The 144,179-nt window shown below is 45.2% G+C and overlaps 6 protein-coding genes and 1 pseudogene across 9 annotated transcripts; 3 read left to right on the top strand and 4 right to left on the bottom strand.

Moving 5' to 3' along the window:
• The first annotated feature begins 1,100 nt into the window (after positions 1–1,100).
• Positions 1,101–1,721, top strand: LOC308163545 (putative ATP-dependent RNA helicase DDX4; annotated as a pseudogene). The gene has a single exon. The product of its transcript is annotated as a putative ATP-dependent RNA helicase DDX4 (transcript).
• Positions 1,722–62,157: 60,436 nt separating this feature from the next.
• adh8a (alcohol dehydrogenase 8a) lies at positions 62,158–71,528 on the top strand. The gene is made up of 9 exons (XM_080538636.1): positions 62,158–62,297; positions 65,877–65,978; positions 66,376–66,517; positions 67,509–67,596; positions 68,146–68,365; positions 68,973–69,233; positions 69,755–69,887; positions 70,129–70,267; positions 71,349–71,528. Exons 1-9 carry the CDS (start codon positions 62,280–62,282, stop codon positions 71,380–71,382), a joined length of 1,137 nt encoding a protein of 378 aa, XP_080394762.1. The 5' UTR covers positions 62,158–62,279; the 3' UTR covers positions 71,383–71,528.
• A 6,771-nt stretch (positions 71,529–78,299) lies between these two features.
• LOC308163544 (toll-like receptor 4) lies at positions 78,300–79,124 on the bottom strand (the record flags this gene model as incomplete). Its single annotated transcript, XM_080537719.1, has 1 exon — positions 78,300–79,124. The coding sequence occupies one exon, from the start codon at positions 79,122–79,124 to the stop codon at positions 78,300–78,302; it is 825 nt and encodes a 274-aa protein (XP_080393845.1).
• An 83-nt stretch (positions 79,125–79,207) lies between these two features.
• Positions 79,208–80,765, bottom strand: LOC308163543 (uncharacterized protein; the record flags this gene model as incomplete). Its single annotated transcript, XM_080537718.1, has 3 exons — positions 79,208–79,261; positions 80,025–80,520; positions 80,656–80,765. 3 exons carry the CDS (start codon positions 80,763–80,765, stop codon positions 79,208–79,210), a joined length of 660 nt encoding a protein of 219 aa, XP_080393844.1.
• A 5,232-nt stretch (positions 80,766–85,997) lies between these two features.
• Positions 85,998–92,808, top strand: LOC308164568 (alcohol dehydrogenase class-3 chain L). Its single transcript, XM_080538635.1, has 9 exons — positions 85,998–86,047; positions 86,740–86,841; positions 88,285–88,426; positions 89,240–89,327; positions 89,653–89,872; positions 90,670–90,930; positions 91,748–91,883; positions 92,354–92,492; positions 92,637–92,808. Exons 1-9 carry the CDS (start codon positions 86,018–86,020, stop codon positions 92,659–92,661), a joined length of 1,143 nt encoding a protein of 380 aa, XP_080394761.1. The 5' UTR covers positions 85,998–86,017; the 3' UTR covers positions 92,662–92,808.
• A 4,074-nt stretch (positions 92,809–96,882) lies between these two features.
• Positions 96,883–119,015, bottom strand: metap1 (methionyl aminopeptidase 1). Of its 2 annotated transcripts, none has more exons than XM_080537903.1 (11): positions 118,882–119,015; positions 115,745–115,796; positions 113,662–113,771; positions 113,177–113,237; positions 104,054–104,145; positions 102,899–102,982; positions 100,971–101,109; positions 100,553–100,684; positions 98,389–98,532; positions 98,204–98,269; positions 96,883–97,962 (listed from the first exon to the last, which is right to left on the bottom strand). In XM_080537903.1, exons 1-11 carry the CDS (start codon positions 118,993–118,995, stop codon positions 97,796–97,798), a joined length of 1,161 nt encoding a protein of 386 aa, XP_080394029.1. In that variant the 5' UTR covers positions 118,996–119,015; the 3' UTR covers positions 96,883–97,795. The 2 variants fall into 2 exon arrangements, with proteins under 2 accessions (XP_080394029.1, XP_080394030.1); XM_080537904.1 differs by having other exon boundaries at positions 113,662–113,768.
• A 9,166-nt stretch (positions 119,016–128,181) lies between these two features.
• LOC308163205 (uncharacterized protein) lies at positions 128,182–135,552 on the bottom strand. 2 transcript variants are annotated; one of them, XM_080537378.1, is made up of 4 exons: positions 135,419–135,552; positions 132,280–132,331; positions 130,295–130,474; positions 128,182–128,313 (listed from the first exon to the last, which is right to left on the bottom strand). In XM_080537378.1, exons 1-4 carry the CDS (start codon positions 135,530–135,532, stop codon positions 128,279–128,281), a joined length of 381 nt encoding a protein of 126 aa, XP_080393504.1. In that variant the 5' UTR covers positions 135,533–135,552; the 3' UTR covers positions 128,182–128,278. The 2 variants fall into 2 exon arrangements, with proteins under 2 accessions (XP_080393504.1, XP_080393503.1); XM_080537377.1 differs by lacking the exon at positions 128,182–128,313 and adding an exon at positions 129,041–129,336.
• Between the last annotated feature and the right edge of the window lie 8,627 nt (positions 135,553–144,179).

The following is a 144,179-nucleotide window of genomic DNA, read 5'->3' as shown; positions in this document are numbered from 1 at the left end:
TAAAATTCTGTTGCAGTTTTTTTTTATTTGTTAACTGTCTCCTCAGACAGACCAGTGGTGGCCCTGTATTATTGCAGATACACTTGATTTTTGCCACGGCAAGAATGTGATATATATTTCCGAGTGGAAGCCGTTTTACCAGAATCCAGAGACGGCGTGCTACGCAATATCCAGCCGGATGACTGAGGGATGAACCAGGGCCACCAGAGAGGGAAACGACGACCAGGGTTACCAGACCCACCAGAGAACACCGAGGAGATGACGATAAGGGTGGCCAGGCCCGCCAGAGAGGGTGCCAGGCCCGACAGAGGAGGAACCAGAGCCACCAGGGTGCCAGGCCCCGACAGAGGAGGAACCAGAGCCACCAGGGTTAAAGAGTTCCATGGTACAAGTGTAGCGAACGGGAATCTTCTAGTGTAACTCGCCCCATGCGGGAGTCGAACCCCGACCTCCCACATAACCGACGGCCGCGCTAACCATTAGACCAAGAGAGTTAACTCCCTTGGAGGAGCTGTTAACGGGGCCTCATACAGGATCGTTACACTATCCTCACCGTTCGGGAGAGCGTGCCCTCACGCTTCACTATGTCAAGTCCCTCACGTGGACACGCCTCTCCGATGGCCTTCCTTCCATCCCAACTTTCTGACACCAGTGTAGCGAACGTGTCCTTGGTAGTGTAACTCGCCCCATGCGGGAGTCGATACACATCCGGATCTCCCACATAACCGACGGCCGCGCTAACCATTAGACCAAGAGAGTTAACTCCCTTGGAGGAGCTGTTAACGGGGCCTCATACAGGATCGTTACACTATCCATTCCATGCGACTCATTCCATGCGACTCCCGCATGGAAGGGCCAGGAATTCGCCCGCGCATGGAGAGAATGGACATGTTGCAGGAAGGTGCCGAAACCCTGAGAATCAAAGCAAAGTAATCCAGAAATCTCTCTCTCGCTCTCTCCATATCAGTAACAATTATACATCCAGAGAGGTAATCTACAACACTTGCATGTAACAGTAATCTCTGAAAGTCTGACCTTCAATTGTAGCAACATTTAAGCCACAAGGAAATGTGTTTGTTACCTGATCAAATAAAAATTACAATGACGTGGAGCAGGTGATCGTAGAGGTGTCTCAGTATGACAAGAGGGACAAGCTCCTGCAGATACTCAATACTACAGGAACGGAGCGCACCTTGGTATTTGTGGATACGAAGAGGAAGGCTGACTTCATCGCCACGTACCTTTGTCAGGAGAAGGTGTCTACTACTAGTATTCATGGAGACCGTGAGCAGCGGGAGCGAGAGCAGGCGCTGTCAGACTTCCGCGCGGGCAAGTGTCCCGTCCTGGTGGCCACCTCTGTGGCAGCACGCGGCCTCGACATCGAACACGTTCAGCATGTGGTGAACTATGACCTCCCAAAAGAGATAAATGAGTATGTGCACCGCATAGGGAGGACGGGTCGCTGCGGCAACACTGGGAGAGCTGTGACCTTCTAAGACCCGAACACAGACAGCCAGCTGGCTCCGGGTCTGATCAAAATCCTCTCTGGGGCTCAACAGGAAGTGCCCAAATGGTTGGAGGATGCGGCCTCCGGTGCCCATGGGACCTCTAAGTTCAACCTTGCCTCCACAGACTCAAGGATGGGTGGAGCTTCAGCCAATAATGAGTCCAGGCAGCAGCCAGCTGCCAGCGCTGCAGATGACGACGACGCATGGGAGTGAAACTCAAATGCATCCAGCACCTCTGGAACCATTCTTTTAGTTGCTCTGTTTCTTGTTTGGTTTACTTTTCCTTTAGTCTTTCTTTTATAGTGTTTGAAGGGGAATGGATGTCAATGACAACTTGTATGGCTGTGGGGGGGATAGGATTAGGACTTTTGGGAGGGAGCATTGGTTTGGTGATAGGGTTTGGGAAACTTGAGAAGAAGAGGTGATTAGACCAACAGCAGGATGAGGGAGTTAGTACAGTAGCAGAGGGGTCTCTGTGGGTACAGGGAGTTACAGCTGGAGCTTCAGGAATGGTTTGTTGATATTATGTATGTATGTTTGATATTTAATGATAATACTTCACACTTGCTTGATTGACATTTACTATTGTTTATTTCATATTGTATAATGTTGTACATTCACAAACCAAGCTCCAAAAGGGCACATGTACGGTATTCAGGTGACATGCAGTGAAAGAGGAGTATTGTAGTACGTGTCTGTGTGTCCTGCTATAACAGGAAGTAGTGTTAATCATCTCCAGATTCCGCCAGTCCAAATGCACTTTCCAGAGCTTCCAAGCACTTTTCGGGGGTTATGTCGGTGTCGGATGAGCGCACAGCCTTCACTACTTCACTAATTATAGCGTGATTTTGTCCAATAGAGTGGGGAAATAAAATGATAATTTGAAAAAATCAAATAATGATGTTAAGGGGTCCCAGATCCATAACTATACTCCTATACTATCCCCAAAATAAAAATAAGGTTGAATTCTTTCTCAAATGGAAAGGATTTACAGATACGGATAACACATGGGAGTCTGAGGAAAACCTTCACTGCCCTGCCAGAGTCTGAGGCTAACAGCCAGGTGGACTGGACCTACGACCCCAACGAGCCCCGCTACTGCATCTGCAACCAGGTGTCGTACGGAGAGATGAGGATCAGGAGAGGAAGAGGAGGGGAGCTGAGCAGCTGAGGCATTTACAGGGTCTCAAGGAGCCCCTTGAGGACGAGTACATCGACAACGCTGCCATTCACCCGGACCTCCGCAGCCCCCCCACCAGCCCCCCCTCCGACCGCCTCCCCGGCTCCCCCACCAGCCCCCCCATCCTGACCATTCATGGCCATTCTGTCTCTGAGTACCAGAAGGAAGGGAGCCACTGAAGATGGGTGATCCGATGATTGAAGAAAAAAAAAGGAAAATGTTGGCCCCCGGGAAACTGTCAATTTGTACCAGTGGATAGTTGAAAGGGGGGATTCTATTGAGATTCGAATCCCCCACTATCATCACTGGTCTTCTAATCTCAAGTTCCCACACCACACTTTTTTGACCTGAAAACCAAGTAGCGACTAATTACAGACGTCTCCCAAAACATTGTGATATTCTATGACCATCCACAATACTGGGAGGAGGCAGCTGCGGCCCTTCCGGAATACCAGGGACCGTGGGAGTCGCCAACGCCCATGGCATCCGTGTCGGTAGATAGATGGATAAATGGATTCTCAACTTTCTTCCCTCAGACTTTTAGGAATTAAGCAACGTTTCAATAGTATTTTAGAGTACAGGGTGTGAGAGTGAGACACGGAAGTCTGTATTGTTTAAACCAACTGACACTATCGATAGTGTATCGATCGAGATGTCAGCGTTAAGTGATACACATTGAAGTTTGTTATGGCTGAATGGAGAATGTGTTGTTAAGGGAGCACAGTACCCATGCCTATGTCTTCAAGCATCATTTAGATCTTCAGCTCTCAGCTTATTTCTGCAAACCACCTGAAACGTAGTTGTCCAGCTGCTATCCTTCAGCAGGCTGTGCTGTGTGTGTCTGTCTATCCTAGCCCTGTTGCTTATCCTATCCTATCCTAGCCCTATGGCTTATCGAGCTCACTTCAGCAGGCTGTGCTGTGTGTGTCTGTCTAGTGCTGCATCACGGCTAGGCTAGCTACGTAGACTAGTCTCTCTCCTGTATTAAACCCTGCTAGTCTCTCTCCTGTATTAAACCTTACTAGTCTCTCTCTATGACAGTTAAGACTAAGTTAAGTAGATCCAATCGAGTTTGAAGGTACTGATTGAATATCAATCAAACATTGTGATCAATACAATGAAAGACCAAACTCCACCTTGACATGCAACAAGGCTGTGACTGGGATGGGAGTGAAATAACCATGGAAACGCCTAAGTTACCTATCGAGGTAAGAACCGTTATTATCCAGACATGGAAGACTTCTATTCTTGTCAACGGGAAGGTTGAATTCTTTCTCAAATGGAAAGGATTTACAGATACGGATAACACATGGGAGTCTGAGGAAAACCTTCACTGCCCTGCCAGAGTCTGAGGCTAACAGCCAGGTGGACTGGACCTACGACCCCAACGAGCCCCGCTACTGCATCTGCAACCAGGTGTCGTACGGAGAGATGAGGATCAGGAGAGGAAGAGGAGGGGAGCTGAGCAGCTGAGGCATTTACAGGGTCTCAAGGAGCCCCTTGAGGACGAGTACATCGACAACGCTGCCATTCACCCGGACCTCCGCAGCCCCCCCACCAGCCCCCCCTCCGACCGCCTCCCCGGCTCCCCCACCAGCCCCCCCATCCTGACCATTCATGGCCATTCTGTCTCTGAGTACCAGAAGGAAGGGAGCCACTGAAGATGGGTGATCCGATGATTGAAGAAAAAAAAAGGAAAATGTTGGCCCCCGGGAAACTGTCAATTTGTACCAGTGGATAGTTGAAAGGGGGGATTCTATTGAGATTCGAATCCCCCACTATCATCACTGGTCTTCTAATCTCAAGTTCCCACACCACACTTTTTTGACCTGAAAACCAAGTAGCGACTAATTACAGACGTCTCCCAAAACATTGTGATATTCTATGACCATCCACAATACTGGGAGGAGGCAGCTGCGGCCCTTCCGGAATACCAGGGACCGTGGGAGTCGCCAACGCCCATGGCATCCGTGTCGGTAGATAGATGGATAAATGGATTCTCAACTTTCTTCCCTCAGACTTTTAGGAATTAAGCAACGTTTCAATAGTATTTTAGAGTACAGGGTGTGAGAGTGAGACACGGAAGTCTGTATTGTTTAAACCAACTGACACTATCGATAGTGTATCGATCGAGATGTCAGCGTTAAGTGATACACATTGAAGTTTGTTATGGCTGAATGGAGAATGTGTTGTTAAGGGAGCACAGTACCCATGCCTATGTCTTCAAGCATCATTTAGATCTTCAGCTCTCAGCTTATTTCTGCAAACCACCTGAAACGTAGTTGTCCAGCTGCTATCCTTCAGCAGGCTGTGCTGTGTGTGTCTGTCTATCCTAGCCCTGTTGCTTATCCTATCCTATCCTAGCCCTATGGCTTATCGAGCTCACTTCAGCAGGCTGTGCTGTGTGTGTCTGTCTAGTGCTGCATCACGGCTAGGCTAGCTACGTAGACTAGTCTCTCTCCTGTATTAAACCCTGCTAGTCTCTCTCCTGTATTAAACCTTACTAGTCTCTCTCTATGACAGTTAAGACTAAGTTAAGTAGATCCAATCGAGTTTGAAGGTACTGATTGAATATCAATCAAACATTGTGATCAATACAATGAAAGACCAAACTCCACCTTGACATGCAACAAGGCTGTGACTGGGATGGGAGTGAAATAACCATGGAAACGCCTAAGTTACCTATCGAGGTAAGAACCGTTATTATCCAGACATGGAAGACTTCTATTCTTGTCAACGGGAAGGCTGAATTCTTTCTCAAATGGAAAGGATTTACAGATACGGATAACACATGGGAGTCTGAGGAAAACCTTCACTGCCCTGCCAGAGTCTGAGGCTAACAGCCAGGTGGACTGGACCTACGACCCCAACGAGCCCCGCTACTGCATCTGCAACCAGGTGTCGTACGGAGAGATGAGGATCAGGAGAGGAAGAGGAGGGGAGCTGAGCAGCTGAGGCATTTACAGGGTCTCAAGGAGCCCCTTGAGGACGAGTACATCGACAACGCTGCCATTCACCCGGACCTCCGCAGCCCCCCCACCAGCCCCCCCTCCGACCGCCTCCCCGGCTCCCCCACCAGCCCCCCCATCCTGACCATTCATGGCCATTCTGTCTCTGAGTACCAGAAGGAAGGGAGCCACTGAAGATGGGTGATCCGATGATTGAAGAAAAAAAAAGGAAAATGTTGGCCCCCGGGAAACTGTCAATTTGTACCAGTGGATAGTTGAAAGGGGGGATTCTATTGAGATTCGAATCCCCCACTATCATCACTGGTCTTCTAATCTCAAGTTCCCACACCACACTTTTTTGACCTGAAAACCAAGTAGCGACTAATTACAGACGTCTCCCAAAACATTGTGATATTCTATGACCATCCACAATACTGGGAGGAGGCAGCTGCGGCCCTTCCGGAATACCAGGGACCGTGGGAGTCGCCAACGCCCATGGCATCCGTGTCGGTAGATAGATGGATAAATGGATTCTCAACTTTCTTCCCTCAGACTTTTAGGAATTAAGCAACGTTTCAATAGTATTTTAGAGTACAGGGTGTGAGAGTGAGACACGGAAGTCTGTATTGTTTAAACCAACTGACACTATCGATAGTGTATCGATCGAGATGTCAGCGTTAAGTGATACACATTGAAGTTTGTTATGGCTGAATGGAGAATGTGTTGTTAAGGGAGCACAGTACCCATGCCTATGTCTTCAAGCATCATTTAGATCTTCAGCTCTCAGCTTATTTCTGCAAACCACCTGAAACGTAGTTGTCCAGCTGCTATCCTTCAGCAGGCTGTGCTGTGTGTGTCTGTCTATCCTAGCCCTGTTGCTTATCCTATCCTATCCTAGCCCTATGGCTTATCGAGCTCACTTCAGCAGGCTGTGCTGTGTGTGTCTGTCTAGTGCTGCATCACGGCTAGGCTAGCTACGTAGACTAGTCTCTCTCCTGTATTAAACCCTGCTAGTCTCTCTCCTGTATTAAACCTTACTAGTCTCTCTCTATGACAGTTAAGACTAAGTTAAGTAGATCCAATCGAGTTTGAAGGTACTGATTGAATATCAATCAAACATTGTGATCAATACAATGAAAGACCAAACTCCACCTTGACATGCAACAAGGCTGTGACTGGGATGGGAGTGAAATAACCATGGAAACGCCTAAGTTACCTATCGAGGTAAGAACCGTTATTATCCAGACATGGAAGACTTCTATTCTTGTCAACGGGAAGGTTGAATTCTTTCTCAAATGGAAAGGATTTACAGATACGGATAACACATGGGAGTCTGAGGAAAACCTTCACTGCCCTGCCAGAGTCTGAGGCTAACAGCCAGGTGGACTGGACCTACGACCCCAACGAGCCCCGCTACTGCATCTGCAACCAGGTGTCGTACGGAGAGATGAGGATCAGGAGAGGAAGAGGAGGGGAGCTGAGCAGCTGAGGCATTTACAGGGTCTCAAGGAGCCCCTTGAGGACGAGTACATCGACAACGCTGCCATTCACCCGGACCTCCGCAGCCCCCCCACCAGCCCCCCCTCCGACCGCCTCCCCGGCTCCCCCACCAGCCCCCCCATCCTGACCATTCATGGCCATTCTGTCTCTGAGTACCAGAAGGAAGGGAGCCACTGAAGATGGGTGATCCGATGATTGAAGAAAAAAAAAGGAAAATGTTGGCCCCCGGGAAACTGTCAATTTGTACCAGTGGATAGTTGAAAGGGGGGATTCTATTGAGATTCGAATCCCCCACTATCATCACTGGTCTTCTAATCTCAAGTTCCCACACCACACTTTTTTGACCTGAAAACCAAGTAGCGACTAATTACAGCGTTTTTTTGTCTAATAGAGTGGGGATGTTAAGGGTTAGGGTTATTGCTAATATAATAAGAGTATGAAGAAAAAAAAAGGAAAATGTTGGTCCCCGGGAAACTGTCAATTTGTACCAGTGGATAGTTGAAAGGGGGGATTCTATTGAGATTCGAATCCCCCACTATCATCACTGGTCTTCTAATCTCAAGTTCCCACACCACACTTTTTTGACCTGAAAACCAAGTAGCGACTAATTACAGACGTCTCCCAAAACATTGTGATATTCTATGACCATCCACAATACTGGGAGGAGGCAGCTGCGGCCCTTCCGGAATACCAGGGACCGTGGGAGTCGCCAACGCCCATGGCATCCGTGTCGGTAGATAGATGGATAAATGGATTCTCAACTTTCTTCCCTCAGACTTTTAGGAATTAAGCAACGTTTCAATAGTATTTTAGAGTACAGGGTGTGAGAGTGAGACACGGAAGTCTGTATTGTTTAAACCAACTGACACTATCGATAGTGTATCGATCGAGATGTCAGCGTTAAGTGATACACATTGAAGTTTGTTATGGCTGAATGGAGAATGTGTTGTTAAGGGAGCACAGTACCCATGCCTATGTCTTCAAGCATCATTTAGATCTTCAGCTCTCAGCTTATTTCTGCAAACCACCTGAAACGTAGTTGTCCAGCTGCTATCCTTCAGCAGGCTGTGCTGTGTGTGTCTGTCTATCCTAGCCCTGTTGCTTATCCTATCCTATCCTAGCCCTATGGCTTATCGAGCTCACTTCAGCAGGCTGTGCTGTGTGTGTCTGTCTAGTGCTGCATCACGGCTAGGCTAGCTACGTAGACTAGTCTCTCTCCTGTATTAAACCCTGCTAGTCTCTCTCCTGTATTAAACCTTACTAGTCTCTCTCTATGACAGTTAAGACTAAGTTAAGTAGATCCAATCGAGTTTGAAGGTACTGATTGAATATCAATCAAACATTGTGATCAATACAATGAAAGACCAAACTCCACCTTGACATGCAACAAGGCTGTGACTGGGATGGGAGTGAAATAACCATGGAAACGCCTAAGTTACCTATCGAGGTAAGAACCGTTATTATCCAGACATGGAAGACTTCTATTCTTGTCAACGGGAAGGTTGAATTCTTTCTCAAATGGAAAGGATTTACAGATACGGATAACACATGGGAGTCTGAGGAAAACCTTCACTGCCCTGCCAGAGTCTGAGGCTAACAGGATGAGAATGAAGAAGAAGAAGAAGGAGAAGAAGGAGGAGAAGAGGAGGAGGAGGAAAAAGGGAAGGAGACATGGAGAGGTAAACAACTTCCTGCAGGGATGAAGATAAAGAAGAGTGCCCAAACACCACCTGACGAGAAGGTAGCGGAGAAGAGCAAAGAAAAGAGCTCCACCAGTGATGTCCACAGAGAGGGAGGAGGAGGAGGAGGAAGAGGAGGAGGAGGAGGAGGAGGGGCAGCAGAGAAATCACGCACCTCCAGCCCCAAGACCCAGGAAATGATTAATAATAAAATTTATATAAATATACATTTGATACGCCGCCTCCGACTCCCGTCTCTCGGCACTACAAGGACCTGATAAAGGCCGAGTCAGAGTTGCATATGCAGCTAGCTGACAGCATTGCATCAAACACAGAGCCAGCCTGGTTGCGAAAAAAAAAGGAGGCGCAGAGGGAGGTGCGGAGACTCCTCCAGGAGAGAGAGGCACACCTCCGGCACAGACGCATCCAGAGCGAGGCGCTGGTAGAGCAGCAGCAGCTGATTGGCCATCTGCGATGTGACCTCTTGACCTCCAGGACCGCCTCCTCGGGGGCGTCAGTGGAAGCAGAGGCTTCTGGGAACCCAGTGAGGAGACCCAACAGTGTCCCCCTGATCAGTCAGGTTCACAGCCAGGGGACCACGAGGAAGAAGGGAGAACGTGAGAGATCGCGGACGTGGGACGTGCCACGTGGGACGTGGGACAGACCCACCTAGCCCAACACAGCATCGATACGAGGGATGCTCCACCCATCAGGATGAGACCCCGACGCCTGCCGATGGCTCGACAGGCAGCGGCAGAGAAGGCGTTACAGAACATGCAGCATTATGCACCGGTATGCAACATTGCTCTAGTTCATACTCATTGCAGTATCTTTTTGTAAGCCATATAGCTAAATCAACACATTAAATAACCCATGGTTTGGTATGAACCCTGCAACCTGTCGTGCGTGTGTTCATGCGTGCGGATTTATAACCCAATTACCAAGGAATATTGAATGCCCTGGTATTCTGTGTGTTTGGACAGTAAAGTGTCACTGTGTGTTCAGGTTCATGAGTTTTCACAGCTTGTCTAGACAGGCTTACTACCCCCTTACTCCTCCACTCTCTCTCTGTCTCCCTCTCTCCCCTGTCTAATCCCTCACGTCAGTGTTCTGCCTGTCGATAGCACAGCTCAGAGGGAGAACAGGACGGTAATGCAGACGGCTCAGGCAGGAGGGTGAAGAAGTGCCTGTTCAAGCTCAACAAGACATCAACCAAATCACAGGAGAGGGAGAAGAAGTCAGCCAAACGCAAACTGAAGACCAACTCCTCTGACTCTGAACGTGATGGTAAGAAAACCACCGCAGCCAAGAAGGCATCTGATGAGAAGCAGAAAGGCTCTGAGTCCTCCGACTCTGAACACGATGGTGAGAAAGCCTCCACCAAAGCTAAGAAGGCCTCTAATAATAAGCAGGAAGGCTCTGAGTCCTCCGACTCTGAACACGATGGTGAGAAAGCCTCCACCAAAGCTAAGAAGGCCTCTAATAATAAGCAGGAAGGCTCTGACTCCTCTGACTCTGAACACGATGGTGAGAAAGCCTCCACCAAAGCTAAGAAGGCCTCTAATAAGAAGCAGGAAGGCTCTGACTCTGAACACGATGGTGAGAAAGCCTCCACCAAAGCTAAGAAGGCCTCTAATAATAAGCAGGAAGGCTCTGACTCCTCTGACTCTGAACACGATGGTGAGAAAGCCTCCACCAAAGCTAAGAAGGCCTCTAATAAGAAGCAGGAAGGCTCTGACTCTGAACACGATGGTGAGAAAGCCTCCACCAAAGCTAAGAAGGCCTCTAATAATAAGCAGGAAGGCTCTGACTCCTCTGACTCTGAACACGATGGTGAGAAAGCCTCCACCAAAGCTAAGAAGGCCTCTAATAATAAGCAGGAAGGCTCTGACTCCTCTGACTCTGAACACGATGGTGAGAAAGCCTCCACCTCTCAATTATTGTTATAATAGAAGAGTTATAACAATCAGACCTGTAATGAGCAAATCTGTGGAGCCAGCTGACGAGCCAAGATCCACTTTAGAGGGGATGTAGGCATATGGCATACTCCTATCCTCACACATATGGTGAGGAACCGAAAAAGAAGAAGAGGACAAAAGAAGCTTCAACAAAAGGAAAAGAGCACAGTGGAGAAGATGAGGTTGATGGTGGTGGTGGTGGTGATGATGATGAGCCAGAAACATCTAGTTTATTATTACACTGCATGTTAAACAGCTTCTTAGAAATCACGTTGTCTCTTAATACAAATATCTGGAATGTATGAACGTGTTCAGTTTTGTTTTGTAGATCCACAGAGAGCCCAACATGAACCTGGATGACTTCCTCTACTACCTGTGAGAGGGCAGCAGCTACCTGAAGAGCACTTTGGAGTGAACTTGTTTTCCTTTCGTTTGTTACGCTAATGCATTTACTGCAGCTGTCATTTTGGCTGTCTCCCTGTTTTCACTATCATGGTGAAGGTTAGGGTTTGCTTTTCTTTTATGTAGTACAAGCCACATTGTCAGACAGAAATGTTGCAGCGAAGTTGCACTTATGACCCTTTTGTTTTAGAGAATTAAAAAAAAAAAAATATCTATTTTTGCACAGTGTTTGAGTGTGCGGATGCTGTTATTTTGCAGTCTAGCAATTTAAAAAGAAAAAAAGTTTTAAATAAAGTGCAGTTAGTTCTGAGTTGAAGGATTGTGTTTTGAAACATTAAATAAATAAATATTAACTGAATTACCAGTGTCATTGCATTCTTAAATACAGTACGTATCAAGCAAATATAGAGAATTGTGTGTCCTGTGGGCCATTCTTTATATGTGTAAAGATCAAGATCTCTCAATCAACACTGCATGTTAAACAGCTTCTTAGAAATCACGTTGTCTCTTAATACAAATATCTGGAATGTATGAACGTGTTCAGTTTTGTTTTGTAGAAAAAAAGACATATACACTAAATGTAATACATGACGACCAGACAGTTGAAATAAAAGTCGATGTTGTTACAATGCGGTAATATAATGTAATGTAGGCCTACTGAAGGCATTCAGGAGCAGCTGATTAAGAAAGACTAAAACGCTATAATTGTGAGGTCTCTCACCTGGTCTCACCTGGTCTCTCACCTGGTCTTAAACATTGGCATTGCAGCAAGATAAAAAATCAACAATAATAGAATAAAGTAAAAAAATAAATAAATAAAAAAGTAAAGTAAGTACCGGTAATACTTAATAGAGAGCATCGAGGCTTTTTAAAAACTAGCTAAAACACATATTTTCTCCCTGGCCTTTGACCTGAGGTGAGCCTGCCTCCCGACACAGTATTAACTAACGTAAGATAAGTTTGGAACAAGGGCAACCGCTTGTATGTCAAAACATCATATATTGCGTTGTCATAGGCCTTGAAGAAGGAACAGGCACAAACCTTCAAGAAGATGAAAATGAGACCGCTGCCAACAGAATTGACAACATTTCTGATGAAACCCTTCTGTCATTGCCCTGACGGTCCCAGCCAGCAGTGTAAACTGTGAAAGGGACTTCTTCCACTCACTGTCCCACAGTTGGTGAACTTTTACGCTAGTGACTAGATTTTACGCTAATCAGGAGGACAATGTGATATACTTCCAGTAACTAACTACAGGCACCTAGTGACTAGATTTTACGCTAATCAGGAGGACAATGTGATATACTGCCAGTGTCTAACGTTTACGTTAGTAACTGTGCTTCAATCCACACATTTTAACCCTACACTGTTGTTTTAATGAAAAAAAAGCTTATCAATTAATCGATAATTGATCGTTAATTCTTGTGATTATCGGAAAATATTTTTTTAGCGTTTGCCCAGCCCTATTCCCAACTTGGCAACTTTGTCGCTATATCTGGTGACGTTCCAGACCCTCTTTAATTAGTCAAAAGCGACCAGCGACAAATTAAAATAAATATGTCCATCTCACAGAGAATTTCATGAGAAAAACAATGGTCCAAACCCCATGGTTCTATCATGTACGGTTCAAAAGTGATCAAGGTTTACCTCTTTAGATACAAAATAAAATAAAATATATAAATCCAATATGGCTGTGTAAGAGTCTCTAGGCACAGAGGGAGGTCGACACAAAGGAACAGCTGTACAAACTGCACCGTCACTGACGGGCTAACACACACACACTGCACCGTCACTGACGGGCTGAGCGAGACTGAGGGAAGGACGTCCCTTTTATAGCCCCCGCAGGCATCGAAAAATTCAGTCATTGGGTAAGCCAATAGGAGCAGAGCTCCCCTATGGGGCGGGGTCTGGAAAGTCGCCAGTTTTAGCGACAAAGTCGGCTACAGTACAGTTGGCTATCAAAAACAACCAGTGTTCAGTGTTGCCAACTTGGCGACTCTTATGTTCATATAAAACAAGCTTAGCTTGTTAGCTTCTAACCAGAAGTGCACATAGTGATATAAAAACATGATATAAAAACATGACAATGATAGTAATAGGTACAGTATGGCATGTATGGTAGTGTAGAGGTATATGAGCTAAGTACAGTTACGGTAGCTCATGTACAGTATGTAATGTACAGATGTATAAAAGAGGCTATATCAATGAGGTATGTGTGTAAGATCTGGGAGCGAGCTCTGGAAAAGATCATAATATAATATAATAAGAATAATATCATATATATATGACATATATCTAGTTGTGTTTAGTCAGGACTAAAGAATCATTAGAATACCCCATTTTGTGTTTTAAAGAACTGACATATTGAATATAACATGGACATAATTGGTGCAGTTACATAGGCCTTGCCTACTGGAAACAAAAACCTGCGGTCAAATGTGACGCGCCAGTGCTTCATAATAAGTAAAACAGAATACAAATCTGAAGCAATAATTACATGCAATGATTACACATTTATACAAGAATGTCTATGCAATGTAATTTGCTAAAGTAAAAGATGTTTAAAGTGGACCATAAAAAAATGCTTCTTCTTTCAGTGGCCGTCGAAGAATGCAGGATTTGTTTTCATATCTTAAATTGGATATTATAATATTCTTTGGGATTGTTTTGCGTGTTATATATTATCATGTGTCGCCCTGCTTGGGCTGGCCGACTGCTGTGTCTCGACGGAGCGTGTCTGGATCCAGGTGAGTAGCCAACTGCCTCCCCAGGTTACATCATATGCAGCACGGTCCGCATGCTCTTACAACTCAAATCAAAACATACAGGCTAGTTTACCAGACTACTAGGCAGCCGTAGCCCTCTAGACTAGGCTACTCAAGTTTGTAACAGTAAGCCATTCATAACTGTAAGGTCAGTTTTTATTCACCAGGATAATGGTAAAGCAAAAGTGAGAAGAATAGCGCCTCAGGAGATTGAAAAAAAAGTTGTGGTATACATGAAAATGCTTCATTTTATTTCTGTGTGATTTTGAAATCGTGACATCATGGTATGTGACACGGTCTGGTCATTTGGGCAACCAATCAAAATGTTCAGACATTTTGAAACACGGAAATACATTTCAAAGTTGTGGAAAATCACAACACAAACTCGCTAGTCAAGCCAAAATGCTGCAATGCAATGGATTCGGTGAGTAATCCCCACTGCTACCTAGTTAACTATAACACTACATTGTTAGCAGGCTCAAAAAACAAGCTCTGTTAGTTGACTAGCTAGTGTGATTGATTTCAGGTGAAGCACATTTTGTAAACTGTTCCTGGGCCAGATGTTACCGCCAGACGTCCCGGGGTGTCAGGGATTGTCCCGAGTAGGGTGTCCCGAGTCCTGACAAATGTCTGTTAAGCATTAAAATGTCCCGATTTTCCACATTCACTACGAAGTTGTCCCAGTTTTAACCACAATTAAAGTAATAATAATAATAATAATAATAATAATAATAATAATAATAATAATAATAACAAGAACAGACTGGCACCCTGAAAATGGCCAGTAACGGGCAAGGTTGTAAACTGTTATTCAACAATATCAAGAAGACATTAAAAAAATTGAAAGACCAATATGTTCCCACCTTTGGGCAAGACCAGAACACATGTGAGAGGTCTGCCTGTAGACTGCCGCAATGATCACATTTGGGATCGGAATCAGGGTACATTTCATGTAGTTTAGATTTAGTTCTGTGCACCACCTTTAGTGGGCTCTGTGCACCACCTTTAGCTGGATCAGACTAAGTCAAGCACAGGATGAATTCATCCTATCTAAAGCCAGCTCCCACCAGTCTCCCGCCAGCTTCACCTCCAGTTCCGCCTACCTCATGGACTTTGACTTGGAGACTGTGTCACTGTTCAAAGACATGGTGTTTCACTGTTTCACTGTTCAAACAGTGAAACTGTTCAAACAGTGACACTGTTACCTCCAGGCCAGTGTCAAGCCCTACACCGCCGCCCGACCACTTCGCTGTGCTGACTCAAGATGTTCCGTTGCCCTGTCGCTCTGAGGCCCTCTCTAGATGCTTGTTTAGAAAGGTTGCACAATTTCTCTTGACTACAGATGTTGAATTTATAATTAATAAATTCTGTGTTATTATTAAATTATATGTTAATTTATATATGTCCATGAAGGCTGCCCTTAAAGCCGATCTCCGGGGCGACGGCTGGGTCGACAGGCTTCCTTGGGTGATGCTGGGACTCCGTACTGCACCTAAGGAGGACCTCCTTTCGTCCTCTGCTGAGCTGGTGTACGGCCAACCCCTCCGGGTTCCGGGGGATTTCCTCCCCTGTGCTACGGTCCCCTGGTCAGCACCAGAACAGCGAAGTGCGCTGCTGGACAAGGCCAAGTCCTTCCGGCCGATCCCTACCTGATGCCACGGCGTTCCTAAGGTACGTGTCCCGCCTGATCTGAAGGCAGCGGGGTATGTCTTTATCCGCCAAGACGCCCATCGAGCCCCTCTGCAACCGCCCTATGATGGTCCCTACCGGGTCGTGGAGACAGGCGACAAATCCTTTATTATCGACATGGGGGGTAGTAAGGAACGCATCTCGGTGGATCGCCTTAAGCCAGCTCATCTGGACTTGGACCGTCCCATCGAGGTGGCCCACCCGCCCCGCCGCGGTCGCCCCCCTGTTAAAACAGTCCCGACCCTAGCTCCTGCAGACCCCCTGCCCTGCCGTCCGAGGCCGGCCAAACGTCCGCCTGTTGTTTTTCCCTCGGTCTCCTGTGCCTGCTCAAGGGTATGGTAAACCCTGCCAAAATAAATGACTATTTGACACAGAGAATGGATTCCTATTCCTGCCATGTTGTTGGTTGAAAAACATTGACAAACCTTCTCACAGCACCGTGGATCTAGTATGTTGTACTTGTGTGTGCAGCATAGCGACAAATACAATTTGTTTGCCTGTACAATACTGTACAATTTGTAAATAGAGAATGGATTACTATTCCTGCCATGTTGTTGGTTGAAAAACATTGACAAACCTTCTCACAGCACCGTGGATCTAGTATGTTGTACTTGTGTGTGCAGCATAGCGACAAATACAATTTGTTTGCCTGTACAATACTGTACAATTTGTAAATAGAGAATGGATTACTATTCCTGCCATGTTGTTGGTTGAAAAACATTGACAAACCTTCTCACAGCACCGTGGATCTAGTATGTTGTACTTGTGTGTGCAGCATAGCGACAAATACAATTTGTTTGCCTGTACAATACTGTACAATTTGTAAATAGAGAATGGATTACTATTCCTGCCATGTTGTTGGTTGAAAAACATTGACAAACCTTCTCACAGCACCGTGGATCTAGTATGTTGTACTTGTGTGTGCAGCATAGCGACAAATACAATTTGTTTGCCTGTACAATACTGTACAATTTGTAAATAGAGAATGGATTACTATTCCTGCCATGTTGTTGGTTGAAAAACATTGACAAACCTTCTCACAGCACCGTGGATCTAGTATGTTGTACTTGTGTGTGCAGCATAGCGACAAATACAATTTGTTTGCCTGTACAATACTGTACAATTTGTAAATAGAGAATGGATTACTATTCCTGCCATGTTGTTGGTTGAAAAACATTGACAAACCTTCTCACAGCACCGTGGATCTAGTATGTTGTACTTGTGTGTGCAGCATAGCGACAAATACAATTTGTTTGCCTGTACAATACTGTACAATTTGTAAATAGAGAATGGATTACTATTCCTGCCATGTTGTTGGTTGAAAAACATTGACAAACCTTCTCACAGCACCGTGGATCTAGTATGTTGTACTTGTGTGTGCAGCATAGCGACAAATACAATTTGTTTGCCTGTACAATACTGTACAATTTGTAAATAGAGAATGGATTACTATTCCTGCCATGTTGTTGGTTGAAAAACATTGACAAACCTTCTCACAGCACCGTGGATCTAGTATGTTGTACTTGTGTGTGCAGCATAGCGACAAATACAATTTGTTTGCCTGTACAATACTGTACAATTTGTAAATAGAGAGTAAAATGTTTATATTTCCCCCATTAACCTATACATGTGTATGATTTCTGTATCATCAAGATCATTAAACAAAAAAAGTGTAAATGATTTACTCTACATTCAGCTGGGGGCATAGATGTACTAGGTTGGGGGTAGCTTCATATTTAGTAGTAGTAGTTAATGTAATGTAGTAGTAAGCAGTGCCATCTAGTGTTCTGAGAATTAGAGCGGAATTACTAACTCATAAAAATCAATAGGTCAATTGCATATCTTATAGCAGTGAATTCAGCAGAATAAATAGGTTTCCAATATAGAGAAGAGAAGATGGATGAAATAATATTGAAATTGGTACCAGGGTAAGACACACCTGAGGTCAAACTATATATTTTTAAATTTTTTAATTCATCAAACACTATACTACCTTTCAATTTGTAGTTAATTTATACTGCATTTTTAATCTATACTGTTAATCTACATAATACATAGTTAATCTATACTGCATACGGCGCGCGGCAGCGGCCACCTCAACACCATGATCCTGCAGGGCCTGGCCCAGGCCAAGCTGAAGAACACCGCCCCCACCCCCACCCCCACCCCCCCCAGTCCTGAGCCTGACCTGAGCTGGGCCAAGACCACCACCACCACCCCCACCACCGCCGCCGGCCCAGTCAACACCCCAAGGCAGAACCAGAACCACCTGGCCACGGAGGAGGTCACACCAGCCCCGGCCCCTGGCTACGATCACGCTGCACAGAAGATTGAATGGTGGGGTGGACCCAAGGAACCACAGAGCACAACACACTCAAAGAGCGTCAACGGTCCTTGCAACCAATGCTGCTGCTACGTGGACCTGAAGAGAAAGATTGATAAACTGGAAGAGCATGTTCTCATCCTCATGAAGATGATTAGTGGCACATCAAAGTGATGATTGGAGTGTGTTTTATTCACACAACCAGTTCAAACAAGTTCAGTTTGAATGTTTTTCGGTCTTTTGGTGACAGTTGACACAGTTAAGCTGAGGGAAAGTTGTTCGTTTCTACCCTGGTCTTTTGTTTTCTTTTCATGTTCTGTACCTTACGTTGTTCTGGTAGCTTCCATTGTTCATGAGGGGTAGTGGTGGTCTAGTGCAGAGGTTCCCAAAGTGGGTTCCCTGGGGTGCCGCGGCACCTGTCCGGGGGTGCCGCCAAATCTGCTCGTAAAAAAAAAAAAGAAAAAAAAAAAGGATAATATAAAATTATAATAATAATACATTAATAAACGTTTGTTTATTACATGTGCAATGGAGTTCATAAGCAAATAAAAGATATATTTCTCAGATTTGAAAGATATTAATTTACTAACTAGGCCTACTAGTTACTAACTAACTACTCCTCACTGAAGTCTTGGACCAAGCGGTGAAAATTAGCGGTGGTTAATTATGTAAAATCACGCCCGCTGAAGTCACGGCTGTTCAGCACATTGTGCAATGAGATGGGGTCCGAGCATGAGGGGCTCTTATTACACACAGAGGTCCGCTGGCTGTCGCGGGGCAAGGTGTTATCCCGTGTCTATGAGCTCCGAGATGAACTGATCACTTTTGTCAGTGAGCACGACTTGCCATACAAAGAACAATTGGAAGATGAATCGTGGTGGATTAAGCTTGCTTATCTGGCAGATATTTTCAGCCACCTTAATGACCTCAACATAAAAATGCAAGGGAAGGCTGAGAATATCCTGACAGCGACAGACAAACTGAACGGATTCCGATCCAAATTGAGACGGTGGCAAGACGGGGTGGCCAAGAAAAACATTGAAATGTTTACGTTGACGGCCAATGACGCAGCACACAAGTCAGCGTCTTTCTTGAATCTGATCGCTGCGCACCTACGTATGCTGGAGGAGAGATTTGAGTCCTATTTCCCTCCAATGAACGAAGACTACGACTGGCTCCGGGATCCGTTCAATCCCCTCTCATCAGCATCAGCCGCTAGTTTGAGCAGCAAAGCTCAAGATGAACTGGCAGAGCTCATTATGGACCGCACACTGAAGCTCAAACATGGTGAGCTAGGTTTGGATAGGTTTTGGCTGCTTGTGGGACATGAATATCCATCTCTCTCAGAGAGCGCCATCAAGGTGCTTTTACCCTTCCCAACCTCCTACTTGTGCGAGCTGGCTTTTTCTTCTCTAGCATACGTCAAGAACAAGACACGCACGCGACTGTCAGTGGAACAGGACCTGCGTGTCGCGCTGTCCACTATCTCTCCCCGCATAAAGAGACTCTGCTCCCAAAAGCAGGCGCATGTGTCCCACTAATGCGCACAACATATTTCTTTGTTTTGTATTTCTCTCAATTTTTACAATTCTGTCATGATTATTATTGTTAAATTATTATAGCTGTGAGTTACCCGTTTGGTTCAGATGTGAAATAATAATCTCAGAATGAGCATTGAAATGAGAATTTAAGCCCCCCAAAAAAGCATTGTTCCATTGATTGATTATACAGGCCTTTGATATTTTATTTGTGTGAAGAATTCCCTCGGAGTCTCCTCCCATATTGTACAATCCTTGAGGGCCACAATTTTATTTAATTTAGCGATAGTTTGACTGACCTATGCATTCTTGCCCATTTATTACTTTTATTATCTTGTTAAAATTCATTGGGGCAATACTTATGTATTATATATAAACACACATTTTCAAACCAATTCATCGTGTATTGTTTTTAGTTTAAGCTCCGAGGCATTTTTTAAATCTTCGTAGAGTTGGGGTGCCTTGGAGAAGGGGGAAAGCTTAAGGGGTGCCTTGGTTAAAAAAAGTTTGGGAACCTCTGGTCTCGTGGATAGTGAGTTGGACTTGTGATCAGAAGGTTGTGAGTTCAAATCCCGCCTGAAGCCACACCACTACTAGTGTGCCCTTGGGTAAGGCACTTAGCCCTCAGTTACTCCAGGGGGAATGTCCCTGTAATTTGTAATTGTAAGTCGCTTTGGATTAAAAGCGTCTGCTAAATGTCAAAATTATTACTAATTATTGCATACTGCAGATGTTAGCCAGAGTGGCTTCAACGCTGGTGTTTTTTAGTGTTTTTAAGTACATTTGTATGTACATTTTTATTTTAGTACTTATAGGGAACGGTTGTGTAAATAGTACCTACAGCAGACTAGACTTACTAGAAGTTGGTGCGCAAAACGAGAGGACTGTAACAACGGAATTCTTGAAACAACAAAGGATTCCACTCGACAATGCTCGGTCGCCGGGTGAACAATACTACGCTCTCCCAACACTCAAGCGTAAACGACGGTGGCGAGACCGTAAGCAACGCCGAGGACGAAGGGGGGGCCTGCTAGCCAGGCTGAGGAGAAGCCTGAATAAACCTGCTTTGCCGAGTATTTTCCCATCCAACGTCAGGTCTCTGGCAAACAAGATGGACGAATTGAGACTGCATGTCGTTACCAATAACATCGTGGGAGATAGCTGTGTGATTATTCTCACGGAAACCTGGCTAAATGACACTATCCTGGACTCCGCGGTAGCCCTAGAAGGAAAGTACGCCCCCTCCTTCCGTCCCCACATATAATAATAGAAACAATATTGATTTATAGATAACGCTTTAAGGGTTAAGAGTCTTACTAGGACCTGCATAGACCTCCAGTCTTACTAGGACCTGCATAGACCTCCAGTCTTACTAGGACCTGCATAGACCTCCAGTCTTACTAGGACCTGCATAGACCTCCAGTCTTACTAGGACCTGCATAGACCTCCAGTCTTACTAGGAATTATGCCCCAGATGTTTGGGAATATAAACCCACCATTCACCAGTCCACTCTTTACTTTCCCTCCAACCACCAACCCCACCCCTTCCCCCCTTGTATTTGCTCTCCCTCCTCCTGTCATTCTCCAAACCCTGTTTGCTCCACCTGCCCCTCATCTGGCTGCCCCGAACGTCCGCAAACGGAGTGGAAAGCCTAACTTCTGCAAGAAGTGTGGGCAGCCCAAGGCAATGACTGGCCACAGCCATTATAAGGGACACCCATATTGTCCTATGACTGAGTCTCTGACGAAGGACCAGTGGATCGAGCAGATGAGAGAGAATGAGATGGAAGAGTAGCTCTTTTCTTCTCTGTAAATAGTTAGTAGTAAATAGTACCTCAGGTTAACTTGTTTATTTGTGTGTGAATGTGTGTTTATTTGTTAATATTTAATTAAAAGTTCTATTTCATATATAAATCTTATCACTTCTCTGTAAATAGTTATTTATTTGTGTGTGAGTATGTTTTTTGTGATTATTTAAAAGAAAATATTTCAATTTTCTTAAAAAATATATGTATATGTGGTAGGATCTTCACATCCAAGCCAGCCGGTGGATGATAAGTGGAGTGCTTGTTTTGATTTTCACCCATCATCCATCATGTGTCTATGAAATAGATAGTACTGTACTACTGACTGCATCATTCATCTACTCATTGATGTAACCATGTCAGTCACACAGCCACATACACATATTCAGCTGCTACCTGTATTACCTGAGTGTTGCACTGAGGCCTACTAGCCTTGTTGACTAGACTTCCTTGTCTGAACTTAATTACTAGCACCTGGTGGTAACATTAGCTACCTTAGCTAGCTAGCACCTGGTGGTAACATTAGCTACCTTAGTTAGCAGTGCACCTGGTGGTAACATTAGCTACCTTAGCTAGCTAGCACCTGGTGGTAACATTAGCTACCTTAGTTAGCTAGCACCTGGTGGTAACATTAGCTACCGTAGCTAGCTAGCACCTGGTGGTAACATTAGCTACCTTAGTTAGCTAGCACCTGGTGGTAACGTTAGCTACCGTAGCTAGCTAGCACCTGGTGGTAACATTAGCTACCGTAGTTAGCTAGCAGTGCACCTGGTGGTAACATTAGCTACCTTAGCTAGCTAGCACCTGGTGGTAACATTAGCTACCTTAGTTAGCTAGCACCTGGTGGTAACGTTAGCTACCGTAGCTAACTAGCACCTGGTGGTAACGTTAGTGTAAGAGTCTCTAGGCACAGAGGGAGGTCGACACAAAGGAACAGCTGTACACACGTGTTTGTTAACGTACAGCACGGCTCAGCACCGTCACTGACGGGCTAACACACACACACACTGCACCGTCACTGACGGGCTAACACACACACACACTGCACCGTCACTGACGGGCTAACACACACACTGCACCGTCACTGACGGGCTAACACACACACACTGCACCGTCACTGACGGGCTAACACACACACACACTGCACCGTCACTGACGGGCTAACACACACACACTGCACCGTCACTGACGGGCTAACACACACACACTGCACCGTCACTGACAGGCTAACACACACACACTGCACCGTCACTGACGGGCTAACACACACACACACTGCACCGTCACTGACGGGCTAACACACACACACTGCACCGTCACTGACGGGCTAACACACACACACACACACTACACCGTCACTGACGGGCTAACACACACACACTGCACCGTCACTGACGGGCTAACACACACACACTGCACCGTCACTGATGGGCTAACACACACACACTGCACCGTCACTGACGGGCTAACACACACACACTGCACCGTCACTGACGGGCTAACACACACACACTGCACCGTCACTGACGGGCTAACACACACACACTGCACCGTCACTGACGGGCTAACACACACACACACTGCCACTGCACCGTCACTGACGGGCTAACACACACACACTGCACCGTCACTGACGGGCTGAGCGAGACGTTCAAAATAATCAAGAATAAATACTAAGTGCAGCGCGCGGCCGTCACTGCCGCTCAAACTTTCCATACAGTGTGTGTGTGTGTGTTGTGGTCGCTCGTATCTGTGGACTGTTTAGCTCTAGCCACCCGCACAGCTCCAGTGAGAAGGGAGCAAAGGCTTTTGAATGACGACAGATGCCGTTATATAGGCGGAGGGTCCCGTCCCTCGTGACACAAGCGTCGCCTGGGCCAGCCAATGGGCTGGCGCAGTGTAATTCAGTTTCTGATGAGGTCACGCAGGGGGCGTTCCCATAGTGAGATACTCACGAATACTACTCAGAGAACCGGGGTTATGTAAATAACCTAAAGTTTTTCAGTCCACCAAAATACACATCAGTAGTCTAGTCTATTCAAGTGTACAATATTAACATAATACCCTCTTTTATTTTATTATTAGAATTTAAAGAGTAAAATAACTGTTAATTGTTTAGTTTGAAATGTGTCAAACTTTATATATGAGGGATTTGAACAGGTCTGATACATCCTGGAATGTTGTAGCTTGTTACAACTTGTGTTATCCATTAATTTCCTATGGCGGTCATTTTTGACCGGGAACACCACCGATGTTACAAAGTTGACTAAAACCTCAAAATTCAATGCCAGTGGTTAGTCAGCAATTGTATATGTTCAAATGCCTAGTGTGGAGGATATCATAAGGCCTTGAGGCAATCAAATGTAAAACACAATATTTATGATTGATGAAAGTTGCTCTCGGTCAGATTTGACCGGGAACACAACCGGAGGGTTAAATAAAATAAAAATCTTTCACATTTAAATATTTTATCTGACATTTATGACATCAATCAGACACATTGCTAGTGATGCCCAGTCCACAAGAGAAAGAAACAGGTCTGATAATTGTATAACTAACAAAAAACAAGATTTTGGCTCACAGGATCTTGAATTTACACAAAACAACACTTTTGGAGACACTTTTTGTTTTTCTTGTTTCTGGCGGGATTTGAACCGGTGACCTTCGGATCCATTCTTCCCCCCATACAAAAATGGCAAAGGCGACATTTTTTATTGTGCATTAATTGTTTAGAATACATTGAGACTATTAAACATGTAGATAATGGAAAAGAAGCCTCAATTTCTCTCTCTTCCTTTTCTTTTCCCTCTTTTCTCCTTTTTTCCTCTCTTTTTCCTCCCTTTTCTTCTTCCCCCTTCTTCCCCCTCTTTGCACTTTCTTCCCCACCCTTAACAGACTATTGTGCACCTCGCCACACCTCGCCCACAGCCACTTCGACTGTTCCTCTCCCCCCTTCGCTCCTCTCAGCTTCTGTGTGTTCTTTTCTTTTACAAGATGTTCATCAGGTTGTTGTTGTTTTTTTCGTCCTTGTCTGGGGTGTTTTAGGCGGGGGGGGGGGGGCTCCTCTCAGTTGTTAATATATAACGTATCAGTCAGGACCGAACTCTTGAATCGTCCATGGATGGCTGAAGAAAATAGCTGTTATGAAAAGTAAAATAATAAAATAAATCCAGTATAAAAATGTTCCACTAATTTGTGTTATAATTGTCATTTCTGAATGATTCCAATATTTGTTTTAATAGTTAAAATCGCCATAAACCATACTGCTCCATAAACCATGGGGGGAAAAAGTGGGTGTTTCCGTAGCGGTGTCTCCTTCACGTCGCCCTCCAGCAGAACATGACCGTTGTCACAGTGTCATAAGCCGCGTCAAAAACAAGCCACACTACCCACTCCAACCTACTTCAGGCAGCTCAGTTCAAGTTGTTGTCTCGCTGCAAAACCTACCGTAAGAATGGCTGTCCCTCCAGCATATGGTGACCTTGGCAAATCTGCGAAGGACATCTTCAACAAAGGATATGGTTTTGGATTGGTGAAACTTGATGTGAAGACCAAGTCTGCGAGTGGAGTGGAATTCAAAACCACTGGCTCTTCCAACACTGACACCAGCAAAGTCAGTGGAAACCTGGAGACCAAGTACAAGTGGGACGAATATGGGCTGACGTTCACAGAGAAGTGGACCACTGACAACACTCTGGGCACAGAGATCACTGTTGAAGACCAGATTACCAAAGGACTGAAACTTACATTCGACACTACATTCTCACCAAATAGTGGCAAGAAGAGTGGCAAGGTGAAGACTGCGTACAAGCGTGAATACGTCAACCTGGGCTGTGATGTAGGCCGCCCCGTCATCGTTCTAAGATCCAGTGATCTTGTCCGACTCACCATCCCCAAAGCCCGTACCGTTGTCGGTCGCAGCGCTTTCCGGTTCGCTGCAGCACACGACTGGAACACCTTACAGAACACCCTCAAACTCACCGCCCTCACCTCACTCACTGCTTTCAAACAAATCCTGCATCGAACCATAGTCAATCAATGCACCTGCTGATCACCGTCTCTCACCCATCCCATAACCCATCACTGCCTCATTTTAGTACCCCTGCTCCACTACCCCCGCTATCCCTCACCTCCGCTCTTCCTCACCCCTACCTCCTCCTTCTCTCTCCCCTCTCTCTGACTGTTAGTATTTTAATGCATCTGTATTTGCCAGTGTTTTATTGTTGTACATTATTTAACCTTGTTTTATTTCTAGATTCCCCCCCCCCAAAGAGCCATTGCTTTTTGGTCAGGCTGCATTTGTAAATAAGAATGTGTTCTTACATGTTTGCCTGGTTAAATAAAGGTTAAATAAAAAAATAAAACATATTTAAAAAGGGCTTGCCAGCTACTAATAACGTTAATAGTAGCTAAATTATAAGCAATGAATGCGTTTATTTGCAGGCTAGTCAGTTGTGAAAGTAATATATTAATTTAATAATAATTTATCTAAAACAATATAGCAATTGCACCTAGCCCCATATAGTTACTAGGGATGTTCCTGGAGCCGGTTGCACCACGTCTTACTAAGTACAAACTAACCCTATTTATTGCGTAAGTATTTACTAAATCAAGATTTAGTCACTACTAAACTTGAACGGGTTGCACCAAGCACACTAGTTATCACGTAGACCTTAGTAACTACTAATATGTACGTACCCCTAAGGTGGTGTAAGTTATAACTAACTCGTAGCTAACCGTAGTTACCTCAGCGGAGATAAAGTAGCCTGCCGAAGCAGGGGAAAACCAGCCTATGGAAGCTAAACATTTATTTCGTTTGTACAATAAAAAGACACGAGCCATAGTTATAACAAATTAAATTGTTTATTAATACAATGTATTAATCTTAATTTTGGCTTGTAGTTCCACGCTTAAAGGAGTGACACCCACAACACAATATTTGAAATAACGACTTTTAACTGCTAGGTCTGTCTCAAGCTAGGTTAGCTTATTTCAAAATCCAGCATACCTATGAACTAGTCAGGCTAGCTAACATTAGGTAACTTGTATTGTTTGAAACACGGTCACCAATACGATGACTGTTATCGATATAACGTTAGCTACCAACTTTAGACTACTTACCTGGCTGTGGCAGGTTAGCTAAGCTAACGTTGTTACCTAGTCCATCTCTCAAACCAGCTACTTTTGTACGTTGTGGGTTTGATTTATTAGGCCTAACTGTATAGCCTTGCAAAAAGTATCCGTTTTACTTCATGAATTGAAAACAGCATTGATATTACGTAAAAGCAAACTGGCAAAAGAAACGCTATTCAAAAGAATCGCTAACGGTACTTAATACAAATACAGTATATAGTTAAAATAAGAATTTTGGCCTGAAAAAACTTTCAGTCAGGAGATTTTGCTTTGCGTTAATCACTGCGGTAACTACAGAATGAACATGAACATGGACAACAACCTGAACAATGATGGAGGTACAGTTTCTCTGCTTTGTATTACTGCAGGAACCTTCCTGAGAAGTTAGCTGTTTGCCAGGCCATATATGAAACCTAAAACAGACAACAATACAAATACAGTAGCCCTTGAAGTAGTGTCCTTTGATAGGTTGAATGTATTCAGTCCCAGTTTCACAGTTAGTAATTAACCCCCTATCTTCAGGAGTAGAGGTAGAGGTAGAGGCCTACCCACAGGCAGAGGGGCAGAGGCTGGTAGTGTGCCCGCTGCCCCCTGGCAGTGGTATGCGGTAATGGATGCTGCACTCCAGGGGCAGCACTCAATTAGTCCACCCCTGGTTGTAGCATCCAACTTTACTGCCGCTACAGGTCAGCACAGCGGCCTCTGCAGCGCCCTCTGCAGGACCAGCCAGCCAGCCAGCTCCAGGTCAGCACAGCGCCCTCTGCAGGACCATCTGCAGTACTGCAGGACCAGCCAGCCAGCCAGCCAGGAAGAGGCAATGAGGTTCTTGTTGACTTCATGAGAGAGCAGGCAGAGATGGAAGAGAAGAGGGACAGAGAGGCAGTCGCAAGAGACGAGGAGAGAGCAAGGGCCACAGCACTAGCGGAGCGACATCTCTCACTTTTCGAAAAATTAGTAGACAAAATATGAATGAGTGTGTGTGTGGAGGGATGTAAATCTAAGATGAAATAAGATCTTCTCCTCCTATGCCATCAGTCTGGGCTGTCTGACGGCTCTGGGAAGCTACAACGCCGACAACAACAACAACTCGTGAGTTTAGAATTATAGGGTTCTATCTCCGTCTAGGGCAGTTCAGAGATATTGAATATCAAAGTTTTTACATTCCATTATGTTTTGTGAGATGGAATCTTTGTTTTTTTATTAATTACTAACTAAAAAATGTCAACATTTTAAAAAACATAACACCACACAGGCATTCATAAACACCTAATGGATCAGATTATGTAAAAAAAACTAAATTTTTACAAAAATGGAGATAGAACCTTATAATTCTAACGTCACAAATTGTTACCGGGACTGTCTCATACTGTGCTGTCTGAACAGTGGGACCAGCTTCATGGCGGGCTCCACCATCTCCTCTGAGCTGGGCTTCATGGCCTACGAGCAGGGACCGAGTCTGGCCCAGGCCTAGCCTTCATAGCCTACCCTAACGCTGCCACCCTAACCCTCTCTGGGCCTGCCTCTTCTCCATGATGCTCATCTTCCTGGGCCTGGACAGCCAGCGTGTGTGTGTAGAGAGCCTGGTGACGGTGCTGGTGGACATGTACCCAGAGACGTTCAGACAGGGGTACCGGCGAGAGCTGCTCATCCTGGGCATGTCCGTGGTCTCCTCCTCCTTGGGGCTCGTCTTGCTGACAGAGGGGACGGACGTGTTCCAGCTGTCTGACTCGTAGGCGGGCAGCGGCATGTGTCTACTGTTCGTGGCGATATTTGAATGCATATGTATCGCATGGGTATACGGAAGTGACCGGTTCTATTTGAACATTGAGGACATGATTGGCTACAAACCCACCATCTTCATCAAATGGTGCTGGCTGATCCTTACCCCTGGCCTCTGCGCTGCGACCTTCCTGTTCCAGGGTTCCCACACCTTCTGAAACATCACATTCGAATGAATGAATGGTCTTTATTGTCATTGCTACAGTACAGGTACCAAACAACGAAATTTAGGAGGGGTGGCTCCCCTGGTGTTAGGAAAGAAAAAAAAAAAAAAACTTTTAAAAAAATCACAAGAAGGGAAGGAGCTGGTTTACATAAATAAAGGCTATGTACACTATCCACTATACTATACTGTACAGACAGACGACTAGGGTTGTCATATTGCACAATAGTGTTATTTCACATTTATTTAAAGTGTCGCAGTTTGCAGGCTTGAAATGTACATATTTGTGCCTCAGCACTACACCTGATTTTTTCAGTCCAGCAGCTGCCATCAATCCGTCCAGACTGTCCAGGACCCAGAACCTAGGTCTTTGCTGTGTTCAGGGCCTGGACGGCCCTGTGGTAGAAGCTGTTCTTCAGTCTGTTTGTCCTTGCGGCCAAGGTCCTGAACCGCCTTTTCGAGGGCAGCCTGGTAAAGTGTTCGTACCCAGGGTGGGTCGGGTCCCTGGAGATCTTGGAGGCCTTCCTGAGACAGCGTGTGTTGTACAGCTCTTCCAGAGAGGGGAGGGGGGCGCCGGTGATCTTCTGTGCTGTTCTCACGACTCTCTGTAGCGCTTTTCTCTCCGCTGTTGTGCAGCTGGAGAACCAGTTGCAGATGCCGTAGGTGAGGATGCTCTCCACTGCGCCGCGGTAGAAGGTCACCAGTATCTCCTGCTTGCTGTGTTCCTTCCTGAGGACTCTCAGGGTGTATAGCCGCTGTTGTGCCTTCTTGATGGTGGCTTTTGTGTTGTCCTTCCAGGTCAGGTCATCCCGCATGTGCATCCCCAGGAATCGGAGGGTTGAGACTCTCTCCACGCTCACTCCGTCGATGAGCAGGGGCTGGATCTCGGACTTTTTCCTCCTGAAGTCTACGATGATTTCCTGGGTCTTTGACTTGTTCAGCAGCAGGTTGTTAACCTTGCACAGCTTGCTCAGTTGCTCTACCTCATCCCTGTACGCCGCCTCGTCCCCCCCCGAGATGCATCCCACCACGGTGGTGTCGTCTGCAAACTTTACGATGGAGTTGCTGGGGTGGACGGGGGTGAAGTCGTAGGTGTAGAGGTTGTAGAGGATGGGGCTTAGCACGCAGCCCTGGGGGGACCCAGTGCTGAGTCTGAGGGCTGTGGAGGTGTGGGGGCCCACCCGCACCCTCTGGGGGCGGTCGGTCAGGAAGTCCTTGATCAATGCACATATAGAGTGTGATAGACCCAGGTCTAGTAGTTTGGTCACTAGCCTGTCTGGAAGGATGGTGTTGAAGGCGGAGCTGAAGTCCACAAAGAGCAGTCTCGCGTAGCTGTTTCCCCTCTCCAGGTGGGATAGAGTGGCGTGGAGAGTCGTCGCGATGGCGTCCTCTGTGGACCTGTGGGCTCTGTAGGCGAACTGGTATGGATCCAGGTTGGGCGGGAGGCGTGTGAGTATGTGGGCCCGGACTAGTTTCTCGAAGCACTTCATGATGATTGGTGTGAGTGCCACCGGGCGGTAGTCGTTTAGGCAGCTCACCGTGCTTTTCTTCGGGACTGGGATGATAGTTGAGGTTTTCAGGCAGGGTGGGATGGTGGCCTGGGACAGGGACTGGTTGAAGATGTTGGTGAAAACCCCGGCCAGCTGGTCGGCGCAGTCCCTCAGCACCCGTCCCAGGACGCCATCCGGCCCCGAGGCTTTCCTGGGGTCCACCGCCTTCAGCACGCGTCTCACTTCATGCTCTGTGAGGGTGAGGCTGCTGAGAGCTGGAGAGAGTGGTGTTTGTGTTGTGGTTACCTCCGTTCGCCCCTCGTCGAACCGGGCGTAGAAGGTGTTCAGCTTACCCGCCAGCAGGGGGTCGTCCTCTGCGGCTGTGAGCCTGTTGGCTCTGAAGTTTGTCATCTGCTGAACCCCCTGCCACATCCGCCTGGAGTCGTTGCTCAGGAGGCATTCCTCAATCTTCTCTCTGTGGTCTGCCTTGGCCGCTTTGATTCCGCGCTTTAGGTTAGCCCTGGTGGTGCTGTACAGTGGTGTGCTCTTCCCTGCGAAGAAGGCGTTGTCCCTCTCGTTGATCAGTTTTTGGACCTTCCCAGTCATCCATGGCTTCGTGTTGGGGTAGACCCGGACCCGTTTGTCCACGGTGACTGAGTTGGTGCAGTTCACTATGTGGTTCAGAACCGACGACGTGTACTGTTCCAGGTCCTCATGCTCATATTCCTGCCATGGGGTGTCATTTAGGCAGATCTGCAGTGGAGCGGACCCTTCTGGGCAGGTTCTGACAGTCTTAGTGGTGATGGGAGCACTTTTCCCCATGGTAGTGTATGCTGGGATCAGGAGGATTGACACATGGTCAGACATGCCTAGATGAGCTAGCGGACTAGCCTTGTAAGCACGTTTGATGTTGGGTGTATACCTTGTCCAGTGTTTTTTCTCCTCTTGTTGCACATTTCACATGCTGATAGAACTTGGGTAGTACTGCCTTCAGGTCGACATGATTGAAATCTCCTGCTATAATGTGAATTGCCTGTGGATCTGTGCTTTGTTGACCACTGATGACGTCATATAGCCGCGCCAATGCTAGGCTACCATCCGCGCTAGGCGCAATGTAAACAGATGTTATGTACACCGCGTTGAATTCCCTCGGGAGGTATGTGGGTCGGCATTTAACAGTCAAGTATTCCAGGTCTGGGGAACAGTGGCTACTTACAGTTTTCGTGTTTAAGCACCAGCTATCCTTCGTCGATATTATGATCCCACCTCCGCGGGACTTGCCGCTGAGCTGCGTGCGGTCAGCGCGATGTAGAGTGCGGCCCTCCAAGTTAATCGCGGATTCCACGATAGTTTCATTTAGCCAGGTTTCAGTGAGAATAATCACACAGCTATCTCCCACGATGTTATTTTTGGCAACTTGTAGTCTCAGTTCATCCATCTTATTCGTCAGGGACCTGACGTTGGATAGGAAAATACTCTGCAAAGCAGGTTTGTCTGGGCTCCTCCTTAGCCTAGCTAGCAGGCCTGCTCTGCAGCCCCGTCGTTGCTTGCGGTCCTTACGCCGGCGTTTGCGCCTCAGGGAAGGGACTGAGTACCAAGGTTCTCCCGGTAAACGGGATAAATCCTTTGTTGCTTCAGGAACTCAGCTGAAACTGTCTTCTCGTTTTGCGTGCCAACTTCTAGTAAGTCGTGCCTGCTGTAGGTACTATTTACACAACCGTTCCCTATAAGTACTAAAATAAAAATGTACATACAAATGCACTTAAAATCACTAAAGAACACCAGTTTCACCTTCCAAGGACTTTCAAGACTCAATTCCCTCAAATTCAAGGGCCCAACACGGCATAGTTTGAGACAGATCTAGATGAGAATGTTTATAATAGGAATGACCACGAACTGTTTTCAAATCTAACGGCGTTATGTCGGTTTAAATTCTAGCTAACTAATTAACCTTAGTAACTAGTATGGTTGTTTTATTCCCTTCTACATGTTACCTTTTTTGTGTGTGAGAGAGAGAGAGAGAGAGCGGGGAATTCAAGAACTTTACCTTTTTTCGATTATCAAAAACATTATTTTTCTCAAATTCACAAACTTTCATGGATTTCAAGGACCCGTGGGAACCCTGCTGTTCTGTCTGATCAAGTACAAGCCCCTGAAGTACAATAACGCCTACACCAGGGTTTCCATTAACCGATAATTACCGGTCTTTGTCCGGTAAAATTTGTTGAAGTCCGACAAATTGAAAACTCGTCGGACATAAATGTCCGGTGAAAATAATTCCCTCTAAGCACAATTTGAATACAATTCGGTAAAGTTCACATTCTGATTCCTTCTATTTTAAAAAAGACGAATATATAGGCTATGTATTTCTTTTATTATGATATGATTTGACACCGGCATGATGATGACTCCTAATGTGTAGGCTGCCTATGCGAAACAGCGGTTGTTTCCGGTGTGCGCTATAACTCGTGCACAATCGAGTCGAGGCAGAGAGGAGGATAGCGATGTTTCTCTCTGTGATAGTGTGATTATGCAAGCCTTTTCTGAAAGGGATGAGAACCCGATTGTTTCAGCTTCTCCCAGGGAGAAAGTGGTAGAGTTACCATCCTCCCCGAGTCCTACCATACCATCCGCTGACAGCCTATCTCTGCCTGTAACCGGCGAGCGATTGCGTGTCGCTCAAGTAGCTGATCAGTCATTAAACAAATGTTTTTTACATGCAGCTAGTGAGGAATCTGAAATAGGGGGCAACGTAGTTTATTTCCTTAACGATGGGATATCAATGCGTAAATGGTCTCCTCCTAATGCAAATGGTTGTGAGTGGAATACTGTAAAACAAGTGGTTGTGCCTGTGGGTTATAGACAACAGGTGTTATCTGTAGCACATGAGAGCCAGTGGTCAGGACATTTAGGTATAACTAAAACTTATCAGCTGATATTGAAACATTTCTTTTGGCCCGGACTGAAGGCGGATGTTGCCAAGCACTGCCGCTGTTGCCATACTTGTCAGATGGCGGGTAAGCCTAATCAATCCATTCCACCCGCACCATTGCATCCCAGTCCTGCTATAGGGGAGCCATTTGAACGTGTAATAATTGATTGTGTTGGACCTTTGCCTAGGACTAAAAGTGGAAGTCAGTATTTGCTCACTATTATGTGCGCTGCTACTCGTTTTCCCGAAGCTGTTCCGTTGCGTAACATATCAGCCAGCTCAGTGGTGAAAGCTTTAACAACGTTTTTTTCCACATTCGGTCTTCCTCTTGTTATACAATCTGACCAGGGCACTAACTTTCAGTCTAAGCTTTTCAAACAAGCCCTAAGAACGTTAGGGGTACGATGTCACGCCAGAAGCCTACATGCTTGCACTGTTCAATAAAATGTTATACATCTAGACATTGTGGTATTTCTTTATATACGTATCCCAGCCTGCCTATTGTTTCTCAATAAACAGTTATGTTCTCCTCATTGTCATACTCCCGAGTCCGATTAAGTATGATTTGACAGGCAGCTAAACGAAATGCCTTCCCAACCAGCGAGACCTGGTTATAGAAATGATGTTGTTTTATTGATAAAAAAAGGGTAAAACTGGAAAGAGAAAATAGAAAACTCACATTAATCCCAAACAATTTAACAAACTTCAGTTAACGTAATGTGGAGTCCGTTCATTGATCGATGCTGTCTGTTCAGTTCCCAGTGAGGCGCCCGTTCAGCGCTGGACATAATGGCATAGCGCGCATGCGAATCATGTTATATTATTATATATTATATAGCTCGCATCTAATCGTATCGGATGAGAAATAGACATTAAATGGCATATATAGGCCGCTACACAACAGTAATCACCGCGACAAACAGCTATATTAGATTTGGAAAAAAAAAAAAAAAATATTTTTATTTATTTTTTATATTTTAATATGATGACCGGAATATATCACGTTTGTCCGGTAAATCGAAATCTTCCCGGACACGATGTCCGGCGGCAATTTTTTCTAACGGAAACCCTGGCCTACACGTATCCGGACTCCATGGTCTGTACCTCCCTAGGCCTGGAGGCTATTCCACAAACGTTGATTAGTATATCGGCGTTAAAAATAAATCAGGCGATCAGGCAACTCAGGATTGGAATTCAAGCCTCAGGTGATTCCTCGAACGAGGATCAGGCTTGTGTCATGAGTGTTCACAGAACACCGGCTTAGAAATCCTCGATATGGGTGCGTGCACGCGGACATAAAGAGCCCCGAAAAATCGAACTGTCGAAATGAAGATACTCCACTCTGCAGGGTCCTACTTTTGCGCAGCATTCCGACTTATTGATCTTTATGAAGACGGAAAAATAAGATGTAAAATAGTGCAATACTGCCGCAATTAACAAGGCGAGGGAAATGGTTTGGCAAGAAATTGCTGACCGATTAAATGCGTAGGTCATACTAGCCCCAATTATTGTTATATGTTCATATTTTAATAAATGAATATTTACTACTGTGGTGATATGAGCAGCAGGCTACATATCGTCATGATGGCATAGTGGTATCGACCGCTGCCATAGTATTTATTCATCATTTTAAGACGGTGGTTCAAATCCCTCTTCTGACACACTTTTTACTGCATTTTGTTGTCTGAATCTAATCTAAAATCTCATCTAAAAAAGTATGTAGGCTATAAAATGATGGTGCAGGCTAATTTACAAGAATTGACACAATTACAATGGTGTTTGAAGCCTTTCTGAGTAGTAAATTATGTTCTTCTAACTGGACCCTGGATTTGGCATAGATTATTTAAGTACAAACTAACTATTTTGATAAACTAGACACATTTTGTGAATATATATGGTTCCTTTCTCGCCTGAAAACATATTAGAACTTCATAAAATGACATATTAACATTTGTAGAGCCAAATTACAGCTTGTAGCCAATGGCGGCCAAAATTGAGGATTTAAAAACGGAGGGTTTTGCTTTGCTCGCTGATTGGCTATAATGTTCTTCCTCTACGTTTTATGTGACAATGTGTTTTTAGTAACAACTTGCGCATTACTAAGTATTTACTAGCTAAGATTGACAAACGATTGGCGTGGTGCAACCGAAATTAGTAAACAACTAGTTTGAAACTAGCTAGTAACTACTAGGGGTTTAGTAACTACTAAATTCCTACATTTAGTAATGACTTACGCCAAATTGGTGCAACCCAGGCCAGAACTCTAGCCGGCTGCCTTAACCACTGCGCCAGCCACACCGCTGTGATGACGGCAATGCAAGTTGATAGACATACCTATTTATTTTTGTTTTTTTAATTACACTTTTTTATTTATCTATCGATTGTGTTGGCTTTATGTCCCTGACTGTACTGAGACGTTCCCTCTGACGGGCAGCTGTGTCTTTTTCTTTTCCTAGACACCTTGGAGCCCGAGGTGCATGCGCCCAGTCGGGTGTTCTGGAGCCCAGTCAGGAAGGGGAACCAGGGACCTTTCCAAAGCTGCTGGTCTCTCTTCATTATATGGGGCTGCAGGGTTTCTCTGTCTCTGTTCCTCAGCCCTTATGTCGTTATGTTCCTCTCTAACAACAATCCTTATCACATTCCTCGCCACCTCCTCCTCAAGTCTGACCGTTGGGCTGACATGGCGTTGGGCTGGGGCTGAGGGTGATGGGTGAGGAGACAAGGAGGTGATGGGTGAGGAGACAAGGAGGTGATGGGTGAGGAGACAAGGAGGTGATGGGTGAGGAGACAAGGAGGTGATGGGTGAGGAGACAAGGAGGTGATGGGTGAGGAGACAAGGAGGTGATGGGTGAGGAGACAAGGTGATGATGGGTGAGGAGACAAGGAGGTGATGGGTGAGGAGACAAGGAGGTGATGGGTGAGGAGACAAGGAGGTGATGGGTGAGGAGACAAGGAGGTGATGGGTGAGGAGACAAGGAGGTGATGATGGGTGAGGGGACAAGGAGGTGATGGGTGAGGAGACAAGGAGGTGATGGGTGAGGAGACAAGGAGGTGATGGGTGAGGAGACAAGGAGGTGATGGGTGAGGAGACAAGGAGGTGATGGGTGAGGAGACAAGGAGGTGATGATGGGTGAGGAGACAAGGAGGTGATGGGTGAGGAGACAAGGAGGTGATGGGTGAGGGGACAAGGAGGTGATGGGTGAGGAGACAAGGAGGTGATGATGGGTGAGGAGACAAGGAGGTGATGGGTGAGGAGACAAGGAGGTGATGGGTGAGGAGACAAGGAGGTGATGGGTGAGGAGACAAGGAGGTGATGGGTGAGGAGACAAGGAGGTGATGGGTGAGGGGACAAGGAGGTGATGGGTGAGGAGACAAGGAGGTGATGGGTGAGGAGACAAGGAGGTGATGGGTGAGGAGACAAGGAGGTGATGATGGGTGAGGGGACAAGGAGGTGATGATGGGTGAGGGGACAAGGAGGTGATGGGTGAGGAGACAAGGAGGTGATGATGGGTGAGGAGACAAGGAGGTGATGGGTGAGGAGACAAGGAGGTGATGGGTGAGGAGACAAGGAGGTGATGGGTGAGGGGACAAGGAGGTGATGGGTGAGGAGACAAGGAGGTGATGATGGGTGAGGAGACAAGGAGGTGATGGGTGAGGAGACAAGGAGGTGATGGGTGAGGAGACAAGGAGATGATGGGTGAGGGGACAAGGAGATGATGGGTGAGGAGACAAGGAGGTGATGGGTGAGGAGACAAGGAGGTGATGGGTGAGGAGACAAGGAGGTGATGGGTGAGGAGACAAGGAGGTGATGGGTGAGGAGACAAGGAGGTGATGGGTGAGGAGACAAGGAGGTCTCGGTTGAACCGTTGATCTCTGTTGTCCATGTTCAGCATGTGAGGCAGCGCCAACGTCTAGATGGCCGCTCGGCCTCAGCGTGGGCTCTGTCTCCCTGAGGGTGGCGGGATCCTCCAAGATAGGACCTGTCTCCCACAGGGTTGGTGGACCTGGTGTCTCCAGAGCCGTTGTGAAGGTTCCAGGTTCCTTCAAGTCTAGGCCCAGAGGAGAGCTCATGGAATATGTGAACCACATCCTCCTCCGCCGCCGCCACCTCCTCCTCCTCCTCCTCCTCCTCCTCAAAGTCATGAATGTAGTGAACTGAGTCGTTGTCATTGTCACTGTCACTGTCCAGGGCCCGGATTCACAAAGCGTTCTTAAGAAAAGAATTGTAATAAAAAAAATATTTTGTTTTTTCTTAACTTTCTTCTTAAGATTGTTCCTAAGATAGAACTTAAGAACTAATGAGATTCTCGAAAACAAAGTTCTTAGATTTCTTCTCAAATTTCTTCTCAACTTTAAGAGAAGCTCTCACCTGTATTAAAACATCCCGGCGGCCTAGTTCGTTATGTTTCTGCCCGAGCTGAGTCGCATTTACGTGCACTAGCAGCTGGGATAACGTCGATTCCCTATGCTGTTGCAGTGGGGCTTTCTCACAGACCGATACTTGCGGATGTTTCAGTTTTATATGATTTAACATTGAACTAGTTGAATGTCTGTAAACAAGTTGTGTTTCACAGAGTTTGCGCAAAACATTGTCATTTTCCAAACCAACTTAATTTCACACTTTTATTGTGTAGCTGTTGATATTTCATATGCAAGTAAACACACTGTTAAATATGTCTTCTAGTTTACACTGCAGCATTACACTGTCACAGTCAATGTAACAGAGCCTAGGTATACTGTGTCATCGGAAATGTATCTACTGCCATCGATAATGTTCTCTTCTCTTGGGGTTCATAACAACGTAGGCCTAAGGATCAGAGTGATCTTAAGTTCAAAATCTAAAGCCTATGATACACGGGCAACTTTTTGTTGCAACGCAAGTTTCCTGTTTATGACTTGATATGTGTTGGAAGATGATTCCATGACTCCAGAGTTGCAGTTCACTTGACATCCAGCTTCTTCTAACGCAGTCAGGAATTATGATTATAATAACTCATTTATTCAAAATTACGTTTCATTCTAATTCACATTGCACATAGAAAAGTAATGAAACCAAGTGAACAGGTGATTATGAAATGACATTTTATTCGAATTGATTTAACATGTTAGGGCTAGAAGCAGAAGAAAAGGACAGGATGTTATCCTCCGTCTCGTCAGGTTCTCCTCCTTCATTTAAGATGTCTTTGTCTTTGTAGACCTCAAGCTTCACATTCCAAAGGCATGGGTGTTCTCCAATGACATGGAGACAGAGGGATGAGATGTTCATTCATTCAATTTAGTCAAACATTCAAACTTAATTTCAACTCGTAAGGCACTGAGGTTTCCCTCATTTACAGTGACGACGAGCTTAAATACAAAGACACAGAAATCAACAAATAAAAAATAAATAGATATAAACAGAATGTCAGTTAAAAGTTAAAACAGCTACAAGTTGATACACAGTGGTCAGTGATGAGAGTTAAACTTAGTATAGGTAACATAGATGTGTGTGACTGTGAGCCAGCCAGATGAGATGTGTGTGACTGTGAGCCAGCTAGCTATCATGATTAGCATCGATTTTCTTAGGTAAAAACTACGCTTCTACATTCTTAGGAACATCTTATATTTTTTCTTAAGAATTGTCTTAAGAAATATCTTAAGAACACTTTTGTGAATCCGGGCCCAGCAACACATTTGGACATGAGGCATTGCTCCCCTGGCTCTGCTCCTCTTCATCCTCACTGTCCAATACTATGATGTGTTCTGGCACATCATCATCATCATCATGGTCAGATAATATGATCAGTGGAGGAGGAGCGTGGAACACAAACTCCCTCCCTACTTCCTTCCCTCTGGTTGTCCAGGGGGTCAGTCTCTGGGGGGATCTGTCTCTGAACCAGGAGATGATGCGTGAGCGTCTCTAGACGATGGTGGGACACAGAGGAAGAAGAATGACCTAAGAGAATAATGAATGAATGAATGAATGGTGTTTATTGTCATTAATATAGTACAGGTACCATACAACGAAATTTAGGAGGGGGGGGGCTCCCCTGGTGCTTGGAGAGAAAAAAAAAGAATGACTAAAAACAAGAGGGGAAAAGAGCTGGTTTACATAAATAAAGGCTATATACACTATCCACTATACTATACTACTATACTATACAAATAAAACACTGTGCTGTACTCTATGCTATGCTATAAATATCCTAACATTTCCTATCTCTGAACCTTATGTACACAAGGGTTGTCATATTGCACATGGTATTATTGCACATTCATTTAAAGTGTCGCAGTTTGCAGGTTTGAAATGTTCACAGTTGTATTTCAATATTGCACTTATGTTTACAATCTAGTAGCTGCCATCAAATTGTCTAGATTGTCCAGGGCCTAGAACCTAGGTCTTTGCTGTGTTCAGGGCCTGAATGGCCCTAGGGTAGAAGCTGAGCTTCAGTCTATTTGTCCTTGCGGACATGGTCCTGAACCGTCTGCCTGAGGGCAGCCGAACAAAGTGTTCGTTCCCAGGGTGGGATGGGTCCCTGGAGATCTTGGAGGCCTTCCTGAGGCAGCGTGTGTTGTACAGCTCTTCCAGAGAGGGGAGGGGGGCGCCGATGATCTTCTGGGCCGATCTCACGACTCTCTGTAGCGCTTTCCTCTCTGCGGCTGTGCAGCTGGAGAACCACACGCAGATGCAGTAGGTGAGGATGCTCTCCACTGCGCAGCGGTAGAAGGTCACAAGCAGCTCCTGTCTGATATAAAAACTCATATTACAAGTTACATGTAAAATGTAGACCCTCTCTGATTTCAATCTACACAACTACTATGACTGACAAATTTCATACATCTTCCCATTCTCAGATTGTATACACCCTTATCCTTTTTTTTTCAAATCAGTACTTACCAGAACGATCAGTCCCATGTGTAAAGTTGTCTTGTTGTTCCTACTCATTTTGCTTTTCGAAGTTATCCAAGCTGCATCTGTATGGGGAACTGCGGTGCAGCTGTAAAAAGCAAGGAGTCAGGTGTATCTCAGCTTGTGGTCAACCAGCCAGATGAAAAGAGGGATGAGGAAGATGCTCAGGGGGTGGATGAGTAGAACTTCAAAACAGGAACTGCTTTGTTCTGTGCTATCTGCAGTGTACATAGGTATTTTTGTAGTTAATCACTCCAATGTTGTATTCTTTTGTGAAATGCTTTTGAATAAATGTAATTCAAACTGAATGATTGGAATCATGTATTATACCTACTGTAGATGACACCCTGAAAGCCTAAGGACGACATAGGCAAGGCAAGGCAAGGCAAGTTTATTTGTATAGCACATTTCATACAACAGGGGCAATTCAAAGTGCTTTACATGCATTATTTAAAAATACAGCAAGAGGAGCATAAGAAAATAAAAATTACAATGAATAAAAGCAAATATAAGAAGTAAATAGATAAAACATTTAAAAAGACAATAGTTAATGGAAAAAAGACATTGATAGAAGTGTTTGTGTTTAATCATAACTGGTGCAAAACATGAAGGTTTTTAGCTTAGATTTAAATATTTTAAGGGTTTGGGCCTGTTTGATTTCCTCAGGGAGTTTGTTCCAGGAGCATGCAGCAGCGTGACTGAAAGCTGCTGCACCGTGTTTTGTTTTTACTCTTGGAATTATTAGCTGATTTGTCTCAGCTGACCTTAGGGACCTTGCGGGAATATAGGGTGGGAGGAGATCTGATATGTATTTTGGTCCAAGACCATTTTGTGATTTGTATGTAATTAGGAGGATTTTGAATTCAATTCTCTGAGAGACTGGTAGCCAGTGCAGGGATCTCAGGATTGGTGTAATGTGTTCAAATTTCTTTGTTTTTGCTAGGACCCTAGCAGCGGCGTTTTGGATGAGCTGCAATTTACGAACAGCTCCTTTAGATAGGCCTGTTAGTAGACCATTACAATAATCAAGTCTACTCGAAACAAATGCATGCATGAGTTTTTCAAGGTCTTGCTTGGACATGAAACCTCTCATTCTTGTTATGTTTTTCAGGTGATAGTAGGCTGATTTAGTTATCGAGTTTATGTGGCTGTTGAAGTTTAGATCGGAGTCTAGAATTACACCAAGATTTCTGACCTGTTTTTTTAGTGTGAAGAGAGAGAGAATCAAGTTTTGCACTGACTTTCGATCTTTTGTCAGGTGCACCGAATACAATTATCTCTGTTTTGTCCTTGTTTAGTTGGAGGTAGTTTTGTGTCATCCAGGCGTTTATTTGCTCAATGCAATTACAGAGATTGTCAATGGGACTATAGTCGTTCGGTGAGAGGGCTATGTAGATTTGAGTGTCATCCGCATAGTTGTGGTAGGCAATTTTGTTCTTTTTTATGATGTGTCCCAATGGAAGTATGTAGAGATTGAATAGAAGGGGGCCAAGGATTGACCCTTGGGGAACCCCACATGTCATTTTAATTTGGTCAGATACAAAGTTGCCAATGGAGACATAGTAGCTTCTGTCCTGTAGGTAGGATCTAAACCAGTTTAGGGCAGTGCCCGAAAGTCCTACCCAGGTTTTTAGTCTATCTATTAGAATGTCATGGTCTACAGTGTCAAAGGCAGCACTAAGATCTAGTAGTATCAAAACTGAGATTTTTCCGGAGTCTGTGTTTACGCGAATGTCATTAAGGACCTTAATAAGGGCCGTTTCAGTGCTATGTAGGGGGCGAAAGCCTGATTGAAAGTCATCAAAGAGATCATTTAGGGTCAAATAATTGCCAAGTTGTTCGTGGGCAACCATTTCAATAATTTTTCCTGTACAGGGAAGGTTTGATATGGGTCTGTAGTTGTTTAGTACAAATGGGTCTAGGCCGTTCTTTTTTAGTAGAGGCTTAATAACTGCAGTTTTCAGGGCTTCAGGTAAGATTCCTGATGAAAGGGAGGTGTTAATTATTTGTATTAGTTCGCCTGCCATGCAGCTAAATATGTTTTTTAAAAAGCTTGTTGGCAGGACATCAAGGGCACAGGTGGATGGTTTAAGACGTGACATGATTTTATCTAGGGTCTTGTAATCAATGGTGTTAAATTGTGACATGGTTGTTATGTCCGCCCTATTTGGGGTTGTTAATGGGGACATGTTTTTCATGCCTAACACAGAAGACCTAATGCCTTGTCTAATGGTTTCTATTTTATTGTTAAAAAAGGATGCAAGTTCATTGCATTTACTAGTTGAGTGAAATTCCTGACATAAGCCTATGAATAACATTTTGTGGTCATGTGTATATTTTTACTAAAAAATAGTGGTTGTAATAGATTCAGCACCTCAATAAACCCCTAGTTTGATATCTCACAAACTAATATTGAAACATTTGCATTTTTCATGTTTTTCGGCCCAGGCCCACTGGGTATTCTCCCAGTGGATTTGAGTTTGCATGTTTTGAGAGGCGTTACCAGACACCTGTATGAACACATTGTTACCAGACACCTGTATGAACACATTGTTACCAGACACCTGTATGAACACATTGTTACCAGACACCTGTATGAACACATTGGTGAAAAAAGCTATTGGTAAGAAATGTTTTCACAGATGATCAGACAATCTTGCTAATATTCCCTAACTAACAATATATATTCCTGAAGAAGGTCTATGACCAAAACAGTGCATTGCACAGTGTTTGAGTGTGCGGATGCTGTTATTTTACTCTACTGATACTCTTCAGTTCCAGCACCTCAGCAAAGTCTGATCATGGATGAGCGATGGTATTTTTACACTATTATAATATATATAAAAGGGATTATAATTTCTGTCTCGTTTGCCTCCATGGCTATGCGGGTCGTTACAAATGTTACCAGTGTAAGCACAAGTATCAGATATGGGTCATTTGAGAAAGTAGGTGTAAGCAGGTGTTCAAAACAATGTTTAAAGGCACCAAATCGGAACTAGGCATTATGACCTGCGGTGTAAATGCAGCCTTACACACATCCACTCTCTCTCCTCTGGGTCAGAGACTCTGGGTCTCAGAGTTCATCACTGGTCTGATTGATAATATAATGATTCATCTGGATTGTTTCACCATCAGTTGCATTTCCAGAAATAAAAGTAAATAAAATAATATACAGAAAAATCCCATGCTTCTGTTTTGTCTGCCACTTTTTCACATATTTCACAATGAGCAAATAACCAACTGGTTGTCATCAACTGCTGCAGACAGGATCTGAGGCCGGAGTATAAACCTACACTGACACAGTCCTGAAGACTTTACAGTCAGAGACTCCATCTCACAGGACCTGTGCTGCTGCCCTCTAGTGGTCAGAGTGGGACTGACACTACACAAAAAGGACACATGTAATACAGCATCATAGCTCAAATACCCAATGTGACTAACTCTTATATACCCTCTAGTGGTCAGAGTGGGACTGATGTAACCAGCAGGGCTCAAACAGGGGACCTCTCCCCTGGATGACCCACGATTCTGCCAGTAAACCAAGAGGACGTCCTTGTGGTCCCAGGAAGACATCTGGGGCCTCATTCATAACGGGTGCTTAGATCAAATGTTGATCTTACCCGTGTCGTACGTAGAAAACCACGTCAACGTAGTGATTTATACAATTTCAACGTGAGTCAATTTGATCGTGGAAACGATCGTAGCTCGACGTCGAGTATTCAACTTGCTTACGCACATTACCTACTGGTTATGCAGAGTTATTACAGGCATGTGAGCCGCACTGCCTAGTGTAATTCATGCAAGTGGCTCGTAATAAAATTAACTATGTTGTTATCAGCCGAGGAAATGAGTTTAATTCAAGATTTAAAAGGAACTGATGTTTCTGATTGTATTTCAGTCTTCCTTTATATCCCTCCGGAGCTGTCTATCTCCCCTTCAACATGCCTAGTGCGTTCCACAACGGACCTTCCCCGGCCAAGCTCTAAATTATACTGGAGTTTCTCCGGTGTCTGGGAGTGAGCAGCCATATAAGAATAAGACCACCTGATAAGAATAAGACCATTATATTATTACAGTATAAGCAGCACTCGAGTTCCCCTGAAATAAAAACAGTCAAAATCACCCCCCTCTTTCCATACTTAATGTCATTTTATCAATGAACGTGGTATTACTGGTATTTCAAGGTGCGAGGGGGCACATGCAATGACAGTTACTGACACTGAAGTCACTGGCGAGGGGATGCTAAAATTGTCCTCTTATAAAATCCACCACCTCCCCTGATTTTCTTTTACAACTTGAGTAGAGTATAAGCATGTGCCTGGTTAGTTGTCATGATCAAACGTTACAAATGCAACTTACCGAGAAGCCACCCTTCTCTGCCCTCTCCCACTTCCAGACGAACGCCTACCCTATATTATAGCACTTGTCTTAATTCAGCCGCTATAATTCAGCCTCTATCACAGGCGTTAATACAAACCTCATTCACCTGCGTTCATTTTTACCTGCGTTGGTATTTATAGAAGGAAGCACGTACGCAACTTTAAACCATCTCAGCCCGTTTTATAAATAATGCTTACGTCCGTTTAGAAAACTGTGCTTACGTGAAAGTCAAAGATGACGTTCAAGTACTTCTTTATGAATGAGGCCCCTGGGCTGACAGGTCTCAGGCAGGGCTACTCATCACAAGAGCTAAACTGACACTACACACTACACCCTAGACACTACACCAGCAACAGAGGAGGTCAAGTAATCCCCCTGATTGAGTGTAGAGTGACCACTCCTCTTGTGACAATAACACAATCAAGTCTGATATCTCCGTTCAGACATCCATACCCTGAGACATCCATACCCTAACATATCCATAATCTAACATATCCATACTCTAACATATCCATACTCTAACATATCCATACTCTAACATATCCATACTCTAACATATCCATACTGTAACATATCCATACTCTAACACATCCATAATCTAACACATCCATACTCTAACACATCCATACTGTAACATATCCATACTCTAACATATCCATACTGTAACATATCCATACTGTAACATATCCATACTCTAACACATCCATACTCTAACACATCCATAATCTAACACATCCATACTCTAACACATCCATACTGTAACATATCCATACTCTAACATATCCATACTGTAACATATCCATACTGTAACATATCCATACTCTAACACATCCATACTCTAACATATCCATAATCCATACTCTAACATATCCATAATCTAACATATCCATACTCTAACATATCCATACTCTAACACATCCATACTCTAACACATCCATAATCTAACATATCCATACTGTAACATATCCATAATCTAACATATCCATACTCTAACACATCCATACTCTAACACATCCATAATCTAACATATCCATACTCTAACACATCCATACTCTAACACATCCATAATCTAACATATCCATACTCTAACATATCCATACTCTAACACATCCATACTCTAACACATCCATAATCTAACATATCCATACTGTAACATATCCATAATCTAACATATCCATACTCTAACACATCCATACTCTAACACATCCATAATCTAACATATCCATACTGTAACATATCCATAATCTAACATATCCATACTCTAACACATCCATACTCTAACACATCCATACTCTAACATATCCATAATCTAACACATCCATAATCTAACACATCCATAATCTAACATATCCATACTCTAACACATCCATACTCTAACACATCCATAATCTAACATATCCATACTCTAACATATCCATACTCTAACACATCCATACTCTAACACATCCATAATCTAACATATCCATACTCTAACACATCCATACTCTAACACATCCATAATCTAACATATCCATACTCTAACATATCCATACTCTAACACATCCATACTCTAACACATCCATAATCTAACATATCCATACTGTAACATATCCATAATCTAACATATCCATACTCTAACACATCCATACTCTAACACATCCATAATCTAACATATCCATACTCTAACACATCCATAATCTAACATATCCATACTCTAACACATCCATACTCTAACACATCCATACTCTAACATATCCATACTCTAACACATCCATAATCTAACACATCCATACTCTAACATATCCATAATCTAACATATCCATACTCTAACACATCCATACTCTAACACATCCATACTCTAACACATCCATACTCTAACATATCCATACTCTAACACATCCATAATCTAACACATCCATACTCTAACATATCCATAATCTAACATATCCATACTCTAACACATCCATACTCTAACACATCCATACTCTAACATATCCATACTCTAACACATCCATACTCTAACATATCCATACTCTAACACATCCATACTCTAACACATCCATACTCTAACACATCCATACTCTAACACATCCATACTCTAACACATCCATACTCTAACACATCCATAATCTAACATATCCATAATCTAACATATCCATACTCTAACACATCCATACTCTAACACATCCATACTCTAACATATCCATAATCTAACACATCCATAATCTAACACATCCATAATCTAACATATCCATACTCTAACACATCCATACTCTAACACATCCATAATCTAACATATCCATACTCTAACATATCCATACTCTAACACATCCATACTCTAACACATCCATAATCTAACATATCCATACTCTAACACATCCATACTCTAACACATCCATAATCTAACATATCCATACTCTAACATATCCATACTCTAACACATCCATACTCTAACACATCCATAATCTAACATATCCATACTGTAACATATCCATAATCTAACATATCCATACTCTAACACATCCATACTCTAACACATCCATAATCTAACATATCCATACTCTAACACATCCATAATCTAACATATCCATACTCTAACACATCCATACTCTAACACATCCATACTCTAACATATCCATACTCTAACACATCCATAATCTAACACATCCATACTCTAACATATCCATAATCTAACATATCCATACTCTAACACATCCATACTCTAACACATCCATACTCTAACACATCCATACTCTAACATATCCATACTCTAACACATCCATAATCTAACACATCCATACTCTAACATATCCATAATCTAACATATCCATACTCTAACACATCCATACTCTAACACATCCATACTCTAACATATCCATACTCTAACACATCCATACTCTAACATATCCATACTCTAACACATCCATACTCTAACACATCCATACTCTAACACATCCATACTCTAACACATCCATACTCTAACACATCCATACTCTAACACATCCATACTCTAACACATCCATACTCTAACATATCCATACTCTAACACATCCATACTCTGAGACATAAGCACAGCCTCTCCTGGGTGATTGATTAAACCTAAACCAGCCTAATGATATCAGCAACACAGCAACATAGAATGTTAATATGAAGTATATGAAGTGGGAATATTTCTTAAACATGCCAGACGTTTTGGACCACATAATGTAAACGTACATATATTTATATAAATAATGAGCCCAAGAATGGCTTCTACCTAGCTAGGCCATAATAGTCATAATGATTTTATTATTGATCAATTATCTATGCAAGTTGTTAGTAATGTGTAATTCTGACACACCCTTATGTCCTAATGGAAACACCCTGTGAGCAGTCTGGGTGGGGTTAGATTACATCTGATATGCTTTTGCCACATCTACCGAAAGAGTTTAATTATATTTGAGGTATCGATCGTAGATTTAACTTTAACTTTGTGGATTGCTGTATTTATCTGAGAGCATATATAACTATCTGACTTGTTGGTGAAGATACTGCAGCTGTTTCCACATTTCCATATTTATGTGTTGTTTGCTCAGCAGATTATGTGTCCTGTCAAAGGGTCAATGGCAGATTATGTGTCAGGTCAATGGGTCAATGGCTAATGAGGAAACACAACGCCTGCCTCACCGTGACTGCTGGGAGCCACACGTGTTTCCAGTTCCTTGAAAACTGAGAAACCGATAAAGTCTGGAATTAAATAGTCAATAATAATACGATAGGTAATAATCGTACAACAATAAAATGGAGGCTATTAAACAAGAAGAGGTAGTTAATTAACACTACTGGCACATGTTGGAGACCACACTTGACGGCTGCTGAAACTGGATCTCACTGGACACTGCAGACCTCCTCATGCACATGACCAAGACATAGGAATGTGGATTATTATTAAAAACAGAAGGTTTGGTCCCTTAAAACTACGATTTCATGGTTTATTAGATAGAAATATGTTTAAGAACCATGCAATATGCTGTAGATTTTAGCTAAACTTTGAGGTAAATAATTCAGTAATACAAGAGGCAGCTGACATCAGGTCACAAACTGAATTGTCCTTGCCCTGTAGCTTTAAATTCTGTTCATTCAGGTGTGAAATGATATCAACCAAAAAAGCCACAATACCCATCTTCTTCTCATCTTCAATTTCTTTTTGAAAATGGTGTTGCCTTCTCGCTCTTCAGCTGTGCCAAGAAAGGTGCTGTTTCCCTTTGGATGGACCAGAAGCTCCAACACCTTTGGATGGACCAGAAGCTCCAACACCTTTGGATGGACCAGAAGCTCCAACACCTTTGGATGGACCAGAAGCTCCGACACCTTTGCTGAGCCATCGGACGGTGTTGTGCAGCAGAAGGTCATCAGCATTAACTTCTCTGAGATCATCATCATTGTGTTCATCAACCTCAGCATCGCCTGACAGGGTGTTTTTATGTTGACCCAAAACCCATGCAACTTTAAGGGAACATTCGTTAGCTCGTTGTTGGGCAGTGAATGAATGTGTTAAGATTCTGCTGGGTCGATCGTATTGGGCTCCTAGGCTGTGTATTTTATGTGCCCTCAGTTCAGATTTCTGTAGATGTGTTTGCTCAAACGATTTGTGTTTTGTTTCATAGTGGCGCTTCACATTGCCGCTTTTAATAATTGCCACGGTTTGGGAACATATCAGACATACGGGTTTCTGCCAGTGGGGAGAATGAACATACAGGAGTCTGTCCATTCTTTATTCTCGCTGTCTACCTTTGTTTTTTTGGAGCATGCCATGACTTTTCTCTAACTTATTTCTCAGAGTCGTCTCTCTGTCTTTCTCTGTCTTTTCTGTCTCGTCTTTCCCTTGTGTGTGTGTGTGTGTGTGTGTGTGTGTGTGTGTGTGTGTGTGTGTGTGTGTGTGTGTGTGTGTGTGCGCGTGTGTGTGTGTGTGTGTGTGTGTGTGTGTGTGTGTGTGTGTGTGTGTGTGTGTGTGTGTGACAGTGTGTGTGTGTGTGTGTGTGTGTGTGTGTGTGTGTGTGTGTGTGCGTGTGTGTGTGTGTGTGTGTGTGTGTGCCTGCGTGTGTATCTCTCATCTCACTGACTCCAGACAACAATGCTTATCAGAATGCACCACGTGAGATGCTAGTCACCGGACACCGCTAAACCAGCGCCGTAAAGGCTAGAAAGGTTTTACAGATTAAGATCGAAACGCTCCGTTCAAAATGTAATAATTCTCAATCATTTATGGGTTACAGGTCTGGGTCCGGGTCCGGACCGTGGTCCGCCTGTTAGTGACCTAAGCCATAAGCCATAAGCACACCCTCTTGTGTGTTATTCCTTAAGACTAAACAAGCCTAATGATATCAGTCACAATGACACAGCAACATCAGACATCAGTAATCTCACTAAAACCTTTTATCACCTTACAAATATTGCTAAAGTGCAACCGTTTCTCTCCCTGGCAGATACTGAGAGACGTACTCATGCTTTTATCACTAGCAGGCTTGATTACTAATGACTGATTAACTACCTAATGCTCTCCTTTCTGCCTACCTAAAAGATCTATGAGCAACAGTTCATTCAAAGTGCAGCAGCATACTGACCAAGACCTCTTGGTGTTCAGATCACTACATGGCCTTGCACCTGAATAGCGGAGCTGAGGGCGTCACAATCTGTGAACACCTTTAAAAGACATTAAAATAATAAGTGTTTAGCTTAGCATTATTTTAGTCTTTATTGTATTGCTGTATTTAGTTGTATTGCTGCTTATTTTTCACTCTATTGCTGTATTATAATTGCATTGTCGTATTTTCATTTGACTGTCAAGCACCTTGTATTGCATTTTTCCATGAAAGGCGGTATATTAAAAAAGTTTGATAGATGATGATGATTCATTAAAGAATACCAAATCTAATCTAATCAGTCAGACGACTCATAGGGTGTTTCCATAATAACACAAAAACCCTTGAATGGCGACATACATGAGTATACACCGAGTCTCTCTTAGTTAGTCCAAAGGCCACCCAGTCCTAAACTATTATGGCTTGAGCTAGATAGCGGCTCATTATTTACATAAATGTAAATAAATTACAATAAATATTATCAAACCCTGGTTCACAGCAAGACAAACAGCACAAACAGACAGCTTGGTCTGGAGAAGGAGAGGACTTCCAGGAGTGGAAACAAGCAAAGGTTTAGACTGGCTAAGTACACGTCTGGCAAGGAGATTAAAGTGGCTAGATGACAATCAATCAATCAATCAAACTGTATTTATATAGCAAGTCATACATTGAATGCAACTCCTATTGCTGAACATAAAAACAATAGTAAATAAAATACAACACAATAAAACAAGGAGTAAAACAAGAAATAGGAGTAAAATTGCAAGTTAAGATAAACACTAGATAGAATCCAGGATAAAAAGGTGTGTTTTAAGCTTTCTTTAAAGACATCCACACTCTCTGCCACCCTCAAGTCCTCCGGCAGGCCGTTCCCAAGTCTGGGGCCATAGTGGCTACAAGTGTCTGGGACTGAGGGCCAGTGACTTCAATTTAGAGGTCAGTTTCTCTCTCAGTGCCTCTGCTCCAATGATGAGTACCTCTGTTTTGTCCTTGTTGAGCTGAAGAAAGTTCTGAGCCATCCAAGCATTAATGTCTCAATTACACTTATGGAGAGCATCAATAGGGCTTGTGTCATCAGGAGACACAGAGATATAGAGCTGAGTGTCATCAGGAGACACAGAGATATAGAGCTGAGTGTCATCAGGAGACACAGAGATATAGAGCTGAGTGTCATCAGGAGACACAGAGATATAGAGCTGAGTGTCATCAGGAGACACAGAGATATAGAGCTGAGTGTCATCAGGAGACACAGAGATATAGAGCTGAGTGTCATCAGGAGACACAGAGATATAGAGCTGAGTGTCATCAGGAGACACAGAGATATAGAGCTGAGTGTCATCAGGAGACACAGAGATATAGAGCTGAGTGTCATCAGGAGACACAGAGATATAGAGCTGAGTGTCATCAGCGTAGCTGTGAAAATGTATGCCATGTCGCCTGATGATACTGCTAAGGGGCAGCCTATATAATGTTATAGTTCTTAGAAGAGTATTTTTCAAGGGCAACAAAGAATTCTCTACCTGTGAGGTAAGACTTAAACCAGTTAAGTGCAGTGCCAGAGAGGCCAACATACTTATGTAGTCTGTCTAGCATCATCCAGGGCAAAATACTCTAGGGTTATCTGACAGGGTAGACTAGGGTTATCTGACAGGGTAGACTAGGGTTATCTCACAGGGTAGACTAGGGTTATCTCACAGGGTAGACTAGGGTTATCTGACAGGGTAGACTAGGGTTATCTCACAGGGTAGACTAGGGTTATCTCACAGGGTAGACTAGGGTTATCTCACAGGGTAGACTAGGGTTATCTCACAGTTATCTTCTCATGGCTTTAGTTTCAATCAACATTGCAGCAGCAAGAGAAAAAAAAATGGCAATGGAAAAAAGTATACAATTGAGCAATACAATAATAGAATGGTAAAAAATGATAATGTTGTGTCTGTGTGTATGCATTTATCATTATAGTCTAGGGATGGGGCGATACACTCAACTCACGATACGATGCACCTCTCGATACAGGGGTTCACAATACGATATCATAAATAAAACAAGATCAGTGTTTCCCCTAGGCTTGCTGCCTTGCGGGGATGGCATGGACCGTGGCATGGACCATGCGACATACCAGCGTCATGTACTTGGACATTAAGCCGCATCACCCCATTAAGCGCTTTGAGTTGCATTTCATGTATGAAAGGCGCTATATAAATAAAGCTTTACTTACTTACTTACTTACTTACCCCTCAAACTGGCAGGAAAGCGATTTGGGAGACAATGGAAATGGAACTGGGTTTCTACCACCTTCCTAACGGGTGTTATTCACTGACAAACAGGGGGCCGGTCGGACATTTTGCGGCTGATTTGCATTTTGTTCTACTTTCATCCAGGCCAGTGCGGCATGCATCCTCTCAACACTCCTCACAGAGCATCCTCTCAACACTCCTCACAGAGCATCCTCTCAACACTGCTCCTCACAGAGCATCCTCTCAACACTCCTCACAGAGCATCCTCTCAACACTCCTCACAGAGCATCCTCTCAACACTACTCCTCACAGAGCATCCTCTCAACACTCTTCACAGAGCATCCTCTCAACACTCCTCACAGAGCATCCTCTCAACACTGCTCCTCACAGAGCATCCTCTCAACACTCCTCACAGAGCATCCTCTCAACACTCCTCACAGAGCATCCTCTCAACACTACTCCTCACAGAGCATCCTCTCAACACTCTTCACAGAGCATCCTCTCAACACTCCTCACAGAGCATCCTCTCAACACTCCTCACAGAGCATCCTCTCAACACTACTCCTCACAGAGCATCCTCTCAACACTGCTCACAGAGCATCCTCTCAACACTACTCCTCACAGAGCATCCTCTCAACACTGCTCCTCACAGAGCATCCTCTCAACACTCTTCACAGAGCATCCTCTCAACACTCCTCACAGAGCATCCTCTCAACACTGCTCCTCACAGAGCATCCTCTCAACACTCCTCACAGAGCATCCTCTCAACACTGCTCCTCACAGAGCATCCTCTCAACACTGCTCCTCACAGAGCATCCTCTCAACACTGCTCCTCACAGAGCATCCTCTCAACACTGCTCCTCACAGAGCATCCTCTCAACACTCCTCACAGAGCATCCTCTCAACACTGCTCCTCACAGAGCATCCTCTCAACACTGCTCCTCACAGAGCATCCTCTCAACACTGCTCCTCACAGAGCATCCTCTCAACACTCCTCACAGAGCATCCTCTCAACACTCCTCACAGAGCATCCTCTCAACACTCCTCCTCACAGAGCATCCTCTCAACACTCCTCCTCACAGAGCATCCTCTCAACACTCCTCACAGAGCATCCTCTCAACACTGCTCACAGAGCATCCTCTCAACACTACTCCTCACAGAGCATCCTCTCAACACTGCACCTCACAGAGCATCCTCTCAACACTCCTCACAGAGCATCCTCTCAACACTACTCCTCACAGAGCATCCTCTCAACACTGCTCCTCACAGAGCATCCTCTCAACACTGCTCCTCACAGAGCATCCTCTCAACACTGCTCCTCACAGAGCATCCTCTCAACACTCCTCACAGAGCATCCTCTCAACACTCCTCACAGAGCATCCTCTCAACACTACTCCTCACAGAGCATCCTCTCAACACTCTTCACAGAGCATCCTCTCAACACTACTCACAGAGCATCCTCTCAACACTGCTCCTCACAGAGCATCCTCTCAACACTGCTCCTCACAGAGCATCCTCTCAACACTCCTCACAGAGCATCCTCTCAACACTCCTCCTCACAGAGCATCCTCTCAACACTGCTCCTCACAGAGCATCCTCTCAACACTCCTCACAGAGCATCCTCTCAACACTCCTCACAGAGCATCCTCTCAACACTGCTCCTCACAGAGCATCCTCTCAACACTGCTCCTCACAGAGCATCCTCTCAACACTGCTCCTCACAGAGCATCCTCTCAACACTCCTCACAGAGCATCCTCTCAACACTGCTCCTCACAGAGCATCCTCTCAACACTGCTCCTCACAGAGCATCCTCTCAACACTGCTCCTCACAGAGCATCCTCTCAACACTCCTCACAGAGCATCCTCTCAACACTCCTCACAGAGCATCCTCTCAACACTACTCCTCACAGAGCATCCTCTCAACACTCTTCACAGAGCATCCTCTCAACACTACTCACAGAGCATCCTCTCAACACTGCTCCTCACAGAGCATCCTCTCAACACTGCTCCTCACAGAGCATCCTCTCAACACTCCTCACAGAGCATCCTCTCAACACTCCTCCTCACAGAGCATCCTCTCAACACTGCTCCTCACAGAGCATCCTCTCAACACTCCTCACAGAGCATCCTCTCAACACTCCTCACAGAGCATCCTCTCAACACTGCTCCTCACAGAGCATCCTCTCAACACTACTCCTCACAGAGCATCCTCTCAACACTGCTCCTCACAGAGCATCCTCTCAACACTCCTCACAGAGCATCCTCTCAACACTGCTCCTCACAGAGCATCCTCTCAACACTACTCCTCACAGAGCATCGCAGAGCGAGGCGTGTCGCCCTGTTCTGAGCCAGTTGGAGTTTGGCCAGGTCTCCTTTAGAGGCGCTAGACTGTATAGTTGGGCAGTAGTCCAGACGGGATAAGACTAAAGATTGTAGTACAAGCTTGGTGTTATGCCTGAATCAAGCGGTCAAATGTGGCAGAACCCCAGAACAGACGGACACAGAGACTAGGATAATAATAAGGGATATTTATTAAAGGGGTTAGGCAGAGAATGGTCGTAGGGCAAGCGGGGGGTCAGGCAGGGGGAGTAGTCGGCAGGCAGGCAGGGGGTTAGGCAGGAGGGGTAGTCTGCAGGCAGGCAGGGGCTTAGGCAGGAGGGGTAGTCGGCAGGCAGGCAGGGGCTTAGGCAGGAGGAGTAGTTGTTAGGCAGGCAGGAGGGTTGGCAGGGCAGGCAGGCAGGAGGGCAGGTAGGGCAGGCTGTCCAGGGATGATGGGATGGACACATGGGATCAGATTGATCAAGCATCAGACGGCAGGTTGTGGGGCCTTGTATGCTGGTTTCTCCTCCTGAGATTGTAAGCACCTGCTGGAGCCGGCGCAGCTGTCCCAGATTGGGCCTGATTAGTCTCAACGAGCGGTGCCGAGGTGGGAACGAGTGGAGCCGAAGAGGGATCCACAACACTTGTCTGTACTCTGAGTCAACATACAGTATTACCACACCTTCTGATCACTAAAGTACTACAGCTCATTTTTGACACCATGTTGTTAATGTGTTAAGACCAAGAAAGCTTATCATCGATTACCACTCCCAACAATTTAGCTTCTCTAACCTATTCGATATCAGCACCGTTCAGCACTAGGTTTAGTTCAGGATTTGATCTAGATGCATATCTAGAGGCTATCATTATACTCTTGGTTTATGTAACATTTAACTTTAACTTATTTTCACGTACCCAGTTAGAAACAAGCATTAACTCATCTTGCAGCAGCCTATTAACAGTCTCAGATGTTTACGCTGCTATATGCATGGTAGTGTCATCTGCAAAGATCTCCATTGATGCATTATTAAGTACAAGTGGTAAATCATTAACAGAAATGTCATATAATAAAGGGCCAAGGCAACTCCCTTGTGGCACTCCTGCATGGAGGTCCCTCATCTCCGACAGTGTTCCATTAAACATCACACATTGTAGTCTATTTACTAAATAACTTTGTATCAATTTAATTGAACTTGCTTTGAATTTATGAGCCGATAGTTTCATTAGTAGGAGATCATGGTCTATAATATCAAATGCTGCGCTAAAATCCAGAAGCACAGCAATGACCTGACATTGACTTCCTATGTCTAAGCCAGTTATCAGTGATGTTTATGTGGAATAGCCGCTTTATATGCATGCTGGTGATCTAATGCTGTTCACTTCAAAATAGACTTGTACCTGCTTGTATATACATTTTTTTCAAACATTTTACTCAATACAGGTAAGATACAGGTAAGATACAGGTCTACTATTTGGTCCCCTACTGTCCCCTACTGTTTTTTGACAGTGGAGTGACCTTCGAAATCCTCCAGGACTGTGGAAAGACGCCATTCTCAAAGCATTAATTAAATATATGACATAAAGGCTCTGCTACAAACTTAGCTGCCAACTGTAGTAATCTGCCATCAAGATTGTCAAAACCGCATGGCTTGTCAGACTTCATGTTTAACAAGAGTGTATCCACATATTTTATACTCATTTTCAGGAATTCAAAGCTGCATTCCTTGTCTTTCATAATTTCTAATTGTGTCTGCTTTGTTAATAAATAAGTGATTAAAGTAATTGGCTATGTTAACAGGTTTCGTGAAGGAAGGCGTCTTGCTAAATGTATCTCTTCCCATTGCTTCATTAAACGCTAATTAGTTTACTGACATTTTTACATTCTTCACATTTTAAATGGTGAAAGTTTTTTCTTCTATTTATTCATTTGACAGGTTCTGTTCCTCAGAGCTTGGTACGCCTGCCAGTCTAAATAGCTTGCAGAGGCCACCGCAGACTCTTTAACACTACAACAGCTGGGCCTATTTTACCAACTAGTAGAGCCGCATTGGGGGTCAAATAGACCCTCTTTTTAGAATGTAAATCTGCTATTTACACACAGAGATCACTAGAGGGCGCTTCTTTTTTTAGCTTGCCTCCTACACAGAAAAACTGCAAAATAGCTTTATACTATCTTATCCTGAAGTGATTTTGAAAATGTAAGGATACTGGGTGGTAGAACGCACATATCTAGGAAAAGTCATGAAAGGAGGGTCCTGAAATTTGATTGAGTGCAAAGATAGATTTTTTTTACTCACAGGGGTCATCTTCTAGTGTTAAGAGCATCCCTCTCTTTAATTCTTTATCAAGCCAGGAGGTTTCACTGTTCTTACAGTCAGCTGTTTAATTGGAGCATGTTCATCATGTTTATCACAAATCCTAGAACATAATAATCTAAAAGATGATAATCAGCCTCTGTATCCTTACCCTCAAGCACCACCTCCCAATCCAAGTCTGCTGTAAACTTCTCCTCTGAGAAAGCTTTATAAATCAATGTATTAATAATTTTCGGCCCACTTTTGGTCGCCTTTGCTTTCCAAGTCAATGCAATGAAGTTGTGGTCACTGAGACCCACAGCAACAGAAATGACACTTGAGCATTTTTCAGGAGCATTAGTGAAGAAGTGATCAACACATGTAGATGATTTGTCCTAGAACCATCTAGAACCATCTAGAACCATCTGAGATGGTGTCGAAGTCTGCAGTCAGATCCAGGAGGATGAGTGTGGATGAGAGCCCAGAGTCAGCTGCCACCATGGCTGTCTCTGTGTGAGGAGAGGAGACCACCATGTCTGTCTCTGTCTGAGGAGAGGAGACCACCATGGCTGTCTCTGTCTGAGGAGAGGAGACCACCATGTCTGTCTCTGTGTGAGGAGAGGAGACCACCATGTCTGTCTCTGTGTGAGGAGAGGAGACCACCATGGCTGTCTCTGTGTGAGGAGAGGAGACCACCATGTCTGTCTCTGTGTGAGGAGAGGAGACCACCATGTCTGTCTCTGTGTGAGGAGAGGAGACCACCATGTCTGTCTCTGTCTGAGGAGAGGAGACCACCATGGCTGTCTGTGTGTGAGGAGAGGAGACCACCATGGCTGTCTCTGTCTGAGGAGAGGAGACCACCATGGCTGTCTCTGTGTGAGGAGAGGAGACCACCATGGCTGTCTGTGTGTGAGGAGAGGAGACCACCATGTCTGTCTCTGTCTGAGGAGAGGAGACCACCATGGCTGTCTCTGTCTGAGGAGAGGAGACCACCATGTCTGTCTCTGTGTGAGGAGAGGAGACCACCATGGCTGTCTCTGTGTGAGGAGAGGAGACCACCATGGCTGTCTCTGTCTGAGGAGAGGAGACCACCATGGCTGTCTCTGTGTGAGGAGAGGAGACCACCATGTCTGTCTCTGTCTGAGGAGAGGAGACCACCATGTCTGTCTCTCTGTGAGGAGAGGAGACCACCATGTCTGTCTCTGTGTGAGGAGAGGAGACCACCATGGCTGTCTCTCTGTGAGGAGAGGAGACCACCATGGCTGTCTCTGTCTGAGGAGAGGAGACCACCATGTCTGTCTCTGTCTGAGGAGAGGAGACCACCATGTCTGTCTCTGTGTGAGGAGAGGAGACCACCATGGCTGTCTCTGTGTGAGGAGAGGAGACCACCATGGCTGTCTCTGTGTGAGGAGAGGAGACCACCATGTCTGTCTCTGTGTGAGGAGAGGAGACCACCATGTCTGTCTCTGTGTGAGGAGAGGAGACCACCATGTCTGTCTCTGTCTGAGGAGAGGAGACCACCATGGCTGTCTCTGTCTGAGGAGAGGAGACCACCATGGCTGTCTCTGTCTGAGGAGAGGAGACCACCATGGCTGTCTGTGTCTGAGGAGAGGAGACCACCATGGCTGTCTGTGTGTGAGGAGAGGAGACCACCATGTCTGTCTCTGTGTGAGGAGAGGAGACCACCATGGCTGTCTCTCTGTGAGGAGAGGAGGCCACCATGGCTGTCTCTGTGTGAGGAGAGGAGACCACCATGTCTGTCTCTGTGTGAGGAGAGGAGACCACCATGGCTGTCTCTCTGTGAGGAGAGGAGACCACCATGGCTGTCTCTCTGTGAGGAGAGGAGACCACCATGTCTGTCTCTGTGTGAGGAGAGGAGACCACCATGTCTGTCTCTGTCTGAGGAGAGGAGACCACCATGGCTGTCTCTGTGTGAGGAGAGGAGACCACCATGGCTGTCTCTGTCTGAGGAGAGGAGACCACCATGGCTGTCTCTGTGTGAGGAGAGGAGACCACCATGGCTGTCTCTGTGTGAGGAGAGGAGACCACCATGTCTGTCTCTGTGTGAGGAGAGGAGACCACCATGGCTGTCTCTGTCTGAGGAGAGGAGACCACCATGTCTGTCTCTGTGTGAGGAGAGGAGACCACCATGGCTGTCTCTGTCTGAGGAGAGGAGACCACCATGGCTGTCTCTGTGTGAGGAGAGGAGACCACCATGTCTGTCTCTGTGTGTGAGGAGAGGAGACCACCATGTCTGTCTCTGTCTGAGGAGAGGAGACCACCATGTCTGTCTCTGTGTGAGGAGAGGAGACCACCATGGCTGTCTCTGTCTGAGGAGAGGAGACCACCATGGCTGTCTCTGTCTGAGGAGAGGAGACCACCATGGCTGTCTGTGTCTGAGGAGAGGAGACCACCATGGCTGTCTGTGTCTGAGGAGAGGAGACCACCATGGCTGTCTCTGTCTGAGGAGAGGAGACCACCATGGCTGTCTCTGTGTGAGGAGAGGAGACCACCATGGCTGTCTCTGTGTGTGAGGAGAGGAGACCACCATGGCTGTCTGTGTGAGGAGAGGAGACCACCATGTCTGTCTCTGTGTGAGGAGAGGAGACCACCATGGCTGTCTCTGTCTGAGGAGAGGAGACCACCATGGCTGTCTCTGTGTGAGGAGAGGAGACCACCATGGCTGTCTCTGTGTGAGGAGAGGAGACCACCATGGCTGTCTGTGTGTGAGGAGAGGAGACCACCATGGCTGTCTCTGTGTGAGGAGAGGAGACCACCATGGCTGTCTGTGTGAGGAGAGGAGACCACCATGTCTGTCTCTGTGTGAGGAGAGGAGACCACCATGGCTGTCTCTGTCTGAGGAGAGGAGACCACCATGGCTGTCTCTGTGTGAGGAGAGGAGACCACCATGTCTGTCTCTGTGTGAGGAGAGGAGACCACCATGGCTGTCTCTGTCTGAGGAGAGGAGACCACCATGTCTGTCTCTGTCTGAGGAGAGGAGACCACCATGGCTGTCTCTGTGTCTGAGGAGAGGAGACCACCATGGCTGTCTGTGTGAGGAGAGGAGACCACCATGTCTGTCTCTGTGTGAGGAGAGGAGACCACCATGGCTGTCTCTGTCTGAGGAGAGGAGACCACCATGTCTGTCTCTGTGTGAGGAGAGGAGACCACCATGGCTGTCTGTGTGAGGAGAGGAGACCACCATGTCTGTCTCTGTCTGAGGAGAGGAGACCACCATGGCTGTCTCTGTGTGAGGAGAGGAGACCACCATGTCTGTCTCTGTGTGAGGAGAGGAGACCACCATGTCTGTCTCTCTGTCTGAGGAGAGGAGACCACCATGGCTGTCTCTGTGTGAGGAGAGGAGACCACCATGGCTGTCTCTGTCTGAGGAGAGGAGACCACCATGGCTGTCTCTGTGTGAGGAGAGGAGACCACCATGGCTGTCTCTGTGTGAGGAGAGGAGACCACCATGGCTGTCTCTGTCTGAGGAGAGGAGACCACCATGTCTGTCTCTGTCTGAGGAGAGGAGACCACCATGTCTGTCTGTGTGTGAGGAGAGGAGACCACCATGTCTGTCTCTGTCTGAGGAGAGGAGACCACCATGTCTGTCTGTGTGAGAGGAGAGGAGACCACCATGGCTGTCTCTGTCTGAGGAGAGGAGACCACCATGGCTGTCTCTGTGTGAGGAGAGGAGACCACCATGGCTGTCTCTGTCTGAGGAGAGGAGACCACCATGTCTGTCTCTGTGTGAGGAGAGGAGACCACCATGTCTGTCTCTGTCTGAGGAGAGGAGACCACCATGGCTGTCTCTGTGTGAGGAGAGGAGACCACCATGGCTGTCTCTGTGAGAGGAGAGGAGACCACCATGTCTGTCTGTGTGTGAGGAGAGGAGACCACCATGTCTGTCTCTCTGTCTGAGGAGAGGAGACCACCATGTCTGTCTCTGTGTGAGGAGAGGAGACCACCATGTCTGTCTCTGTCTGAGGAGAGGAGACCACCATGTCTGTCTGTGTGTGAGGAGAGGAGACCACCATGTCTGTCTCTGTGTCTGAGGAGAGGAGGCCACCATGGCTGTCTCTGTCTGAGGAGAGGAGACCACCATGTCTGTCTCTGTGTGAGGAGAGGAGACCACCATGTCTGTCTCTGTGTGAGGAGAGGAGACCACCATGGCTGTCTCTGTCTGAGGAGAGGAGACCACCATGTCTGTGTGTGAGGAGAGGAGACCACCATGGCTGTCTCTGTCTGAGGAGAGGAGACCACCATGGCTGTCTCTGTGTGAGGAGAGGAGACCACCATGTCTGTCTCTGTGTGAGGAGAGGAGACCACCATGGCTGTCTCTGTCTGAGGAGAGGAGACCACCATGTCTGTGTGTGAGGAGAGGAGACCACCATGGCTGTCTCTGTCTGAGGAGAGGAGACCACCATGGCTGTCTCTGTGTGAGGAGAGGAGACCACCATGTCTGTCTCTGTGTGAGGAGAGGAGACCACCATGTCTGTCTCTGTGTGAGGAGAGGAGACCACCATGGCTGTCTGTGTGTGAGGAGAGGAGACCACCATGGCTGTCTCTGTCTGAGGAGAGGAGACCACCATGGCTGTCTCTGTCTGAGGAGAGGAGACCACCATGGCTGTCTCTGTGTGAGGAGAGGAGACCACCATGGCTGTCTCTGTGTGAGGAGAGGAGACCACCATGGCTGTCTCTGTCTGAGGAGAGGAGACCACCATGGCTGTCTCTGTCTGAGGAGAGGAGACCACCATGGCTGTCTCTGTGTGAGGAGAAGAGACCACCATGGCTGTCTCTGTGTGAGGAGAGGAGACCACCATGTCTGTCTCTGTGTGAGGAGAGGAGACCACCATGGCTGTCTCTGTCTGAGGAGAGGAGACCACCATGTCTGTCTCTGTGTGAGGAGAGGAGACCACCATGTCTGTCTCTGTCTGAGGAGAGGAGACCACCATGTCTGTCTCTGTGTGAGGAGAGGAGACCACCATGGCTGTCTCTGTCTGAGGAGAGGAGACCACCATGACTGTCTCTGTCTGAGGAGAGGAGACCACCATGGCTGTCTGTGTGTGAGGAGAGGAGACCACCATGGCTGTCTCTGTCTGAGGAGAGGAGACCACCATGTCTGTCTCTGTGTGAGGAGAGGAGACCACCATGTCTGTCTCTGTGTGAGGAGAGGAGACCACCATGTCTGTCTCTGTGTGAGGAGAGGAGACCAGACTGAAATTGTTAAAAGAGATAATTGTTGTTCAGATGGGTGTGGACCTGGGCTGCGACTGTTTTTTCTAGTATCTTGGAGGGAAATGGTAAATTAGAGATTGGGCGGTAATTATTCAAGTTGTTGGGGTCCGCACCAGATTTCTTCAGAATAGCGGTTATTGCACCTGTTTTGAGAGATGATATTTTCAAAATTTGAAGACATTTTGTAAAAACATGTTTTCACTTTGTCAATACGGGGTATTGTGTGTGGATAGAAAGGGTCTGAATACTTCTTGAAGCCACTGTAGTTTGGCTAAGTAGTGGACAGAAAACAAAGACTATTTCGACCCATATCCACATAATCATTACATAAAATAAGGGAGAGTTATGGGTTGTCCCATAAACAGGAGCGATAGCTGACAACCAGATAGAAAGCTCCTCCTTCTCTGGACATTTGTTTGTTTTCCCTGCAGTTCTGCAGTATTTAAGGTTGTAAATCTCCACCTCTCCCAAACTCCAACTCCTTGTTGAAACGTACGGCTCTCCTAACTCACAGGCTGAAGAGGTGTCAGAGATGTCAACGGCAGGGAAAGTATGTATCTGTCTATATGTATATCTATATGTATCTGTCTATATGTACAGTATATCTATATGTATCTGTCTGCTCTCTACTGCAGTTTGTATCTGTCTTCTCTCTGTTTGAATGTTGTTGTGTGCTGTATTCAGAATGTGAGGTTGGTGCATAGGACATTAAAAAAAACACAATATATAAGCAACAATAGTTTAAAAAGACAATGGCCAAAGGGGCAATAGACAAATAATTATGTAGGCTGTAGATTAGAGTAATGTAAAACTACTTGTAAATTACACTGTCAGTTGCATGTGTGCATTTGTGTGTGTGTGTGTGTGTGTGTGTGTGTGTGTGTGTGTGTGTGTGTGTGTGTGTGTGTGTGTGTGTGTGTGTGTGTGAGAGAGAGAGAGAGAGAGAGGGAGAGAGAGAGAGACTTATGTAATAATCATGTAAGCACTCTGCATGAATATACTGTACCACCATGTATCAATACTGAGGGAGAAGCGGCTGTGATCTATTTCAGCTCGGTTGACAAAGACATTCTGAAATGTCACCAGATGATGCTCAGATGATGCCTTAAATATGATCTGAAGTCTTTTGTTTGTAACCAAGGGGCTGATTTATCATAGTAAGAACTAGTGGAGTAGTTCATAACTCTATAGAGTAGTCTCTAGTGTTTACAGTAGAGAGTGTAGTTCATAACTCTATAGAGTAGTCTCTAGTGTTTACAGTAGAGGGTGTAGTTCATAACTCTATAGAGTAGTCTCTAGTGTTTACAGTAGAGGGGTGTAGTTCATAACTCTATAGAGTAGTCTCTAGTGTTTACAGTAGAGGGTGTAGTTCATAACTCTATAGAGTAGTCTCTAGTGTTTACAGTAGAGGGGTGTAGTTCATAACTCTATAGAGTAGTCTCTAGTGTTTACAGTAGAGGGGTGTAGTTCATAACTCTATAGAGTAGTCTCTAGTGTTTACAGTAGAGGGGTGTAGTTCATAACTCTATAGAGTAGTCTCTAGTGTTTACAGTAGAGGGGTGTAGTTCATAACTCTATAGAGTAGTCTCTAGTGTTTACAGAGGGGGGTGTAGTTCATAACTCTATAGAGTAGTCTCTAGTGTTTACAGTAGAGGGTGTAGTTCATAACTCTATAGAGTAGTCTCTAGTGTTTACAGTAGAGGGTGTAGTACATAACTCTATAGAGTAGTCTCTAGTGTTTACAGTAGAGGGGTGTAGTTCATAACTCTATAGAGTAGTCTCTAGTGTTTACAGTAGAGGGGCTAGTGGGACCATGTCTGTGGGAGCTGCAGAGGTAATCATCTCAGACAGGAAGAGGGCAAGAGGCTTTTCATGTTCAGCCAAACCTACGCCAGACCGTTGACCTTTTGAAACAGCTTGAGTGGGCGGGAACCCAGTGACAGTCCCTCCCTAGAACACACTGTGAACCTATCCTCCCTAGAACACACTGTGAACCTATCCTCTATAGAACACACTGTGAACCTATCCTCTATAGAACACACTGTGAACCTATCCTCTATAGAACACACTGTGAACCTATCCTCTATAGAACACTGTGAACCTATCCTCTATAGATCACACTGTGAACCTATCCTCTATAGATCACACTGTGAACCTATCCTCTATAGAACACACTGTGAACCTATCCTCTATAGAACACACTGTGAACCTATCCTCTATAGAACACTGTGAACCTATCCTCTATAGAACACTGTGAACCTATCCTCTATAGAACACACTGTGAACCTATCCTCTATAGATCACACTGTGAACCTATCCTCTATAGATCACACTGTGAACCTATCCTCTATAGAACACACTGTGAACCTATCCTCTATAGAACACACTGTGAACCTATCCTCTATAGAACACTGTGAACCTATCCTCTATAGATCACACTGTGAACCTATCCTCTATAGAACACACTGTGAACCTATCCTCTATAGAACACTGTGAACCTATCCTCTATAGAACACTGTGAACCTATCCTCTATAGAACACACTGTGAACCTATCCTCTATAGATCACACTGTGAACCTATCCTCTATAGATCACACTGTGAACCTATCCTCTATAGAACACACTGTGAACCTATCCTCTATAGAACACACTGTGAACCTATCCTCTATAGAACACACTGTGAACCTATCCTCTATAGATCACACTGTGAACCTATCCTCTATAGAACACACTGTGAACCTATCCTCTATAGAACACACTGTGAACCTATCCTCTATAGAACACACTGTGAACCTATCCTCTATAGAACACACTGTGAACCTATCCTCTATAGAACACTGTGAACCTATCCTCTATAGAACACACTGTGAACCTATCCTCTATAGAACACACTGTGAACCTATCCTCTATAGAACACACTGTGAACCTATCCTCTATAGAACACACTGTGAACCTATCCTCTATAGAACACACTGTGAACCTATCCTCTATAGAACACACTGTGAACCTATCCTCTATAGAACACACTGTGAACCTATCCTCTATAGATCACACTGTGAACCTATCCTCTATAGAACACACTGTGAACCTATCCTCTATAGAACACACTGTGAACCTATCCTCTATAGATCACACTGTGAACCTATCCTCTATAGAACACTGTGAACCTATCCTCTATAGAACACACTGTGAACCTATCCACACTGTGAACCTATCCTCTATAGATCACACTGTGAACCTATCCTCTATAGAACACACTGTGAACCTATCCTCTATAGATCACACTGTGAACCTATCCTCTATAGAACACACTGTGAACCTATCCAGGCTGCTTTATCAAAACTGAGAAAACTAGAATGTTTGTGATAAGAAGCAGTTATTATATACACGGTGCCCTGCGTTACATAAAGATGCTCAGCTTGTATTCTTTGGTATTGGTGCACATATCGGTTTCACTATTCAGAAATTACATCACATTTTGGTCCCCCTATTTTTTCAGGATACCCATGTCCAGGGTACTAGTGGGACAGATCCATGACATGTCCAAGTGAAGCACTCATGTTTAGTATTGATGGACACTATTTAGCATGCAGTGACTGCCTGAAGTCTGCCACCCATTGACCCCCACAGACACTGGGTATCCATCTACCTATCTACATCAGGTGATGCTCAGCCAGGCCTGTACTGTAACCATGGTGATGCTCTGCCAGGCCTGTACTGTGACCATGGTGATGCTCTGCCAGGCCTGTACTGTAACCATGGTGATGCCCTGCCAGGCCTGGACTGTAACCATGGTGATGTTCTGCCAGACCTGTACTGTAACCATGGTGATGCCCTGCCAGGCCTGTACTGTAACCATGGTGATGCCCTGCCAGGCCGGTACTGTAACCATGGTGATGCCCTGCCAGGCCTGTACTGTAACCATGGTGATGCCCTGCCAGGCCGAAATCATCAGGAAATGAAATGCGTGTTAAATGACTTGGTCAGTCAAGATCTTTCCACGTTTGGCTCTGAAAATATCCCTAGTTGCTATGGCAGTATGTTTTGGCGTAATTGTCTTACTCTATGATGAAGAAACAACCACAGAGCTTTGAGGCTCAAACCAGATGTTTGTGTGTTGATCTTCCAGGTGATCAAGTGCCGGGCGATGGTGGCCTGGGAGGCCAACAAGCCCCTGGTGATGGAGGAGATCGAGGTGGCGCCGCCACAAGCACACGAGATCCGGATCAAGGTGAGACATGCAGAACCATGAACACTCACAAGCCCTCATGAACATACATATATATAGGCCAGCCCAGTAGAACTCATATGAGTACACATAACTCCTAATGAGTTCACTTGAGAATGGACTGTATATAAAAGATAATTGTTGACATTATGGGGTATTAAAAATCTATTCAATCCATTTTGAGGTCAGGTTGTAACGCAACAAAATGTGGAAGAAATGACAAATTCCAGGGGGTGAATACTTACTGAAGACACTGTATAATAACACACTTTAGTGAAATGAAGTGAAGTAAATCTTTTTTATATCATTTCAGTAAATATAGGCTTCCACAAGAAGGTTTCAAACAAACAGCTCCCAATACATTTCAAGTACACAGACTTAATGTCTTTTTCTCCTGCAGATCGTGGCTTCCGGGGTGTGTCACACGGACCTGTACCACCTGTTCGAGGGGAAGCACAAGGACGGCTTCCCCTGTGTGCTGGGCCATGAGGGGGCGGGGTTTGTGGAGAGCGTGGGACCTGGAGTGACCGAGTTCCAGCCAGGTCAGGAGGCGTGTCACCTGTCTACTGGTTCCCAACCATCAGCCCATTATTACACTAGATTTGACTCAACCTTTTTGTCATTGCACAGGGTCAGCCATAGTCAGCGCCCCTGGAGCAATTAGGGGTTAAGTGCCTTGCTCACGGGCACAACGGCAGTGGTAGGCACCTTAGATGCCAGCAACCCTCCAGTCACCAGCTCACATGCAGCTCCCATCAACCGATTACTTCCCACAGTGATGTCATTGATTCCTATGCAAATCAGAGACCCTATTAAAAACAAAGAGATTAATTCCAAAATCACATGAACTATTATCCTTGCATTAAGATGGACTCAATTCAACTTATTGACTGACTTGTTGACAACATTTTTGCATTTGAGCTTATTTTAAGAGTGTCAAAGGGTCTGAATACGTAAACTAGGCATTTCTGACATTTCTAAAAACATGTTCTCACTTTGTCAATACGCGGTATTGTGTGTGGATTGATGGCAAACAATATCTAATTTAATCTATTTTTAATTGACTATAAAATGTGGGAAAAGTGAAAGGGTCTGAAGCCACTGTAGTTGTGCTAAATAGTGGACAGAAAACAAAGACTATTTCGACCATATCTGCTTCTTACATCATGACATTAACTAAGACATCTCACTATGTCTCATAACCCAGAGTCCTTTTCTTCTCTTAGGAGACAAGGACATCTCACTATGTCTCATAACCCAGAGTCCTTTTCTTCTCTTAGGAGACAAGGTCATCTCACTATGTCTCATAACCCAGAGTCCTTTTCTTCTCTTAGGAGACAAGGTCATCCCGCTGTTCATCTCATAACCCAGAGTCCTTTCCTTCTCTTAGGAGACAAGGTCATCCCGCTGTTCATCTCATAACCCAGAGTCCTTTTCTTCTATTAGGAGACAAGGTCATCTCATAACCCAGAGTCCTTTTCTTCTCTTAGGAGACAAGGTCATCCCGCTGTTCATCTCCTTTTCTTCTCTTAGGAGACAAGGTCATCCCGCTGTTCATCTCCCAGTGTGGCGAGTGCCGCTTCTGCAAGAACCCGAAGACCAACCTGTGTGAGCAGGGCTGGTGAGGACACAGTAATAATAACCCATTATTGTTACATTACATTAGATTAGATTAGATTCAACTTTATTGTCATTGCAGAAATACCAGACAATGAAATGCAGTTCTAACATCTAACCAGAAGTGCAGATAGTGATATCAAAAATTATAGTGACAAGTGATAGGTACAATATGGCGAGTACGGTAGTTGGATGGACAGCAGTAAGCTATGTAAGCTACATGAGCACATCCTTGTATTGGTCAGTGATTCTTTTCTGTCTCTGCCTCAAGTTTTCCTCCATCGTTCGCTGCTGCCTGGTGCTTTTCTCTTGCTTTTACTTGTTTCAAAAGCAAGTATCATTTGTACACTTTTTAGTCCATTTTGGAGCAAGAATGGCTGGGTATGAGTATTATCACGGCCACATAGACAGTTTCCAACAGGAAAAGTAGTTTTTCCGCTTCCATTCCTTTTTAAGACTCAGAGTGACTTTCTTGGTAGTGTATTAGCGTGCTATGCCACTACTAAGCGCCCCAACTGTCCTGTTCTTCTTGTAAACTTCAGTCTCTCACCAGGGCCAGCGATCGGTACGACGTGATGTCCTCTACAGACACCCGGTTCACCTGTAAGGGGCAGAAGATCTTCCAGTTCATGGGGACCAGCACCTTCTCAGAGTACACCGTGCTCAACCAGATCTCTGTGGCTAAGATCAACCCCGCGGCCCCCCTGGACAAGGTCTGTCTGCTGGGCTGTGGGGTCTGCACAGGATACGGAGCGGCTGTTAACACAGCCAAGGTACTGGATGTGTGTGTGTGTGTGTGTGTGTGTGTGTGTGTCTGTGTGTTTATTTGTTTATTTAAACGGACCCCCATCAGTCATCACCATAGTGAGGTCTACTCTTCCTGGGGTCCACATACAAAGACAGACAGTCAAACATAACAACATCAATCAACACAGGAATAGTTAGTGAACAGCATTCAGTTATTAAAACTCAAATGAAATAAATAAATTATAAGATAACAGAATTTAAATACAATAGAAGTAGCAGAGTAGAATACACAATAAAAGCAGAAGACAGAGAGCCCTAACCCTAACCCTTACACCAGAACTAGAGTTGTATCGTCAGGGCCAAAGTCAGACTGGGCTAAAAGATCATTTATTTATGGACGACAGCTTCTTTCAGTTTCTTTTTGAAGCAGGATTCATTTCCAATAAGGGTCAGTGTGTGTGTGTGTGTGTGTGTGTGTGTGTGTGTGTGTGTGTGTGTGTGTGTCTCTCACCGGCACAAAAACTAACACACAATTAAAAACTTGAAGGAAAGATTAAACATTTTTAACAAGACTTACAATATAATACGATTCTAGCGGTTATGTCTAAGTGTTACTGACGTCTTTCCCCTCAGGTGGAGCCGGGGTCCACCTGCGCCGTGTTTGGTATGGGGGCCGTGGGGCTGGCGGCCGTCATGGGCTGCAAGGCGGCGGGCGCCAGCAGGATCATCGCCATCGACACCAACCCAGCCAAGGAGGAGAAGGCCAGAGTCTTCGGCGCCACAGAGTTCATCAACCCCAAAGACCACAAGAAGCCCATGAACGAAGTTCTGTCTGAGATGACCAACGGGGGGGTGGACTTCTCCCTGGAGTGTGTGGGGAGCGTGGCCGTGATGGTGAGGGAGGGGGGGGGGGGGAGGGGGCCGTGATGGTGAGGGAGGGGGGGAGGGGGAGGGGGGAGGGGGGGAGGGGGCTGTGATGGTGAGGGAGGGGGGGAGGGGGCCGTGATGGTGAGGGAGGGGGGAGGGGGCCGTGATGGTGAGGGAGGGGGGGAGGGGGCCGTGATGGTGAGGGAGGGGGGGGAGGGGGAGGGGGCCGTGATGGTGAGGGAGGGGGGGGGGCATGTTTGTGTTTGGAGGATGTGGGGGGTTTGTGTTGTGTATGATGGTGAGTGTGCACCGTGGTCAAGGAGGGGCTGAAAGGAGTACTGCATTGTGGGTAGAACTACTTTTGTGTTGTTTGAGTGTGTGTGTGTGTGATGGGGGGGGGGGAAAAGCAACAATTAAAAGCCTACATAGAGGATTGTGTTTGACTGAAGTGATATAGTGTAGAAAGTGAATTAATCCCAGTGTCGCCACCCCCTCCCCCCCTCCTCCCTCCCCCTCTCCCCTCCCCCCTCCCCCCTCCCCCTCTCCAGAGGACGGCCTTAGAGGCGTGTGTTAAGGGTTGGGGCGTGAGCGTGCTGGTCGGGTGGACAGACGTGGACGACTTCGCTGCCAGACCCATTCAGCTCATCGCCGGACGCACCTGGAAAGGCTCTCTGTTCGGAGGTCTGTCAGTCAGCTGGTCACATGTCTGTCAGTCAGCTGGTCACATGTCCCATTGCAGAGCAACACAATGTGAAATTAAATGATTGTTTTCCATAATTCCAAAGGATGACATTACATTAATGATTCATGTGTTCAAACAATGTATGTTTCTTCAGTGCCTTGTTTAATTTCTGGTGTGAAAGTGTCATATTTCTGTAAGTGTGTTTCTAAGCGAGTCTGATTGTGTTGACGTGTTTGGCAGGTTTTAAGAGTAAGGACGGCGTGCCGGAGATGGTGAACGCTTTCCTGGACAAGAGGGTGAAGCTGGATGAGTTCATCACCCACAGGATGACCCTGGCGCAGGTTAACGACGTCATCGAACTGATGAAGAAGGGGGAATGGTAAAGCTTCGTTCAGTTTGTTTGTTCTGCGCTTCATCTCTATGTGATTCTGACTTTGACTGAATTCAATGAGGCCGATAAAGTGAGTGAGTTTCACAGTGGAAGTACAATGAGGTTTGAGGTTTCAGCAGAACACTGACCAGACTGCAGGTTGTTTATACACGTTTCCTTAAACTGAGCAGTTGAGAGCAGAACTGTGTCTCTGGTGTTACTTTGACTAGAACATTCTGTCTGTGTCTCTGTGTTTGCTCCCAGTGGGCCAGCCAAATCGTCATTTTACCAACGCCAAATGGCTTTAAGCGGATATGCTCACGAGCTGTTACTGGACAGTGTCATTGGACATTGCTGTAAAACCCCACCTGTCTTACCTGTTTAACATTTTAACATTTTCAGTGAATCTCAGCGTGGTTTGTCTTTATCTGCAACTTATTGAATTGGACCTCAACATGTTGAAGGTTTTGAAGAAAAACACCTAATGGTACTAATCAGCTATGGAGAATTCTTTGAATTATTTCACAATAACATTCATAACAGCTCACGGCCCATCAAAACAGCCTTTAAAATATGCTATATGATATTTGTTTATATTTGATATTTGTTTATTTAATCATTTATTTTGGCTCCGCCAACAGTTCTGCAACTGAACTTCAACTGGACTGTTGCCTAGTAACCCGAACACAAACATCTGCAGGCTAGCTACTTTGTATTAACGGTCATTTTGGAGTGATACATAGTTAAAAGTCCCAGTGCTGTTATACTGTATATTGGCACTCATGGAATGCCTCTTGTCCAATCAAATGACTTGGTCGGAACTAACTGTTGTATAATGTAACTTAACGGTAATATATACAAACGCGGAATATTATGAAAAGATGCGTCAACATTCCATTTAGCCGTGCGTATGTCATGGATATCGGCACGGCTGGAACGCAAACTGACCAATAGAGACAATGGACCGGATCTATCCGTTATAAAATGCCATATCCTGTACAGGTGGTTATTAGAGAGTGTTACCAAAGATATGTCATCATAATTAATTCTTATATCAGTAACTCTTTGTTCTGCCTTCTTTGTTTGGCAGCATTCGGACAGTGATGACTGTGGCCCCGCAGTGAGATCCTCCTGCTTTCCCATCACACATCAGTAAACATCCTGTAGCTGAGCTGTTAGTAACTATGGAACAAGTAACATTGATGACATTGATTTATTGTCTCTCCTTCCTTTTTGAAATAGTTTGAATAAACACATTTCATCGTCTCAAAAACAAGGTCTGTGTTTGTCTTTGGTCTTTTGTCTTTCCCTTTTTGTTGTTTTTATAAATATATATATATATATATATATATATAGAGAGAGAGAGAGAGAGAGAGAGAGAGAGAGAGAGAGAGAGAGAGAGAGAGAGAGAGAGAGAGAGAGAGAGAGAGAGAGAGAGAGAGAGCAGACTGGACACAACTCCTAACCCACAACTACCAAAAACACAATGAAGACAAGATAAATAAACAAAAAAACACAATAAACAAGATACAATCCACTCACTCAGTCACAATGTATTAGTACACAATAACTTGTGTATGTTCGTACACAACAAACAAAACAAGCTTCTACCAAAGCTAGCTAGCTAGCTAACACCTGTGTGGCTAGCCTTGTAAACACTGACACAGCTTAGCATGTAACTCACTACATACAGTGCTGTAAAAAAACTATTTCCCCCATCCCAATTTCGTCTGTTTTTGCATGTTTGTCACACTTATAGGGTCTCAGTAGACTTTCGAGTTTAAATAAAGGTTGAATGAACCCAAAAACAAGGAGAAGCTGTATTGACAGACCAAAGTCTCTCCAGTGAAGAGTATGTTGATCTGTGGATAGTGCTTGTATGTTGTAGAGTATGTTGATCTGTGGATAGTGCTTGTATGTAAGAGTATGTTGATCTGTGGATAGTGCTTTAGAAGCTTGCAGCGTCCTCTCTTGTCAACAAACAGACACGCACGTGGCTATTTATGAGAACGTGGGTCGGGAGTCCCCAAAGCGACACTCCCATTAAAATAAATAAATAAATACTACCCCCCCAAGTTAGCTAACAATGTGTAGGTATGTAGCAGTGGCGGCTGGCCGATAGAGGGCGCTGGGGCGCCGCCCCCACCTTCACTTCCACCTTCAGTTGCGATTTGTAAAAGTTTTTTTTTTAAATAAACATTGTTTATTCACAAAATGCGGCTGATATTCTGTCGGCGCCTATCAGCATTCATTAAAAATCCTCCAATACAATAAACATTTTTATCTGTGTGTGTGTGTGTGTGTGTGTGTGTGTAAAACTCACTGTTAAAATACGTAGGGGGAGAACGCGGGGCGCCGTGTCAATGCAAGTCTATGCCAGGACGAATACTTTTGGCTTACACGTGAGCTGTAGCAGCGCTCCAATTGGCTGTCTCTATTTCTTGGCCAGGGCGCACAAATGTGCGCCCTGGCCAAGAAATCTCCGGTTGTATTGCAGACAATGCATTATGCTGAGGACTCCCGACTTCCGGTTTTCCGGACTTCCGGGCTTCCGGAGTATTTTAAATGAACATTCGTAATGTCTGTCTCTGATGTTCATGGTCAATTAAATCAGCCTATTTTGTGCAACTAATAATGTTCCCGCTAATGGGTTAACCAAGCAGCCTCGCACCTAACGTGCAAGCACCTATGTTCGAACTATTCATAGCAATATGCGCGGGGCAAGGCGGAGGTACGGGTAAACACGGCTCATGTTCTGTCATCAAAGGTAAGAGTTGGTTTTCTTTAACTCAGCTGATGCATTGTTGTGTTTCTGACATGGTCTGGTTGTGATACATCATTGAATGTGTTGACCTGCTGTGATGTGTTGACCACCATCACTCTCCATCATCATCCATCATGTGTCTATGAAATAGATAGTACTGTACTACTGACTGCAGCATTCATCTCTGCTCATTGATGTAGCCATGTCACACAGACACATAGTACACATATTCATCTGCTACCTTTATTAACCTGAGTGTAGCTGTGAGGCCTGTACTAGCCTTGTTGACTAGACTTCCTCCTTGTCTGACACTGGGTATTGGACCGTACCGACGTCCATAGACCGGTCACTCTTCCACCTCAGTGTCTGTAGTTGACAGGGTAACTTCTCCATGGCCACACGGTCATTTTAAGGGTGAAAGTTGAAATTATACAATGGTTGTAACGCCAGTGCGTGTTTTATGCGCGTGCACGCGGGGAAAAAAATCGTGCACGCGGGGAAAAAATCGCGCGCGCTGCGCGCGCGAAAGAAGACCGCCCCGCCACACTGCTGTGCCCCACCCAAAAAAATGTGCACCAGCCGCCACTGGTATGTAGTGAATGTAAAACTGTTGGTTATGACGGTGTCACATATAGAGGCAATACAGAGGCTCTCTGGATGTTTATCTTTTTGCCAAAAACGAAAGAAAAATAAACCATTAGCAAATATTCTATTAAAGATGATAGGTTAATACATTTCCTAGCTTTCCCCCCATACATCGCCCCTGTGTAGTCATCATACGCCTTCACTTGTTACACATGTTGTTGTAATACAGTAATACCCTATCATGACAAAGTGAAAACAAGTTTTTAGAAATTATAAAAATGTAAACACACCTCATGTGCTGGGTTAGTGTTAGTGTATTCAGGGTTAGGGTTAGGGTTTGCAATGACACTCTTAAAATGAGCTAAAATGCAAAAATGTCATCAACAAATCACTCAGTCAGTTGACTTGACTCCATCTTAATGCAAGGATAATAGTTCATGTAATTTTGGAATCAATATCTTAGTTTTTATAGGGTCTCTGATTTGCATAGGAATCAATTACACACTTAAACTAAACCCCTCCAAAAAAGTTCGGAAACACTTTTGTTGTTGATTATTCCTCATCTTTAATAATACCAATTGGTATTGTATTTTATATCGTTGGAAAGCCTGATTAGTCGTCTTTACAACGAGGTACAACTTGTAAGGATCATGCATTCGTGGAATGAGCAACACAGCTAAACGTGTGGGGACTCAACTCGAGTGCTGCTTATACTGTAATAATATAATGGTCTTGTTCTTATCAGGTGGTCTTATTCTTATATGGCTGCGAACTCCCTTTGCGAACTCCCTTTGCGAACTCCCAGACACCAGAGAAAATCCAGTATAATTTAGCATGTTGAAGGGGAGATAGACAGCTCCGGAGGGATATAAAGGAAGACTGAAATACAATCATAAACATCAGTTCCTTTTAAATCTTGAATTAAACTCATTTTCTCGGCTGATAACAACATAGTTAATTTTATTACGAGCCACTTCGCATGAATGACAGTAGGCAGTGCGGCTCACATGCCTGTAATAACTCTGCATAACCAGTAGGTAATGTGCGTACGCAAGGTCAATACTCGACGTAGAGCTAGGATCGTTTCCACGGTCAAATTGACTCACGTTGAAATTGTATAAATCACTACGTTGACGTGGTTTTCTACGTACGACACGGGTAAGATAACAATTTGATCTGAGTACTTTCTATAAATGAGGCCCCAGGTCTTGATGCTCAATTCCGATTTTTTACACAGATACGATTTTTTTGTTTGGCAGTTCACGTTACTTTTAAAATGTGACCTATATTTGACCTACATTGACTAGTGTGAACATTCCACGGCCCTGAACAGACCCGCATGCGCAGAAGGACAATAACAATGACATCAGGATGTCACGCGCAGCGCACTGTTTACAGAAGTAACCATGAATAACATGATAATGTTACAACCGGTTTCATTTTCAAGTTTTTGTGCAGCGGAAGCCAGCAAAGATATGAGCAAGTGGTCAAAAGAAGAAGATATGAGCAAGAGAAGAAGGATGAGGAAAAAGAGAGCCAAATGCTTAGCTATGGCTTTTTGTAGAGCACTCGCTGCTATACTTGCGTCTAGAGTGCAGGGTTGCCAGATGGGGCGGGTTACCTCCGAATGGGCTACTGGATTTAGTGGTTATAGACTTGTTAGGCTGTAAATTGTCAATCCCATCTGGCAACCCTGCTAGAGTGATGTAAAAATCGCATTAAAAGCGACTTGACAGTTCAGACGGGGGCGCGTTGCTAAATATCAGACATGTATCCGATGTAATACCACCTCTGAATGCGACCCATCCCAGGTCGGATTTTAAAAAGTCAGATTTCATGTGGCTTGCGCTTTTCCCACGGTCATGCATAAATCACACCTGAGTCAGGTGTCGTCTGTACAGTATGCCTCTCAGTATCCCAGAATGCATTTCGCACCGGCCGGCAGCAGGGATTTTAAATCCTCCATCTTTGAAATGAATCGCATTTTAATCGCATATCAGTATTTGACACGAGAAGCAACAGTTTTCAATTTCAATTCAAGTGGATTTGGTATACGAGTGAATCAATGAATAGACATATACATACGTTTAAAGCAGCAAAATCCTGTTTATTTTAGCTACACAGACCAACAGATCACACAATGTACCTAACCTAATGTTACACTAACCCTCCCCACCCAAATATCCTTGGTCAAAATAATAAACAGACCAACAGTTTGACATAAAGTCACAAGTGCATCTAAAATGGTAAGAAAACAAACCAGTACCCTTCAGTAACAACAAACCCACTGGTCTCAGGAACCTCGAAGCTGCTACTTCTTATGCATGAAGGACTGGATGACTGAATGACTGAAGGACTGAAGGACTGAAGGACTGAATGACTGAATGACTGAATGACTGAATGACTGGATGACTGAATGACTGGATGACTGGATGACTGGATGACTGGATGACTGGATGACTGAAGGACTGAAGGACTGAATGACTGAATGACTGAATGACTGAATGAGACCGATTCTCTCTGCTACCCGCCATGTGTTGCCAGCCATGTGAGTTTGTTTGTTTTTGCAACATAGGAGGCTTTGAAAGAAACTGTCAATCAATTATGCAATAGTCTACGCCCCTACAGCCAGGTGCCAGGTGCCCTTCCGAGCAGATAAGAAAATAAAAAACATTGTTACACAAAATGGAGAACACAGAGAATGGGGAACTTCAGACAATCATACTGGAAATCAGCCTGATCCATGTTGGAACTGTCAGTTCTGGTCTGTTTCCTGTTTCCACTCCTGCACACACACACAAACACACACACACACACACACACACACACGCACACACACACGCGCACACACACACACACACACACACAAACACACACACACACACACACACACACACACACATGCACACACACAAACACACATGCACACACACACACACATGCACACACACACACACACACACACACGCACACACACACACACACACGCACACACACACACACACACATGCACACACACGCACGCACATGCACACACACCTAAAATCCTCTCCCCCCACTCTGAATCCAGTTAAATGTCCACTAACCTCAGCTAATCCACAACTAGGCTAGAAATAGTAGCTAATAATAATAATAATAATAATAATAATAATAATGCATTTTATTTATAGCGCCTTTCAGAGCACTCAAGGACACCTTACAGAGCATCATTTAAAAACAAGCAACAGATTCAAACAGATCGAATGCATTATCTCAAGATCAGATCAATGTTGGCTTGGCTTGACATTAGTAACATCAATAATAATAATAAATATTAAAATAATAATCATAATAATAATATATGTTATGTATAATAATAATAATTGTTTTATTGCCATGTAATCAACTTGTCAGTCAATTGTTGGAGTTTGGTATTTTCTGCTCTAGGCAAGAGGTCGCCAGAGATGGTGACCCTGCAGCAATTCAGGGTTCCGTGCCTTGCTCACGGACACCTCGACACATGGCCAGCCAGGGTTCGAACCGCCGAGCTGCCAACCTTGCTCATTAGACGCCGGCTCGACCTTTAACAATAGTCCTTTTGTCCATTTAATAGGGCCTGTCTCAAACTCAAGGACAATGTACAGCAACAAAGAGAAGCAGGACATCAAATCAAACAGAATTAAACAACATGAGCTCAGGCAGCTATGGAGGAGAGTGTTTTCATCTCATTTGCACCCAGGAAAACCTACAGTGGATGTAGTTGTTAAACCACACTCTCTCACTGGACCCTTTTTGTAAAACATTCCATTATACAGGATTAGTTTATACTGCAGACAGTTAACTTGTTCAATCATGTTGGTAATAAACAGCCAAACCTAACACAAACAGCTCAAAGGAAAAAGGGTGTGATCACAGGAAGGTGGGACTGCTCACCACTCAGGAAGAGAGAATTCACCTTTGTACCTTTTGGCCTTTTGACACACCCATCAGTGGCCTTTTGACACACCCATCAGTGACCTTTTGGCACACCCATCAGTGACCTTTTGGCACACCCCTCAGTGACCTTTTGGCACACCCCTCAGTGGCCTTTTGGCACACCCATCAGTGACCTTTTGGCACACCCATCAGTGACCTTTTGGCACACTCATCAGTGACCTTTTGGCACACCCATCAGTGACCTTGGACCCTTGGGCACTTTACCAGGCTGCCCTCGAAAAGGCGGTTCAGGACCCTGGCCGCTAAGACAAACAGACTGAAGAACAGCTTCTACCACAGGGCCATCCAGGCCCTGAACACAGCAAAGACCTAGGTTCTGGGCCCTGGACAGTCTGGACGGATTGTATGGCAGCTGCTGGACTGAAAAAATCAGGTGTAGTGCTGAGGCACAAATATGTACATTTCAAGCCTGCAAACTGCGACACTTTAAATAACGTGAAAAAATACTATTGTGCAATATGACAACCCTAGTTGACTATCTGTGCAGTATAGTACAGTGGATTGTGTACATAGCCTTTATTTATGTAAACCAGCTCCTTCCCTTCTTATGATTTTTTTCTAAAAGTTTTTTTTTTTTTTCCTTTCCTAACACCAGGGGAGCCACCCCTCCTAAATGTCGTTGTTTGGTACCTGTACTGTAGCAATGACAATAAAGTCCATTCATTCATTCATTCATTCATTCATCATACATCTTAATGTATTACTCAATTGAACAGTTTAGGCAATAACAGCCTTCCTGAGTCGAATCCAGAATCTCATCTTGCTAATTGGGTTGTCCCTCCATTTTAGGTAAGAGTTTCTTTTAAGGTACTTATGGAGCCCAAATACCCTCTGGTACTCCTCTAACTCCTTCAACTCCTCCAAGATGACAACAATGATGTTGGGGTTGCCTTCAAGCACCAGCCAGGACTGAGCCACCTCAAACTCGAAGCGACACCACGTGCTGTGGAGGAAGTGTTGCGACACCACCACGATGACCTTGCGACTCTTCATGATGCCCTCGTTGATGATGTTGGAGGCGATGGGCTCGCCGATCTCAAAGTCCCTTTCGTGGAGGCACAGGTGAAGCGAAGGGGATCTTCTCTCAAGGTTCTCCACCAGTTCCTCCATCACCCACATTTCGTCCTTGTTGGAGTAGATCACAAAGGCATCGTAACAGTATTCCTGGTCTGGAGAGACCTTGTAGCGTCGGAGCAAAATGCAGCAGTAGCGCAGTTGGAGCTGGAACCTGTAGGCCAAGACTGACACAGCCAGTAACCCAACGACAGCAACTGTGGCCATAATGATGTTTACTCTCCAGATGTAGAGGCAGCGGTTCGTGTCAAAGTCCATCACTGGCTTGTCAGATGAATGAGACAACGTGTGACATAGGATGTTCTGGGAATGTTTCAGCACGTGTTGATGGTCGATGATCCAAGTAATGAAGTCAGTGTTGGAGCAAGAGCAATCAATTGGATTGGAGGACAAGTCCAGCACTGAGAGATTGTTGGGCAGATTCTGAAGAGTGTTATAGACAACAGTGGAAATTTGATTTTCTCTCATGTCCACACATGTCAATCCAGCAAGGCTTGGATTGGTCAAAAAATCTAACGTCATCAACTTGTTTCCATGGAGAATCAAGTGTTTCAGCTGACAGAGATGATCAAACGTGTCCCACTGCAGGCCCTCCAGGCCACAGGCTGAAATATCCAACATTTCCAATTCTGTGAGATTCATGAACATAAAATTAAAGGCATCGTCTTGAAATTTGTTATTCGATATTTTGAGAACTCTCAAGCTGGTGAGTCCCAACAAGGACAGTCGGTTTTTAAACGTCATGCCAGTAGAGGACAGGTCAAGGTACCAAAGACATGTGAGACTGGTCATGCTTGGGTAGTCTCCTAAATCATATAGTCTGGTTTGGTGGAAGTCCAACACCTCAAGGCTCTCCAGTCCAGAGAAAGGCATATAGACAAAGTGAATGACTGAGTTGCTGCTCATGTTGATGTGACGCAGCTGAGGGACGCCTCTGAAATACTGTGTACAGCATCTTTTAAATGTCATCTGGTTGTTACTCAGGTCGACATGCTGAAGGCGAGGCAGATCTTCAAAGCCATTCAGAAAAGCTAGAGGTCTGTTGGCAGTAATGACCAGTCTCTCTAATGTGGGTTGATGTGAAAGTTGCAGGTCAGGTACAATGTTTACATTGCTACCTATCAAATTCAATTCTTTTATTCGTCTGAGTTGAATGTGTCCCGTATTTCTAACTTCACCATTTACAAGCGTGATCTGTGTGGCATTCAACATACAGCCAAACACTTCATGGGGAGTGTCTCTCACAATCTCCCTTTGATAGTAATATATTTCCTCAAAGTTTATAGTGCATAGTCCATCCAGAAAATCTAAATCTGAGGTGTAAATCCTGAAGGATTCTCTGTAGTGTCCCAGTACTATCTTCCTCACCCTAAGTCCTCCAAGTGCTTTGAGATTATTTTTTGTGTCATTCAAGGAAGGAAAGGCATCACGAAGATTGAGCTCTTGCAGGTGAAGTTTCTGAAATGCACCTGGCTCTATCATCAATATTGGATTCCTTGACAGAATCAATGTCATGTTTTTGGACATTTTGGCCAGGGTGGTTGTGTGGTGTGCACTGATGGTACTGATTCTATTGGCATGCAGATCCAGTAACCAGAAGTTTGTGAGATTAGCACATAAAGGAACGGAAATGGAACGTAGATTGTTTGTCCCGATATTCAACTGCTGCAGTTTGGTAAGACGGCTGATACTCAAGTCTTCCAAGGATCTGAGACCAACATCCACCAGGACAAGGATCTGTAGGCCTGGTAGTGAACTGAAAGCTTTGGGTCCAATGGTTTTGATGGGGTTGCCAGTAAGAATCAAAGATGTCACATTTCTCACATTGTAGAAAGCATTGTCAGCTATCACCTGGATATGGCATCTGTTGAACAAAAATATGATCAAATAAATTACAGATCAGTATTTTGGCTAAAAGTTCAAAGATTAAATCCATGATCATAAATAACTCTGTTATATATTATATTATATATTATAATAACTCTATACAGTACTGCACCTTGTTAGATCCAGAACATGTAGATCTGATAGTGTAGGAAAGACTGTCTGATGCAGAGTTGTCAAGAAATTAAAACTGAAATCCAAAGTTTGTGTGGAGGGATGGACCATGGTGGGTATGTAGCTGAGGTTTCCTTTTACACATGAATAGTGGATATTTCGAATTACCTGAAAGAAAACAGTTAAGTTAAGTTAACATTCATATACATGAGTGCCTAATTATTAGAATCACATAATAAAATAACATTTTCCACAATAATTCACATTTCAAGTGCATTCTATTTCACCCATTAATAGAAGAGTATATACATTGTCCTTTTCCATCATCATGCAAAACAAGATACAATAAAATAATATAATACAGTTAATTGATAAATGATTCACAGATATCTCTACTGTTATTATCTATACTGTTATTAGCTATACTGTTATTATCTATACTGTTATTATCTTTACTGTTCTGTACAAACCTCTGTGCATTCTTTTCCCTCCACTGCATGCAAAAAGAGAAAACATTTCCAAAACGTTGAGAACATAATTCTGTATAAATGCGTGTCTGCGACAGGCATTGCTGAGGCATTAGTTTCTGATGCTTCACTACTGCAACTGTTTATGGATGTGGTCTGACATCCCTACACCACTTTAGGAAATGCATACTGCACACTGTAGGAAGGCCTCTACAAAAGTTGAGGAACATCAATGAGGAACTATGATGTGGTTTGTGACGTAGTTAAAACAGAGTCTGTTGTATTCATCATTTTTCACTAAACAAAGGACAGATTGTTGCCACAAAGCAACATCTCATATTAATGAGATATTCATTAATATGAGATATTCATTCATATCACTAATAGGGGTGAAAGAATGATCTCATCATCTAACTGATGTTCTCAGTTGCGCAAAATCCAGGAACTGCTTGTGTGTTCCTGGCAGTGAGGTGGCCACGCAGAGCAGACAGATGTTTTCCTGTTTCATCTGTCAGAGAACCACTCTACCACACCACTGCTCCCAGTGACTGACTCACCGCTGCTCCCAGGAAATGGTTGTTGCAATTACAAAAGCTTTGGTATTCACATGTTCATTTCTTTTGTTTGTATTGGAACAACACAACCAAGCAGAGGGAAAACATCCACATGTGAGATCCTTCATTCCCACAGAACTCCAAACATGGACTGGGCGGCTTCAACCATGTGAGATACATTCACTGTGACCTCACAGTGCTGATCAGCTGACTCACCCAAACTGTACATCTTGTTTTGTGACTCTGTGTCTATGTAGCTGAAATGACTCTGTGTCTATGTAGCTGAAATGACTCTGTGTGTCTATGTAGCTGAAATGACTCTGTGTGTCTATGTAGCTGAAATGACTCTGTGTCTATGTAGCTGAAATGACTCTGTGTCTATGTAGCTGAAATGACTCTGTGTCTATGTAGCTGAAATGACTCTGTGTCTATGTAGCTGAAATGACTCTGTGTGTCCATAGAGCCTACGGCTGAAATGCGCTGAATCAATGAGAAATATGAGTTAATCAGTGTTACAGACACACATACAACACGTCTGGACCATGAAGACATGAAGACATGAAGACATGAAGACATGAAGACATGAACACATGAACACATGAACACATGAAGACCAGATCTGTTCCAGATGAAAGTTCATCCAAGGACATCCTGTAGAGTTTCTCAGACTAGGTAAATATTTTTGTCCTTTTCCCAAATTGAAAGAACAACTCCTAAACTAATCCTCCCATCATTCATCAGGCGGCCATGTTTATAAACACATGACAGCAAGCCTGCTGGTTGCCAAGGTGAATGACCTGAAGTGAACTCACTAGTGTGACTGCGGTGCTCCTGACACGTTGTGGCCAGTTTCTGAACTTCGGCCTCCTGTAGTTCTGGACCCTAACCTCCTGTAGTTCTGGACCCTAACCCTTTGTTTTCTGATGCATTGATGCTAATATCAGATATGTGAGCTCATCACTGAACTCAACACGGTTAATGAAAAATGCACTTTTTTCTAAAACTAAAACACATTCTTCAGTTGACTGAATGCAGCAGCGAGATAAACACTATTATACACTAGCACTATTATATATATATATATATATATATCATATAACCACATTTTCATCTCAGTAAATCAGTTTGAAATACATACAAAAAGTGTTTTGCTTTTCATAATGAAATAATTTTCATATGATTGTGTTGTCTTTGCATACAATGCTGTACAGGCTCTACAACTTAATCCAACTGATTGTTTAATGATAATAACCATTGTGTCAGCCGTTAGTCAACCCACTGCTTTCTAAATGACTTGACTTCAAGGTTGTAAGTAAAGGCTAACCCTAACCCTAACCCTAAAGGCTGTGGCTCCTGGCCAGAGGGCTTCTGGTTTTAGATCACTCTGTCATACAAGTTAAATGCTGTTGAACTTTTTTTTAAAAGAAAAATTCATAGAAACTTATAGAAAAAAAGTGCCTCTGATTTGAATTAAGTTGGGGGGGTTTGGTCACGTTTTAAACACAATGAGCTCAATCTTAGTTCAGTTGAACCTTTTACAGTTTTTCTCTGTCGCTTTAACACGAACATCAGAACCTCAAACACAACGACTAAACCACAGTTAACAAAACACTAAATACAATTCTCTACATTTGGCACAATCTTCCTTGATAAAATCTATTGTGTTCACATTGAAAACACTACCATTCAGAATGCTAAACTCAAACCACCAATCACACAATCACACTCCTCATATGGACAAACACCTGTTGCTTTTCAATTGGCAATCATATCTTTAGCAATAACAGGGCCAAAGGTGAACTCTCCTCTGTTGAAATATATCTGAAGTATATCAGGGCAGGGGCCTCATTTATAGAACGTGCTTAGATCACGTTGATCTTACCCGTGTCGTACGTAGAAAACCACGTCAACGTAGTGATTTATACAATTTCAACGTGAGTCAATTTGACCGTGGAAACGATCGTAGCTCGACGTCGAGTATTCATTTACTTTACTCCCAAACATTAGACTTAGGTTAGCCATAAACCTAACCAGAACCTAACCTAACCCCTACTGCAAAACAAACAACTTAGTAGCCTCCGTCATAACCCCCACCACCACCACCCCCCCAACCACCCCCCGCCGACCCACACACACACACACACACACACACACACATCACCACCACAGCGCCCATTCACACCATACAGCAACCTCATCCCCACTTCCTTCAAATCCAGCAAAACACACACAGACACCCCCCCACACACACACACACACAGACACCCCCACACACACACACACACACACACACGCTCTCACACGCTCACACGCACCACGCACATGCTCACACACACAGACACACACACACTAACATGCATAGAGCACATCCACCCCCCCCCCCCACCTCCCACCCTCCAGCCCTCCAGCCCCCCAGTGTGAAGAGAACCAGAGCAGGGCTGGTGTGGTGGGTAGGGAGCCTCTGGGCAGGCAGCTCCGGGTAGGTCTTCGGGGGGACACGGCCCAGCTGGTTTGATGTGGGGAAACCCTGTTTGTTAATTGGAAAGAAAAGAGAAGGGCCTCCATAAGGTTAGCTGGAAAATCCATGACATCATCATTCCAGAGGACAGAGAGAGAGAGAGAGAGAGAGAGAGAGAGAGAGAGAGAGAGAGAGAGAGAGAGAGAGAGAGAGAGAGAGAGAGAGAGAGAGAGAGAGAGAGAGAGAGAGAGAGAGAGAGAGGGGGGGCACGCACACATGTAATGACATTTTTACTGACACTGAAGTCACTGACGCTGAGGGGATGCTAAAATTGTCCTCATATGATAAAATCCACCATCCCCCCTGATTTTCTTTTACAACTTGAGTAGCCTACTGAGTATAAGCATTTCATTTGCCTGGTTAGTTGTCATGATCAAACGTTACAAACGCAACTTACCGAGAAGCCACCCTTCTCTGCCCTCTCCCGCTTCCAGACGAACGCCTACCATATATTATAGCACTTGTCTTAATTCAGCCGCTATAATTGAGCCTCTATCACAGGGCGTTAATACAAACCTCATTCACCTGCGTTCAATTCCAAGTATATTTGGTATTTTTAGAAGGAAGCACGTACGCAACTTTAAACCATCTCAGCCCGTTTTATAAATAATGCTCACGTCCGTTTAGAAAAATGTGCTTAAGTGAAAGTCAAAGATGACGTTCAAGTACTTTTTTATAAATGAGGCCCCTGGATTCATCATGCCAGACGATACTTTCCCCTCTGCTTGGCCAGGGAGAACATTGCCTGTGACGTTGACGAGGTCTTGTGGCCTTTGTGTAGTAGAGGAGTATATTATGCAGAAGGCTAATTGTATTTTTTCTATTGTTTGTTCTGTATGAAGAACACTTTAGAAGTCCAACTGTCATTGCTGAGATGTGTACAGTTTTTCAGAATGAAAAAAACGTTCTATTCTTGTGTTTGTGTGTTTTATATTTGAGTATGAAAACACAACAATTTATAACAGGCTACTGTACGTATGTAGTGTAACACTGAAAATGCAAAAGGCCTACTGATAATCTTATCATAGTACTGTTTTCCTCTGATCATAGTGTTTTCCATTGTGCACATCAGTGTTCAATTGGTTCTTACAAGTGTCTATTCATTTGATGGTATGTGTGTGTGTGTGTGTGTGTGTGTGTGTGTCTCATTTGACAACAACATTTCATTTTGAGAAGACAACATTATTTTGACTGCAGTGTTTGTTTTTGCAAGAGATTTGTGGAGTTTAGGGTTTTGTGTTAAGAGTTAAGAGAAAATGAGCTATGCTTTGAGAAAACATGTTAAAGGGATAGAGAAGAACTGTAGCAAAAACATGTTGCAATGAAAGAGCAAACATGACCGTGGCATAACAATACTGTACCAGGGAGACTGATATAAGTGTTGCCGCACCCTGAAGCATGAAAAGGTTATCGTGTTTACAGTCAACTTGGACTTTAACTTCTTTACTCCAGAGGATTCTACACGTCTCTAATCTGTTCTCTTTTGAGTTAGGGTTAGGGTTGGATAATAATACAAATAAAACAAATACTTTTGTTCATTTCAGATTTCAGACATTTAGATTTTGGGTCAATGATTCTAATTTGAAAGATGATGAAATGAAAGCATAATGGAAGGTTTTGAACTTTTTACAGGCTATGTTACAAGTGTTTTGAAAGTTGAGCACAGAGCGTCAAAGCAATCTGAAAAAAACAAAAAAAGAGGGAGGAGAAGAGAGGAAGTCAGTTTTGACGTAGACAACTGAAACACTAACCATGCCCAGCCTTCTGATTGGTCCACCAGGGGCTGATAAGACATACAGTACATTGCACAGCCTTTTCCTCTGAATGAGAGACAACATGGCTACCACAGGGAAGGTACGTGTGTTCCCTTTCCTCTCTATTTCAGACCTACTGCTTGTAAAAAAAAAAAAAATCTTCCATGTTCCTTCAAAAAGGTTATCAACAAAACTCTTCTGCACTTTAGACACAAGCGGGAGGAGGGTTCAGGCGGCTCTGTAGCTCAGCTACTGTGTAAATAAGAACAGGGTTTTCCTCTTCGGTGCTTAAGTCCTCTTTACCAGCTGTATGTCTTGAAGCCTCGAAGGTCATGTTGAATCCTTGCAACTGAATTTAGTGATTTTTGTTTCTCAGCTGTCAAATGGAGCTGTGTTATTGTGTTATTCAAGGGTTTGCAGACCTACAGTACAGTCTAAGTTACAGTACAGTATGTTTTGCAAGAGGAGGAAGTCAGTCCTCTGTTGCAACCAATTCCAACAATCCCTGGAAAACAGGAGAGAAAAACAGATCTGTTTACCATATGTTGTTTATGTTGTTTATGTTGTTTATGTTGGTCGATGGGGAAATTGAGTCATGTTCAAAACAAAAGTTGAATCAGGTCTAAACATGTTAGACAACTAATGTGAGACAACTAATCTGCCTGCAATCTAGTTTGTGTGGACTTGTGATTGTGGACTGATGGTGTGTGTGTGTGTGTGTGTGTGTGTGTGTGTGTGTGTGTGTGTGTGTGTGTGTGTGTGTGTGTGTGTGTGTGTGTGTGTGTATTGCAGGTGATCCGATGCCAGGCTGCAGTGGCATGGGCGGCTGGTCAGCCGCTCTCCATGGAGGAGGTGGAGGTGGCGCCCCCTAGGGCAGGGGAAGTGCGCATCAAGGTAATAATCTAATGTGACATCACTGGTGCAGCAAAACACCACAACACATGTTCCTCAGAACATTCCAGCATGTCAGCGCTATAAGAACATCCAGCGCATCAGACAGTGAGAGTTGGGAATGGGAGACTCAGTCCAATCCAGTTCAATTATTAACAAGAAAGATTAATTATTAAGATTAATGATTAAGATTGGTAATTAACAGAGAAGATGAGGGTTCATAAGGTTTCAACTACTGTAATAACCTGTGGGAGTTTCTCCTTCGTCCTTATCTAAGACGCTGGTGATGCATCACAATCAAAATACAAAACAACTTAATTCTTCCTTCTTGTAGCATTATGACGGCCAGTGGCCCCTGGCTGAGCAGAGATAACTTGTTCTTGCTATGCTGATGGACAGATGATTCACTTACTTAGACAAATGTACTTGTTGTAAGTCACAAGTGTTAAGTTGTATATCACCATGAGAACAAATGTGTCTGCAGTGGGTCCAAACACATCCCGCTGGTCTTGGAAGCTCCATAGGAGACTCATAGAAGACCATTTGCATGATACAATTATGTAACTAGTCACTAATATGACTGAAAACTAGTCACTAATATGACTGAAAACTAGTCACTAAAATGACTGAAAACTAGTCACTAATATGACTGAAAACTAGTCACTAATATGACTGAAAACTAGTCACTAATATGACTGAAAACTAGTCACTAATATGACTGAAAACTAGTCACTAAAATGACTGAAAACTAGTCACTAATATGACTGAAAACTAGTCACTAATATGACTGAAAACTAGTCACTGACTGAAAACTAGTCACTAATATGACTGAAAACTAGTCACTAATATGACTGAAAACTAGTCACTAATATGACTGAAAACTAGTCACTAATATGACTGAAAACTAGTCACTAATATGACTGAAAACTAGTCACTAATATGACTGAAAACTAGTCACTAAAATGACTGAAAACTAGTCACTAAAATGACTGAAAATAAATCTTTTTCACACTCTCTCCACTAGTGAAATATATTGAACCTGCAGTAGTATCACAGCAGTATCACAGTTAGGATTCGGGTAGGGTGAACTGATCCCAGATCCTAGTCAATGTGTACTTTGAGCCCCAGGTTCCTAGTCTGAGCTAATAATAATAATAATAATAATAATAATAATAATAATAATAATAATACCAATAATAATAACAATACAATTATTATTATTATTAATAATAATGATAATAAAAACAATAATAATAATAACGATAATAATAATAACAATAATAATAATAATAGCAATAATAATAATAATGATAATAATAATAACAATAATAATAATAATAATAATAACAATAATAATGATGATAATAATAATAATAATAATAATAATAATAATAATAATAATAATAATAATAGTAATAGTAATACTAATAATGAGCTGTGTTTCAGATCGTTGCCACGGGGATCTGCCATACGGACTCGTACACGCTGAGCGGCTCCGACCCGGAGGGCGTGTTCCCCGTGGTTCTGGGCCACGAGGGCGCCGGGCTGGTGGAGAGCGTCGGAGACGGCGTCACCAAGTTCAAACCAGGTAGGAATGCTGCTGCTACCCTCATGTTTCAGTGTGTCTGCCGGGAGTTTAGACAGACAACAAGGTTGAGGATATCTGTTTTAAACTGGGTGCAGACGGTCCTGGTCCTGTCCTGGTCCTGGCAGACAGACAGCAGTGTGGCAGGTCTTTGTTCCAGCATAGCATGAACACACCTCGTTCAAATAATCCAATAATAATGATCCTATCTATACATGACTAGTTTAATCAGGTGTGCTGCAGCTGCCTGTCTGGACCAGGACTGACCTCTCATACATTATAATTAACTTTTGGTAACTTTCTACGACCCACCTTTTAATGCCTTCTATACAATATACAATACATATTGTACACTATACATTATAAATACATTACTTCATTGCAAGTTACCTTTCAACAGTGCAGTGAAATATCAAAGTGAAAAATAAAAATACAATAACACAATAAAGCAATAAGTGTAAATATAAAGGGATTATATTATTCATAATCTATTATAAGGCCTAAAAGCTATTTGTGGTTGTTGTTTTATGATACATATTACCACTTGTGTGAAATGCATAAAAAATGCAGTGAAGTACAGCTGACAAGATGTCTTCTGAGCAACACTGCCCTCTGGGGGTCTGGGTGTGGTATGGCAGCTACTGGATGGAGCGCCTCAATCTAACATGCCTCTCCGAGACCTGGTGTCCTAACACTGGCTCATAGAGAGAGTTACTGAATGTTATCATGTGGTCATGTACACTAATCTATAGGTATTTCACTATTTTATTTAAATAAATAAATATGTAATCAAATTATTTTGTTTGTGCTTCTCAGGGGATACTGTGATCCCTCTGTACGTGCCTCAGTGCGGGGAGTGCAAGTTCTGTAAAAACCCCAAAACCAACCTCTGTCAGAAGATCAGGTACGTCACAACAAGCAGCTTTTGGCTGCTAGACTATCAAGCACTGAGAGTAACACAACAACACAACACTTCACCTCAACCTTTACTACATGTTACAACTGATGTCAGAAGATTGTGGAAAAAAAGGAAGGCTTGTTTCTGGGAATTGATCGAAACTGAAGCGACGATACAAAACAAAGCCTCTTTCAGCGATCAAATAACGTCAGCTAGACAGACCCCATCACTAACTAGACAGACCCCATCACTAACCATCACTAACCAGATTTGCTCTAAAATCTAACTTTCTGACTGGACAGTTTGATAGAAACATGTTTGTTCCCCCCAGGCTGACCCAGGGTAAGGGGCTGATGCCAGATGGAACCACCCGGTTCTCCTGCAAGGGGAAGAGCCTCTTCCATTTCATGGGCTGCAGCACGTTCACTGAGTACACGGTGGTGGCTGACATCTCGCTGGCCAAGGTGGACGACAAGGCGCCTCTGGACAAGGTCTGCCTGCTGGGCTGTGGCATCTCCACCGGCTACGGAGCAGCCCTGAACACCGCCAAGGTCTAACCCTAACCCTAACCCTGAACACAGCCAAGGTCTAACCCTAACCCTGAACACAGCCAAGGTCTAACCCTAACCCTGAACACAGCCAAGGTCTAACCCTAACCCTAACCCTGAACACAGCCAAGGTCTAACCCTAACCCTAACCCTGAACACAGCCAAGGTCTAACCCTAACCCTGAACACAGCCAAGGTCTAACCCTAACCCTGAACACAGCCAAGGTCTAACCCTAACCCTAACCCTGAACACAGCCAAGGTCTAACCCTAACCCTAACCCTGAACACAGCCAAGGTCTAACCCTAACCCTGAACACAGCCAAGGTCTAACCCTAACCCTGAACACAGCCAAGGTCTAACCCTAACCCTGAACACATACAAGGTCTAACCCTAACCCTGAACACAGCCAAGGTCTAACCCTAACCCTGAACACATACAAGGTCTAACCCTAACCCTGAACACATACACGGTCTAACCCTAACCCTGAACACATACAAGGTCTAACCCTAACCCTGAACACATACAAGGTCTAACCCTAACCCTAACCCTGAACACAGCCAAGGTCTAACCCTAACCCTGAACACATACAAGGTATAACCCTAACCCTAACCCTGAACACATACAAGGTCTAACCCTAACCCTGAACACAGCCAAGGTCAGCTGGGCTCTGGTGATGTCTGGAACTTGTCTGCTCCAGCCAACAATGGAAGAGACAAGGTTCACACTTACAGTCAGACATACCCCCCCCAATAAAACTAGTTGTTGAGTGTCATTCTATGTCCTCTCCATGTGCCCCTGCAGGTTGAGGCTGGTTCAACCTGTGCAGTGTTTGGCCTGGGGGCGCTGGGTCTGGCTGCCATCATGGGCTGCCAGGCCGCGGGAGCCACCAGGATCATTGGGATCGATCTCAACCCAGACAAGTTTCAGATCGCCAGAGAGTTCGGAGCCACCGAGTTTGTGAACCCGAAGGATCACAGCAAACCCATCCAGGAGGTTCTGGTGGAGATGACAGACGGAGGAGTGGACTACTCCTTTGAGTGTGTGGGCAATGTGGGGATTATGGTGAGTGTGTGGGCAATGTGGGGATTATGGTGAGAAGAGAACTTTTAAATATGTGACAGCAGCTGGTGAAACTGGTAACAAGTCGGCAATCAATCAAATTGTTCAGACTTTTATTTAGAAAAATGTGTAAACGTTGTTGAAAATCAATGGCACACTCACTAGTCAAGCCACAATATTGCAATGCAATGGATTGGGTGAGTAATCCCCACTGCTCACAAAACAAGCTGTGTTAGTTGACTAGAGAGTGTGTCATTGATTTTCAACAACGTCGACATTTATTAAAATGTTTCAGAATAAAAGTCTGAACATTTGATGGGATGCTGACTTGTTCCCAGTTTCACCTGCAGCTCACATATGAATATGAATATAGATGAATATGTTAATGAATGCATTATGAATATGGCCGCATGGATAGACTGGAGTACTACTGCAAATGTGGTTCAGGGGTGAGGTCAATTCAAATTCATTACAAATCTTCATGGATAACAAACAGCCCATTAACAAATTTAATTGAATTTAATTTGTACTTAGTGAATACAATTGACCCAAACGATGGTGTACTGTAGATGTGCACACTTCGAAAAGATGCTACGCAACAGTGTGTGGAAGTCATGATGACGGCATACTTATTAGGAATGGAGGAGAAGATGGAGTGTGTATTTTCAAGCTCGCTTTCTTAATCCCAGCAAATGTCATCTCCCTTGCAAAAACCCCCAAAGACAAGTCCAACAGTTGACTGACAGGTTGACTGACAGGTTGACTGACAGGTTGGCTGACAGGTTGGCTGCCTGGCGACTAAAACCTTGTTGTTGTTCAGCGGGCGGCCCTGGAGGCGTGTCATAAGGGCTGGGGCACCAGCGTCATCATCGGCGTGGCGGCCGCCGGGCAGGAGATCAGCACACGCCCCTTCCAGCTGGTCACAGGCCGCACCTGGACCGGGACCGCCTTCGGAGGTACAGAACCCTAACCACATACCCTAACCCTTACCACATACCCTACCACATACCTATGAGACTACCTATGACTACCACATACCTATGTGACTACCTATGAGCTGTCAAGATGGCACCCAATATTACTCAGTTATAAATACATGACTTTGTTAGTTGTTGTATATGTGCAAAATAGGTACTGTATTTGAAATGATGTGTCAGATTTAAGATTTGAGGTGTGCGTGATTGAGTTGGCTTTGCACTTCTGAGACTATTCCACTGGTTCCTGTCGGCCTACCTGACTAATTCACTCAAGCAGACCTCCGGGTACTAATATTTGAAACCATTTCAAATACTTATTTTTCCCAGGTCTGGTGATGCGTGCCGACATTATTTGTGAATATTTGTTATTGACGGAGTCGCACCGTTAATCACTGAGTTTGTGTGTCACTTCAGAGTGACTGACTGCTGTTTGCGTCTGCTTTCCACAGGGTATAAAAGTGTCGACAGCGTTCCTAAGCTGGTCAGTCAATACATGAACAAGAAGCTCAAGGTGGACGAGTTTGTGACCCACACGCTGCCCTTCGGGCAGATCAGCGAGGGCTTTGACCTCATGCACGCTGGGAAATGGTAAAACAGCCCGTCACTTATCTCAAAGGCTACATAACCAAACCTCCCTCATCATCTCCCCCCCGGCTAGTCCCGTTGGTTTGATGTCACCCATAAACTAATGATTCATTGTGGATTTACCGTCATATCTCTCCTCTCTTTCAGCATTCGGGTCGTCCTGAAGTTCTAGTTGAAGAATTCTCCAGAAGAGCCTCAGAGGAACATTAAGAGATTTTCTCAATAAATCATTTCAAATTCAAATGGATTCATCTGGTTTCTGTGGTCAATCTGTCTTTCAAATAACTAAATGAATGTATTAAACAACTTCAATACTCAACATGTATCCTGATCATGTTTGACAAATCCGTCAACTGCCACAGTGAACAACACTACGCACCCATGTCCAGTAGAACACTCTACACCCATGTCCAGTACAACACTCTACACCCATGTCCAGTACAACACTCTACACCCATGTCCAGTAGAACACTCTACACCCATGTCCAGTAGAACACTCTACACCCATGTCCAGTAGAAAGTCACACGTTAACAACTGGTCTGCTCCCATGTGAAAAAGGAAATCAACAAATCCCTCCACAATGAAAATATGCTTTAATCCGGATTGATTCAATAACATTGAAACAGTATCTATTATACTTGTAGCAAGACCACCAAATAACATGTAGCCTATGACATTTTCTGCGAACTCCCTCAGCCCACGGCAGTAGTCCTCTAGACCAGTAGTCTAGATCAGTCCAGTCTAGACCAGCCCTCTAGATCAGTCTAGTCTAGATCAGTCAATAGATCATTCCTCTAGATCAGTCCAGTCTAGACCAGTCCTCTAGATCAGTCCAGTCTAGATCAGCCCTCAAGATCAGTCTAGTCTAGATCAGTCCTCTAGATCAGTCCAGTCTAGATCAGTCCAGTCTAGATCAGCCCTCAAGATCAGTCCAGTCTAGATCAGTCCTCTAGATCAGTCCAGTCTAGATCAGTCCTCTAGATCAGTCCAGTCTAGATCAGTCCTCTAGATCAGCCCTCAAGATCAGTCCAGTCTAGATCAGTCCTCTAGATCAGCCCTCAAGATCAGTCCAGTCTAGATCAGTCCAGTCTAGATCAGTCCAGTCTAGATCAGCCCTCAAGATCAGTCCAGTCTAGATCAGTCCAGTCTAGATCAGTCCTCTAGACCAGTCCAGTCTAGATCAGTCCAGTCTAGATCAGTCCTCTAGATCAGCCCTCAAGATCAGTCCAGTCTAGATCAGTCCAGTCTAGATCAGTAGTCTAGATCAGTCCTCTAGATCAGTCAAGTCTAGATCAGCCCTCAAGATCAGTCCAGTCTAGATCAGTCCAGTCTAGATCAGTAGTCTAGATCAGTCCAGTCTAGATCAGTAGTCTAGATCAGTCCAGTCTAGATCAGTCTAGTCTAGATCAGTCTAGTCTAGATCAGTCAATAGATCATTCCTCTAGATCAGTCCAGTCTAGACCAGTCCTCTAGATCAGTCCAGTCTAGATCAGCCCTCAAGATCAGTCCAGTCTAGATCAGTCCTCTAGATCAGTCCAGTCTAGATCAGTCCTCTAGATCAGTAGTCTAGATCAGTCCTCTAGATCAGTCCAGTCTAGATCAGTAGTCTAGATCAGTCCAGTCTAGATCAGCCCTCAAGATCAGTCCAGTCTAGTTCAGTCCAGTCTAGATCAGTCCAGTCTAGATCAGTCCTCTAGATCAGCCCTCAAGATCAGTCCAGTCTAGATCAGTAGTCTAGATCAGTCCAGTCTAGAACAGTCCTCTAGATCAGCCCTCAAGATCAGTCCAGTCTAGATCAGTAGTCTAGATCAGTACAGTCTAGATCAGTCCAGTCTAGATCAGTAGTCTAGATCAGTCCAGTCTAGATCAGCCCTCAAGATCAGTCCAGTCTAGATCAGTAGTCTAGATCAGTCCAGTCTAGATCAGCCCTCAAGATCAGTCCAGTCTAGATCAGTAGTCTAGATCAGTCCAGTCTAGATCAGTCCAGTCTAGATCAGTCCTCTAGATCAGTCCAGTCTAGATCAGTCCTCTAGATCAGTCCAGTCTAGATCAGCCCTCAAGATCAGTCCAGTCTAGATCAGTCCAGTCTAGATCAGTAGTCTAGATCAGTCCAGTCTAGATCAGCCCTCAAGATCAGTCCAGTCTAGATCAGTCCAGTCTAGATCAGTAGTCTAGATCAGTCCAGTCTAGATCAGTCCAGTCTAGATCAGCCCTCAAGATCAGTCCAGTCTAGATCAGTCCAGTCTAGATCAGCCCTCAAGATCAGTCCAGTCTAGATCAGTCCTCTAGATCAGTCCAGTCTAGATCAGTCCTCTAGATCAGTCCTCTAGATCAGTCCAGTCTAGATCAGTCCTCTAGATCAGTCCTCTAGATCAGCCCTCAAGATCAGTCCAGTCTAGATCAGTATTCTAGATCAGTCTAGTCTAGATCAGCCCTCAAGATCAGTCCAGTCTAGATCAGTAGTCTAGACCAGTCCAGATCAGCCCTCAAGATCAGTCCAGTCTAGATCAGTCCAGTCTAGATCAGTAGTCTAGATCAGTCCAGTCTAGATCAGTCCTCAAGATCAGTCCAGTCTAGATCAGTCCAGTCTAGATCAGTAGTCTTGATCAGTCCAGTCTAGATCAGCCCTCAAGATCAGTAGTCTAGATCAGTCCTCTAGATCAGCCCTCAAGATCAGTCCAGTCTAGATCAGTAGTCTAGACCAGTCCAGTCTAGATCAGCCCTCAAGATCAGTCCAGTCTAGATCAGTCCAGTCTAGATCAGTAGTCTAGATCAGTCCAGTCTAGATCAGTCCTCAAGATCAGTCCAGTCTAGATCAGTCCAGTCTAGATCAGTAGTCTAGATCAGTCCAGTCTAGATCAGTCCAGTCTAGATCAGCCCTCAAGATCAGTCCAGTCTAGATCAGCCCTCAAGATCAGTCCAGTCTAGATCAGTCCTCTAGATCAGTCCAGTCTAGATCAGTCCTCTAGATCAGTCCAGTCTAGATCAGTCCTCTAGATCAGTCCAGTCTAGATCAGTCCTCTAGATCAGCCCTCAAGATCAGTCCAGTCTAGATCAGTATTCTAGATCAGTCTAGTCTAGATCAGCCCTCAAGATCAGTCCAGTCTAGATCAGTAGTCTAGATCAGTCCAGTCTAGATCAGTAGTCTAGATCAGTCCAGTCTAGATCAGTCCTCTAGATCAGTCCAGTCTAGATCCGTCCAGTCTAGATCAGTCCAGTCTAGATCAGTCCTCTAGATCAGTCCAGTCTAGATTAGTCCAGTCTAGATCAGTAGTCTAGATCAGTCCAGTCTAGATCAGTAGTCTAGATCAGTCCAGTCTAAATCAGTCCAGCCCAGTTTTTCTCTAGTCATGTGACGGCATGTTTCCATGATTCCCAACATGAGTCTGACCTGTATTCTATACCTGTAGCTGTGTGTCTCCTGAGGCGCTGGAACACCTGGTGGATCTACAGACTCATCAGTGGCTAACAGACCGACGGACAGCAGTGAAACATCTCTACTCAGACGGATGTAAGTCAGGGCTGGGGTCAGTTCAGCAGGGTTCCTACAAGTTTCGACAAGTCAAACTTTGTAGACCTCTTTGAATAGAATTTTTGACCTATTCGCGACACCACATGATAGCTTTTTGTCATCCTCGAAGTGATGAAATTAGGGATTTCACTGCCATACAGACAAAAAAAGTCTGAAGGATAATTAATATAAAATAAATAAGTCCCATAATTACTCAAAAGTAAATGTATTAACATTAACAGTTAACTGTAGAAAGTCACTTCAACGTGAAGAGAACAAAGTGCACAAAAGCTTCCTTGCAGGACAAGCTAATGTCGTTTTTAAAGACCTAGAACCTCACTTTTTAGACCGATTCTGGGAAATATTGTATATTTAAGCCCTTTTTAGGCCTTATAAATCGCATTGCTGGATTTTACACTTCAAGGCTTTTTAAGACCAGCACGGGAACCCTGGTTCAGGGGAGAACACATCCCACAGAATAACAACGGGCAATTATTAACCCAGTTCCATTTTAAATCAAAGTACTGAATTGATCCCAACCCTGAAGGACTGATATGACATCAGTGATCCTCTAGAAGTGAGTGGATGATACCAGTATGTATGGTATACCAGTAAGTATGAATGGATGATACCAGTGAAACTCTTGGGATGTATACCGTCAACCAGACCTGGGTCAAACAGTATTTGAAATACTTTCAAATACTTTGAGCGCTTGCTTTAGCCTGCCTGGAGTGCCAGACGGGCGGGGACTCTTTCCACTGGTTCAATTGCACTTGGTAAACATACGGCACAGATGAGTATTTGAAATGACTTTAAATACGATTTCTACCCATGTCTGCCGTCGACACACGTGCACAAAGTCATCCACACGGAACTACATAACAGCTGCTTTATTACTCCATTCCAGAAGAAATAAAAATGTGGCAGAGAAACTGTGGAAAAAGATCGGACTCCTTGGATGTTGAGATGGAGTGTTGCTCTGCCCAGGCAGACCGCAGCGGTACGATATGGAGGTGAACAGAGATGGACTGAGGACATGAGAGACGTGCCTGGAGATCTCTGGCATGCTTAGTTCTGAACTCACACAGGTTAAGGCTTGACGCGCTACACCAGGGCTGGTCACATATGGAATAAAACTAAGGGCTGCATTCAGTTTGAGCAAAACAATGTGGGCCTTTCAGAGAGAGGGTTTCTGTGTGAAACACACATGCTCTCTGGCCATGGAGAGTAAGCGGTGATGTCAGCTCTATGAATGGGTTTGTATCTTGCAGAGACGCAGCAGTACTCCAGGTTTCCCTGTGCTACACACTTTACCCAGACTGCAGCTGGGCTCCCGTCCCCGGCCACAGTTTGTGAGCCAATAGGAGCGCTGGGTGCCTCACTGTCGATCAGACAACAACAGGAAAGCGGCCCAGGTCAAGGGTCAAACTCAGGTCTGACGCCTCCCCTGTCATTTCATAAATACACTTCTTATTTATTTATTTTTTACCCTTCTGAGGAAACCCCCTTTTTTTTTTTTTTTTCATTTTTTTTTTTTTAAACAGCCTCGATAAAACAATCCACACAGTTAAACTCAGATGTATTCAAGTACTCCGTTAACTCTGGAGAACGACAGTAAATCAGCGGAACAGTTAGAGGCCGTGGCGGGGCCCGGCCTCTGGTGCCTCTCAGGTTAGAGATGTGTGCGTGTGTGTAGATGTGTGCGTGTGTGTAGATCTGTGTGTGTGTCTGTGACACTGGGGAGGCCAGAGAGACAGCGTCCTGTGAAACAGTCCCATGGTCGCCTCCCTCCGTCTACATCTGGGTGAGGAAGTGGGGGCGGCCCTGGTCGTCCAGGCGGCGGGTCAGGATGTCGCAGCCCGTCTCCGTGACCAGCAGGGTGTGCTCGAACTGGGCCGAGCGCTTCCCGTCTCTAGTCACCGCCGTCCAGCCGTCTGGCCAGGTCTCGTCCTGCCAGCCACCTACACACACGCACGCACACACACACAGATCACACGCACACAGACACACGTGCACACACACAACACACGCACGCACGCACACACACACGCACACGCACACAACACACGCACACAGACACACACACACACACAGGCGCACACGCACAAAACAGGAAATTCACATGTATAGTATTATCTGTGACTAGTATTGGTAGGGACTAGTATTATCTGTGCATCTGTGTATGGGTCTGCGTTTCCTTACCTTCACAGATCATGGGCTCGATGGTGAACACATGGCCGGGTTTCATCACTCCGACCGCTTTGTTTTCTACAGGAGGAGGAGAGAAGAGAGACTGTTTAGAGAGGCAGACCCCCGGGGAGATGGTGGGGGTGGTGGGGGGTGGTTGGGGGTGGTGGGGGTGGTTGGGGGTGGTTGGGGGTACTTACTGGCATAGTGTGGCACATTGGGGGCGGTGTGGAACAGCTTGTGGATGCCGTGGCCACAGTAGCTCCTCACCACGGAGAAGCCGTTGGCCTGGGCGTGCTTCTGGATGATGTTGCCCAGCTCTCTGTAGCGCACGCCCGGCTTCACTGCAGACAACACAACAACACGCTGTACTAAAGCACTACACATCTATACACGTAACAACACGCTGTACTAAAGCACTACACATCTATACACGTAACAACACGCTGTACTAAAGCACTACACATCTATACACGTAACAACACGCTCAGATGTACTACAGCACTACACATCTGTACACACTACAAGACTGACATAGCAGCTACATAGAGTCTTATTAAAGGTTGACATAATAGCTACATAGAGTCTTATTAAAGGTTGACATAATAGCTACATAGAGTCTTATTAAAGGTTGACATAATAGCTACATAGAGTCTTATTAAAGGTTGACATAATAGCTACATAGAGTCTTATTAAAGGTTGACATAATAGCTACATAGAGTCTTATTAAAGGTTGACATAATAGCTACATAGAGTCTTATTAAAGGTTGACATAATAGCTACATAGAGTCTTATTAAAGGTTGACATAATAGCTACATAGAGTATTATTAATGGTTGACATAATAGCTACATAGTGTTATTAATGGTTGACATAATAGCTACATAGAGTATTATTAATGGTTGACATAATAGCTACATTGAGTCGTATTAACCCATTTAAACCGGGGGCGCTGTTGCGTTGTTCTACCTTTCAAGCCGGGAAAGCGGATACGTCATTTTGTAGTATTTGTATTTTTTCCACATTCTTCTGGTCTCTTGGCCAATGAAATGCATCAACATATACACGTGGGAGTATCTACAGACGTGTTTTTTTTTTTTCACGATATCTTGGCAACAGCGGAGACGTTTCTGAAGTTAGTTCTGAAGGGAGCGATATTGATGATGAGCTGCAACGTTTGCAGGAAAAGCGCTATACAAATAAAAGTTATTACTATTATTATTATTATTATGACAATGTTAGAACTGATTCGGATGATTTAGAAGGCTTTGAAACGGAATGGAAGACGGACAACTAGCACCGTAATCCTTCAACCGCACCCGGGGGTGAAAATCAATATACCTGCAGACGCAACACCGATGCAGGTATTTGAAAAAATATTTACAGAGGAACTCTGGCGCGTCTCGTCACCGAGACAAACCTTTATAGTGCCCAGACCAGAACCACTCCATCCAGAGCAAAGTGGGCTGACGTTAGTCTGACGGAGATGAAGACTTTTATTGGCCTGTGCATCAGTATGGGGCTTCTTATACTGTCAGTTCGGAGAGACTACTGGTAACAGAAGAAAGATCTCTTCAAGACCAATTTCCCAAAGCACATGTCCCGGGACAGATTTGTCTCTGGAGGTAATAACAATAATAATACTAATTGATTGTGATGATAGTATAATAAGAAATGACTATGTTTATGTCTCCTATTACTTTAGGTGTCTTTGAGTACCCTGAAAAGTGCAATATAAATAACATTTATTATTATTATTATTATTATTATTATTATTATTATAGTAGGCTAATGAGAACTGTTTATATTTCTTCCAATGGTGTATGTGTTACATTGCTTTCATCCAAGGTAACTTACATGAATCTATATCTGGATTTCCAGGTATCTACACCTCCAGGACAACCAGGCAGCTGACATGGATTTTGTGAGGGGACTGCCCTCTGTCCTGCCCTCGGTGCCTGAACTGCCACACTTTCTTTTTATTTCTTTTTATTGAAAATAGTGCTTAAATTATTTTTAATGAAGGTTTGGACTCCATAATAAATAATAAATTCCCATGAAAGCCACTGGTGTAAGCTTTTAAATACTTTTTGAATTTCGTTTCTATCTGGAGGCTGAGAGATATTTTTTTTAGTAGGCGTTGACACTTTTGTTGAATTTCCAGAAAAACGTCAGGTTTTAGGGGGTTATTCTAATTCTCGTTTTAGGCCTTAATGGTTGACATAATAGCTACATAGAGTTGTATTAATGGTTGACATAATAGCTCCATAGAGTCTTATTAAAGGTTCATTAAGTACATTTATGTCATGAGATACGTTACACTGTCATTAATACATTGAGCATCTTTAAAGGTTATATATCTTACCAGAGTCAATGGCTTGCATAAGGCATTCGAAGGTGGTCTGGACAAGTTTTTTCGCCAATTCATCCACCTCACCGACAAAGAAGGTCTCGTTGAGATCACCATGGAAACCGTTGTGATAGACAGTGATGTCCACTGCAATTTAAAGAGAGGGGGGGAGATGTGAGACACAATAGACAATAGAGCACCACAACTGGCTAAAATGCGATGTGGGAAACCAGACTCCTAACCAGGCTAACCAGGCTAGGAGCAAAAGAGGTGTTAGGGTTAACCTAAACACTGCTAACCCTAAGCAGTGTTCAGCAGTCTCTCTGACGGGAATTTAGAGGCGTCTCTTTGATAGACATATTTATGAGAGGGGGCTAACATAAAGACTGACACTAAGGACATTTGTCATTTGTAATAAAGGCGTCTGTGGTACCGTTGAGGATGTCCCCGTCCTGCAGAGGTCTACTGTCTGGGATGCCGTGGCAGATGACTTCGTTGACGGAGGTGCAGCAGGACTTAGGGAAGTTGTAGTAGTTGAGGGGAGAGGGGTAGCAGTTTCTGGCTGTGCAGGCCTGGAGGGAGAGAGAGAGGACAGGAAGAAACACCCACACATCAATAATCAAGACAGACACCTTTTCACCATGAACCCTTTTTTTTTTTTTTTAAGGAAATATTCCAAATGCCATCAAGTCATCCTGCCGGAAAAGACATGGCTGTGAAAGACAAGACTATGAAAGACAAGACTATGAAAGACAAGGCTATGAAAGACAAGGCTATGAAAGACAAGGCTGTGAAAGACAAGGCTGTGAAAGACAAGGCTATGAAAGACAAGGCTGTGAAAGACAAGGATGTGAAAGACAAGACTGTGAAAGACAAGACTATGAAAGACAAGACTATGAAAGACAAGGCTGTGAAAGACAAGGCTGTGAAAGACAAGACTATGAAAGACAAGGCTGTGAAAGACAAGGCTATGAAAGACAAGGCTATGAAAGACAAGGCTATGAAAGACAAGGCTGTGAAAGACAAGACTATGAAAGACAAGGCTGTGAAAGACAAGGCTGTGAAAGACAAGGCTGTGAAAGACAAGGCTATGAAAGACAAGACTATGAAAGACAAGGCTGTGAAAGACAAGGCTGTGAAAGACAAGGCTATGAAAGACAAGACTGTGAAAGACAAGACTATGAAAGACAAGGCTATGAAAGACAAGGCTATGAAAGACAAGGCTGTGAAAGACAAGGCTGTGAAAGACAAGACTATGAAAGACAAGGCTATGAAAGACAAGGCTGTGAAAGACAAGGCTATGAAAGACAAGACTGTGAAAGACAAGACTATGAAAGACAAGGCTGTGAAAGACAAGACTATGAAAGACAAGGCTGTGAAAGACAAGGCTGTGAAAGACAAGGCTGTGAAAGACAAGGCTATGAAAGACAAGACTGTGAAAGACAAGGCTATGAAAGACAAGACTATGAAAGACAAGGCTATGAAAGACAAGGCTATGAAAGACAAGGCTATGAAAGACAAGGCTATGAAAGACAAGGCTGTGAAAGACAAGACTATGAAAGACAAGGCTGTGAAAGACAAGGCTGTGAAAGACAGGAGACCTCATCTGTCTTCTTTTTTGTAAAAAGTAACAAAGTAACACAGGTCCACTTAAGACCGCAGGCCCAGAGTCAGACACGCGTGTTCCTGCAGTAGCAGAGCCCTAACCCTAACCCTAGGCTCAGTAGCAGGGTCAGTAGCAGGGTCAGTAGCAGGGTCAGTAGCAGGGTCAGTAGCAGGGTCAGTAGCAGGGTCAGTAGCAGGGTCAGTAGCAGGGTCAGTAGCAGGGCTCATGTGACTTGAGCTCATTCTACTGAACTCCACGTTCCAGCAGACAGGGTTCTAGATGTGCATGCAGCAGACTGGGGGAACAAGCAACAGGTACAGAAATGTCTCAGAATGAACACCTGAGAGAGAGAGGACAGGGAGGGAGGGAGAACACCTGAGAGAGAGAGGACAGGGAGGGAGGGAGAACACCTGAGAGAGAGAGGACAGGGAGGGAGGGAGGGAGAACACCTGAGAGAGAGAGGACAGGGAGGGAGGGAGGGAGGGAGAACACCTGAGAGAGAGAGGACAGGGAGGGAGGGAGGGAGGGAGAACACCTGAGAGAGAGAGGACAGGGAGGGAGGGAGGGAGGGAGAACACCTGAGAGAGAGAGGACAGGGAGGGAGGGAGGGAGGGAGAACACCTGAGAGAGGGAGAACACCTGAGAGAGGGAGGACAGGGAGGGAGGAAAAGGAAGGAGAGGAGAAGGGAGACAGCGGTGGGGGCTAAGGAGAGACAGAGAGCACAGAAGAGTGAAGACGAGGGGAGTTGGTTTACCAGGTGCACAGTGTGGTCAATCTCCTCAGTGGTCATGCCAGGTTTTACCATCAGGGCAGCGATGTCAAGCACCTCTCGGGCCAACTGGGAAAAGAGAACCCTTGTCAGAACCAACACTCCTCTGACAGAACTACAGGCCCACATGTAGTGCATTCATTTTTACCATGGTTCATTCAGCTAAATATTGATTATCCTTCAATAATTTGTATTTAAAGTGTATGGAAAAATATAAAATGGAATACCATTGGTTCCACAACAACCAATTGGAAAAATGTATTTAAATCTAGACTGGATTATCTAACAACTGCAAAATCTATCCTCTGCTTTAACCAATACTTCCTACAACACTGAGCTGAGACGGCACAAAACCTTACCCTAGACACACTCATGTAAACCTTACTCTAGACACACTCATGTAAACCTTACCCTAGACATCATGTAAACCTTACCCTAGACACACTCATGTAAACCTTACTCTACACACACTCATGTAAACCTTACCCTAGACACATCATGTAAACCTTACCCTAGACACATCATGTAAACCTTACCCTAGACACATCATGTAAACCTTACCCTAGACACATCATGTAAACCTTACCCTAGACACATCATGTAAACCTTACCCTAGACACATCATGTAAACCTTACCCTAGACATCATGTAAACCTTACCCTAGACACATCATGTAAACCTTACCCTAGACATCATGTAAACCTTACCCTAGACACATCATGTAAACCTTACCCTAGACACATCATGTAAACCTTACCCTAGACACATCATGTAAACCTTACCCTAGACATCATGTAAACCTTACCCTAGACACATCATGTAAACCTTACCCTAGACATCATGTAAACCTTACCCTAGACACATCATGTAAACCTTACCCTAGACATCATGTAAACCTTACCCTAGACATCATGTAAACCTTACCCTAGACATCATGTAAACCTTACCCTAGACATCATGTAAACCTTACCCTAGACACACTCATGTAAACCTTACCCTAGACACATCATGTAAACCTTACCCTAGACACATCATGTAAACCTTACCCTAGACATCATGTAAACCTTACCCTAGACACATCATGTAAACCTTACCCTAGACATCATGTAAACCTTACCCTAGACATCATGTAAACCTTACCCTAGACACCACTCTCATGCCTTCAATGTCTTCAGGGGGGAGGATCTTGATCTGTGAAGTGCCCTTCAAAGACTGCTCCGACTCGGACATCCCTTTAGAGAAAAAAGACATGTTAGTCAAACTCTAAGCTTCATTCAAACATCAATATTCCGTCCAGTTTGCCCTGCCAGCAAACTCAAACACGGTCAAAGTCGTTTCCACTTCCTTCAGTCACCCCTGGCGGCCACCGTGATTCAACGTACCGTAGTGTCACAACTAACTACGTAACTACGGTAACCTGTAGGCCAGAACGCTGCCAACCGCCTGGCCTGGTTACAGAGCTCAGAACACAAGCCTGCGTACGACCCTCCGCTGACACATTATTCTTATTTCACAGAAAGAAACAGTGGGGAAAACCACTGCTAATACCATTGATGTACAGTCATGTGAAAACGATAGGACACCCTATGAAAACCCATGTGTTTTTCAACATATTTACACCTATGGACATTTGATCTTCATTGTAACAATATTGAGAGATGGAGGTAATGGGTGCGTTCGTAAATACGCTCTGTATTGTGCCCAATAAATGTTAAGACAGCGTGTGACAACCCCGCACTGCAGCTACACTGACAAGGCAGCTACATTGACAAGGCAGCTACATTGACAAGGCAGCTACATTGACAAGGCAGCTACATTGACAAGGCAGCTACATTGACAAGGCAGCTACACTGACAAGGCAGCTACATTGACAAGGCAGCTACACTGACAAGGCAGCATACATTGACAAGGCAGCTACATTGACAAGGCAGCTACATTGACAAGGCAGCTACATTGACAAGGCAGCTACATCTACATTGACAAGGCAGCTACATTGACAAGGCAGCTACATCTACATTGACAAGGCAGATACATTGACAAGGCAGCAGACATTGACAAGGCAGCTACATTGACATGGCAGCATACATTGACAAGGCAGCAGACATTGACATGGCAGCTACATTGACAAGACAGCTACACTGACAAGGCAGATACACTGACAAGGCAGATACATTGACAAGGCAGCTACACTGACAAGGCAGCTACATTGACAAGGCAGCTACATTGACAAGGCAGCTACATTGACAAGGCAGCTACATTGACAAGGCAGCTACACTGACAAGGCAGCTACATTGACAAGGCAGCTACATTGATAAGGCAGCTACATTGACAAGGCAGCAGACATTGACAAGGCAGTAGACATTGACAAGGCAGCTACATTGACAAGGCAGCAGACATTGACAAGGCAGCTACATTGACAAGGCAGCTACACTGACAAGGCAGCTACACTGACAAGGCAGCTACATTGACAAGGCAGCTACATTGACAAGGCAGCTACATTGACAAGGCAGCTACACTGACAAGGCAGCTACATTGACAAGGCAGCAGACATTGACAAGGCAGCTACATTGACAAGGCAGCTACATTGACAAGGCAGCTACATTGACAAGGCAGCTACATTGACAAGGCAGCTACATTGACAAGGCAGCTACATTGACAAGGCAGCTACATTGACAAGGCAGCTACATTGACAAGGCAGCTACATCTACATTGACAAGGCAGCTACATTGACAAGGCAGCTACATTGACAAGGCAGCTACATTGACAAGGCAGCTACACTGACAAGGCAGCTACATTGACAAGGCAGCAGACATTGACAAGGCAGCTACATTGACAAGGCAGCTACATTGACAAGGCAGCTACATTGACAAGGCAGCTACATTGACAAGGCAGCTACATTGACAAGGCAGCTACATTGACAAGGCAGCTACACTGACAAGGCAGCTACATTGACAAGGCAGCAGACATTGACAAGGCAGCTACATTGACATGGCAGCAGACATTGACAAGGCAGCAGACATTGACAAGGCAGCAGACATTGACAAGGCAGCTACATTGACAAGGCAGCATACATTGACAAGGCAGCATACATTGACAAGGCAGCTACATTGACAAGGCAGCTACATTGACAAGGCAGCTACATTGACAAGGCAGCTACATTGACATGGCAGCATACATTGACAAGGCAGCATACATTGACAAGGCAGCTACATTGACATGGCAGCATACATTGACAAGGCAGCAGACATTGACAAGGCACCTACATTGACAAGGCAGCTACATTGACAAGGCAGCAGACATTGACAAGGCAGCATACATTGACAAGGCAGCTACATTGACAAGGCAGCTACATTGACAAGGCAGCTACATTGACAAGGCAGCTACATTGACAAGGCAGCATACATTGACAAGGCAGCTACATTGACAAGGCAGCTACATTGACAAGGCAGCTACATTGACAAGGCAGCTACATTGACAAGGCAGCTACATCTACATTGACAAGGCAGCTACATTGACATGGCAGCATACATTGACAAGGCAGCTACATCTACATTGACAAGGCAGCTACATTGACAAGGCAGCTACATTGACAAGGCAGCAGACATTGACAAGGCAGCTACATTGACAAGGCAGCTACATTGACAAGGCATCTACATTGACATGGCAGCTACATTGACAAGGCAGCTACATTGACAAGGCATCTACATTGACAAGGCAGCTACATTGACAAGGCAGCAGACATTGACAAGGCAGCTACATTGACAAGGCATCTACATTGACATGGCAGCTACATTGACAAGGCAGCTACATTGACAAGGCAGCTACATTGACATGGCAGCTACAAGGCAGAACACCGGCGATGGTGCTGGTGTTTTGTCGGATGATATTTTGCGTTTCCCTGCTGTTCCTGGCACCTGGCCAGTTTTAGGGGCTTGAAGGAACATCGTGCTGCTGGCTTGACGAACGTGTCAGTTTCTTTCACTACGGACTTAAAATGTCCGCAAGCCAACTTTGCGGTCAAGAAGGTTGGCACTTTGGCGGGCAGTGGAGTTAATAACGCGCACGCAACAGCATTAGAATGTCTGATACAAGCTATGCCGAGCCTCATAGGCAGCGAGAATGAGGTGCGGCATGGCTCGTTAAAACATTTATTACTGCCCCACGGTGGTGTAGCGGTCTAAGCACTAGCCACTAGTGCAAGCTGCCCACCGGGGACTGGGTTCGAATCCCAGCTCGCCAGATCCGGATATGGCTGGGGCACACAGGGAGCGGCATATTGGGCGGCCGCTCTCGAGGGCGGTATAGGAATAGTTCCGGACAAGGATCCGTCGCGCAACAGCGCCCCCGGGGTGCCGGAATAACGGTGCTGGGCTCGAGGAGCCAGTCAGCTAGTCTGCCTGGCGGTCTCCTCTGGGGCTGCCGGCCACGGGGTCGTGCGGCGGATCCCTCGCAATAGGCAGGGGATAATTGGATGCTAGGTTGGGTTCAATTGGCTACCAAATTGGGTGAAAAAGGGGATAAAATCTGAAAAACAATAAAAAATAAATAAAAAAAAACATTTATTACTTTACAACTTAATGAGGAATACATTTTTTTGCGGATATTAATACATATAGATTTATTTATTTTTCTCTTTGTTTTGACTTGTCCGTCGGACAACTGCAGGAGGAAGATCAACATAAAACATAAACCAAACATAAAATGTACTTGTCCCGGACAAGCCTTAATGTCGAGCCCTGTCGGCCTATGCTAGCTTTGAGAAGGATGCTACAACATACAGGACTATGCTAGCTGTGAGGAGGACGCTACAACATACAGGACTATGCTAGCTTTGAGGAGGACGCTACAACATACAGGACTATGCTAGCTTTGAGGAGGACGCTACAACATACAGGACTATGCTAGCTTTGAGAAGGATGCTACAACATACAGGACTATGCTAGCTTTGAGAAGGATGCTACAACATACAGGACTATGCTAGCTTTGAGAAGGATGCTACAACATACAGGACTATGCTAGCTTTGAGGAGCTACAACATACAGGCCTATGCTAGCTTTGAGGAGCTACAACATACAGGACTATGCTAGCTTTGAGGAGCTACAACATACAGGACTATGCTAGCTTTGAGAAGGATGCTACAACATACAGGACTATGCTAGCTTTGAGAAGGATGCTACAACATACAGGACTATGCTAGCTTTGAGGAGGATGCTACAACATACAGGACTATGCTAGCTTTGAGAAGGATGCTACAACATACAGGACTATGCTAGCTTTGAGGAGGATGCTACAACATACAGGACTATGCTAGCTTTGAAAAGGATGCTACAACATACAGGCATATGCTAGCTTTGAGGAGGATGCTACAACATACAGGACTATGCTAGCTTTGAGAAGGATGCTACAACATACAGGACTATGCTAGCTTTGAAAAGGATGCTACAACATACAGGCCTATGCTAGCTTTGAGGAGGATGCTACAACATACAGGACTATGCTAGCTTTGAGGAGGATGCTACAACATACAGGACTATGCTAGCTTTGAGAAGGATGCTACAACATACAGGACTATGCTAGCTTTGAGAAGGATGCTACAACATACAGGACTATGCTAGCTTTGAGAAGGATGCTACAACATACAGGACTATGCTAGCTTTGAAAAGGATGCTACAACATACAGGCCTATGCTAGCTTTGAGAAGGATGCTACAACATACAGGACTATGCTAGCTTTGAGGAGGATGCTACAACATACAGGACTATGCTAGCTTTGAAAAGGATGCTACAACATACAGGCCTATGCTAGCTTTGAGGAGGATGCTACAACATACAGGCCTATGCTAGCTTTGAGGAGGATGCTACAACATACAGGCCTATGCTAGCTTTGAGGAGGACGCTGACAAATGGTGTACAAACGTTGTCGCAGCTGGGTTCATTCCGTCACACTCTGCCCAGGGTTCAACCACCATGGGGACAGATACAACCCTATGGTGTGTGACTTCCCATTGACATATCCTGTGTGGAGTGTGACTCTAGAACATCCAGATCCATTTTCCTCTCCCAGAGGAGAAGCCCAGGGCCCAGCAGCATACAGCCTACCTGTGGTATTGTATCACATCCCAACACCCCCCTCCCCCCTCCCCCCTCTCCCCACAAGAGCTATGGACACAAACTACAGCATAGAAATTGACATCATATTCAGCGTAGCATAGAAACATCACTTAGCATGGACCACAAACACATGAGTACATTTTTAACCATTAAGCACAAACCACATGACTACGATACGACAAGACTACAGTTAAATACAGACCACACCTCCGACGCAACAGCAAGAAGATGAATGAACAAAACAAAACAAGGAAATAAGAAAACGTGCATGCAAAACACACGTATGGTGGCCATGCTTCCATCTCTGCACCTGGGGGGCCGTTTGAGACAGAGGAACACAACAAAACCAGTTGAATCAACGAGAGGAGGACAAGTGTGCGTTTGTGCTGCACGGATGGCACCCAGACACCTGGGCGTGACATGGGGGAGGAGGAGAGGGGCTGGGGGGAGGGTGGTGGGGACGTACCTGCCATAAGACCCACTTCTGCTGCTGAAGTGACGAGTAGAAAAGAGCTTCAGAAACAGCCCACACACACACACACACACACACACATACACACACATACACACACATACACACACATACACAGCCCACACACACACACACACACACATACACAGCCCACACACACACACACACAGGGTTGGGCGGTATCCAATTGTTGATACCGTTAAACCGTCCCAAAATGTAACCGCGGTATATGGTATTACCCTGGGATTTAAAATCCCATCACACTAGGGCTGCAACGATTAGTCTACATAATCGACGACGTCGATCATAAAAACTCGTCGACGTGGAATTTTAGTGTCGACTAATCGTATAAAAAAAATAAAAACAAACTTTTTTTTATTTTATTTATTTTTTTACGTTGATATTTGCACTTTCATTTGTATTATTTAATTTATTTATTATTTATTTTGTTTCATTGAAACAGAGATTGATTATTGTATGTATTAAATGTTTTGGAAGGTCCAAATTCAAATATTTCATGAGTCATTATTTGAATTTGCAATGGGAACGTATGTTAAGCCAGAGAGACTGGACAACAGGGTGACATTCACAGGTGTGCAGACTTGAGATGGTGAGGTACAACATGCACTGGAGCCCGCGGCCACTGCCGCGGCCACACGACTAATCGAAAAAATAATCGACAGATTAGTCGACTACCAAAATAATCGTTAGTTAGCCCTACATCACACCACTATCACACCACTTTCACTATCACACCACTTTCACTATCACACCACTATCACACCACTATCACTATTCAGATAACTGGACTCAGATAACTGGACTCAGATAACTGGACTCAGATAGCTGGACTCAGATAACTGGACTCAGATAACTGGACTCAGATAACTGGACTCAGATAACTGGACTCAGATAACTGGACTCAGATAACTGGACTCAGATAACTGGACTCAGATAACTGGACTCAGATAACTGGACTCAGATAACTGGACTCAGATAACTGGACTCAGATAACTGGACTCAGATAACTGGACTCAGATAACTGGACTCAGATAACTGGACTCAGATAACTGGACTCAGATAGCTGGACTCAGATAGCTGGACTCAGATAGCTGGACTCAGATAGCTGGACACAGATAACTGGACTCAGATAACTGGACTCAGATAACTGGACTCAGATAACTGGACTCAGATAACTGGACTCAGATAACTGGACTCAGATAACTGGACTCAGATAACTGGACTCAGATAGCTGGACTCAGATAACTGGACTCAGATAACTGGACTCAGATAACTGGACTCAGATAACTGGACTCAGATAACTGGACTCAGATAACTGGACTCAGATAGCTGGACTCAGATAACTGGACTCAGATAACTGGACTCAGATAACTGGACTCAGATAACTGGACTCAGATAGCTGGACTCAGATAACTGGACTCAGATAACTGGACTCAGATAACTGGACTCAGATAACTGGACTCAGATAACTGGACTCAGATAGCTGGACTCAGATAACTGGACTCAGATAACACCACTATCACATCACTATCACACCACTATCACTATCACACCACTATCACACCACTATATGTATATTATTATTATTATATAGATAGGTTTTTTAGGACGGTATTGACTCTTGCTATTTTCAAATACCGCGATATTACCACCCAACCCTAACACACACACACACACACACACACACACACAGACAGACAGACAGAATGACTGAGGTACAGCCCAGAGCAGCGAGAGGTAGAGGTTCTGTCAGAGGACTGGACCTCAGGTGGTCTAAGCAGCAGGTCAACATGGAGAGATCAGAAAAGGAAGGGGCCATTTCCATTAACTCCTTCAGTTTCGGACTTGCATTAAAACAACTATTTTCCATGAGGTGTTTTGGATTCATGGGTTGCAAATTCAATACATATCCGAAATTGAGAGATGTAAAAGTGGGGCTTGACTCAAACTTTGAAAAAAACTAAAACTAAACAAAAAAGCACTAAAGGGTTCAGCAGCAGACAGACGACTACTCTCTACATCTACATCTACTCTCTACATCTGGAAAAACAAACAAACATGTTCTCCAACTCCTTTGAACAAACAAACAAATGGAAGGTAGAATCCACTAGACTACTGCCTCACTAGTGGCCACCTAACACAAGGTTCACACACTGTAGACTCCGGACGGCAGGGAGAGAGCTGATGTCACTGTCCTCCACGGGACAATCGCAGCTCTGTGCAGGTTTGTCAGCCGTAGATGACTCATGATGTGCAGCAGCGAGGGAAATTCGTAAGTGGGGAAAAAATGTTTTCAAAACTGCAATTGAAAATATTTCTAGAAAAAAAGCTGCATAGTATTGGAGGTAAAAACTGCCAAAATCCAAAAGAGAGCAGAAAGGGCAAACGCATTGTAACTTACAAGCCCGCTGTCTCATCTGGTCACGAGGGCATTATTAATTATTCATGGGATAGAAAACAAGGAGGATTGTTATTATGATTATTATCAGCTAAGCGAACTGCAGGGTGGCGCGGGGTCGGGGTGACTCTGACGTGACAGAACGCGGGGTTGTGCAGTCAGTCAGCAACCCCAACGTTTTCAACCAGATTCAGAACTCATTCGCTCGCAGACATTTGTCTATGGCTATCGATGCTCGAATGGTTGCCTAGCGACACGATGGTGTTTGGTTCGTTTGGGTCTCGGGAGGAGAATGTTGGACGCCCTCTTTGCCGTCCAGAGAGACCTGACTATGAATCCACAGTGAGAGCCTTGGTGCGCTAGCTATACTGCTAGCTACACTGCTAGCTATACTGCTGTACTCACGCTCCGGCTCGGCCGCTTGGTAGAGAAACACACAGGTGATTAGGCTAGGACATCACAGGTGATTAGGCTAGGACGTCACAGGTGATTAGGCTAGGACGTCACAGGGCATGGCGTTGTGGGTCTGCTGTCTGACAGACACATCCTGTAAGCAGGTGAAAGGTGGGCTGACGCTAACCTGGTCTAACTGACGGAACACGAGGTGACGTCATCTCCCTCACCCCCCCTGGGGCTCCGCTGGGAGGAAGACACGATAAGAGCAGACATCGTAACCATGGCTGCCTGCCGGGTGTGGGTCTGCAGTTACCGTGAGGATACTCGTCATAGAGGGTTACCATGGTTACCATGGTGATGTGATGATAACGGATGACGGGCTTCTAGTGGAATCTCCGGCCGGGGGCAACGAGCAGGACAGGAGGAGGAGGGACGTCTGAGGCGTCAACACCAGACACGCCTCTGAGGCCTTAACACCAGACACGCCTCTGAGGCCTTAACACCAGACACGCCTCTGAGGCCTTAACACCAGACACGCCTCTGAGGCCTTAACACCAGACACGCCTCTGAGGCCTTAACACCAGACACGCCTCTGAGGCCTTAACACCAGACACGCCTCTGAGGCCTTAACACCAGACACGCCTCTGAGGCCTTAACACCAGACACGCCTCTGAGGCCTTAACACCAGACACGCCTCTGAGGCGTCAACACCAGCGCTCTGGGTCAGCTACTGACCATGGGGGGGGGGGCTCCAACTCTACGTGTAGAAAAGAGAATGAGAAGTGTATATTTCTAACCGAGGTTTCTATCTAAGCTGCTTTTAGACTGAGTCCGTGGTCAGTATGAGGTGCTGGGGAGTGGGTTACCTAGTGGATGGTCAGCATAGTCAGGCCTCTGGATGTCCCCGGGGACAGGCCGCATGGGCGTCTACAGGGAGGGACAGGAGAGACGGGTCACAGGGAGCACACAGAGGGGGACCAACACAACGACAAATTACACAAGAAAAAGTATTAGGACCCGTTAAGAAGCTGAAACATGATCCAGCCTTGTTGTTTGTAGAATCTTGTTTTTTTCTACCACTTCCTACCGCCCTGATCACGTGACGTTGACATTCAATTTAAACGATTTTGAAGAAAACAATTATCGTTACGTTTCACAATTTAATTACTAATAATCTTTTTTCAAATATATAATAATAATAATAATAATAATAATAATAATAAAAAGATGGGATGGTGATTAAGAGCAAATATTAGCATTATCCCATTGTAGTGAGCTAGTGTGGTTGTAGTACATCTAGTAGAACGAGTGTGGTTGTAGTACATCTAGGGTTAGGGTTAGGGTGTCTTACAAGCGGGTAGTGGGGGCGTAGCTTGCCAGTGTAGCGGTAGCCGGGCCACGGGTCTGTGTTGGTGTCGTCATCACAACAGTTCTTGGCCTCGTCGGGGGTCTTGTCATCTTCTGAGAAAACAGAATGCAGTTGTCATCAGAGCCCAGTGGCCCTGGCTATCCAGGATCAGATCTGTCTGGCTGGTGTTGAGTCGTATAGGGTTAGGGTTAGAGAACAGCCAGCTCCACCTGATCCTGGAGAGCAACAAAAGAATTGGAATGATTCTGATCCAGATTAAAAGTTGATGACCTGATCTGACACGAATGTGTGAGCTCGCAGTAACGTGCTCACACATACACTGTACTCTAAAGGGCCTGTGCCTTATCCAAGTGGCTGCCAATCCAGTACACAACACTGATATACACAACACTGACCTAAACAAAGTGGATTTTTCCATTTTATGTTACCTTATGCAGGGCTTGACATTACGCTTTTTCCGATACTTGTCCTTGAAAAAAAACATCACACCCTGAACATTGTTTTCAGTGAGTATTGTTGTGTGTAATGGATCCTCTGTAGTGTTTGCATTGAGTTGTGATACAGTACAGTATTGTACATGTTACGGTACATGTGGGAATACGGTAAATTTTAATTTATTGAACAATCATGAAAGGCAGGCTGCCATATTCTGACCCCCTCCCTCAAAATGCTCCCTGTTCCAACTACAAACATGTGCTTTCTAGCAGTGGTGTAGGTGTCTGAAGTGGGTAGTCTATATTATAAAAGCAAACATTCTGAAATTGTTCGGTTTTTACATCAGTGGTGGATAAGAAGTGCAGTGAGCAAAACATGTAGGTTAACCACAATACATGTGAGGGGGGATAAATAATATAATACATAAACATAATACTTATAGGGCCAGTTTCACAGACAAGGCTTAAGCCTAATCCTGGACTAAAAAGCATCTTCAATGGAGATTTTACATTGAAAGTGTGATTTAGTCCAGGACTAGGCTTAAGCCTTGTCTGTGAAACCGGCCCATAAACTATTATGTATTCTAAGTGCTCTCGTAGTGTATTATCGTATTTGCTGAGTGGTAGAAACTGTATAAACACTCATCTTGTCGAAAGAACAGCGCAGATCACCGGCCAATCAGATAGCGCCTTATAATCAGCTAATGAATATTACGAGTTACGAATCGAGACGGCAAAACAGGGAAATGTTTGTCTCAAAAATACATATACGTAAATCCAAGCAGAGCAAAACACGGTTCACAAAACACGGTTCACGAATGGAGAGATATTTGCGGGTCGATAGCAAAACACGCTTGCGTGGATCTGTTCATGTGGAGGTTAGAGGGAGAAGGGTGGAGGTTAGAGGGAGAAGGGTGGATCTGTTCATGCATGCGGGAATTCTTTTTACGACACACGACTCGAGAGATGTGTGCGGATGGATAGCAAAACACGGTTGCGGGTAGCAAAACACGGTTGCGTATTATACTTTCGTACGTGTGTATTTATGATATAAATCTATCTCCATATGCTTTAGAGTAAAACAAAGCACGCAACTGTCACGTCTATCTTTTCATGACAACTCTACATTGTGATTTACAAGAGATATTAACTAATATTAAGTAATATTATTACTTGGTTACATTTTGCAATTGATCCGCGGTATACATGCCTGCCGAACCGTGGGGGGGCGATCCGTACGGATCACGTTACACCCCTAATTTTGAGCCATGAAATATCATAGAGTCTCTGATTTGCATAGGAATCAGTTACTCATTGTGTGGGGATCAGGTTGTTTTTTCCATTTTAAATTGAGTCGATAACACAACAAAATGTGGAAAAAGGGATCGGAATACTTTTCGAAGCCACTGTATAGCCTTTATGGAAAAATCTCCAAACTGAAAGGTGTAAAGCCTAGGCATTTAGCAGACGGCTTGATCCAAAACGACTTAGAACAAACGGTTTATGTCTGACACAATGAATGACACAACTGTTGGACGTGATTGGTTAGATACTGTAAACGGTGTTATCCAGAATGGACCACTATGTTAGGAAAAGGGATTGGTATGTGTAGATATTGCTGGGATACATACTTGCTTTTTTATGCAGCAGCTTGTGAGTGACCCAGCTCCCTTTGAAGCACTCCTGAGAAAAGGGAAACACAACACAGAACACACATGAGACTCACAACACAAGGCCACATCTCCATCTCTCACTAGCCTCCGTCCTACTACCATCTCTCACTAGCCTCAGTCCTACTACCTTCTCTCACTAGCCTCAGTCCTACTACCATCTCTCACTAGCCTCAGTCCTACTACCACACCGTCTAGTCGAGTCAGTGCGCGCTAGCTCTGTTTCTTTTTTCACAGTGTTTTACATGCTTGAGAGGCTGTATAAGGCTGTGAATACCGTGCCTATAGACAGGCCACTATCTGATCCTAGTTGATGTGCATCGAAGACCATGTGTATCAACGTGGTTTCATGAGACTTATCAAAAATAAGCTGGACCTTCCTTTAGCGAGGTTGATGGAATACCCCCCAGGTGCTTTTATAGCCTAACCCCGCCCCCCTGATTGCTTTAGGCCTCACAACAACACATACATGTTGGTCCAGAAGCCACAGCCTGCCAGTCAGCCGAACTGACACATCAGTGTTACTAATCGCTCACAGATCTCCAGCCCTGCAGGAGTCAGACAGACGTGAATGTCACATGATGCATTGATAATTTCACATAAAACTAATTTTCCTTCAAAACCAAATGAACTATGTTGGTCCACGGTGCTGGACTAACAGCACGGCTGCTTGGCTATGGGTTGGGTGACCACTAGAATGGTCATAGAGCAGTGGAGTAAAAATATCCCAGACTGCACCTGGTCTTGTGACTCTAGTTGTAGAGGCTTGGCTCTGACATACTTACATACTAACCCTAACCCAGCATGGAAGCAGACCGGCCCACTTCCCAAACCTCTGCTCCTGTTAAGACTGTCATACAGCAGTCTCACCCCAAGTCTTTTCTCAAATATATATATATATATGTTACAGTACATGTGGGAATACGGTACATGGGGAAAACTAGGGTTAGGGTTAGGTGCTAGGGTGCTACGGTTAAGGTTAGGGGTAGGGTTAGGGGTAGGGATGGGGATAGGATTAGGGTTAGACATGCCAGCATGTACCAAATCGACGTAGCACCTAACCCTAACCCTAGTTTTCCCACATGTAGGCTACCGTATTCCCACATGTACCGTAACATATATATATAGTCTAGATGTCAGCCTACCTTTGATATGGTCCTAAATTAACATAATTTTGCACAACAGAGCCTCAGATGTCCATCTAGATTTACTTTCTGGATCCATCAGTAGACTATTCCAGGAATAGTGACAATTCTCCACTCCAGGCTTTAGGGTTAGGGCTAAGTCTGTCCAGTCCAGGCTTTAGGGTTAGGGCTAGGTCTGTCAGTCCAGGGTTAGGGTTAGGGCTAGGTCTGTCAGTCCAGGCTTTAGGGTTAGGGCTAGGTCTGTCCTCTCCAGGCTTTAGGGTTAGGGCTAAGTCTGTCCTCTCCAGGGTGAGGGTTTGGGCTAGGTCTGTCAGTCCAGGCTTTAGGGTTAGGGCTAGGTCTGTCAGTCCAGGGTTAGGGTTAGGGCTAGGTCTGTCAGTCCAGGCTTTAGGGTTAGGGCTAGGTCTGTCAGTCCAGGGTTAGGGTTAGGGCTAGGTCTGTCAGTCCAGGCTTTAGGGTTAGGGCTAGGTCTGTCAGTCCAGGCTTTAGGGTTAGGGCTAGGTCTGTCAGTCCAGGGTTAGGGTTAGGGCTAGGTCTGTCAGTCCAGGGCTAGGGTTAGGGCTAGGTCTGTCCAGTCCAGGCTTTAGGGTTAGGGCTAGGTCTGTCAGTCCAGGCTTTAGGGCTAGGTCTAGGTCTGTCAGTCCAGGCTTTAGGGTTAGGGCTAGGTCTGTCAGTCCAGGCTTTAGGGTTAGGGCTAGGTCTGTCCTCTCCAGGCTTTAGGGTTAGGGCTAGGTCTGTCCAGTCCAGGCTTTAGGGTTAGGGCTAGGTCTGTCAGTCCAGGGTTTAGGGTTAGGGCTAGGTCTGTCAGTCCAGGGTTAGGGTTAGGGCTAGGTCTGTCCTCTCCAGGCTTTAGGGTTAGGGCTAGGTCTGTCCAGTCCAGGCTTTAGGGTTAGGGCTAGGTCTGTCAGTCCAGGCTTTAGGGTTAGGGCTAGGTCTGTCAGTCCAGGCTTTAGGGTTAGGGCTAGGTCTGTCAGTCCAGGGTTAGGGTTAGGGCTAGGTCTGTCCAGTCCAGGCTTTAGGGTTAGGGCTAGGTCTGTCAGTCCAGGGTTAGGGTTAGGGCTAAGTCTGTCCTCTCCAGGGTTAGGGTTAGGGCTAGGTCTGTCAGTCCAGGCTTTAGGGTTAGGGCTAGGTCTGTCAGTCCAGGGTTAGGGTTAGGGCTAGGTCTGTCAGTCCAGGGTTAGGGTTAGGGCTAGGTCTGTCAGTCCAGGGTTAGGGTTAGGGCTAGGTCTGTCAGTCCAGGCTTTAGGGTTAGGGCTAGGTCTGTCAGTCCAGGGTTTAGGGTTAGGTCTAGGTGAATGTCATCCACACATGCAGCTAGTGGACCCAGAGAGAACATGTATTATGGTAACTAGCTGTGTCAAGTTCTCCTGGTTAGCAGCATGTCCATTCATTCATCCATGCATCATGCCTGTCAGCTAGCAGCTAGCAGCCCAGCCAGGCTTTAGGGTTAGGGCTAGGTCTGTCAGCTAGCAGCCCAGCCAGGCCATGCAGAGGTCTGTCTCCATGCTGCCCACCTCCCTGCTGCTGGGTCAGGCTACATCAGTCACACACGGTGGCCAGACAACTCCACATCTAGGGGTATTAAACACACCCAGATGACCAGTCCCCAGCCCCATGCTGCCCGGGGTGGTGACATGTGGAGGTGGCCAGCCCAGCACGGTGCCTCTGCGGCGGCTAGCTGTTAGCACACCACCACCGGGACTCCCACCTCTCTGCCACACGTTCATAAAACACACACGACACCACGACAGCTCGACCAGACAGACTGACCGCCGTGGCCCGGGTGGGCAGGGGGTGTCTGGGGGGTGTGGATGCGGGTGGGATAGAGAGATGTCTATATGAGACCCTGCTAGCCTGCTAGCCTGCCTGCTACCTCGTGATGCCGCACAGGGCCGCCGCTCCTCCCGGGCGGACAGACAGACAGAACCAGGGTTAGAGAAGCAGACATCCTACCTGGGAGCAGAAGTACGAGCCTGGGATCGCCAGCTTGATGCAGGTCGGACATTGGAGTTTGGCCTCGCTGCTACAGCCTTCTGTCTCACACTCCCGAGCCTCGATAGCCGCCATGCCTTCAGTGTCTGTCTGTCTGGGAGAGACGAGGGGAGTGTCTGGTAGAGGTGGAGACTAGGGGAGTGTCTGGTAGAGGTGGAGACTAGAGGAGTGTCTGGTGTCTGGTAGAGGTGGAGACTAGGGGAGTGTCTGGTAGAGGTGGAGACTAGGGGAGTGTCTGGTGTCTGGTAGAGGTGGAGACTAGGGGAGTGTCTGGTGTCTGGTAGAGGTGGAGACTAGGGGAGTGTCTGGTGTCTGGTAGAGGTGGAGACTAGGGGAGTGTCTGGTGTCTGGTAGAGGTGGAGACTAGGGGAGTGTCTGGTGTCTGGTAGAGGTGGAGACTAGGGGAGTGTCTGGTGTCTGGTAGAGGTGGAGACTAGGGGAGTGTCTGGTGTCTGGTAGAGGTGGAGACTAGGGGAGTGTCTGGTGTCTGGTAGAGGTGGAGACTAGGGGAGTGTCTGGTGTCTGGTAGAGGTGGAGACTAGAGGAGTGTCTGGTGTCTGGTAGAGGTGGAGACTAGAGGAGTGTCTGGTGTCTGGTAGAGGTGGAGACTAGAGGAGTGTCTGGTGTCTGGTAGAGGTGGAGACTAGGGGAGTGTCTGGTGTCTGGTAGAGGTGGAGACTAGAGGAGTGTCTGGTGTCTGGTAGAGGTGGAGACTAGGGGAGTGTCTGGTGTCTGGTAGAGGTGGAGACTAGAGGAGTGTCTGGTAGAGGTGGAGACTAGGGGAGTGTCTGGTGTCTGGTAGAGGTGGAGACTAGAGGAGTGTCTGGTGTCTGGTAGAGGTGGAGACTAGAGGAGTGTCTGGTGTCTGGTAGAGGTGGAGACTAGGGGAGTGTCTGGTGTCTGGTAGAGGTGGAGACTAGAGGAGTGTTTGGTGTCTGGTAGAGGTGGAGACTAGAGGAGTGTTTGGTGTCTGGTAGAGGTGGAGACTAGGGGAGTGTCTGGTGTCTGGTAGAGGTGGAGACTAGAGGAGTGTCTGGTAGAGGTGGAGACTAGAGGAGTGTCTGGTGTCTGGTAGAGGTGGAGACTAGAGGAGTGTCTGGTAGAGGTGGAGACTAGAGGAGTGTCTGGTGTCTGGTAGAGGTGGAGACTAGAGGAGTGTCTGGTAGAGGTGGAGACTAGAGGAGTGCCTGGTGTCTGGTAGAGGTGGAGACTAGAGGAGTGTCTGGTGTCTGGTAGAGGTGGAGACTAGAGGAGTGTCTGGTGTCTGGTAGAGGTGGAGACTAGAGGAGTGTCTGGTGTCTGGTAGAGGTGGAGACTAGAGGAGTGTCTGGTGTCTGGTAGAGGTGGAGACTAGAGGAGTGTCTGGTGTCTGGTAGAGGTGGAGACTAGAGGAGTGTCTGGTGTCTGGTAGAGGTGGAGACTAGAGGAGTGTCTGGTAGAGGTGGAGACTAGGGGAGTGTCTGGTAGAGGTGGAGACTAGGGGAGTGTCTGGTGTCTGGTAGAGGTGGAGACTAGAGGAGTGTCTGGTGTCTGGTAGAGGTGGAGACTAGAGGAGTGTCTGGTGTCTGGTAGAGGTGGAGACTAGAGGAGTGTCTGGTAGAGGTGGAGACTAGAGGAGTGTCTGGTGTCTGGTAGAGGTGGAGACTAGAGGAGTGTCTGGTGTCTGGTAGAGGTGGAGACTAGAGGAGTGTCTGGTAGAGGTGGAGACTAGGGGAGTGTCTGGTAGAGGTGGAGACTAGGGGAGTGTCTGGTGTCTGGTAGAGGTGGAGACTAGAGGAGTGTCTGGTGTCTGGTAGAGGTGGAGACTAGAGGAGTGTCTGGTGTCTGGTAGAGGTGGAGACTAGAGGAGTGTCTGGTGTCTGGTACAGGTGGAGACTAGAGGAGTGTCTGGTGTCTGGTAGAGGTGGAGACTAGGGGAGTGTCTGGTGTCTGGTAGAGGTGGAGACTAGAGGAGTGTCTGGTGTCTGGTAGAGGTGGAGACTAGGGGAGTGTCTGGTGTCTGGTAGAGGTGGAGACTAGAGGAGTGTCTGGTGTCTGGTAGAGGTGGAGACTAGAGGAGTGTCTGGTAGAGGTGGAGACTAGGGGAGTGTCTGGTGTCTGGTAGAGGTGGAGACTAGAGGAGTGTCTGGTGTCTGGTAGAGGTGGAGACTAGGGGAGTGTCTGGTGTCTGGTAGAGGTGGAGACTAGAGGAGTGTCTGGTGTCTGGTAGAGGTGGAGACTAGAGGAGTGTCTGGTGTCTGGTAGAGGTGGAGACTAGAGGAGTGTCTGGTGTCTGGTAGAGGTGGAGACTAGAGGAGTGTCTGGTAGAGGTGGAGACTAGAGGAGTGTCTGGTGTCTGGTAGAGGTGGAGACTAGAGGAGTGTCTGGTAGAGGTGGAGACTAGAGGAGTGTCTGGTGTCTGGTAGAGGTGGAGACTAGAGGAGTGTCTGGTAGAGGTGGAGACTAGAGGAGTGTCTGGTGTCTGGTAGAGGTGGAGACTAGGGGAGTGTCTGGTGTCTGGTAGAGGTGGAGACTAGGGGAGTGTCTGGTGTCTGGTAGAGGTGGAGACTAGAGGAGTGTCTGGTAGAGGTGGAGACTAGAGGAGTGTCTGGTAGAGGTGGAGACTAGAGGAGTGTCTGGTGTCTGGTAGAGGTGGAGACTAGAGGAGTGTCTGGTAGAGGTGGAGACTAGAGGAGTGTCTGGTGTCTGGTAGAGGTGGAGACTAGAGGAGTGTCTGGTGTCTGGTAGAGGTGGAGACTAGAGGAGTGTCTGGTGTCTGGTAGAGGTGGAGACTAGAGGAGTGTCTGGTGTCTGGTAGAGGTGGAGACTAGGGGAGTGTCTGGTAGAGGTGGAGACTAGAGGAGTGTCTGGTGTCTGGTAGAGGTGGAGACTAGGGGAGTGTCAGGTAGAGGTGGAGACTAGAGGAGTGTCTGGTGTCTGGTAGAGGTGGAGACTAGAGGAGTGTCTGGTGTCTGGTAGAGGTGGAGACTAGAGGAGTGTCTGGTGTCTGGTACAGGTGGAGACTAGAGGAGTGTCTGGTGTCTGGTAGAGGTGGAGACTAGGGGAGTGCCTGGTGTCTGGTAGAGGTGGAGACTAGAGGAGTGTCTGGTGTCTGGTAGAGGTGGAGACTAGAGGAGTGTCTGGTGTCTGGTAGAGGTGGAGACTAGGGGAGTGTCTGGTGTCTGGTAGAGGTGGAGACTAGGGGAGTGTCTGGTGTCTGGTAGAGGTGGAGACTAGGGGAGTGTCTGGTGTCTGGTAGAGGTGGAGACTAGGGGAGTGTCTGGTGTCTGGTAGAGGTGGAGACTAGGGGAGTGTCTGGTGTCTGGTAGAGGTGGAGACTAGGGGAGTGTCTGGTGTCTGGTAGAGGTGGAGACTAGAGGAGTGTCTGGTAGAGGTGGAGACTAGGGGAGTGTCTGGTAGAGGTGGAGACTAGGGGAGTGTCTGGTAGAGGTGGAGACTAGAGGAGTGTCTGGTGTCTGGTAGAGGTGGAGACTAGGGGAGTGTCTGGTGTCTGGTAGAGGTGGAGACTAGAGGAGTGTCTGGTGTCTGGTAGAGGTGGAGACTAGGGGAGTGTCTGGTGTCTGGTAGAGGTGGAGACTAGAGGAGTGTCTGGTGTCTGGTAGAGGTGGAGACTAGGGGAGTGTCTGGTAGAGGTGGAGACTAGAGGAGTGTCTGGTGTCTGGTAGAGGTGGAGACTAGGGGAGTGTCTGGTGTCTGGTAGAGGTGGAGACTAGAGGAGTGTCTGGTGTCTGGTAGAGGTGGAGACTAGAGGAGTGTCTGGTAGAGGTGGAGACTAGGGGAGTGTCTGGTAGAGGTGGAGACTAGAGGAGTGTCTGGTGTCTGGTAGAGGTGGAGACTAGGGGAGTGTCTGGTGTCTGGTAGAGGTGGAGACTAGGGGAGTGTCTGGTAGAGGTGGAGACTAGAGGAGTGTCTGGTGTCTGGTAGAGGTGGAGACTAGGGGAGTGTCAGGTAGAGGTGGAGACTAGAGGAGTGTCTGGTGGCTGGTAGAGGTGGAGACTAGAGGAGTGTCTGGTGTCTGGTAGAGGTGGAGACTAGAGGAGTGTCTGGTGTCTGGTAGAGGTGGAGACTAGAGGAGTGTCTGGTGTCTGGTAGAGGTGGAGACTAGAGGAGTGTCTGGTAGAGGTGGAGACTAGAGGAGTGTCTGGTGTCTGGTAGAGGTGGAGACTAGAGGAGTGTCTGGTGTCTGGTAGAGGTGGAGACTAGGGGAGTGTCTGGTGTCTGGTAGAGGTGGAGACTAGAGGAGTGTCTGGTGTCTGGTAGAGGTGGAGACTAGAGGAGTGTCTGGTGTCTGGTAGAGGTGGAGACTAGAGGATTGTCTGGTGTCTGGTAGAGGTGGAGACTAGGGGAGTGTCTGGTGTCTGGTAGAGGTGGAGACTAGAGGAGTGTCTGGTGTCTGGTAGAGGTGGAGACTAGGGGAGTGTCTGGTGTCTGGTAGAGGTGGAGACTAGAGGAGTGTCTGGTGTCTGGTAGAGGTGGAGACTAGAGGAGTGTCTGGTGTCTGGTAGAGGTGGAGACTAGAGGAGTGTCTGGTGTCTGGTAGAGGTGGAGACTAGAGGAGTGTCTGGTAGAGGTGGAGACTAGAGGAGTGTCTGGTGTCTGGTAGAGGTGGAGACTAGAGGAGTGTCTGGTGTCTGGTAGAGGTGGAGACTAGAGGAGTGTCTGGTGTCTGGTAGAGGTGGAGACTAGAGGAGTGTCTGGTAGAGGTGGAGACTAGGGGAGTGTCTGGTAGAGGTGGAGACTAGGGGAGTGTCTGGTGTCTGGTAGAGGTGGAGACTAGGGGAGTGTCTGGTGTCTGGTAGAGGTGGAGACTAGGGGAGTGTCTGGTGTCTGGTAGAGGTGGAGACTAGAGGAGTGTCTGGTGTCTGGTAGAGGTGGAGACTAGTCGCTGGTGCTACCAGCCAGCTCCAGATCCACGAGTTCCTGGGGCTGCGTTCGTAAATTCGCTCTGAGAGCGCCGGAACGCACACCGGGTCATTTGATTGGACAACAGGCATTCCATGAGTGCTGATCAGATTCCCAGATTATTTATGAACGCAGCCCTAGACAGTGACCAGTGGCACCAGCGGGGGGGCTTGTGGTGACTGCACGCATGTTGCGGATTGTGAACAGAATGTGATATGAATGGATTCATGCAATAGTTATTTTTGTTTAATTATGTTGTTGTAATCTGCTCTGTTTTTTTCTGTCTTTTGAAATCCAGTGCGGTGTTTTCATATAATATTATATACCTGTATGCACCACTTTAAACAAGCTCAGTCCATTTGTTATTGTTATTTATTATGGATTACACTACATGTCAATGTTTGATGTATTCAATTGGGCTAATCGTTGTCCACGGTATCGCCAACTAACTTTGTACGCATGCGCACAGGGAGGGTGTCACGTTGGACAGGTCAGTCAGTTTGTCTGTTCCACACTCAGGGTTGCCAGATGGGGCGGGTTACCGCCGAATGGGCTACTTTTGATTACACTGGGCCGGGGGGGGGAAAGCATTTGGGCGGTTGGGCTGGATACATAGCATTTAGATATGGAGATAGATTAATATCATAAATACACACGTACGAAAGTATAATACGCAACCGTGTTTTGCTATGATATAAATCTATCTCCATATTTAGATGTCAGTGCCTGAAAGTTACAACACACACCCTAGGAGTTACATACAATGTGCAGGTTTCTTTTTATTTTATAAACATCATCAACAGACATACAGTTTAGGGGCAGGAGATGGGCACCTGCCCAATAGTAATTAGAAGTTTTCTGACAATAATATTGTCATAAAACCTATATTATAGGTTTTGGGCTGGTTTTTGGTGAATTTAGCAGTTTTTAGACAGTGGTTAGGCTGGAAATTGTCAATCCCACCTGGCAACCCTGTCCAGTGTCCACACTGAGGAACAGAACATGGCGACCGTGGAACCGGTGAGCAGCTCCCTGACCTGACCCAGATATGATATAGATATATACACCTCTACATACTCACACACACTTCATACATGTACTCTAATCTCTTGTTATAACATGCAGGTGAACGCGGCCATGTTCTGGGCTGTGTTTGTACAAAGTTGTTTCTGTGCCACGACCCTCGTACGAGACAACCAGGCTGCGTTCGTCAATTCCCTCTGAGAGCGCCGGAGCGCACACTGGGTTCAACGTCATAGTGGGACCAAGTCATTTGATTGGACGAGAGTGTGCTGATCAGATTTCCAGAGCGAATTTACGAACGCAGCCTGAGTCAGAAGTGGGGAACGCTCGTAGCGAACTAGCCCCAACTAGCCCCAACTAGCCCCAACTAGCCCCAACTAGCTCCAACTGATTGGCCCATTCTGGCATTTGCTAGGTAACATTATTTGGCTTTTGTCGAGCATTTGAGTAGCAGTGCTAGTAGTGTGTTAACAGCTGCTGTCTGACATGGCTGGAGTCTGGTGGCCTGTTGACATGTTCCCAATCAACCCACTGGATCTGAACTTTCCTCAGATCCATACTCAGTGTTGTTGTCCAGGGTTGGAGTGAAGAGGCTTAGGGTTAGGTTAGTAGACCGCTAGGCTAGGATGGCGCATTGCAAAGTGTCATTATTTGTATGATTGTTATCCTTGCTCACTTTCCCCAGACTGGTATTCAAAAGAAACTCACCTTCTATGCTGACCCAAGCAGATCCTACCACACCAAATGGCTTACTTCTATAGATCAGCTGCTCTATGATGCTGAATTCTGTTGTGAGTTTCTACGCTAATCATAATACAGCTTAAAATAGCAGCAAATCTTGTTGCATGATACGCAATTTTAAGTTTGGGGTTTTTTCGTCTTGAGATATGCAGAACGTTACATTTTGCTGTGATAATGGACAATGAAGTTATCTTAATCTTTAAAAAAAAAAGGCCATCATTGACAGAGACAATTTGCTGGAGTAACAGCAACCTCTAGTGGGGAGGTCTGATAGATGAAGTTTGACAGGGACAGGGAAGGACGTCATCATTCAGACGAAAAAGCTGACACCCCTTATCTGAGTTCTCAGTCAGCTTAATTGGCAATAATTAAAAATCTAAGTGCACAGCTAAATGAATGAACAGGCCTCAGCATATAAATGCCATGGGAATATATTCAGAATATAAATTAACAAAGCTTTTAAATGAGTCACAGCACTTCTCTAGACCCACGACATTGAGGGAGGTCAGGGGCCTCAAGAGCTTCAACTGTCTTACCTCATCAGAAACCAGAACACAAGCTTTGTTTCACACAGTGAAAACATTCATGTTCAACTCCTGGGCGGCCAGTCCCCGCATGCATAACGTCTGTGTATTTGAGTCACATTTCTCCTTTAGATAGATTCAACCTTTTTGTCATATCAATGGATGTTTTGCTCTAGGCACAGGGTCAGCCATAGTCAGCGCCCCTGGAGCAATTAGGGGTTAAGCGCTTTGCTCAAGGGCACAATGGCAGTGGTAGGCACCTTAGATATGATGCCAGCAACCCTCCAGTCACTAGCTCACATGCAGCTCCCTCCTGAGGCGGGGATCGAACCAGCGACCTTCTGATTGCTAACTGGCCTCTCTAACCTCTAGGCTACCTGCCTCTCTAACCTCTAGACTACCTGCCGGATTCACCTGATTAATTTGACCCGATAACGTGGTGGAGACCTAACCCTAACCCTCTGGTTCTACTGAGACCTAACCCTCTGGTTCTACTGAGACCTAACCCTCTGGTTCTACTGAGAAGCTCCAGGCTGGTTGTCAAATGCACTGATGTTATAAGGTGTTATTGTAAAGTATTACCAGGAAAGGTTATAAGGTGTTATTGTAAAGTATTACCAGGAAAGGTTATAAGGTGTTATTGTAAAGTATTACCAGGAAAGGTTATAAGGTGTTATTGTAAAGTATTACCAGGAAAGGTTATAAGGTGTTATTGTAAAGTATTACCAGGAAAGGTTATAAGGTGTTATTGTAAAGTATTACCAGGAAAGGTTATAAGGTGTTATAAGGTTGAAGCATTCTAATTTCTTGTCGACTCCTAGGTTGAAAATGAGCTGAAGTCACAGAAAAAACCTTTATTCAAATTCTCTCTCATTAGTGCCGTTTCATTAGTGCCGTTTCATTAGTGCCGTGTTTCAATTCCAATCACTAATCAATGAATACATTGCAATACAGCATCATTTTAAAGTCAAATATCAAACCATTTCTAACAAGGAATGTACAAATTACAAGTAGCAAAAAGTATTCCATAACATAAAAACAGCTTATATTGAATTGCAAAAGCATCGTTTTAATCATGTTAACACTCAAAAGAACAACTGAGTCATGAACTGATCAGAAAAGCTGGACTACTGTCTGTCTGTCTGTCTGCACCTGGCGAGGCGGCTTCCTGGACAGATCTACGAGACGCCATGGAGGCTTCATCAGGTTCAGGAAACCTCAGGGTTCAAGGCATCGAACAAATGTCTAAAAAGCTAATTTATAATAATAATAATATGGAGGCAATTTGATATAATAAATTAAAACGTTTTAACATTCAGGATTACAGCAACAGTACTGCTGTAGGAAAGGCACACAGAAATGTTTGCTTTTTGCATTTCATATTTCATATTTCATTTCATATTTCCCTGCCATTAAATAAATCAACAAGTAATTGTCAGTATGAGAGAGCGTTGAACATGGAAACATTTTCTATTGTCGACTAGTATGTTTTTATTTGCGTTTGAGGCTACATGTTCACCTGCTGTGGGTCTGACAGGTGAGTTAAGAGCGTTGGCGTTCCAGAGAAAGTGGATGTCCTGTTTTTTGTTTGTTCTGGGGGGTGTTCCATCAACGTCTATAAGCCTCGTGAGATTTATTAAAAATAAGCCTGGATTTCCCTTTATGACGTTGATGGAACACCCCCCTGGTCTGATAACCTCTTTATGACGTTGATGGACAAACGCATCCACAACAAACGCATCCACAACAAACGATGGACAAACGCATCCACAACAAACAAGAGCGCCCCGCCCTGCCCCCCCCCACCCTCCTCCACCCGGCCCCCCCCCCACCCTCCTCCACCCTGCCCCCCCCCCTCCTCCACCCTGCCCCCCCCCCCTCCTCCACCCTGCCACCCCCACACCCTCTTCCACCCTGCCCCCCCCACCCTCCTCCACCCTGCCCCCCCCCACCCTCCTCCACCCTGCCACCCCCACACCCTCTTCCACCCTGCCCCCCCCACCCTCCTCCACCCTGCCCCCCCCCCACCCTCCTCCACCCTGCCCCCCCCACCCTCCTCCGAAACAAAAGAGAGGCACAGAGGTGGTTTCAGACCACAAACATATTCTTGGTGGTGGAGCCGCTCTTGGTGGCCGTGTCTGCGTGGGACTGGTAGCCGATGGTCATCTTCAGAGGGATGCCCAGGCGCTCCTTATACACTCTCCTGTGGGCAGGAAGGCAGCTTGTTTAGGAACAACACAGAACCATGTGTCATGCACCATGCACCATGCACCAAACCCTTATCAAAAATAAGCCTGGATTTCCCTTTATGACGTTGATGGAACACCCCCCTGGTCTGATATCCTCTTTATGACGTTGATGGAACACCCCCCTGGTCTGATGTCCTCGTCCATTTCATTCCAGATTGCAGTGAAGTAAACAAACGCATCCACAACAAACAAGAGCGCCCCTTATTTACCCTAGGAAGTAAACACTTCTTCTCTCTAGGAAGTAAACACTTCTTTTCCTTCAGTGTTTCAGCAAGATCAAGGTTCACCCAACTCCCACATCTCTAATATGTTCCATATATATAAACTCCTCAAAAAAAGTTCGGAAACGTTATTTTGGTCGATTATTCCTCCCCTTTAATAATACCAATTGGTATTGTATTTTATATCGTTGGAAAACGAGGTACAACTTGTATTTGTAAGGATCTTGTATGTAAGGATCATGCATTCGTGGAATGAGCAACACAGCTAAACGTGTGGGTAGCAGCCCAAAAATATTTGCCAAAATCCCCTATATTCTTCTGTTGGTATTCACTCTGGTTTTGAGTTGCTTGGTGGATTGGATGATTGCACTCTCCCACAGTAATAAGGAAAAAACAACACATATTGGCCATTTTTACACTTTATTCATTTGACACTGTCAGGGACCTCAGTAGCGTGTGGAAGATCCATACGCAGTCACAACAGCTTGCCACCTCCTCATGCTGGTCATTTCTCAACCAGGATTTGCCGCAAGTCAGCCAACATGGTTGCGTTGGTCACTCTGGCACGTGCAGCACGCCCAAGCTGATCCCACAAGTGTTCAATTGGGTTGAGGTCTGGACTCACGGCAGGCCATTCCACCCTCTCCACTCCCAAATACTGGAGGTGCTCTGTGATGATCCTGGCTCTGTGGGGGCGAGCGTTGTTATCCTGGAGGATGGAGTTAGGTCCCAGATTCTGGAGATATGGGATCACCACTGGCCCCAGAATATAATTCCTGTCAATTAGGTGCCATTCAGGTGCCAGTCACACACCTGTGACTGACATACACCTGCCAGCACTTGAAGCTCAAAACGAGAGTGAATACCAACAGAAGAATATTGCGGGGGATTTTGGCAAAAAAAAATTGGGTCGCTACCCACACGTTTAGCTGTGTAACTCATTCCACGGATGCATGATCTTTACACGTTGTACCTCGTTGTAAAGGTGACTAATCAGGCTTTCCAATGATATAAAATACAATACCAATTGGTATTATTAAAGGGGAGGAAGAATCGACTGAAATAACGTTTCCAAACTTTTTTTGAGGGGGTTATATAATATATATATAATTATACATTTTTTATTTTTATTTGTTTTTCAGATTTTATCCCTTTTTTCACCCAATTTGGTAGCCAATTGAACCCAACCTAGCATCCAATTATCCCCTGCCTATTGCGAGGGATCCGCCGCACGACCCCGTGGCCGGCAGTCCCAGAGGAGGCCGCCAGGCAGACTAGCTGACTGGCTCCTCGAGCCCAGCACCGTTATTCCGGCACCCCGGGGGCGCTGTTGCGCGACGGATCCTTGTCCGGAACTACTCCTATACCCCCCCTCGGGAGCGGCCGCCCAATATGCCGCTCCCCGTATGTGCCTCGGCCATATCCGGGTCTGGCGAGCCGGGATACGAACCCCGGCCCCGGTGGGCAGCATGCACTGGTGGCCAGTGCTTAGCCCGCTACACCACCGCGGGGGGGTTATATAATATATATATATAACTAATATGTTCCATGCAACGCAAGTCACTTTCCAACAGATCTCAATCACTGTTAGACATTTATTGGGGATACGTAGAACCTTTGTAATAATCTAATCTAATTAAATCGAAACTAGCAATCTATGCTAAGGCCAGAGGGCTTAGATCTTTTAAAAGATTATTATATATTTTGAATTTACCTTGCACCACCACCTGGTTACTGGGCACCAGGATCTGCTGCCCGTCGCTGGTCTGGGCGTACTGCAGGATGGTGGTGCCCTGCTGGGCGCCCGCGTTGGTCATGGTCAGGGTCTGCAGCCCCTGGACGCCATCTGTTCCGTTATTGGCCAGTTGGATGGCCCCACCCTGGGTGATGGCAACTAGAAGAGACAAGATGGAGAGAGACGGAGAGGGCAGAGAGATAACCATGACATTAGAAAAGCGTAAGATAGCAAAGTAAACACTCATTATACTTTATTATATGTGTGTTATGGTGTGTAACCTCACCCTATGTGTGTTATGGTGTGTAACCTCACCCTATGTGTGTTATGGTGTGTAACCTCACCCTATGTGTGTTATGGTGTGTAACCTCACCCTATGTGTGTTATGGTGTGTAGACCTCACCCTATGTGTGTTATGGTGTGTAACCTCACCCTATGTGTGTTATGGTGTGTAACCTCACCCTATGTGTGTTATGGTGTGTAACCTCACCCTATGTGTGTTATGGTGTGTAACCTCACCCTATGTGTGTTATGGTGTGTAACCTCACCCTATGTGTGTTATGGTGTGTAGACCTCACCCTATGTGTGTTATGGTGTGTAGACCTCACCCTATGTGTGTTATGGTGTGTAACCTCACCCTATGTGTGTTATGGTGTGTAACCTCACCCTATGTGTGTTATGGTGTGTAACCTCACCCTATGTGTGTTATGGTGTGTAACCTCACCCTATGTGTGTTATGGTGTGTAACCTCACCCTATGTGTGTTATGGTGTGTAACCTCACCCTATGTGTGTTATGGTGTGTAACCTCACCCTATGTGTGTTATGGTGTGTAACCTCACCCTATGTGTGTTATGGTGTGTAACCTCACCCTATGTGTGTTATGGTGTGTAACCTCACCCTATGTGTGTTATGGTGTGTAACCTCACCCTATGTGTGTTATGGTGTGTAACCTCACCCTATGTGTGTTATGGTGTGTAACCTCACCCTATGTGTGTTATGGTGTGTAACCTCACCCTATGTGTGTTATGGTGTGTAGACCTCACCCTATGTGTGTTATGGTGTGTAGACCTCACCCTATGTGTGTTATGGTGTGTAACCTCACCCTATGTGTGTTATGGTGTGTAACCTCACCCTATGTGTGTTATGGTGTGTAACCTCACCCTATGTGTGTTATGGTGTGTAACCTCACCCTATGTGTGTTATGGTGTGTAGACCTCACCCTATGTGTGTTATGGTGTGTAGACCTCACCCTATGTGTGTTATGGTGTGTAACCTCACCCTATGTGTGTTATGGTGTGTAGACCTCACCCTATGTGTGTTATGGTGTGTAGACCTCACCTATTATATATATATATATTATATCACCTACTACTATTTATGATATAAATCTATCTCCATATGCTTTAGAGTAAAACAAAGCACGCAACTGTCACGTCTATCTTTTCATGACAACTCTACATTGTGATTTACAAGAGATATTAACTAATATTAAGTAATATTATTACTTGGTTACATTTTGCAATTGATCCGCGGTATACATGCCTGCCGAACCGTGGGGGGGCGATCCGTACGGATCACGTTACACCCCTAATTTTGAGCCATGAAATATCATAGAGTCTCTGATTTGCATAGGAATCAGTTACTCATTGTGTGGGGATCAGGTTGTTTTTTCCATTTTAAATTGAGTCGATAACACAACAAAATGTGGAAAAAGGGATCGGAATACTTTTCGAAGCCACTGTATAGCCTTTATGGAAAAATCTCCAAACTGAAAGGTGTAAAGCCTAGGCATTTAGCAGACGGCTTGATCCAAAACGACTTAGAACAAACGGTTTATGTCTGACACAATGAATGACACAACTGTTGGACGTGATTGGTTAGATACTGTAAACGGTGTTATCCAGAATGGACCACTATGTTAGGAAAAGGGATTGGTATGTGTAGATATTGCTGGGATACATACTTGCTTTTTTATGCAGCAGCTTGTGAGTGACCCAGCTCCCTTTGAAGCACTCCTGAGAAAAGGGAAACACAACACAGAACACACATGAGACTCACAACACAAGGCCACATCTCCATCTCTCACTAGCCTCCGTCCTACTACCATCTCTCACTAGCCTCAGTCCTACTACCTTCTCTCACTAGCCTCAGTCCTACTACCATCTCTCACTAGCCTCAGTCCTACTACCACACCGTCTAGTCGAGTCAGTGCGCGCTAGCTCTGTTTCTTTTTTCACAGTGTTTTACATGCTTGAGAGGCTGTATAAGGCTGTGAATACCGTGCCTATAGACAGGCCACTATCTGATCCTAGTTGATGTGCATCGAAGACCATGTGTATCAACGTGGTTTCATGAGACTTATCAAAAATAAGCTGGACCTTCCTTTAGCGAGGTTGATGGAATACCCCCCAGGTGCTTTTATAGCCTAACCCCGCCCCCCTGATTGCTTTAGGCCTCACAACAACACATACATGTTGGTCCAGAAGCCACAGCCTGCCAGTCAGCCGAACTGACACATCAGTGTTACTAATCGCTCACAGATCTCCAGCCCTGCAGGAGTCAGACAGACGTGAATGTCACATGATGCATTGATAATTTCACATAAAACTAATTTTCCTTCAAAACCAAATGAACTATGTTGGTCCACGGTGCTGGACTAACAGCACGGCTGCTTGGCTATGGGTTGGGTGACCACTAGAATGGTCATAGAGCAGTGGAGTAAAAATATCCCAGACTGCACCTGGTCTTGTGACTCTAGTTGTAGAGGCTTGGCTCTGACATACTTACATACTAACCCTAACCCAGCATGGAAGCAGACCGGCCCACTTCCCAAACCTCTGCTCCTGTTAAGACTGTCATACAGCAGTCTCACCCCAAGTCTTTTCTCAAATATATATATATATATGTTACAGTACATGTGGGAATACGGTACATGGGGAAAACTAGGGTTAGGGTTAGGTGCTAGGGTGCTACGGTTAAGGTTAGGGGTAGGGTTAGGGGTAGGGATGGGGATAGGATTAGGGTTAGACATGCCAGCATGTACCAAATCGACGTAGCACCTAACCCTAACCCTAGTTTTCCCACATGTAGGCTACCGTATTCCCACATGTACCGTAACATATATATATAGTCTAGATGTCAGCCTACCTTTGATATGGTCCTAAATTAACATAATTTTGCACAACAGAGCCTCAGATGTCCATCTAGATTTACTTTCTGGATCCATCAGTAGACTATTCCAGGAATAGTGACAATTCTCCACTCCAGGCTTTAGGGTTAGGGCTAAGTCTGTCCAGTCCAGGCTTTAGGGTTAGGGCTAGGTCTGTCAGTCCAGGGTTAGGGTTAGGGCTAGGTCTGTCAGTCCAGGCTTTAGGGTTAGGGCTAGGTCTGTCCTCTCCAGGCTTTAGGGTTAGGGCTAAGTCTGTCCTCTCCAGGGTGAGGGTTTGGGCTAGGTCTGTCAGTCCAGGCTTTAGGGTTAGGGCTAGGTCTGTCAGTCCAGGGTTAGGGTTAGGGCTAGGTCTGTCAGTCCAGGCTTTAGGGTTAGGGCTAGGTCTGTCAGTCCAGGGTTAGGGTTAGGGCTAGGTCTGTCAGTCCAGGCTTTAGGGTTAGGGCTAGGTCTGTCAGTCCAGGCTTTAGGGTTAGGGCTAGGTCTGTCAGTCCAGGGTTAGGGTTAGGGCTAGGTCTGTCAGTCCAGGGCTAGGGTTAGGGCTAGGTCTGTCCAGTCCAGGCTTTAGGGTTAGGGCTAGGTCTGTCAGTCCAGGCTTTAGGGCTAGGTCTAGGTCTGTCAGTCCAGGCTTTAGGGTTAGGGCTAGGTCTGTCCTCTCCAGGCTTTAGGGTTAGGGCTAGGTCTGTCCAGTCCAGGCTTTAGGGTTAGGGCTAGGTCTGTCCAGTCCAGGGTTTAGGGTTAGGGCTAGGTCTGTCAGTCCAGGCTTTAGGGTTAGGGCTAGGTCTGTCAGTCCAGGGTTAGGGTTAGGGCTAGGTCTGTCAGTCCAGGCTTTAGGGTTAGGGCTAGGTCTGTCAGTCCAGGCTTTAGGGTTAGGGCTAGGTCTGTCAGTCCAGGCTTTAGGGTTAGGGCTAGGTCTGTCAGTCCAGGGTTAGGGTTAGGGCTAGGTCTGTCCAGTCCAGGCTTTAGGGTTAGGGCTAGGTCTGTCAGTCCAGGGTTAGGGTTAGGGCTAAGTCTGTCCTCTCCAGGGTTAGGGTTAGGGCTAGGTCTGTCAGTCCAGGCTTTAGGGTTAGGGCTAGGTCTGTCAGTCCAGGGTTAGGGTTAGGGCTAGGTCTGTCAGTCCAGGGTTAGGGTTAGGGCTAGGTCTGTCAGTCCAGGGTTAGGGTTAGGGCTAGGTCTGTCAGTCCAGGCTTTAGGGTTAGGGCTAGGTCTGTCAGTCCAGGCTTTAGGGTTAGGGCTAGGTCTGTCAGTCCAGGGTTTAGGGTTAGGTCTAGGTGAATGTCATCCACACATGCAGCTAGTGGACCCAGAGAGAACATGTATTATGGTAACTAGCTGTGTCAAGTTCTCCTGGTTAGCAGCATGTCCATTCATTCATCCATGCATCATGCCTGTCAGCTAGCAGCTAGCAGCCCAGCCAGGCTTTAGGGTTAGGGCTAGGTCTGTCAGCTAGCAGCCCAGCCAGGCCATGCAGAGGTCTGTCTCCATGCTGCCCACCTCCCTGCTGCTGGGTCAGGCTACATCAGTCACACACGGTGGCCAGACAACTCCACATCTAGGGGTATTAAACACACCCAGATGACCAGTCCCCAGCCCCATGCTGCCCGGGGTGGTGACATGTGGAGGTGGCCAGCCCAGCACGGTGCCTCTGCGGCGGCTAGCTGTTAGCACACCACCACCGGGACTCCCACCTCTCTGCCACACGTTCATAAACACACACGACACCACGACAGCTCGACCAGACAGACTGACCGCCGTGGCCCGGGTGGGCAGGGGGTGTCTGGGGGGTGTGGATGCGGGTGGGATAGAGAGATGTCTATATGAGACCCTGCTAGCCTGCTAGCCTGCCTGCTACCTCGTGATGCCGCACAGGGCCGCCGCTCCTCCCGGGCGGACAGACAGACAGAACCAGGGTTAGAGAAGCAGACAGACATCCTACCTGGGAGCAGAAGTACGAGCCTGGGATCGCCAGCTTGATGCAGGTCGGACATTCGAGTTTGGCCTCGCTGCTACAGCCTTCTGTCTCACACTCCCGAGCCTCGATAGCCGCCATGCCTTCAGTGTCTGTCTGTCTGGGAGAGACAGGCAACGAGTCTACAGTAGTGCAATGTCTATACTCACTACGCGTTGTGATTGACAGTGTCCATACTCGCTACGCCAATCAGATGACAGTGTCCATACCCGCTACACCAATCAGATGGCAGAGCCGGGTATAGACATCCCAATCAGATACCGGTTTGACTGTTTGTCCAGCCTTCAGCACAGAGGTTTGACTGGTTCAATGAAGACAGTCACGCCTTCAGCACAGAGCGAACTGAGCAGAAAAGCGATCAGACTCTAGCCTTCAAAACGAGTGAGTAACTAAGTCATTTTGATATAAATTACTACACACTGTGTGTGTACTTATTCTTTTAATAAGTCAAAGTATTTCTGTGTAAATGAAGCAATGTCCTTCACGAAGCATGCTAGTTAGCGCGTTAACTAGTTCTTTTCACTCCGAGCAGTGTCGACATCGATGGGGGTCTCCAATCGACTCCATTCAAAGTGATTTACATTCCCTGTCCTCTCCCCTGTCCGGACACATTTGAATTTTCACCGTAAGCCCCGGTAAGGCGACGTTATTAACCCGCAAAGAGTGTATCCCGGGCACCGTCTTTGTCCGCGAATAACACCTACCGCGGACAAAGACAATGCCCGGGATACACTCTCTAACACCGGCTAGGAAGGTGGTAAAAATACAAGACTATGCTGGATAACTCCACCATCAGTATACGGTCAGTTTGAGCCATCAGGCATCATTCTGGCACCCCGGGAAGTAATGTTTTGAACCCCGAGAGCATGCATATATGTCTAACCCGAAAATAGTACACTCTCCTCGGCCACTGCACGCGCCTACAGCACCGTGTATTCGGCACGGTTCTTTGCCGGTGTGAAAGCCCTATCCTATCCCTCTGCCTCTCCACTCAATTAATCCTTTATTCATTCATTCATGTATGAATCCACCCATTAGTCCATTATGGACAGTGCGCTAGTTATGGGTGATTGTCAAATGTTTCAGATGTACACATGATTGGTGAAGATGATATGTACTGTCTGTCAAACCATATATCTTTTTTTTAATTCTGGCCCAATATGATTTTCTCTCTCTCCTCCTCTCTCACCCTTATGTCTCTCTCTCCTCCTCTCCTCCTCGTGGCTCTCTCTCCTCCTCTCTCACCCTTATGTCTCTCTCTCCTCCTCTCCTCCTCATGTCTCTCTCCTCCTCTCTCACTCTCATGTCTCTCTCTCCTCCTCATGTCTCTCTCCTCCTTATGTCTCTCTCCTCCTCTCCTCCTCATGTCTCTCTCTCTCCTCCTTATGTCTCTCTCCTCCTTATGTCTCTCTCCTCCTTATGTCTCTCTCCTCCTCCTCTCTCTGGTAGTTCAAGGATGAGGTGGTGAAGGAGGTGGTGGAGAGGATGTGTAATGACTTCTCTGGCCAGTGCTGCACCCACAAAGCTGCACCCACAAAAAGAAAACAATGTGGAGACAACGCCAACCCAACTCAACGCTACTTGGTGAAGACAGGAACCACAGGCAACCGGTGAAAATCACAGGCATATGGGCTACCATGTCAGGTAAAATAGTCTTACTGAAAGACCTTGTATAAAAAATATTGATGGGAATCTATAGCCTGTATACCTTAATACTTGATGTCTTTTATTTTCAGAGAATCCACAGCTCCTGTTTGAAGGGACCGTGTTCCTGCCACTCCACAGAGAAGATCCCCTGACAGGCTGTGAAGAGTGAGGGAGCAAAGCTTCTCTTCCCACCCTCAGCCATCACTGACTCCCTCCTGTTCCTACATCATAAAACATTTTGGGAACCATGCCAACTTGTTGGGATAGGTATGAAGTCAACTGCCACCAATGGGCAATACTGTGAAATTGTTGATAAAAGAGTAGTCCACAACATCAGGAACACATGCTACCTGAAGAGTAAGTTTCTCCACTCTCATATGGAGTAACTCTCCCATGTCACACTGTGATGGTGGTCATTGTAGTCTGTCTGGGATGGAGGATGTCAGTGTAGTCTCTTTCAGAAGGACAGTTTAGTCTCTCTGTGGTGGAGGGGAATCTTGGGGGAGTTGTTACACAACAAACACATTCTTGTTTATTTATTTATTTGTATTTTACATAATTAGAGTTAGTAGATTTGTGACAGCCCCCCAGTGTGTCTGAATTGGAGTCCTAGTATACTGTACTTCCAAATGGTTTAGCATGGGGGGTCAGGTTCAGTACTAGATTTGGGCCGAGGTCCAATAGTGTCCTACCTACAAAAGGTTTTGTACATATAATAATTTTGTTCATATAATAATGTTATACACATAATCATTTTGTTCCTATTTATAATAGTTCCTGCAATTTCCTGTAAATGTCTTTATCAATTAGTAATCCACAGTATGATTATGTATTTGTGTATGTTGTTTTTTAAATAATAAAATGCTGAGACAATACTATGACATTCATTGTGTTCTTCATATTTCCAAGACATCTCAAGACATCTTCATATTTCTGTGTGAATAAATGTAAATAAATGGCATTTAGGAAAAGACAAAGCACTCTCACACAAGTATACTTTTGATAAAATAAGCTTTATTTCCATGCAGGAAAATCAGTCCAATAACATGTGAATAAATGTAAATAAATGGCATTTAGGAAAAGACAAAGCACAAGTATACTTTTGATCAAATAAGCTGTATTTCCAAGCAGGAAAATCAGTCACCTAGTGAAAAAATAAAATGTGCACCTAGTAACACATGGCTACTTGGTATGCAGGAGATCTCTGTCACTCTCGGTCAATGTCACCTCCCCTTTATTCCTTGAACCTCCCACGTCAGGTGATGCGACTGTGTATGGAATATTAACCAATCACGTCATCAACAATTGCACTCCGATACGACGGACCCCCAGGCAACGAGTCTACAGTAGTGCAATGTCTATACTCACTACGCGTTGTGATTGACAGTGTCCATACTCGCTACGCCAATCAGATGACAGTGTCCATACCCGCTACACCAATCAGATGGCAGAGCCGGGTATAGACATCCCAATCAGATACCGGTTTGACTGTTTGTCCAGCCTTCAGCACAGAGGTTTGACTGGTTCAATGAAGACAGTCACGCCTTCAGCACAGAGCGAACTGAGCAGAAAAGCGATCAGACTCTAGCCTTCAAAACGAGTGAGTAACTAAGTCATTTTGATATAAATTACTACACACTGTGTGTGTACTTATTCTTTTAATAAGTCAAAGTATTTCTGTGTAAATGAAGCAATGTCCTTCACGAAGCATGCTAGTTAGCGCGTTAACTAGTTCTTTTCACTCCGAGCAGTGTCGACATCGATGGGGGTCTCCAATCGACTCCATTCAAAGTGATTTACATTCCCTGTCCTCTCCCCTGTCCGGACACATTTGAATTTTCACCGTAAGCCCCGGTAAGGCGACGTTATTAACCCGCAAAGAGTGTATCCCGGGCACCGTCTTTGTCCGCGAATAACACCTACCGCGGACAAAGACAATGCCCGGGATACACTCTCTAACACCGGCTAGGAAGGTGGTAAAAATACAAGACTATGCTGGATAACTCCACCATCAGTATACGGTCAGTTTGAGCCATCAGGCATCATTCTGGCACCCCGGGAAGTAATGTTTTGAACCCCGAGAGCATGCATATATGTCTAACCCGAAAATAGTACACTCTCCTCGGCCACTGCACGCGCCTACAGCACCGTGTATTCGGCACGGTTCTTTGCCGGTGTGAAAGCCCTATCCTATCCCTCTGCCTCTCCACTCAATTAATCCTTTATTCATTCATTCATGTATGAATCCACCCATTAGTCCATTATGGACAGTGCGCTAGTTATGGGTGATTGTCAAATGTTTCAGATGTACACATGATTGGTGAAGATGATATGTACTGTCTGTCAAACCATATATCTTTTTTTTAATTCTGGCCCAATATGATTTTCTCTCTCTCCTCCTCTCTCACCCTTATGTCTCTCTCTCCTCCTCTCCTCCTCGTGGCTCTCTCTCCTCCTCTCTCACCCTTATGTCTCTCTCTCCTCCTCTCCTCCTCATGTCTCTCTCCTCCTCTCTCACTCTCATGTCTCTCTCTCCTCCTCATGTCTCTCTCCTCCTTATGTCTCTCTCCTCCTCTCCTCCTCATGTCTCTCTCTCTCCTCCTTATGTCTCTCTCCTCCTTATGTCTCTCTCCTCCTTATGTCTCTCTCCTCCTCCTCTCTCTGGTAGTTCAAGGATGAGGTGGTGAAGGAGGTGGTGGAGAGGATGTGTAATGACTTCTCTGGCCAGTGCTGCACCCACAAAGCTGCACCCACAAAAAGAAAACAATGTGGAGACAACGCCAACCCAACTCAACGCTACTTGGTGAAGACAGGAACCACAGGCAACCGGTGAAAATCACAGGCATATGGGCTACCATGTCAGGTAAAATAGTCTTACTGAAAGACCTTGTATAAAAAATATTGATGGGAATCTATAGCCTGTATACCTTAATACTTGATGTCTTTTATTTTCAGAGAATCCACAGCTCCTGTTTGAAGGGACCGTGTTCCTGCCACTCCACAGAGAAGATCCCCTGACAGGCTGTGAAGAGTGAGGGAGCAAAGCTTCTCTTCCCACCCTCAGCCATCACTGACTCCCTCCTGTTCCTACATCATAAAACATTTTGGGAACCATGCCAACTTGTTGGGATAGGTATGAAGTCAACTGCCACCAATGGGCAATACTGTGAAATTGTTGATAAAAGAGTAGTCCACAACATCAGGAACACATGCTACCTGAAGAGTAAGTTTCTCCACTCTCATATGGAGTAACTCTCCCATGTCACACTGTGATGGTGGTCATTGTAGTCTGTCTGGGATGGAGGATGTCAGTGTAGTCTCTTTCAGAAGGACAGTTTAGTCTCTCTGTGGTGGAGGGGAATCTTGGGGGAGTTGTTACACAACAAACACATTCTTGTTTATTTATTTATTTGTATTTTACATAATTAGAGTTAGTAGATTTGTGACAGCCCCCCAGTGTGTCTGAATTGGAGTCCTAGTATACTGTACTTCCAAATGGTTTAGCATGGGGGGTCAGGTTCAGTACTAGATTTGGGCCGAGGTCCAATAGTGTCCTACCTACAAAAGGTTTTGTACATATAATCATTTTGTTCATATAATAATGTTATACACATAATCATTTTGTTCCTATTTATAATAGTTCCTGCAATTTCCTGTAAATGTCTTTATCAATTAGTAATCCACAGTATGATTATGTATTTGTGTATGTTGTTTTTTAAATAATAAAATGCTGAGACAATACTATGACATTCATTGTGTTCTTCATATTTCCAAGACATCTCAAGACATCTTCATATTTCTGTGTGAATAAATGTAAATAAATGGCATTTAGGAAAAGACAAAGCACTCTCACACAAGTATACTTTTGATAAAATAAGCTTTATTTCCATGCAGGAAAATCAGTCCAATAACATGTGAATAAATGTAAATAAATGGCATTTAGGAAAAGACAAAGCACAAGTATACTTTTGATCAAATAAGCTGTATTTCCAAGCAGGAAAATCAGTCACCTAGTGAAAAAATAAAATGTGCACCTAGTAACACATGGCTACTTGGTATGCAGGAGATCTCTGTCACTCTCGGTCAATGTCACCTCCCCTTTATTCCTTGAACCTCCCACGTCAGGTGATGCGACTGTGTATGGAATATTAACCAATCACGTCATCAACAATTGCACTCCGATACGACGGACCCCCGAGACAGGCAACGAGTCTACAGTAGTGCAATGTCTATACTCACTACGCGTTGTGATTGACAGTGTCCATACTCGCTACGCCAATCAGATGACAGTGTCCATACCCGCTACACCAATCAGATGGCAGAGCCGGGTATAGACATCCCAATCAGATACCGGTTTGACTGTTTGTCCAGCCTTCAGCACAGAGGTTTGACTGGTTCAATGAAGACAGTCACGCCTTCAGCACAGAGCGAACTGAGCAGAAAAGCGATCAGACTCTAGCCTTCAAAACGAGTGAGTAACTAAGTCATTTTGATATAAATTACTACACACTGTGTGTGTACTTATTCTTTTAATAAGTCAAAGTATTTCTGTGTAAATGAAGCAATGTCCTTCACGAAGCATGCTAGTTAGCGCGTTAACTAGTTCTTTTCACTCCGAGCAGTGTCGACATCGATGGGGGTCTCCAATCGACTCCATTCAAAGTGATTTACATTCCCTGTCCTCTCCCCTGTCCGGACACATTTGAATTTTCACCGTAAGCCCCGGTAAGGCGACGTTATTAACCCGCAAAGAGTGTATCCCGGGCACCGTCTTTGTCCGCGAATAACACCTACCGCGGACAAAGACAATGCCCGGGATACACTCTCTAACACCGGCTAGGAAGGTGGTAAAAATACAAGACTATGCTGGATAACTCCACCATCAGTATACGGTCAGTTTGAGCCATCAGGCATCATTCTGGCACCCCGGGAAGTAATGTTTTGAACCCCGAGAGCATGCATATATGTCTAACCCGAAAATAGTACACTCTCCTCGGCCACTGCACGCGCCTACAGCACCGTGTATTCGGCACGGTTCTTTGCCGGTGTGAAAGCCCTATCCTATCCCTCTGCCTCTCCACTCAATTAATCCTTTATTCATTCATTCATGTATGAATCCACCCATTAGTCCATTATGGACAGTGCGCTAGTTATGGGTGATTGTCAAATGTTTCAGATGTACACATGATTGGTGAAGATGATATGTACTGTCTGTCAAACCATATATCTTTTTTTTAATTCTGGCCCAATATGATTTTCTCTCTCTCCTCCTCTCTCACCCTTATGTCTCTCTCTCCTCCTCTCCTCCTCGTGGCTCTCTCTCCTCCTCTCTCACCCTTATGTCTCTCTCTCCTCCTCTCCTCCTCATGTCTCTCTCCTCCTCTCTCACTCTCATGTCTCTCTCTCCTCCTCATGTCTCTCTCCTCCTTATGTCTCTCTCCTCCTCTCCTCCTCATGTCTCTCTCTCTCCTCCTTATGTCTCTCTCCTCCTTATGTCTCTCTCCTCCTTATGTCTCTCTCCTCCTCCTCTCTCTGGTAGTTCAAGGATGAGGTGGTGAAGGAGGTGGTGGAGAGGATGTGTAATGACTTCTCTGGCCAGTGCTGCACCCACAAAGCTGCACCCACAAAAAGAAAACAATGTGGAGACAACGCCAACCCAACTCAACGCTACTTGGTGAAGACAGGAACCACAGGCAACCGGTGAAAATCACAGGCATATGGGCTACCATGTCAGGTAAAATAGTCTTACTGAAAGACCTTGTATAAAAAATATTGATGGGAATCTATAGCCTGTATACCTTAATACTTGATGTCTTTTATTTTCAGAGAATCCACAGCTCCTGTTTGAAGGGACCGTGTTCCTGCCACTCCACAGAGAAGATCCCCTGACAGGCTGTGAAGAGTGAGGGAGCAAAGCTTCTCTTCCCACCCTCAGCCATCACTGACTCCCTCCTGTTCCTACATCATAAAACATTTTGGGAACCATGCCAACTTGTTGGGATAGGTATGAAGTCAACTGCCACCAATGGGCAATACTGTGAAATTGTTGATAAAAGAGTAGTCCACAACATCAGGAACACATGCTACCTGAAGAGTAAGTTTCTCCACTCTCATATGGAGTAACTCTCCCATGTCACACTGTGATGGTGGTCATTGTAGTCTGTCTGGGATGGAGGATGTCAGTGTAGTCTCTTTCAGAAGGACAGTTTAGTCTCTCTGTGGTGGAGGGGAATCTTGGGGGAGTTGTTACACAACAAACACATTCTTGTTTATTTATTTATTTGTATTTTACATAATTAGAGTTAGTAGATTTGTGACAGCCCCCCAGTGTGTCTGAATTGGAGTCCTAGTATACTGTACTTCCAAATGGTTTAGCATGGGGGGTCAGGTTCAGTACTAGATTTGGGCCGAGGTCCAATAGTGTCCTACCTACAAAAGGTTTTGTACATATAATCATTTTGTTCATATAATAATGTTATACACATAATCATTTTGTTCCTATTTATAATAGTTCCTGCAATTTCCTGTAAATGTCTTTATCAATTAGTAATCCACAGTATGATTATGTATTTGTGTATGTTGTTTTTTAAATAATAAAATGCTGAGACAATACTATGACATTCATTGTGTTCTTCATATTTCCAAGACATCTCAAGACATCTTCATATTTCTGTGTGAATAAATGTAAATAAATGGCATTTAGGAAAAGACAAAGCACTCTCACACAAGTATACTTTTGATAAAATAAGCTTTATTTCCATGCAGGAAAATCAGTCCAATAACATGTGAATAAATGTAAATAAATGGCATTTAGGAAAAGACAAAGCACAAGTATACTTTTGATCAAATAAGCTGTATTTCCAAGCAGGAAAATCAGTCACCTAGTGAAAAAATAAAATGTGCACCTAGTAACACATGGCTACTTGGTATGCAGGAGATCTCTGTCACTCTCGGTCAATGTCACCTCCCCTTTATTCCTTGAACCTCCCACGTCAGGTGATGCGACTGTGTATGGAATATTAACCAATCACGTCATCAACAATTGCACTCCGATACGACGGACCCCCAGGCAACGAGTCTA

The sequence above is a fragment of the Nansenia antarctica genome (genome assembly GCF_963989245.1).
Source record: "Nansenia antarctica genome assembly, chromosome: 8".
NCBI classification, from domain to species: Eukaryota; Metazoa; Chordata; class Actinopteri; order Argentiniformes; family Microstomatidae; genus Nansenia; species Nansenia antarctica.
Note: the sequence above shows the minus strand (reverse complement) of the source record. Positions and strands in the feature narration are given on the sequence as shown.

What these genes read in the sequence shown, in the direction of transcription:
- adh8a (XM_080538636.1), top strand. An exon ending in AGTGACCGAGTTCCAGCCAG is followed by an intron (nt 66,518 to 67,508) that starts GTCAGGAGGCGT and finishes TTCTTCTCTTAG; the next exon opens with GAGACAAGGTCATCCCGCTG. An exon ending in TGGGGAGCGTGGCCGTGATG is followed by an intron (nt 69,234 to 69,754) that starts GTGAGGGAGGGG and finishes CCCCCTCTCCAG; the next exon opens with AGGACGGCCTTAGAGGCGTG.
- LOC308164568 (XM_080538635.1), top strand. Translation starts at nt 86,018, where the DNA reads ATGAGAGACAACATGGCTACCACAGGGAAG. An exon ending in CAGCCCTGAACACCGCCAAG is followed by an intron (nt 89,873 to 90,669) that starts GTCTAACCCTAA and finishes GTGCCCCTGCAG; the next exon opens with GTTGAGGCTGGTTCAACCTG. An exon ending in CTCATGCACGCTGGGAAATG is followed by an intron (nt 92,493 to 92,636) that starts GTAAAACAGCCC and finishes CCTCTCTTTCAG; the next exon opens with CATTCGGGTCGTCCTGAAGT.
- metap1 (XM_080537903.1), bottom strand. Translation starts at nt 118,995, where the DNA reads ATGGCGGCTATCGAGGCTCGGGAGTGTGAGACAGAAGGCTGTAGCAGC. An exon ending in TATGCAAGCCATTGACTCTG is followed by an intron (nt 98,533 to 100,552) that starts GTAAGATATATA and finishes TGTTGTCTGCAG; the next exon opens with TGAAGCCGGGCGTGCGCTAC. An exon ending in CAATGTGCCACACTATGCCA is followed by an intron (nt 98,270 to 98,388) that starts GTAAGTACCCCC and finishes CTCCTCCTGTAG; the next exon opens with AAAACAAAGCGGTCGGAGTG.
- LOC308163205 (XM_080537377.1), bottom strand. Translation starts at nt 135,532, where the DNA reads ATGGCGGCTATCGAGGCTCGGGAGTGTGAGACAGAAGGCTGTAGCAGC. An exon ending in GCTCGTACTTCTGCTCCCAG is followed by an intron (nt 132,332 to 135,418) that starts GTAGGATGTCTG and finishes CCCTTTTCTCAG; the next exon opens with GAGTGCTTCAAAGGGAGCTG. An exon ending in GCTGCTGCATAAAAAAGCAA is followed by an intron (nt 130,475 to 132,279) that starts GTATGTATCCCA and finishes TGTCTCTTCTAG; the next exon opens with TTGCCATCACCCAGGGTGGG.